This window comes from Moschus berezovskii, chromosome 16 (assembly GCF_049115385.1).
Source record: "Moschus berezovskii isolate FMDL1 chromosome 16, NW_MosBer_1.0, whole genome shotgun sequence".
NCBI lineage: Eukaryota > Metazoa > Chordata > Mammalia > Artiodactyla > Moschidae > Moschus > Moschus berezovskii.
Genome location: NC_142475.1, coordinates 8,097,740 through 8,221,247, shown reverse-complemented (window position 1 = coordinate 8,221,247; position 123,508 = coordinate 8,097,740). Strand labels below are relative to the sequence as shown.

Genomic DNA, 123,508 nt, shown 5'->3' with positions numbered 1-123,508 from the left:
TATGGGAGACCTCCTCCCATAATAAAACAGGTGTCAACAAATTTGCCTCAGGTAAGGGGGGGATGAGATTTCACAGCACATGGAACAACTGGGTAAGGTAACAAATCAGGTTTGTACAAGAAAAGGTGCAGTTCCCCCTTGGGGAACAGATTCACGAATTTGTGCCCAGAGATCAGGTGTGGGTCAAAGAATGGAAACAGGACTCCTTGGCCCCACATTGGGAGGGTCCATATACTGTTGTTCTAACCACCCCACGACAGTTGAAGTTGCAGGTGTCACTCCCTGGAACCACCACTCGAGGGTAAAGAGAGCAGACCACGCAGACCCAGAGGACACCAAGTGAGCTACACAAAGGGCCCCAACGATCCCCGTGAAACCAAGACCATCTTAAAGAAGAAAAGGAGGTGAAGCTCTACAATCCACGCAGACCCAGAGGACACCAAGTGAGCTACACAAAGGGCCCCAACGATCCCCGTGAAACCAAGACCATCTTAAAGAAGAAAAGGAGGTGAAGCTCTACAATCCACGCAGACCCAGAGGACACCAAGTGAGCTACACAAAGGGCCCCAACGATCCCCGTGAAACCAAGACCATCTTAAAGAAGAAAAGGAGGTGAAGCTCTACAATCCACGCAGACCCAGAGGACACCAAGTGAGCTACACAAAGGGCCCCAACGATCCCCGTGAAACCAAGACCATCTTAAAGAAGAAAAGGAGGTGAAGCTCTACAATCCACGCAGACCCAGAGGACACCAAGTGAGCTACACAAAGGGCCCCAACGATCCCCGTGAAACCAAGACCATCTTAAAGAAGAAAAGGAGGTGAAGCTCTACAATCCACGCAGACCCAGAGGACACCAAGTGAGCTACACAAAGGGCCCCAACGATCGCCGTGAAACCAAGACCATCTTAAAGAAGAAAAGGAGGTGAAGCTCTACAATCCACGCAGACCCAGAGGACACCAAGTGAGCTACACAAAGGGCCCCAACGATCGCCGTGAAACCAAGACCATCTTAAAGAAGAAAAGGAGGTGAAGCTCTACAATCCACGCAGACCCAGAGGACACCAAGTGAGCTACACAAAGGGCCCCAACGATCGCCGTGAAACCAAGACCATCTTAAAGAAGAAAAGGAGGTGAAGCTCTACAATCCACGCAGACCCAGAGGACACCAAGTGAGCTACACAAAGGGCCCCAACGATCGCCGTGAAACCAAGACCATCTTAAAGAAGAAAAGGAGGTGAAGCTCTACAATCCACGCAGACCCAGAGGACACCAAGTGAGCTACACAAAGGGCCCCAACGATCGCCGTGAAACCAAGACCATCTTAAAGAAGAAAAGGAGGTGAAGCTCTACAATCCACGCAGACCCAGAGGACACCAAGTGAGCTACACAAAGGGCCCCAACGATCGCCGTGAAACCAAGACCATCTTAAAGAAGAAAAGGAGGTGAAGCTCTACAATCCACGCAGACCCAGAGGACACCAAGTGAGCTACACAAAGGGCCCCAACGATCGCCGTGAAACCAAGACCATCTTAAAGAAGAAAAGGAGGTGAAGCTCTACAATCCACGCAGACCCAGAGGACACCAAGTGAGCTACACAAAGGGCCCCAACGATCCCCGTGAAACCAAGACCATCTTAAAGAAGAAAAGGAGGTGAAGCTCTACAATCCACGCAGACCCAGAGGACACCAAGTGAGCTACACAAAGGGCCCCAACGATCCCCGTGAAACCAAGACCATCTTAAAGAAGAAAAGGAGGTGAAGCTCTACAATCCACGCAGACCCAGAGGACACCAAGTGAGCTACACAAAGGGCCCCAACGATCCCTGTGAAACCAAGACCATCTTAAAGAAGAAAAGGAGGTGAAGCTCTACAATCCACGCAGACCCAGAGGACACCAAGTGAGCTACACAAAGGGCCCCAACGATCCCCGTGAAACCAAGACCATCTTAAAGAAGAAAAGGAGGTGAAGCTCTACAATCCACGCAGACCCAGAGGACACCAAGTGAGCTACACAAAGGGCCCCAACGATCCCCGTGAAACCAAGACCATCTTAAAGAAGAAAAGGAGGTGAAGCTCTACAATCCACGCAGACCCAGAGGACACCAAGTGAGCTACACAAAGGGCCCCAACGATCGCCGTGAAACCAAGACCATCTTAAAGAAGAAAAGGAGGTGAAGCTCTACAATCCACGCAGACCCAGAGGACACCAAGTGAGCTACACAAAGGGCCCCAACGATCCCCGTGAAACCAAGACCATCTTAAAGAAGAAAAGGAGGTGAAGCTCTACAATCCACGCAGACCCAGAGGACACCAAGTGAGCTACACAAAGGGCCCCAACGATCCCCATGAAACCAAGACCATCTTAAAGAAGAAAAGGAGGTGAAGCTCTACAATCCACGCAGACCCAGAGGACACCAAGTGAGCTACACAAAGGGCCCCAACGATCGCCGTGAAACCAAGACCATCTTAAAGAAGAAAAGGAGGTGAAGCTCTACAATCAACTGCTGCTACAAGGACTTGCCAATATCATCTTGGGGCTAACCACAATTTCAGCACAAAGAGGGACCTGTTCTATAATTAAAGTTGAATGTTGTGTATATATTCCTGATCTATCTGGCAATGTATCAGCTGCTTTAGATGACATGAAAAGCCAGGTAAAAGCAATGTCAAATGAAAACATTCCTTTCTAGACTTCAGTCCTATCTTGGGTGAAGGGTGATTGGTGGAAAACTATATTTACCATTGTTATAGTTGCCTTGATAATTCTGCTTTGTAGACCCTGTAGTTTACAACGTATTATGAACTTTGTAACCCAAAGGTTGGTGTCGTTCTCCCAAATTGGCAGTTGGAGAGCCAGAGTCCAATATATCCCTATGAATGATGCTCATACTATGAACCAAGAGCATCAAGGGGGGGGGGGGGGGATGAAGAAGGAAACAGAACAGGCTCCATCTTGAAAGCAGTACTCCATCTTGGGCTGGACTGTGGGCTTTTGGCTGTATGCCCAGTATCTATGGAAATGACATACGAACTGGAAAACCAGACCCTCCACCCCAGAAGGAAGAGCCTCAGAACCATACCTAGACTTTCCTAGTTGCCTAAAGGAATACCCTAATGATCTGTGTAACCGAACAGAATCATAAATTCTATTATGCTTATTGGGGTATGACCACAGGCCTCTGGATAATTGTTCACTATTAACTACCTAGGCTGAAGGCATCTGAATCACGCGTTAACTTTGATTGTCTTTCTTCTCTTTTGTGCAGACTAGTTTCAGGGAATTTGGGGAGATGGCTACAATAGCAAGAGACACTGGTTGATTCCTGGGTTGGAAAGATCCTCTGGAGTAGGAAATATCAACCCATTCCAATGTCCTTGCCTGGAAATTTGCATGGATAGAGGAACCTGTCTGGCTACATACAGTTCATGGGGTTGCAAAGAGTTGAATGGGACTGAGCATGGAGTCACTAGCATGAGTAGATGAAAGTACAACATTAAGAAGCAGACAAGTTAGGAGAAGTTGATTTGTGCTTGGAGAAGAGTAAAAAATAGTTTATTTTGGGTTAAATTCTTATATTCACTGTAATTACCATCATCATTAAGATCCATATCACGGAGTGACTGCAATTTAAGAAATTGCAAAAGCAGGGAACTCATAACTGGTCAAAAGATTAATATAATTAGAAAGTCTCTTTAGATTGCTTTTAAGTTAATTTTTAAAATAACTTACATTCACAAGCAGGGGGAAAAAATCGATAATCGTGTGGATTCCTTGAAGACCTTAAAATGGGTTCCTAGACAGCACGTTTGTATATAGAGCGGCTATTCCCTTCCTAACCACCGGGTGGCAACCAAGTGCCAATGTCACTGTCCTGTCCGCCCCTACCCTTCTTCAGGCGGGCGCGGCTTCCGGGTCCCGGGCTTCCGGGCAGCCTGAGTGCGCACGCCGCAGTCTCCGCCGCGCCCGTCCGCCAGCAGCGGTCCGGCCGGACTCCGGGGCACGCAGGCCCATGTGGAAGCTGGTCCCCGCCGCGGGCCCCGCCCGAGGTAAGGACAGCAGGGGAAGCGCGGGGCCCGATTTCCCGAGAGCCGCTGCGGCGGCGGGGGCCCTGCGCAGCCACTTCCGGCGCGTCGTCGCCCCTTCCGCCGCCGTCCCGCGCCGCCCAGGTCGCGCTGGCCGGCGCGCGGGCTGCGCGAGGCGGCCTTCCGGGCGGGGCTGCGGTGCTTGCGACCCCGGCTTCGGCCCGGCGGCTGGCGGCGCTGGGCCGCTCGGTGACCGCCGGGTCCTTTGCGTCCGCTCGGCCGCCCCGGCTTGGAGCCGGGCTTCGACGATGCGCTCCGCCGAGCCCTGGCCGGCATCCTGTCGTGACAGCTGGTGTGTTCAGGCTTTTGAGGAATCGCCCAGAAAACCTTGACAGAGGCTACAGGATCTTGACCACCCTGTTTTGATCACGTCGTTTATTTTTGTTGGGAGCCACGGAGATGATTTGTGTCAATGGCAACTACTGGAAAACAGTTTCGTTTTGTTTCCGAGTTTGTTTCTTTTTTTTACCTTTTTGTCATCAGAACAACTGAGAAAGTTTTTTGGTTTTGTTTTTTCCTCTTTTGCATTTCTAGCAATGGAAAATGGAAATTGCATGTAAATTGATTGCCTAGAAAGTGTAAGCACTAGTTCAGTTCAGTCGCTCAGTCGTGTCTGACTCTTCGCGACCCCGTGAATCACAGAACGCCAGGCCTCCCTGTCCATCACCGACTCCCAGAGTTCACTCAAACTCATGTCCATCGAGTGGGTGATGCCATCCAGCCATCTCATTCTCGGTCGTCCCCTTCTCCTCCCGCCCCCAAACTTTCCCAGCATCAGAGTCTTTTCCAGTGAGTCAACTCGTCTCATGAGGTGGCGAAAGTATTGGAGTTTCAGCTTAGCATCAGTCCTTCCAAGGAACACCCAGGATTGATCTCCTTTAGAATGGACTGGTTGGATCTCCTTGCAGTCCAAGGGACTCTCAAGAGTCTTCTCCAGCACCACAGTTCAAAAGCATCAATTCTTCGGCGCTCAGCTTTCTTCACAGTCCAACTCTCACATCCATACATGACCACGGGAAAAACCATAGCCTTGACTAGACGGACCTTGGTTGGCAAAGTAATGTCTCTGCTTTTTAATATGCTATCTAGGTTGGTCATAACTTTCCTTCCAAGGAGTAAGCGTCTTTTAATTTCCTGGCTGCAATCAGCATCTGCAGTGATTTTGGAGCCCCCAAAAATAAAGTCTGACACTGTTTCCATTGTTTCCCCACCTATTTCCCATGAAATGATGGGATCAGATGCCATGATCTTCGTTTTCTGAACGTTGAGCTTCAAGCCAACTTTTTCACTCTCCTCTTTCACTTTCATCAAGAGGCTTTTGAGTTCCTCTTCACTTTCTGCCATAAGGGTGGTGTCATCTGCATATCTGAGGTTATTGATATTTCTCCGGGAAATCTTAATTCAAGTTTGTGTTTCTTCTAGCCCAGCGTTCTCATGATGTACTCTGCATATAAGTTAAATAAGCAGGGTGACAATATACAGCCTTGACGTACTCCTTTTCCTATTTGGAACCAGTCTGTTGTTCCATGTCCAGTTCTGACTGTTGCTTCCTGACTTGCATACAGGTTTCTCAAGAGGCAGGTCAGGTGGTCTGGTATTCCCATCTCTTTCAGAATGTTCCACAGTTTATTGTGATCCACACAGTCAACGGCTTTGGCATAATCAATGAAGCAGAAATAGATGTTTTTCTGGAACTCTCTTGCTTTCTCCATGATCCAGCGGATGTTGTTAGTAGCTAAGCAGGGTAGCCTATGATTGGTCTTGCCCTCAGGAAGTTTACATTGTGATTGAAAAAAAAGTTCTATGTAGAAGCTAAAAGGATCGGCAGTGTAAGGCAGTATGGAGAGGGCCAAATGAATGGTAAGGAAAATAAATGCTGTAATAATACTGTAAGTAAAATATTATAAAGACTCAAAGGTAAGGCGCCCTGTGGATTTGGAGCATTGCAGAGATAGACCATAAACTGTGATGGACAAATTTCCAGGAACATTTGTAGCCTATGGCTGGCTTTTTGAGTTCGTGGAAGAAAAATGCCCCTAGTGCCAATGGGTAGCATTCTTAACTTTCAGAGGATCTTGAATTCTTTTCAGAATGTAATAGAAGCTATGGGGTGCCATCCTTCTAGGAAAAAGGTGACTAAACCAACCGCAAAACTTTTTTGTTGAAATACTCCACTCTAGGTTAACAATCTGTTTGGCAAAATATAATCTAAGTCTGGTCAAGGCTTACCTGGAGTCCTCTACTTGTCTAATTTGGCCACCTCATGCGACGAGTTGACTCACTGGAAAAGACTCTGATGCTAGGAAAGGTTGGGGGCGGGAGGAGAAGGGGACGACTGAGAATGAGATGGCTGGATGGCGTCACCGACTCTGTGGACATGAGTTTGAGTGAACTCCGGGAGTTGGTGATGGACAGGGAGACCTGGCGGAGAGTCAGACACGACTGAGTGACTGAACTGAACTGAACTGAACTGAATCACCCTACCACTCCAGTGGTCCCAGACTAAAGTCTACTAGTCTTCGACATACATGCCGTTCCACCAATTTGTGATTTACAAAATTTTTTAATAACTCTCTCCCATTGTTCTGAAAGTTACCTTAACATAAAAAAATTCCCCAAAGTATGCACCTGAACCTGGTTTGGAGTTTTCTTGCATTATTTACTCTTCATCCAATACCATACTTTCTAACTGCTATCACCTTGTGGGATATTTTGCCACATGGTAGAGAAAGTTCCCCTAATGTTTACATTTTTCTGGACAGTTTTTCACATTATATTTTTCTGACAGAATTTTGAATTTGTTTATCAAGCTCCAAAGAGTATTTTGATTTCATTTGGTAATGCATTAAATTTATAAGTTAATTTGGGCAAGCACTGACAATTTTCAAAATTATTTTCTCCTTAGAAAAGTGGTAGAGCATTCTGTTTAGATTTGCCTCCTTCAGTGAAGCTTTAATAGAAAACACGTTTGATTTACATTAAGTTGGTTATTAGCATTTAAATAGTGAAATAAAAATATTTAAATATTTGCCGTACCTATATCTAATTACATGTTTATGTATATGTGTATGTGTAAATTTACTTTTTAAAAAAATTGTCTTAGAACCATACAGACTTTTGACTGGTGTTGAGTACCTTGTTGGAAGAAAAAACTGTGGCATTCTAATTGAAGATGATCAATCGATCAGTCGAAATCATGCTGCATTAACCGCTAACTTTCCTGTAACCAACCTGGTAAGTCACTATTTCATTTGCTGACAGTAAGGGAATTGAAGTCACAAAATTGTGATTACCTTGGTGTATATGTAAGAGAGAGTTTTGGAGACTTTTTATCTTATAGAACTGTTTTCTTTAAATGTTAGCAAAATTAAATACGCTTTGGCAGTGGTATGGTGGTATTTGTTTATTTTGAGATTTGCAGTTTCTGTTTCAGTATTTTACTGTTTGCTCTAGTGATGTAGAAACTCAAATGAAGTAGACCATATTTATATTTACTTGAACATTTACTGAGTGATTTTTGTTGTTGTCATTGTTCAGTTGCTAACTCATGTCTGACTCTTTGCAACCGCATAGACTCAGCATGCCAACCTCCTCTGTCTTTCACTGTCTCCCAGAGTTTGCTCAAATTCATGTCCATTGACTCAGTGATGCTGTCTAACCATGTCATCTCCTATCCCCTTCTCCTTTTCCTTTCGATCTTTCCCAGCATCAGGGTCTTTTCCAGTGAGTTAGCTCTTCACGTCAGGTGGCCAAAGTATTGGAGTTTCAGCATCAGTCCTTCCAATGAATATTCAGGGTTGATTTCCTTTCTGGTTGACTGGTTTGATCTTGCAGTCCAAGGGACTCACAAGAGTCTTCTCCAGCACCATAATTTGAAAGCATCAATTCTTTGGTGCTCAGCCTTCATTAGGGTCCAGCCCTCCCATCCCTACATGACTACTAGAGAAACCATAGCTTTGACTGTGTAGACCTTTGTCGGCAAAGTGATGTCTCTGCTTTGCAGTAATACACTGCCTAGTTGTCATACCTTTCCTTCCCAGGAGCAAGCGTCTTTTAATTTCATGGCTGCAGTCAACATCCACAATGCTTTTGGAGCCTAAGAAAATAAAGCCTGTCACTGCTTCCACTTTTTCTTCATTTGCCATGAAAGGATGGGTTTGGATGCTGTGATCTTAGTTTTTTGAATGGTGAGTTCCAAGCCAGCTTTTTCATTCTCCTCTTTCACCCTCATCAAGAGGCTCTTGAGTTCCTTTTCACTTTCTGCCATTAGCGTGGTATCATCTGCATATCTGAGGTTGTTGATGTTTCTCCTGTCAATCTTGATTCCAGCTTGTGATTCATCCAGCCTGACATTTTGGATGATGTATTCTGCATAGAAGTTAAATAATCAGGGTGACAGTATACAGCCTTGTACTCCTTTCCCAGTTTTGAACCCGTCAGCTTTTCCATGTCTGGTTGTGTTTTGAAACACATACAGGTTTCTCAGGAGACAGGGAAGGTGGTCTGGTATTCCCATCTCTCTAACAGTTTCCACAGTTTGTTGCGATCCACATCGTCAAGGCTTTAACATAATCAATGAAGCAGAAGTAGATGTTTTCCTGGAATTCCCTTGCTTACTCTATGATCCAGTGAATGTTGGCAGTTTGATCTCTGGTTCCTCTGCCTTTTCTAAACCAAGCTTGTACATCTGGGAAGTTCTTGGTTCTCGTACTGCTGAAGCCTAGCTTGAAGGATTTTGACCTTAACCTTACTAGCATTTGAAACAAACACAATCGTATGTTTGAACATTCTTTGGCATTGCCCTTGTTTGGGATTGGAATGAAAATTGACCTTTTCCAGTCTGGTGGCCCCTGCTGAGTTCTGCAGATTTGCTGTCATATTGATTCAGCACTTTAAAAGCATCATCATTTAGGTTTTTAAAATAACTCAGCTGAAATTCCCTCACCTCCACTAGCTTTGTTTGTAGGAATGCTTCCTAAGGCCCCTAGACTTCACATTCCAGGATGTCTGGCTCTAGGTGAATGGTCACACCACTGTGGTTATCCAGATCATTAAAACCATTTTTTTGTATAGTTTTGTGTACTCTTGCCATCTCTTAAAATCTTCCGCTTCTGTTAGGTCCTTAGCATTTTTGCCCTTTATCGTGCTCATCTTTGCATGAAATATTACCTTGATGTCTCCAGTTTTCTTGAAGAGATCTCTGGTCTTTCGCATTATTTTGTCTTCCTCTGTTTCTTTGCATTGTTCATTGAGAAGGCCTTCTTATCTCTCCTTGCTATTTTCTAGAACTCTGCATACAGCTTGGTATATCATTCCCTTTCTCCTTTACCTTTCACTCCTCTTCCCTCAGGTATTTGTAAAGCCTCCTCAGACAGTCACTTTGCCTTCTTGCATTTCTTTTTCTTTGGGATGGTTTTGGTTGCTGTCTCCTGTACACTGTTACGAACTTCTGTCCTTAGGTCTTCAGGCACTCCATCTACCAGCTCTAATCCCTGAATCTATTCATCTCTTTCACCTTATAATCATAAGGAATTTGATTCAGGTCACACCTGAATGGCCTAGTAGTTTTCCCTACTTTCTTCAATTTAAGCCTGAATTTTGCAGTAAGGAGCTCATGATCTGAGCCACAGTAAACTCCAGGTCTTAATTTTTGCTGACTGTATAGATTTTCTCCATCTTTGGCTGCAAAGAATATAATCAGTCCATTTCGGTATTAACCATCTGGTGACGTCCTTGTGTAGAGTCATCTCTCGTGTTGGAAAAGGGTGTTTGCTATAACCAGTGTGTTCTCTTGGCAAAAGTCTGTTAGCCTTTGCCCTGCTTCATTTTGTACTCCAAGGCCAAATTTGCCTGTTGCCCCAGGCATCTCTGGACTTCCTATTTTGCATTCCATTCCCCTGTGATGGAAACGACATCTTTTTTGGGTGTTTGTCCTAGCAGGTCTTGTAGGTCTTCATAGAACCAGTCAACGTCAGCTTCTTAGGCATCAGTGGTTGGGGCATAGGCTTGTTTTACTCTGATGTTGAATGGTTTGCCTTGGAAACAAACTGAAATCATTCTTTCATTTTTAAGATTGCACCCAAGGACTGCATTTCAGACTTTTGTTGACTGTGATGGCTACTCCGTTTTTTCTAAGGGATTCTTGCCAACAGTAGTAGATGTGTTGGTCATCTGAATTAAATGTGCCCATTCCCGTCTATTTTAGTTCACTCATTCCTAAGATGTCAGCGTTCACTCTGGCCATCTCCGGCTTAACCACTTCTACTTTACCGTGATTCATGGGCCTGACATTCCAGGGTCCTGTGCAGTATTGTTCTTTACAGCATCGGATTTACTTTCTCTACCAGACACAGCCACAGCTGAGCATCGTTTCTGCTTTGACCCAGCTGCCTCATTCTTTCTGAAGCTGTTAATAATTGCCCTCCTCTCTTCCCCAGTAGCATGTCGAACACCTTCCAACTTAAGGGGCTCATCTTCTCAGTCATATCTTTTGCTTTTTTCATGCTGTCCATTGGGTTCTTGTGGCAAGAATACTGGAGCAGTTTGCCATTTCCTCCTCCCCAGTATGTAAGCACTCACATATTGAATGCTTACTGTGTGTCAGTACTGTGCCAAAGCCTGGGAGTAGAGCAGTGGATGGACTCTTGACTCCTTTAAAGAGTTATGTAGCCATATGAACACTCATATTTGCCGTATATCATAAGGTTTTCAGAGGGAGAATGATTTGCTTTACTAGGGAAAACAGCTGGTATTCCTTTGAATGAATGACTTGTTTTGGTGTGTTATATAATTAAACCAGCCAAAAAAACATGCACACACACACACACATCTATATCTATACAAGAGCTGTGCTCATGGTAATGCTGGTGGTAATGAAGAAAGAAAAACCACTATTTTGAGGTAAAACTGTGTATCACCAGCAAACACTGGATCTGTTCAGTAATGTTTAGGTTTTGTGTCTGTATTCTTTTAGATTAAAAAAAAGCATTATTGTTAAAAATTCTAAAGAAAAAATAAAATTGTTACTTCAAGTTAAACACTCTAGCCTTTTCTCATTGAATTGATTTTTTTCTATGTGATTTTGATAATACTTTAAAAAAAACAAAAAACTTAGGAATGAAACTGTCATGTTATATGTGAAACAGTCTATACAAAAGCAGATAGTCCTCAAATTGAGAGGTCAGGAAAATCTCCACTGACTTAGCAAAAATAAAGAAAATATATGTTCTAAGAGGAATTATTCTGAAATTAAGACATTTTTCTCTTAATTGCTGGTTGAGTAATCATTCTTTGCATGCAATCAAAATAATAACTGTGTTATGTACTGTGTTGGGAGGTTAGCCACCTATTGCCTATTCTAAAAGTTATCAACCTTTTCTTTTGAAACCTTTGCCCTTAGGAATAATATTTATGCAGTAGTAAGAGATTTTAAATTATTTATTGATTTTTTTTTCTTTTTAGAGTCAAACAGATGAAATTCCTGTATTGACAATAAAAGATAATTCTAAGTATGGTACCTTTGTTAATGAGGAGAAAATGCAGAATGGTCTTTCTCAAATTTTGAAGTCAGGAGACAGAGTTACATTTGGAGTGTTTGAAAGTAAATTCAGGTAAGAATTTTGAAATTGATATTAAAATGGACAACTTTATTTTAGACCAATCAAATTCTAAAAGAAAAGGATATTTATAAATAATGAACTGGAACTAGTCTATTTCGATCCTACTTAGCATAGTAGGGTAGTAGTGAACTTTGCCTAGCAGTGAACATTGCACTGTATGTGGTTAGTGCGTTTTGTTAATCACACATAACTGACAAGGAGTGAATGAGAATTTGAGTGGGCCCTGAGAATCTTGATGGAGCTACTTTTGATTGATTCTGCATAGGTCAAAGTGTAATGTTAAGCTTTTTGATCTTTAGTTTTTTTCTTAATTGCAACTTAAGGCTGATAGTTTTGTTGGAGCTAAGTTGGAACGTATAGTGATACGTAAAAATCAAAATAAGTGTGTGATGTGAGCTTGAGTTTACTATACAATAGATTTATGTAACTTATTTTTATTTACAGAGTAGAGTATGAACCTTTGGTTGCATGCTCTTCTTGTTTAGATGTCTCTGGGAAGACTGCTTTAAGTCATGCCATATTGCAACTCGGAGGACTTACTGTAAACAGTTGGACAGAGGAATGTACTCACCTTGTCATGGTATCAGTTAAAGTTACCATTAAAGTAAGTTCAGTGCATTGTTATTATGTTAAAGTAAGTTCTGTGAAGTTGTTTTTTAATTTACCCACTATACAAAAATGTCTTAAAAGTCATTTACTTTAAAACTATCCAAACTGTTGGTTGTAGATATATATATGCCAAACAACCCCATACCTACTGTATAGGCTAAGAATGGTTTTTCATAAACACTGTTTATTATCTGGAACAAGCAAAAAGCACATGAAATTATATTTCAGATTTTTATTTAGCATTTAAATGACTTACGGCCTGGCGTGCTGTGATTCATGGGGTTGCAAAGAGTCGGACATGACTGAGCGACTGAACTGAACTGAATCCTTTCACCAAAAATGTTTTCCGTCTAAAAGCAAAGCATTTAGAGATCAACTGCCCATCTTCAAAGTAGGCAGTCTGTGTCTTTTCTTCCTTTAGTCTCTGATATATCTCACTGTTTCATACTCTTTTGTTTAATTTTTATTTGGTTTTAGGCCCTAATCACAAAGACTTTTTTATAGTTTAACATTACCTTAATGTATTGTCACAGTCTAGAGATATGTAGATATAAGCCTTTAGAAGATGCTATTTGTTAAAATAGTGGTATATTTTGGTATGTTTTCAGATTTTGCATCTTCATCCGATTTGGTTAATCCAAAGCTAATTGAAGAATGACTTTGGGAGGTGATTCGTTTCCTTTTAACAGTTTGACTATAGATAATGTGAGATTGTTTTAGGCTTATATCTATGGTGAAAAGCAGCAAATATTTAGATTCCTTTATTAGATGATACAAAAATCCTTTGCTATAAAACTAATTAAATTAGAATATGTGTGTTATAGCTAAATAGGTGTCATAGAGAAAGAAAACCTTGCTGTTCAGACTGAACCTCATGTTAAACTTGTGTCTTGGCGGGGTTTTCTCTGTTCAGAGATTGTCTCATCTTTGTAAGTTTATGAAATTGATTTATAAATTCAACAGATTGATTAGCTTCTTGAGTACTAATTTATGCTAATAAACCCAGATAATAGATTCATAATTCAGAATGTTCATTTATTAATTTGCAGTAGAGATACACCTTTATAGTGACCAGAATATTTACATATGGCTCCAGCATATCCCCTTAAAGATACCAAGGCCCCTAAGAAATGAAATAGGTAATCACGCGCTTGCTTGGTGGATATAAAGTAAGAGCAAAGGCAGTTAGGTGGTCTTGAAAGATACTTTACTCAGTCTTTGACAGATTGGGAAACCAGCTTCCATATACCATAGTACATACTGTTCCAGTGATGGGGATGCTAATAACCATCAGTCCCTGGATATACGGTATATATTCCAGCAAAGGTTTGTAGAGCAATACTCCTTTTTCAATATTCTGATCAATCATGTGCCCCAAAGAAATTTGTCACTGTGTTTATTTTTTTTTTGTAAATTGTCCCTATGTTTCTAAAATCATTGAATGTTAGAACCAAAAGGGAACATAAACATTCAGTTCAGCTTTTATTTTCTAAAGAGGAAACTGAGGCTTGGAGCAACTAAATCCTTTGCCCAAGATCACATGTATTGGAGCTTACTCGGTCCAATGTTGAATTGCTCATTACTGCCTCATGCAAGAAGTCAATTATTTCATCCATATTTGAGGTTCATAGCTTTCAGATTCCATTCTTGAGAGGTACCCTAGATTGCTTGCTCCCATTTAGGTAATTCCCCATGTTTATTAGCAGCATACTTACAAGCTCTTTAGCTGGATTATTTCTTAGAATTATGGTGAATCTTCTTTATTTTCATTGCCAGTGGTGATATTTTTTAATCTTTCTCAAACTGTGGATGTAACTTATTTGAGGCTTATGGCTTAATTCACCTGCCAGGTGAAGTCTCTTCCTTTGCTTCACCTGTGTATACTTACTTTGAGCTTTTTGTTCAACACCAGTTATTCCTTTATGTACTTTCTTAAAAAGACTGCTGCTGCTGCTGCTAAGTCGCTTCAGTAGTGTCTGACTCTGTGCGACCCCATAGATGGCAGCCCAACAGGCTCCTCTGTCCCTGGGATTCTCCAGGCAAGAACACTGGAATGGGTTGCGATTTCCTTCTCCATTAAAAAGACTATTCCATAATTATTAATATAAGCAGTTTGAAAGGCAATTAGGCTGAAAGATCTATCTCATGTTTATTTCTTGATACTGTCTTCTCTAGGGCAGATGTTACATTACCTTAATTCTAAGATACACATTTTAATGTTTTTATAATTGGTATACATTTTTAAATTTACTTGTATTTTGTTATGTTGTTTGGCCCTGCCTTCAGCAGTTTTTATATCAGTACTGTCATTTGTGACTTCTTTTTTTTTCACCTTTAATAGTGATTGTTTATTGATTCTTGAATTTGCCCATATGTTACGTTTATTTGTTATTTCACCGGTCTTATTTTAGCACATAGACTTGTTTTGTAGGGGTCTTAACTTACATGAACTTCAGTTACCACAGCTTATTTTTAATTTTTGTATTTATTGGAATATAGTTGATTTTACGATGTTGTGTTAGTTTCCGTTGTACAGCAGAGTGATTCAGTTATACATACATCTGTTATCTTTCAAATTCTTTTCCCATTTAGGTTACTACAGACTATTGAGCAGAGTCCCTTGTGCTGTACAGTAGGTTATCTATTTTCAATATAGCACTGTGTTTATGTCAGCCCCAAACTCCCAGTCTTTTCCCCCCCGTGTATTGTAAATGGTAGCTTCTTATAATCAAGTGATTTTATAGGGTATTGTACACTAAAACTAAGCCATGACCCTAAACTGAATTCTGTTTTATAGATTGTGTCTCCGTTATAAATTTAAAGCAACGCAAGGAAAAATAGAACTTTAAAAAAACTAGGGTATGAGTATATGTATTCACATGTTTTCTTCTTTTTAGACAATATGTGCACTCATCTGTGGGCGTCCGATTGTAAAACCAGAATATTTTACTGAATTCCTTAAAGCAGTTCAGTCCAAGAAACAACCTCCAGAAATTGAAAGGTATATTGTGTATTTGAAATATATCAAAACATGACATACAAAATATGATTGCACTGGCTTGATTTAGGTTAATTCCCTCTTTATTGATTGTATCAGGATGTACTGTTACAGTTCAGCGTTATTCATGAAATTTTTTTGTTAGTATGTGCAGAAAGTTTCCCAAGCAATTCTTTGTTGATTGTTGGTGAAACAGATAGGACATGTGTGCCAATATTTAAAGAAAAATATTGAAGGATAGTAATGACCCTGAGGTAGGACCAGTGGGCACACATGCTGGTGCCGGGCATTGTGTGTGCAGGGCACCGGGAATTGTGAGGTACCGCAGCCCTGTTACAGAGCTGGAGTCTTGGACCAGAATATGAACAGTGCTGTGGCCTTAGAAATCGAGCTTATTACCTTTGAAAAATGAGGCTAATACCTGTCCTGCTCAATGTTTTAAGTATTTCGTATTATTAGTATTATTTAACTACTGGTATACACTAAGTTGGAGCTTACTGAATTATAATAGGTGCTTATTAAAAGAAATGTAACTAATTGTAATATCTGGAAAGATTCATAATAGCTTTCTTATTTATGTAATTTTTTGGATGCTGTGCTAAATTTGAAAACCACTGGACTAAGGATCTGTCTGCTGTATCTACTGCATTAATCACGTCTGCATAACATAAATGGTGGTTTAGGAGGAAGATACTTGTGATTTTTCTTTTCAGATTGCATGGTTAGAATACTGGTCATTATAAAATGGTGAGTGTTTTTAATCAACATAAGAACATGCTTAAAATGTATGTCAGTAGCTTATAGTCTAAATGACATAACAGATTGGAGGAAGTTAAAAAAACATCTAAAATTCTATGCAAATTAAGTATTTTACTACAAATTTAAGTATTAACTCAGTTCAGTTCAGTCGCTCAGTCACGTCTGACTCTTTGCGACCCCATGGACTGCAGCTTGCCAGTGCTCCCTGTCCACCAACTCCCAGAATTCACTCAAACTCCTGCCAATTGAGTCGGTGATACCATCCAGCCATCTCATCCTTTGTCGTCCCCTTCTCCTCCTGCCTTCAATCTTTCCCAACATCAAGATCTTTTCCAATGAGTCAGCTCTTCGCATAAGGTGGCCAAAGTATTGGAAGTTTCGGCTTCAGCATCAGTCCTTCCAATGAATATTCAGGACTGATTTCCTTTAGGATGGACTGGCTGGATCTCCTTGCAGTCCAAGGGACTCTCAAGAGTCTTCTCCAGCACCACAGTTCAAAAGCATCAATTCTTCGGCGATCAGCTTTCTTTATAGCCCAACTCTCACATCCATACATGACCACTGGAAAAACCGTAACCTTGGCTAGACGGACCTTTGTTGGCAAAGTAATGTCTCTGCTTTTTAATATGCTGTCTACGTTGGTCATAACTTTCCTTCGAAGGAATAAGCGTCTTTTAATTTCATGACTGCAGTCACCGTCTGCAATGATTTTGGAGCCCAAAAAAATAAAATCTGCCACTGTTTCCCCATCTATTTGCCATGAAGTGATGGGACTGGATGCCATGATCTTAGTTTTCTGAATGTTGAGCTTTAAGCCAACTTTTTCACTCTCCTCTTTCACTTTCATCAAGAGGCTTTTTAGTTCTTCACTTTCTGCCATAAGGGTGGTGTCATCTGCATATCTGAGGTTATTGATATTTCTCCTGGCAATCTTGATTCCAACTTGTGCTTCATACAGCCCAGCGTTCCTCATGATGTACTCTGCATATAAGTTAAATGAGCAGGGTGACAATATACAGCCTTGACGTACACCTTTTCCTATTTGGAACCAGTCTGTTGTTCCATGTCCAGTTCTAACTGTTGCTTCCTGACCTGCGTACAGATTTCTCAAGAGGCAGGTCAGGTGGTCTGGTATTCCCATCTCTTGAAGAATTTTCCACAGTTTTTTGTGATCCACACAGTCCAAAGGCTTTGGCATAGTCAATAAAGCAGAAATGTTTTTCTGGAACTCTCTTGCTTTTTTGATGATCCAGCAGGTGTTGGCAATTTGATCTCTGGTTTCTCTGCCTTTTCTAAAACCAGCTTGAACATCTAGAAGTTCACGGTTCACATACTGTTGAAGCCTGGCTTGGAGAATTTGGATCATTACTTTACTAGCGTATGAGATGAGTGCAATTGTGTGATAGTTTGAACATTGTTTGGCATTGCCTTTCTTTGGGATTGGAATGAAGACTGACCTTTTCCAGTCCTGTGGCCACTGCTGAGTTTTCCAAATTTGCTGGCATAATGAGTGCAGCACTTTCACAGCATCATCTTTTAGGATTTGAAATAGCTCAACTGGAATTCCATCACTTCCACTAGCTTTGTTCGTAGCGATGCTTCCTAAGACCCACTTGACTTCACATTCCAGGATGACTGGCTCTAGGTGAATGATCACACCATTGTGATTATCTGGGTTGTGAAGATCTTTTTTGTACAGTTCTTCTGTGTATTCTTGCCATCTCTTCTTAATATCTTCTGCTTCAGTTAGGTCCACACCATTTCTGTCCTTTATCGAGCCCATCTTTGCATGAAGTGTTCCCTTGGTATCTCTCTCATTTTCTTGAAGAGCTCTCTAGTCATTCCCACTCTGTTGTTTTCCTCTATTTCTTTGCACTGATCACTGAGGAAGGCTTTCTTATCTCTCCGTGCTAGTCTTTGGAACTCTGCATTCAAATGGGTATATTTTTCCTTTTCTCCTTTGCTTTTTGCTTCTCTTCTTTTCACAGCTATTTGTAAGGCCTCCTCAGACAGCCATTTTGCTTTTTTGCATTTCTTTTTCTTGGGGATGGTCTTGGTCCCTGTCTTGTGTACAGTGTCACGAGCCTCCATCCGTAGTTCATCTGGCACTCTGTCTATCAGATCTAGTCCCTTAAATCTATTTCTCACTTCCACTGTATAATTGTTAGGGATTTGATTTAGGTCATACCTGAATGGCCTAGTGGTTTTCCCCACTTTCTTCAATTTAAGTCTGAATTTGGCAATAGGGAGTTCATGATCTGAGCCACAGTCAGCTCCTGGTCTTGTTTTTGCTGACTGTATAGAGCTTCTCCATCGTTGGCTGCAAAGTATATAATCAGTCTGATTTTGGTGTTGACCATTTGGTGATGTCCATGTGTAGAGTCTTCCCTTGTACTGTTGGAAGAGGGTGTTTGCTATGACCAGTGCGTTGTCTTGGCAAAAGCTCTATTAGCCTTTGTCCTGCTTCATTTCGTGCTCCAAGGCCAAATTTGCCTGTTACTCCAGGTGTTTCTTCCTACTTTTGCATTCCAGTCCCCTATAATGAAAAGGACATCTTGTTTGGGTGTTAGTTCTAGAAGGTCTTGTATGTCTTCATAGAACTGTTCAACTTCGGGTTCTTCAGCATTACTGGTCAGGGCATAGACTTGGATTACCGTGATATTGAATGGTTTGACTTGGAAACAAACAGAGATCATTCTGTTGTTTTTGAGAGTGCATCCAAGTACTGCATTTCGGACTCTTGTTGACTATGATGGCTACTCCATTTCTTCTAAGGGATTCTTCCTCACAGTGGTAGATATAATGGCCATCTGAGTTAAATTCACCCATTCCAGTCCATCTTAGTTGACTGATTCCTAAAATGTTGATGTTCACTCTTGCCATCTCCTGTTTGACCACTTCCAATTTGCCTTAATTCATGAACCTAACATTCCAGGTTCCTATGCAATATTGCTCTTTACATCATCGGACCTTGCTTCTATCACCAGTCACATCCACAACTGGGTGTTGTTTTTGCTTTGGCTCCGTCTCTTCATTCTTTCTGGAGTTATTTCTCCACTGATTTCCAGGAGCATATTGGGCACCTACTAACCTGGGGAGTTCATCCTTCAGTCCTATCCTTTTGCCTTTTCATACTGTTCATGGGGTTCTCAAGGCAAGAGTATGGAAGTGGTTTGCCATTCCCTTCTTCAGTGGATCACATTTGGTCAGAACTCTCCACCATGACCCGCCCGTCTTGGGTGGCCCCACACGGCATGGCTCTTAGTTTCATTCAGTTAGACAAGGCTGTGGTCCGTGTGCTCAGATTGGTTAGTTTTCTGTGATTGTGGTTTACTCATGCTAATTATTTTATTACCAGTTTAAAAATGTTGTTTTTGTTGCTTAGTCGCTCAGTTGTGTCTGACTCTTGACGACCCTGTCGACTGCAGCACGCCAGGCTTCCTTGTCCTTCACCATCTCCCAGAGTTTCCTCAAACTCATGTGCATTGTGTTGGTGATGGCATCCACCCATCTCATCCTCTGCTGCCCCCGTCTCCTCCTGCCTCAGGCTTTCCCAGCTTCAGGGTCTTTTCCAGTGAGTCGGCTCTTCACATCTGATGGCCGAAGTATGGGAGCTTCAGCATCAGTCCTTCCAGTGAACATTCAGACTTTGATTTCCTTTAGGACTGACTGGTTTGATCTCGCTATTCACGGGAATTGGAAGAGTTTCTCTAGTACCACAATTCTGGCACTAGATATTTTCAGTTCTGCAGTTGCTGCTGCTGCTGCTAAGTCACTTCAGTCGTGTCCGACTCTGTGTGACCCCATAGACGGCAGCGCACCAGGCTCCCCCGTCCCTGGGATTCTCCAGGCAAGAACACTGGAGTGGGTTGCCATTTCCCTCTCCAATGTGTGAAAGTGAAAAGTGAAGTCGCTCAGTCGTGTCCGACCCTTAATGACCCCACGGACTGCAGCCTACCAGGCTTCTCCACCCATGGGATTTTCCAGGCAAGAGTACTGGAGTGGCTTGCCATTGTGCTCAGTCTTTTTTATGGTCCAACTCTCAAATCTGTACATGACTACTGGAAAAGTCATGGCTTTGACTATATGGACCTTTGCCAGCAAAGTGATATGTCTGCTTTTTAATATGCTGTCTAGGTTTGTCATAGCTTTTCTTTCAAGGAGTCAGCATCTTTAAATTTTATGGCTGCATTCACTGCAGTGCTTTTGGAGCCCAAGAAAATAAAATCTTTTACTGCTTCCACTTTTTTTCCATTTACCATGCAGTGTTGGGACTAGATGCCATGACCTTCATTTTTTGAATGTTGACTTTTAAGCCAGCTCTTTCACTCTCCTCTTCAGTTTCATTAAGAGGCTCTTTAGTTCCTTTTTGCTTTCTCCCATTAGGGTGGTATTATCTGCTTATCTGAGGCTGTTGATATTTCTCCCAGCGATCTTTATTCCAGCTTGTGTTTCATCCCGCCTGCCATTTCATATGATGTATTCTGTGTATAAGTTAAATAAGCAGGGTGACAGTATACAGTCTTGTCATACTCCTTTCCCAGTTTGGAACCAGTCCTTTGTTCCATGTCCAGTTCTAACTTGCTTCTTGACCTACATCCAGGTTTCTCAGGAGTCAGGTAAGGTGGTCTGGTATTCCCATCTCTTTAAGAATTTTCCACAGTTTGTTGTGATCCTCACAGTCAAAGGCTTTAGTATAGTCTCCCTTTCTCATTTAATATATATATGTGTATATGTATATAAATATATATAAAATATTACTAGCTATTTTAAACTAATTTGCCCAGTGCAGATATTTTTACAAACTATTTATACCGGATAATGTGTATCTGCTTTTAAAACTAACTGAACATCAGATTTTCTCTTTGTTTTCAGTTTTCACTTGGGAAGTTTCATGTGTTTTATAATCTGGTTAACAGATAATATGCTTTCCTCTAGAAAGGAATCATCATATTTTATTTATTTTTCGGCTATACCAAGTGGCTTGAAGGTTTGAACCCAGGCCCTTGACTGTGAAAGCATGGAGTCCTAACCACTGGGCCACCAGAGAATTCCTGAGATTTTGAAATAGATGAATATTAACCTTTTTTGAGTCCTAGATCCCTGTGAGAACTTGAAAGCACTGATCTCTCCTCTGAAACTTCACTTACCACCAACTTGAAAGTGAAAGTCGCTCAGTCCTCTCGGACTTTTTGTGACCCCATAGACATAGTCCATGGAATTTTCCAGGCCAGAATACTGGAGTGGGTAGCTTTTCCCTTCTCCAGGGGATCTTCTCAACCCAGGAATCGAACCCAGATCTCCCACATTGCCCTGGATTCTTTACCAGCTGAGCCACAATGGAAGCCCAAGAATACTGGAGTGGATAGCCTATCCCTTCTCCAGAGGATCTTCCTGACCCAGGAATTGATGTGGGGTCTTCTGCATTGCAGGCAGATTCTTTACCAGCTGAGCCATCAGGGAAGCCCAACTTGCCTAGTGCCTATTATGAGCCTCCCTAGAAAAGTCGATAAATACTGTAAATAATGACTCTTGTTACAGCTAATAAACCATTTTAATTCTAGATTACTTAGGAATGGAGGGATCTGATAAGTTTTTACTACTATTGATATGTTTTATGGTTTGCAGAGTTTTTAGAATCAGTCATTGATTCTTACTTATTTAGAATCTCAGTGTATTCAACTTGCTTTTTTGTTGTTTTTTACTTTAGGTTAAGCATGGTTTTTTTTTCCTGACTTCAGTTTGTGACTATATTAACTTTAATGGGTGTAATGAAACATCCCTACTCTAAGGTTGTTCTATAACTCCTAACTCAATGTTTACTAGGAAAGACTATTAGTTAGTTCATGTTTGATAATCAAGTTTTAATACTATTTTAAATAATGTAGTTTTCTGCCTTAATAGATTCCTATACCTGTTGGGATCCATTTTGATATGTTTATGGAAGACTGTATACTCAGTTATTAAATAGGAAAAAGATTAAATTTAAGATATGAAATAATAGTAAGATGGTTTATAAAAGGATATTAAATAAAAATAAACAAACATGCAAGCAAGCAAACTATAATATTTTCACCTGACAAACAGTGTAGTCCTTTTGTTGCAGTAATGTCTGCATCTCGGCACTGTTACCATGAAACGGAGTAAGTCAGGTAGGTAGAGAACCTCATTTGGTTTGTGATGTCTGATTTTCTTATACTGTTATAGAAGTACCAATGTAGATCATTCCATTTAAAAGGCATATTTTGATACTCTGTGCTCTAATATAGGAAGTCCATTAAAATATTGTTTATGTCTGAATATTAAAAAATGATCCCACAAGAGAAAAAGGGAGTTCCCCTTTATTTGAAAATTTGCAGTTTCTCACGTTGTAGCGTGCTTTCTCAGTCAGTTTATTTCAAACAACAAGCACTGTTTTGAGAAAACACTATTGGAAGAGAGTCCTTACATCATGCAAAACTAGCTGAGTATTCCAACAGTGTAAGGCCCTGACTGCCCTATACCTAGGCCATTTCTCAGGGTTCTGTTTACAGTGAGAAACTTGGAGGGATGAAGTAATATCTCCTTCCAAGGATAAAGAGCAGGCCTGCTGAAAGCGTCTTATAAAATGCGTGGATTCCTAAGTTCACTGTAACACTGCTCTTGGGAGGTACAGTCTGTGTCATCCCCATGGAACTTGGTGTGGAAGGGGAGCTGCTGCAAACACAGGGAGGCTTACTGCTGGCTTTTCTCTGACCCAGGAGTCTTGTGTCTTCTGCCAACATCCATGAAACGGGTACAGATTAACTTATTACCTTGTAATAAAATCGCAGACCCAAGAGATACATTAGCCTGAAACAAACATGGTAAATGAAAGTTTAGGAAATTATGAAGTTTAATTTTGTATTGGTATCTCTTTGCTTTAATTTGCATTTTCTTGATGATAGATGATGATACTAAGCATCTTTTCATATGTATATTTGCTCTCTCTATATTTCTTTGAGGAGGTATCTAATAAAGTCTTCAGCTGTTTTTAAAAATCAGGTTGTTTTCTTATTGTTGAATTTTAAGAGTTCTTTATATATTTTTGATAACAATTCTGTATAAGATATGTGTTTTGCAAATGTTTTCTCCCAGTCTGTGGTTTGTCTTCGCATTCTCCTGACATTATCTTTCACAGAGCAGAACTTTTTAACTTTAATGAAGTCTCACTTATCAATTATTTATGTCATGGATCACGCCTTTGGTGTTATATCTAAAAAGTCATCTCCATATCCAAGGCCATGTAGGTGTTCTCCTATATTATCTTCTAGGAGTTTTATACTTTTGCTTTTATATTTAGGTCTGTGATCCATTGTGAGTTATTTTTTGTGAAAAGTGTATGATCTGAGTGTTAATTCATTTTTTTTTTTTGTATGTGAATGTCCAGTTTCATCACCAGTTGTTGAAAAGACTGTGTAAGCTCCACTGTAAAAGATCAGTCGACTCTATTTACGTGAATCCATTTCTGGGCTCTCTGCTCTCTTCCACTGATCTGCTTGTCCCTTTTCTTCGTCAGCACCGCACTCTCTTGATTACTGACGCTTTATATTAAGCCTCGAACTCTGGTCGTGTCAGTGCTCCAGTCTTGTTCTTCTTCCTCAATATTGTGTTGGCTATTCTAAATTCTTTTCTTCTCTGTATAAACTTTAGAATCCGTTTGTTCATATTCACAAACTAACTTGCTGGAAGTTATTTGGATTCTGTTTATTTTTATAGATCAATTTGGGAAGAACTGACGTGTTGACAATATTAAGTCTTTAGTAATTAATGTCTTTAGAACATTAGTAATTTTTACTAGAAGGTAGAGAAACTAAAAGACTGGTCAGTTAATAGCTCTAACAAAAGAACTGACTATATAGAAAGTTGAAACTATGGACTGATGAGAAGTTTTAGTAATTATCTCTTGATTTTACTTTTCTATTTTCTTCTATTCCCTAATCTCTATGGATGACTAAGATGTGTTTATAGTATTACCTAAAGAAGAGTATTACCTTAAAGAGCTAAAAGATTGTGTTTTTAAATCTTTGAAAATTTTATTTAAACTGACAAAATATAGGTTCTAAAATTTCCTGAGCTTCTCCAAAGAGATTTATAACCAAACATGATGAGGTCTCCCAGGTGGCTCAGTGGTAAAGAATCTGCCTGCAGTGTAGGAGAAGCAGGAAACATAGGTTCAATCCTTGGGTTGGGAAGATCTGAGTAGGAAATGGCAACCTGCTGCAGTATTCTTACCTGGAAAACTCCATGGGCAGAGGAGCCTGGCAGGCTACAGTCCTTGAAGTCTCACAGAGTCAGACCCAGCAGAGAGACTGAGTCCACACTCCGCAAGCAAATCTAATATGCAAATAGAATTTGATCTCTAATGGATGATATTTCAACCATTTGTTACTGTTTTTTTTTTTTCAGTTTTGGTTTTACTTTTATTACTTTTTAAAGACTTCTTTGTATTACTTTTTCTCTCTCAGCTATTTGTAATTCACATAATTGTTTGGTTTATATATATTTAATTATCTCTTGTTATGATTGCCTACTCCTGCATTATGTAGTTTTAGAAAATAAAGAACAGTTCTGCTGTTCTGTGTTGCACCTGTCACTATAGTAAAAGTATTTTGGTACTTTTAGTCCCAGGTAAAACTCTTTAACAATACAGTTGTATTATGGAAATTAAGCCTTTCTAGTTTTCTAGTCCAGATTGCCAATTCTGTTTACAAATTTAATGTTGTACGTACAGTGTAGTATGTAATTATAATATACTTTATTCTTTATAGTTTTTACCCACCTGTTGATGAACCAGCTATTGAAAGTAAAAATATTGATCTATCAGGACGCCAGGAAAGAAAACAAATCTTCAAAGGGAAAACATTTGTCTTTCTAAATGCCAAGCAGGTAATGTTATAAGCTAAATTTTCCTGAAGAAAATGTTATAAACTAGGATAAATTGTTATCAGTTATCAGTTATTAATATATTTCCTTTTGAGATCTTGTGTCAGTGTCTGAAGGGAAATAAAAAACTGCCCAGGCACCAGAACTTTCCCAGTGTTCATGTATATGACTGTGGCATTTCTTAATATCTGTTAATTGTCTGATTAATTAAGTTTATATAAATACATTCAAGAAAGAGACAAAAAACTTTAACTTCTAATTTGTTTGGTTAGTAAGCAGCTGTAGAATGTCTTCTATGTGATGAACTGAGAGTTCCAGAAGTTTATGTTATAGGTGGAAAAATGTAAGTAAGCTCACAGTTCCAGAACTGTGTAATGAGGGACTGTAGTGGTACCTAGTGAACTAGGGATTTTCTCCTAATGGAAGCTCAGATTGTCCTGTCAAGAAGTAGAATCATTTAATTTTAAGCATGTATTCAAGAAATTAATTATGGCTGTTCATTACTTTTTTCCTTTTTTTCCCCATTTTTAGCATAAAAAATTAAGTGCAGCAGTTATATTTGGAGGAGGAGATGCTAGGTTGATAACAGAAGAAAATAAAGAAGATGATAGTTTCTTTTCAGCTCCTGGAATTTGTGTTGTTGATGCAGGACTAACAGATTCACAGGCTTTAATTCCTGACTCTCAGAAAAAATGGATTCATTCAATTATGGATATACTTCAAAGGTACAGAATTATTCTTTATTAGCTTCTTTTTTTTAAGGGAAAGTAAGTTATTCCATGTGTAAATTTTTTATACTCCACATAGTAATGTAAAGGCATACACAATCTCAAAAATGACAGAATGATCTTGGTTCGTTTCCAAGGCAAATCATTCAATATCCCAGTAATCCAAGTGTGTGCCCCAATCACTAATGATGAAGAAGCTGAAGCTGAATAGTTATACAAGACCTTCTAGGATTGACACCCCAAAAAAAGATAACCTTTTCATCATAGGGGACTGGAATGCAAAAGTAGGAAGTCAGGAGATACCTGGAGTAACAGGCAAGGTTGGCCTTGGAGCACGAAATGAAGCAGGGCAAAGACTAACAGAGTTTTTGCCGAGAGAACGCACTGGTCACAGCAAACACCCTCTTCCAACAACACAAGAGAAGACTCTACACATGGACATCACCAGATGGTCAACACCGAAGTCAGATTGATTATATTCTTTGCAGGCAAAGATGGAGAAGCTCTATACAGTCAGCAAAAACAAGACCGGGAGCTGACTGTGGCTCAGATCATGAACTCCTGATTGCCAAATTCAGACTTAAATTGAAGAAAGTAGGGAAAACCACTAGACCTTTCAGGTATGACCTAGATCAAACCCCTTATGATTATACTGTAGAAGTGAAAAATAGATTCAAGGGATTAGATCTGATGGAGGGAGTGTCTGAAGAACTCTGGACGGAGGTTCGTGGCATTGTACAGGAGGTGGTGATCAAAACCATCCCCAAGAAAAAGGAATCCAAAAGGCCGAATGATTTTCTGAGGAGACCTTACAAACAGCTGAGAGAAGAAGAGAAGTGAAAGGCAAAGGAGAAAAGGAAAGAAATAAGCATCTGAATGCAGAGTTCCAAAGAATAACAGGGAAAGATAAGAAAGCCTTCTTAGGTGAACGATGCAAAGAAATAGAGGAAAACAATAGAATGGGAAAGACTAGACATCTTTTCAGGAAAATTAGAGATACCAAGGGAAACATTTCAGGCAAAGATGGGCTCAATAAAGGAAATGATACGGACCTAATAGAAGCAGAAGATATTAAGAACAGGTGGCAAGAATACACAGAAGAACTGTACAAAAAAGATCTTCATGACCAGATAACCACGATGGTGTGATCACTCACCTAGAGCCAGATATCCTGGAGTGTGAAGTCAAGTGGGCCTTGGGAAGAATTCCTACCAACAAAGCTAATGGAGGTGACGAAATTCCAGCTGACGTATTTCGAATCCTGAAAGATGATGCTGTTAAAAATGCTGCACCCAATTTGCCAGCAGATTTGGAAAACTCAGCAGTGGCCACAGGACTGGAAAAGGTCAATTTTCATTTCAGTCCCAAAGAAAGGCAATGCCAAAGAATGTTCAGACTACCACACAGTTGCACTCATCACATGCTAACAAGGTAATGCTCAAAATTCTCCAAGCTAGGCTTCAACAGTAAATGAACAGAGAACTTCCAGATGTACAAACTGGATTTAGAAAAGGCAGAGGTAACAGATCAAATCAAGGCTGTGGTTTTTCCCGTGGTCATGTATGGCTGTGAGAGTTGGACTGTGAAGAAAGCTGATCACTGAAGAATTGATGCTTTTGAACTGTGATGCTGGAGAAGACTCTTGAGAGTCCCTTGGACTGCAAGGAGATCCAACCGGTCCATTCTAAAGGAGATCGATCCTGGGTGTTCATTGGAAGGACTGATGCTAAAGCTGAAACTCCAATACTTTGGCCACCTCATGCGAAGAATTGACTCACTGGAAAAGACTCTGATGCTGGGAAGGATTGGGGGCGGGAGGAGAAGGGGACGACAGAGAATGAGATGGCTGGATGGCATCACCGACTCGATGGACATGAGTTTGAGTGAACTCGGGGAGTTGGTGATGGACAGGGAGGCCTGGCGTGCTGTGATTCATGGGGTCGCGAAGAGTCAGTCACGACTGAGCGACTGAACTGAACAGATCAAATCGCGAACATTCGTTGGATTATAGAAAAAGCCAGGCAATTCCAGAAAGACATCTCCTTCTGCTTCTTTGACTACGCTAGAGCTTTTGACTATGTGGATCACACCAAACTGTGGGAATTCTTTAGGAAATGAGATACCAGACCACTTCATATGTCTCCTGAGAAACTTGTATGGAAGTCAAGAAGCAACAGTTAGAACCAGATATGGAACAACAAACTGACTCATAGTTGGGAAAGGAGTACGTCAAACCTGTGTATTGTCACCCTGCTTATTTAACTTCTTTGTAGAATATATCATGTGAAATGCTGGGCTATATGAAACTCAAGCTGAAATCAAGATTGCTGGGAGAAATATCAGTAATCTCAAGATATGCAGATGACACCACCCTAATGGCAGAAGGCAAAGAGGAACTAGAGAGCCTCTTGATGAGGTGAAATATAAGAGTGAGACAGTTGGCTTAAAATTCAACATTCAAAAAATGAAAATCATGGCATCTGGTCCCATCACTTCATGGCAAATAGGTGGGGGAAAAGATGGAAACCATGACAGACTTTATTTTCTTGGGCTCCAAAATCACTGTGCACAGTGACAGCAGCTATGAAATTAAAAGACTTGCTGCTTGGAAGAAAAGCTATGACCAGCCTAGACAGTGTATTTTAAAAAGCAGAGACATCACTGAGACAAATGTCCATATAGTCAAAGCTGTGGTTTTTCCACTAGTCATGTACAGATATGAGAGTTGGACCATAAAAAATGTAGAGTGCCAAAGAATTGATGCTTTCTAATTGTTGTAGTGAAAAAGATGCTTGATAGAGATCAAATCAGTCTATCCTGAAGGACATCAACCCTGAATATTCATTGGAAGAACTGATGCTGAAGCTCCAATACTTTGGCAGCCTGATGCAAAGAGCTGACTCATTGGAGAAGACCCTGATGCTGAGAAGGATTGAGGACAATATGACCCAGCAATCCCACTGCTGGGCGTACACACTGAGGAAACCAGAACCGAAAGAGACACACACACCCCAGTGTTCATTGCACCACGAATTATAATAGCCAGGACATGGAAGCAAGCTAGATGTCCATCGGCAGACGAGTGGATGAGGATGTTATGGTACATATGCACAATGGAATATTACTCAGCTATTAAAAAGAACTCATTTGAGTCAGTTCTAATGAGGTGGAAGAAACTGGAGCCCATTATACAGAGTGAAGTTAAGTCAGAAAGAGAAACACCAATATAGTATATTAATGCATATATATGGAATTTAGAAAGATGGTAACAACAATCCTGTATGCAAGGCAGCAGAAGAGACAGAGATGTAAAGAACAGACTTTTGGACTTTGTGAGAGAAGGTGGGGGTGGGATGATTTGAGAGAATAGCACTGAAATATATTACCATATGTAAAACAGATGACTAGTGCAAATTCGGTCCATGAAGCAGGGCACTCAGAGCTGGTGCACTGGGACAACCCAGAGGGATGGGGTGGGGAGGGAGTTTCATAATTGCGGGCACATGTGCACCTGTGGGTAATTCATGTCGATGTATGGCAAAAACCACCACAGTATTGGAAAGAAATTATCCTCCAATTAATTAATTAAAAAACAAAGATTGCGGACAGGTTAAGAAGGGAACGACAGAGAATGTGATGGTTGGATGGCATCACCTACTCAAGGGACATGAGTTTGACCAAACTTCGGAAGATAGTGAAGTACCTCAAAGCCTGATGTGCTGTGGTTCATGGGGTCGCAACTAGTTGCACATGACTGAGCAACTGAATAACAACATATACAAGAATTATTATAAAGATTTTATTGTATATGGTTTGAAAATGTATTGTGACTTAGTATGCTTAAAGTAGAATAGATTTATCCATGATAATTTTCTCTCAATGTATATTTTCTGCCTCTTTTTTGTTACTTTAATAGAATTTGCAGAATATACGTCTCTTTATAAAGTAGTATTTGTTTTCCTCTAGATTATGTAATTGAGAAAGTTAAAACTCAAATATAAAATGTTTTCTGAAATAGCCTAGGAATATGTTTTTCCCTGGATGATTAGTACCCATTGAAAATTTATATAAAAATTTTTATCCCTCCTGTATATATAGGCTACTATAGGAATGGGCTTCCCTGGAAGCCCCAGTTGGTAAAAAGAATCTGCCTGCAATTCAGGAGAACCTGGTCTGATTTCTGCATCAGGAAGATCTGCTGGAGAAGGAATAGGCTACCCACTCCAGAATTCTTGGGCTTCCCTGGTGGCTCAGCTGGTAAAGAATCTGCCTGCAATGTGGGAGACCTGGGTTCAATCCCTGGGTTGGGAAGATCCCCTGGAGAAGGGAAAGGCTACTCATTCCAGTATTCTGGCCTGGAGAATTCCATGGACTGTATAGTCCATGGGGTTGCAAAGAGTTGGACACGACTGAGTGACTTTCAGTTTTCATAGGAAAGCAGAAAAAAAAGTATCAAATATACTAGAATAGTGTTTGTGATGGGGGGAGGACCATTTGAAAGCACTAAAGCAAGGATTTTTTTCCTGGACTCTATTGGTATTAATAATCGTTGAAGTACAAAGTAAAAAATCAGCCTTGGCAGTCTGTTGAGTAAATTCTTATTCAGTTAGTAAAAAGTTATTTGGGCTTATGGTATTTGTATATCTAAAATGTCCATAAATAAACAAGCTATTTCCAGTATTCATTTTTCCTATCCCAGGAGTTCTTCTGACCATGAAGGACTTTTTAAAAAAATGAATTTGCTGAAGTAAAAAGTAAAACTTCAGTCTTGTGTCCCATAAATATTTTGCTTAATGGAGATGTAGTGATTGCTATGAAAAAGGAAATACCTGTGTAACAAAAGTACCATCATATTACTACAACCAAAATGTACTGTAATTATGTTTTAGGCACTGGGGATATAATGGTAAACAAGATAGGCATGGTTGTCTGGAGGAAAAGACAGAGAGAAGTAAACAGATACCTACAGATGTGCATGAGGAGGCAGAGTAACAGGGCAGGGGCAGACGTTTATTCTAAATAGAGAACGCTTCTTTCAGGCAGTGTGTTACCTGTGACCAGTTTTTAAAAGACATGCGGACAATAGCAGTAATGGCTTACTTACTGTACACTGGCCCTGTTGTAAGCGTTTGACACACACTAAAGCATAGTTCATGTATTTAAGCCACACAGAACCCTGTGTACTTACGTACTGTAAACTGGCCCTGTTGTAAGCGTTTGACACACACTAAAGCATAGTTCACGTATTTAAGCCACACAGAACCCTGTGTGTTTTTTCGTCGTGGTTCTCATTGTGCCGAAAGGACAAAAGGGGACTGAAGAGAGGAGCCAGCATCTTAACCCACGGACTCTGGTTCCAGAGCCCATCCCGTCTTGCTGCCTTTCATGTATAGGGACCCTGAGGTAAGGACGGAGCCGGGGTGCAAGGTTGCTCAGAGGCTGGTGACCAGATCACGAGGTGACATTTTGTTCTGTAGTCTTTGGCCCCTGTTTCAGTTTGGTTTTGGAGAGAGGATGATTTCACAGTTTGAGAAAGACTGTCACTCAAAATAACACCTGTCCAGTTAGTCTAAGCCATTGATTGTCATGGAAAGTGCAGTTACATCAAACCAGTAACTTCAGCTATTGACTGAATTTCATGCACTCTGCCAACATTGGGATTGGTTAGTGCCATGACTCTCTTGATTAGTTGTCAGAAGTGGGTATAGGATATCAGTTAAATATCTCTGGAAAAGGTTAGAAGTCTGGGGGAACCATGTAACCCTGATGTTTGTCCTTGCTGAGCTGTGTTCCCAGTATCTTAGCCCAAATTTAGGAACTCTTCTTGTTGCTGATTGTTTTCTCTCTATCCTCTCTTCCTCTGCCTTCTCTTCTCACCTGTTCCATGGCTTTGCATAAAATTGAGTGCATTACAATCTTTGATTATATGATACACTGTCATCATTGAACTAAAATAATATATATTCATTTTGTTCACTAATTAGTTATTTTAAATAAATTTCTATTATTGTAAACTGTTGAGACCATCTTTGTTTGTTTCCTGCTGGTACTTATGCAGGATTTTCTTTGGGATATATTGCTGCATTACTAGGGTTAGAACATTCAACAGTCTCAAACTGTTTTCCACTTTATACTTCCACCCATGGTATATAAGAGATCAAGTTAGATACCCATCATTTTCAAGACTTGGTATTTTCAGACTATCATTTTTGCCAGCTTAATGGATATTTAATCATATCTTGTGATTTTGATTTATATTTCTCTGATCATAAGTGATGGCTGACATTTCTTCAGATGTTTATTGCACATTTAGTTTTCTTTCTTTGTGAAGTACATGTCTTTCGCCCAGTTTTCTGTTGGGATAGTTGTATTAATTTTATTAAGATAGAGATTTCCATAGTTTTATATGTTCTTCTGTGTGTGTGTATATATATTAATAGTTCTCTATAATTTTATTACATGTGTAGGTTCATGTACTCGCCATAGGTAAGATACAGGACAGTTCCATCATGTTGTTCTTTTATAACCACACATCCCTCCCCACTTCCCACTCCCTGTCCCTCAACTTTGGCAACCAATAAATTTGTTCTCCATTTCTAAAATTTTATTGTTAAAAAATAATAATATATAAATGAAATCATAGCAGCATATACCCTTTTAGAATTTTTTCTTCACTCACCATGATTCCTCAGAGATTCATCTAGGTTTTGTATATCAATCCTTTTTTATTGTTGAATAGTGTTTCATGGTATCGACAACCATATATGGGTATTTTTAATTACATTTTCCAGTTTACTGTTAATGTATAGAAGTTCACCTGACACTGATAATAATATCATATCCCACCACCTTGTCAGACTACCCTTTATTTCTAATAATTTATCTGTAGTCTTTTCTTATACAACCCATATCATCTGTAAATGATATTTCTCTCCTTTTTAATCCTTATGCCTTTGGTGCTGTTCTCTTGCATTCTCTTTCTCTCTTGGTTTTGGATGAACTGGGACATCCGAAGTGGTGATAGTAGCCACATTTATCTTACTTTAAAAGGAATGCTTTTATTGACTTTAAAAGGAATGCTTCCAGTGTTTTCTCCATTTAAGATGATGTATGTCTGTATGACATTGTTATGAAGTGTGTATTTTTTATAGCCAATCTTTATAACTAATTTTCATAATATATAGTTTCAGAAGTGTTAGTAGCTTAGTAAATTTTGAATTGCCTAAAATATTAAGTAGGTATTCATATATATCATCTGATGATACTTTTTTAAATCTGTTTTCTTTTTTAGTGTTGTTATAATTGCACAGAGTTCAAGTCTAAGTTAAATTGTTGTTTAGTTGCTAAGTTGTGTCCGATTCTTTGTGACCCCATGGACTGCAGCCTCCAGGCTTCCCTGTCCTTCACTATCTCCCAGAGCTTGCTCAAACTCATGTCCATTGAGTCAGTGATGCCATTCAACCATCTCACCCTCTGTTCCTCCCTTCTCCTCCTGCCTTCAGTCTTTCCCAGCATCAGGGTCTTTTCCAATGAGTCAGCTCTTCGCGTCAGGTGGCCAAAGTATTGGAGCTTCAGCGTTAGTCCTTCCAATGAATATTCAGGGTTGCTTCCAAAACAATGAATGTTAAGCATTTGAAAATACCTTTAAACTACTTCAGCCACTTAAAATACATATGCATATGTATATATTATTTATTCTGTGGTGTGTATATACTGCGGTTTGTTGAATCACCCACCCATGAAGGATGTGTGCGTTTTTTCAGTTTTTGTTACAAATAAAGCTGCTGTGAACATTTGTGTACAAGTTTCTTTGTGAGCGTAAGTTTTCATTTCTCTGGAATAAATGCCCACAAGTGCAGTTTCTGGATTTTACGGTAATTGCATATTTGTGTGCCTTTAAAAAAAAAAAATTGTAGTTCTTTATATATTCTTGACATTAATCGTTTTGTCACTTTTATGTATTACAGAATCTGTTACCACTTTGTAAAGTATCTTTTTATTGTGTTGATGAATTTTAGTATCCTAAAAGTTAACTATCTTTCATAGTCAGTGGTTTTTTAAAATTTTACTTAAGAAATCTTTTTCTACTCATAGATCAAAAAGATATTCTCTTCAATTTTTTTACTAATATTTTGATATTTTGTTTTTGAAATTTATTTTTAATCTATCTGAGACTCATTCTGTTTTATACCAAGGGACCTTACATGCATGGGAACATTTTTGGCTTTTGTCTGTTCGATTGAGCAATATAACTGTACTTGTACCAATACCACATTTACCACATTGTCTTAATTACTAGAACAGTTTAAGCCTTCGAATCTAGTAGGACGGATCTTTTCTTTCTGCTCTTCTTCAAAAGCATCCTGGCTATTCTTGGCTTTTTATTTTTCCATATACATTTTAGTCATCTTTTTAAAAACTTTAGAAAGAACCAAAATTTTTTATTTTACAAAGAAAAGTGAAACATTTTTCAAATGTTAAACATTTGAGAAAGACCTTTTAAGCTACTACAACCGCTTAAAATATTTCTGTAATACATATTAAAAAGAGTTTTAAAGCCCTTGAAACTTGAAGTGTAGTTTCTATATAGTATTATTAAGTTAAATTGTGTTTGGTGTATGTCATTATTCACATTACAGAATAACAAAAAATGAGTTCACCATAAGATTCCTTTAATAAGATTCATTGATACATGTAAATTTGGTAAAATGATTTGATTTACTAAACTTAAAATTATAATACATACATAGATGTAATTTATATATAGTTCTTTGTACTTTTTTCCCCTCCTCTCTCCCTGCCCTTTTTCTTTCTCTAAGTCTTAGGATTCTAGTAATCATAGATTTGCTTTAAAAAATCTGTTTTATTGCTTCATCTGAATATTACTGTTCTTAGTGTGAAAATTATAGAGTTTTAGAACTGGAAGGATCTGTATCCCTTAGCTTAGATCTGTATTTTACAGGTGAAATATTGAATTACTTAAAGGTGATGAACTTGCACAGTGTAATGTTGCTCCAGTGAATAAGCTAGTACTATATGTATTTGCAGTTCTCTCTGTACCATTAAATTGTGATATCACTTGAGGGGAAAAAGGATAGATTCAGTTGATATCATCTTAATAAAAATTGTTAATTTTAATATTATGCTTAAACTATTTTATTCTAACAGGCAGGGTCTTAGACCTATTCCAGAAGCAGAAATTGGATTAGCAGTTATTTTTGTTACTACAGAGAATTACTGTGATCCACAGGGCCAGCCCGGTACAGGTAATTAAAATATTATTTTATTGATTCTTCAGCAACTTTATATGTCAATGGGTGATAAGCCGTATGTACATTATACTTGCCGGGGTGACCAGTTTCACCATCTTTTAAAGGTCATATGTTTATCCAGTCATTGTTCATTCAGTAAATATTTGTGGCTACTAACGGAGTTGTGATGGACAGGTAGGCCTGGCGTGCTGTGATTCATGGGGTCACGGAGAGTCAGACACGACTGAGCGACTGAACTGAACTGAACTGAAGTACTTGGCACTGTTGTAAGTACTGAAGGAACAGTGGTGAATAAAGGAAACGAGATACCTGTTACTGTGAGCTTTATATCCTAGAAGTCAGACAGTTAACAAGCATACACATCTGGTAAGTTCTTCAAGGCCAAGTACCAAGAGAAAGCTGAAACATGGTGACGTGATAGTGAGTGGGAGTAGGCTCTTTTAGATTGGGAGTCAAGTGTGGTCTCTTAGTATGTCATGTTTGAGCACCTCATGTCCTGAAGTGATGGGGAAGGTCAGCGATGGAAGGATCTGGGTAGCAGAATTCCAGCTAGAAGGAACAGATCACAATCACACCTGTGTGGAGAGTGGATTCCAAAGGCCCCAGATGGAAGTGGGGCTGTGGGTAGAAGCTCCTGTGGCGGTCCAGTTGAGAGGAGCCCAGTGCCTTGGACCAGGGTGGGCAGCACGTAGAGAGCAGAAAAGCAGACGGAGGCCAGGTTTTGGAGCTAGACCCAGCAGACTGCCTGTGCAGGACTCAGTCACAGCTTCTAGTCTTTCGATTGATGACGGTGCCATCTACGGAGTTGAAGAATACATATTGTTATCCTCTCCATGTTGACTATTACAAAAGCCATTTTACGCAGAGCAACTATTACCCTTTTTTAAAAAACACATTGCCCTACTTTCTTGATAAGCTGATGTTGCCATTAAGAAGGTGGTTCGTTTCTTTTTTCCTTCTCGCTTCTTTACTTTGATATTCTTACATTATTCTCCTTTCTAACTCTTCTTTGTCTAGCTATTAGTGCATCCTTTCAGTATTTCTTTATACATTTATTTGCATCCTGGATTCCTTTTAATAGTTATTTGTCAGCAGTTATTGGACTTGAACCAAAAGGCAAGTCATGACAGCACCACCTAATTATGCACGCCAGGCGGTATCACAGGAGGTATCATTTATGTTGTAGCCCCCTGAATGGCACCTATAGAATTGGACAGTGTACCTTCTGATTGATAATAATAGCTGCCGTTGCTTGAATTTGCAAAGATTGCAGTGTTTTACATATGGCATTACAATTTAATCTGCAAAAGAATCCTTTTAAGACAGATGACATTTTTGCATTTTATAGGTGAGGAAACTGATGTACAGAGAGGTTAAGAAATTATCCAGAGGTCACATAAGAAATAAGTTAATTCAGACTGACTCTTTAAGTCAAAGCTGTTATGATACTATTCTGTTGCTCTTGTGATTGATGGTGTGGGGGTTACTGGGAGCAAATGTAAAAGGACAGACAGCTAGTTCTTAGATTTTATGATCTGGTGAGCATGTTAATTCACCTGAAATCTCTACCCTTTCCCATGAGTGCACAGGATATACTTCTGTCTGTAAACAGTTAACCTTCAAATACAGTTTTAAGAGCTTGTGAAGTTTTCATTATAGTTGTGGTATGGTGACTGTTTCCTCAGAATTCATGACTGAGATTCTTAGAATTTATCCTTAGAGTCAGAAGTGAAGTATCTCTTCAACCTCTTTTAGAAAACTACTTTGATGTAGATACCAAAAGTGAGCCATGTTCTTTGAGAAGCTCTCCCACTGGAGAGCTCCCAACCCTTTAGAAATAGCATATACTGTAAATACTATTTTGTTGGCAGTGGATTTCTGTTCTATTATAGAAAAAACAAAACCCTATGTATAACTTCAGATTTTAACAGCACAACAAAAATATGTAAAAATAAACAATCATTGAGTCTACGTGAGTGGCTCCCCTTTCCCAGTACCTGTTAGGGACAACTGTCCTTTGTTTTTCTTTCAGAAAACTAGTTCTCATTTAGATAGATACTTCAGAAACATTTTTTTTTAATGCAGATTGACATTCTCTGTAATTAAGGATGTTGTGGGATGCAGCCAACTCATCAGATTTTTTTGGTTTGTTTTGCTTGATTTTAACCTCCTGTTTATTATATAAACTCCAAGAAACTAAGAAAGGACTGAGCTAGAGAGGAGGTACTCAGACCATAAACTTCAGTCATTTCTTTACTCATCCAAGACCTGAAATTCTCCCTCTGTAGCTTCTGCTCTCGAGACTTGCTACCATCCAGATACTGCCCTATTTGAACCCTCCGTATCTTTCTTTCCTGAGGGCTGTTACAGTTGCCCCCAGTGAGAGCCCTGCCTCCATATTCATCTGTACAGTTAATTTTTCACCTTGCCGCTAGAACCACCTTCCTGTTTCCTAAAAACTTTTGCTTGTTCTTATTATCTGTCAAATAAATCCTTAAGCCCTTTGTCTAGACATTTGAGCTTTCAACAGTTTAGCTGTGGCCTATCTCTTTCCATCCTCATCTCTTTTGTTTAGTAAACTTCCCTAGAGAATATATGTGACATGTTTTTTTAGAATTTCTCAATTGATTTGGGAATAATTCTAACTTATAATAAAATAGCTTATTTATAACATGCTGCGTTTGTGGATGTGCCATGCTCCGTGACCGTGCTCATCACACTGCTCTTCAAAGTCTGCCTCATTTCACAAACGCACACCTCCTTCATGAAGCTTTTCTAAGTCTTTTTCCTCTCTCACTACTCTTCTCCAGGTTAATTATTCTGTTTTATTTATCCCAGTAACTTTCCTTTTTTGCATTCCAGTTAGAGTTTCTTTCTACTTTGAAATGTCACCAGTTGTTTCCATGCCTCTTTCAGCCACTGGATTGATTGTAAGCTTTTATTAATTTCGAATTCTCTGACATCACCAAGCACAGTATTTGTTTGTAGTTGATATGAATATTGGCTTAATTGAACTAAGTTACTGGTAGGTACATAAGATTATCTTTGCTTGGATGGGCCAACAAAGTTTTATCATTTATCAAAGTTTTTATTACATTTCTGCTGTTAGAAAGGTATTTATGGCCAGAAGGTCCTTAGAGATCATCTACTCTTTCTAATATTAAAAGGTAAGAGACCTGAAGGCTAAGAAAGTTAAGGTCCTATAAATAAAATGGCCAAGAGTGTGTGTGCTCAGTTGCTAAGTCATGTCTGACTGTTTGCAGCCCCATGAACTATAGGCCGCCAGGCTCCTCTGTCCATGGATTTTCCAGGCAAGAATACTGCTGTGGGTTGCCTTTCCTCTTCCAGGGGATTTTCCCAACCCAGGGATCAAACTTGTGTTTCCTGCATTGGCAAGCAGACTCTTTATTGCTGAGCCTCCTGGGAAAAGCTCCAAAATGGCCAAGACAGTTCTAAAATTTGGGTTTTCTGACTACTAGACCAGTACCTTTTCTGTTGTGTTATTTCATATGGAAACATGGTCATAAGAAATTGGTAAAATGTGTTATAATTTCTTGCATGTATTCATAGGTAGGTCTGTGTGGGTTCCGAATCATAGCCATCTGACTCATAAACAGTTTTAGAACACAGCTAGTTTGGGGGGAGCAGAGTGAATGCATTTCCTCCTTTTTCTTCATCCTCTGTTTCCTCTTTTCCTTTCATATTCATTCCCTTATCTTTCAACAGGTATTTTTTGACCCGTTGTTATATGCCGTTAATTATTCTACAAACTTGGAACAAAGAGGTGAACAGGGTGGAGCGGACCCCTCTCATTGTGGTGTTCTAAGGAGAGCACTGTCTTTCATCTTGCTGTTGAGGGACAGTTACTCTGGTTCATTAGGTTCAATTCATGTGTTTCCTCTGGGCTTGCCTCGTAGCTCAGTTGGTAAAGAATATGCCTGCCATGCTGGAAACCCAGGTTCAATTCCTGGGTTGGTGAGATCCCCTGGAGAAGGAAATAGCAACCCACTCCAGTATTCTTTCCTGGAGAATCCCATGGACAGAGGAGCCTGGCGGGCTACAGTCCGTGGGGTCGCAAGATAGCGACGCAGTTCAGCGACTAAGCAACCACCACCATGCGTTTCTTTCAGTGATTATATGCCCATGTTTAATTACTGGTTTTCGTAAACTGTTCAAGTGAAAATGAATTTTAGGGTATGTATATAAAAGGAATGCCAGTGAGCTTTTAAGGTGCTCAAATAATGAGAGTGATAGAAGTAAGTTAAATACCTGAATTTGGAATTAGTAATAAACATTTATTAAATACATCCTATATCAGGAGGATCTAACAGTGATGATTTAGTTTTGATACTTAGTAAATGTCAACTTAAAATTTTTTTCAGTTTTTTTAATTCCATTAACTTGTTTATATCCATTATATACCAAACATTGCTCAGAGATTGGGGATATAGAAATGAGCAAGACTCGGTTCCTGTTCTCAAGGAGGTTCCAAGTCTAGTGAGAGCAAGTAACAAGCATGGTGTAACATGGAGATAATGATAACAGCTGGCACTTGCATGGAGAAGGAAGGGGCACCCACTCCAGTACTCTTGCCTGGAGAATCCTGTGGACGGAAGAGCCTGGTGGGCTGCTGTCCATAGGATCGCACAGAGTCAGACACGACTGAGGTGACTGAGTGTGCGTGCGTGCATTGGAGAAGGAAACGGCGACCCCTCCAGTGTTCTTTCCTGGAGAATCCCAGGGACAGAGGAGCCTGGTGGGCTGCCGTCTGTGGGGTCGCACAGAGTCGGACACGACTGAAGCGACTTAGCAGCAGCAGCAGCAGCACTTGCATAGTCCTTAACTATGTTCCAGGATTTTTCTAAGTGCTATCCATCTATCAATTCATTTTGCCCTTAAAACATGTGAGGAAAATATTATAGTTATCCTCATTTCATAAACGAGGAAACTAAGGCACAGACAGTTTAAGTAATACAGGTCACACAGCATTAAAAAGTTAAAAAGAGTGTGTTAACAGTTAATAGAGTGATGTAAAGGGTGGTAGGGGAGCCAAAATAAAGGGCACGTAATTCAGTGTGGGAGGTTTAAGAAAAGTATTCCAGAAGAGTGGCACTTGAGTTAAATTTCTTTCCTTGTGTATAAAATGATGAAGTGATCATTATACTTTTCTGGAGTAGCCAAAAAATATATGTCTAAAACTGTTTATCTCTTCAAATAGTATATTCCTTCTGAAAATTAAATTTTCCTTGATTTTGATTTGTGTGGATATACTAGAATACTTTTTGTGGGGGGAGAAATTTTAATTTTTTGGTCTCCTGACTAAAGCATAATTTGAATTAGAATTTAAGTTGAGTTTATTTTTATTTAAGTTGATAATTGTTTAATAGGAAACAATTGATGTAAATTTGATGTAATTTTAACATGATTTGGTTCAGATAAGTTCATCACAGATGCCAGTAGGCTGCTGCTTACAGGCTGTTGAGTATTTGGAGAAAACTGTGTGCTATAGTTAATTCCCTCAATGTGGCTCACTCCTAGCAACTTTCCATGACCAAATGTCCTTCTTGTGTCTAGCAATTGTGATTCTTTCTTTCACTTCTGTGATTTGCAGGGTTGAAGACAACAACTCCAGGTCCAAGCCTTTCCCAAGCCTTACCAGCCAATGAAAATTTAATGCCAAATGCCTCAGTGAATACTGCAAATGTAGCTGACACAGAATCAGAACAAGCAGATACATGGTAAAGCTTCATTGATAATGAACTATTGTTATTATTCTAGTAATAAATTAATAGTATATTCAAGAAATAAAGTCAATGCCTTATCAAGTGATTTATTGGGAGATAAAGTATTTGGAGTGTGGGATGCCAGGGAAAATAATATTTGGGGACAGGGTTTAGCGAACTTTTTATAAAGTACTGGAAAATAATATTTTTGACTCTATGGGTTGTTGACCTCTGTCACAGCTACTCAACTCGCTACTGTAGAATTAAAGCAGCCATAGACACATGTAAATGAATGAGTCTGGCTATACTCCAGTAAAACTTAATTTACAAAAACAAGTGGTCAGCCTTGTTTGTCCTGCAAGTTGTAGTTTGTCAACTCCTGAAGTAGATAAAGTTGTTGTTTTTTTTATCCCTTGCAAATGTACATAGAAGACTACAAAGAATTACAGTTTTATTTGTGAGTGGTGTTTTATGGTTCTCTACGTAAAGATGGTTTTTTAAAATTGATTTTTGATTTTTTTGGAAAGCAGAGATAGCTCATAAGTATCCTATGGCAGTTTTTTACTTAAGACACTATTTTAAATCCATAATGAATTATTCATATTGAAAGATACTTATGGTAGCACTGCTGCTGCTGCTAAGTCGCATCAGTTGTGTCCAACTCTGTGCAACCCCATAGATGGCAGCCCAACAGGCTCCTCTGTCCCTGGGATTCTCCAGGCAAGAATACTGAAGTGGGTTGCCATTTCCTTCTCCAATGCATGAAAGTGAAAAGTGAAAGTGAAGTTGCTCAGCTGTGTCTGACTCCTAGCGACCCCATGGACTGCAGCCCACCAGGCTCCTCTGTCCATGGGATTCTCCAGGCAAGAGTACTGGAGTGGGGTGGTAGCACTATATTATACCATAACTAAGTTTTCACTGTACCTATGTTTTGTATTGAAACTGTGTAACTTTTAAAAGAGAAACTATTAATTTTTTGAAAGTCAGTTGAGTGACAACTCTAGGTTTTTTGTGAAATAAGAATGGCAAAAAAACCCATAAGAATAGCAAAGATAATATTTATTTAACCATACATTGTAGAACTGTGTGTTTATGTGTGAGTTTAAAATATTTTTCTGTTAATCTAGAGTTCTAGTCTCCTTTTGGTTGGAATATAACCATTTCAGTTCACTGAAAGTGATTGAAATACCCCATTATATCTGCTAATGGAATTACTGCTTGTTCTTTTTCTGAATTTCTAGTTTTTATCATTGTTTTTTACATGCAAGTAATTTAAAAATTTTAAAGCAAGAAACACTTAGGAATATGATGGTTTAATTTATAATAAGATACAGGGTTATTATTTCATGTGTGTTTGGCAGTTTTTTATAGAGCATGCCTGACAGTATGTGCTGTAGGGGGTGGAGAGAAGGATATCCATTACCTTCAGGGAGCTTTGATGTCAGAGGACCTGCTTTCTTGAACGATATTTTGTACTATATATTATAAAATATATTCAATAAACTGTTATCTCAAGACAACTATATTCTAAAGCTGTATTATATTAGTACTACTTAAAGGACTTTGTTTCTGGATAAAAATTGCTGTAAATTTGATTGTTTACCATACATTCTTTTCTTTTGCTGCAGTATGGATTTGAGTGAAAGACCGAAAGAAACCAAAATATTTGGAATGGAACCAAAATGTAGAATACTTTCACAGGAAACATCCGCTGTGAAGAAACCCCACAAAATAAGCTCTAATAATAATATAGTGTCAAATACTCTGGTTAGGATGAAAGCCCCAAGCTATCAGCTTTCACCGACTAAACATAAAAGTAGAGGTTGGTCTTCTCAGCATCAGCAAACCAACTCCATCAAAGACTATTTTCAGCCACTTACCTCTCCCAAAAAAAGGTATAATTTTTAATAATAATGCTTTGTGCCTCTAAAAATATCAATACTTGTTTTATAATTGAAGAATGGTACTAAGTTCATATTCTCTGTAAGTATGCTTCTGTAGAAAGCTGTGGCCCTTTGAGCTTATTCCCTCTCAGAAATGTCCACATTGCCTTCTTACCTAAGTTCATTTCTGGTGCTGTTGTTCAGCTGCTCAGTGGTGTCCAATTCTTTGCAACTCCATGGACTGCAGCTCACCAGGCTTCCCTGTCCTTCACCGTCTCCTGGAGCTTGCTCAAACTCATGTCCATTGCATCAGTGATGCCATCCAACCATCTCGTCCTCTGTCGTCCCCTTCTCCTCCTGCTTTCAATCTTTCCCAGCATCAGGGTCTTTACTAATGAGTTGGCTCTTCACATCAGGTGGCCAGAGTATTAGAGCTTCAGCTTCAGCATCAGTCTTTCTAATGAATATTCAGGATTGATTTCCTCTAGGATTGACTGGTTGATCTCCTTGCGGTCCAAGGGACTCTCAAGAGTCACTAAGTTCATTAGACTTTCTCTCATTTTTTTCCTTCTGTTGTTTCATTTGCTGAAAAGCTTTCCCACACCTGAGTTTTTTTGACCTACATGTTTCCGTTGGTTAGGTCTCTCATTTCCTCTAGGACCATGCTTCATCATTTATTCTTAATTTCTAGCACCTTTAGTATCTTCTTCTAGGTCCTTTTCTTCTATATTCAAAGACTCTATCTCAATTTTAGTTTTCAGAACTTTCCCTTGACTTGATTTCCTCCTGAAGCTACTGCTCTTTGTCTTTTAAATTCACTGTTAAACTTATAAGAGGACATTATTATCCCCATTCCTGTGTGAAACATTTCTTAACTAACAGTATTTCATCATGACCCGACATCCTTGAAAGTGGTCACTGACACACGTCACACCTCTCGTGGCCTTTCGGTGACACTCACCTCTTCAGCCTTTGTTCTCCTTGTGATTTCTTCTTGGTTTTCTGTGGTAGTGTCCCAGTTTTTCTGTTTTATTTTTTTGCCTCTCTGACTTTGTTCCCATTGAGGACTTCTTTTCTTCCTACTATTGTTTTATTTCAGGTTATAAACGATTGGTATATTTGGTCCTGACCTGGTAGTATATCACGCCTACTTTTCCGCAGCAATCTGCTTTGTCCCTAAGCGTAGGCGTTAAGACTTTCTGCCCGTGTCATGGCACTGCATGTGTCATTGTTTGCAGTTGACTGTGCCACCTTTGACTGTTTCTCCTCTGCCTCCCAACACAGTAGCGTTGATTCTTATTTTAACTGTCTCGTAAATATCTCTTTCCATCTGTTTGTGTTGCTGTCTTTCTAATTCAAACTGTGATTATTTGAGTTATTACAGAAACCCCTTGGTTGGTTGATCAGGCCCCTGACATTGGTTTAGAGTCATTAAGGCATCACTCTTAACTGTTCCAGTTCAGCGTGCATCTGTCATCCGGAGAGCAGAGACCCAGTTTGTATGTCTCTGTTGGCCTCAGTACCGTTTCAGTGAGTTAAGTATTCAGCACTTACTGAGTGAACGATACAGCATTATGTAGAATACACTTAGTCATATATTCACATATTACTTGCAGTATATAATCTTACACTATATTCTGGATTTAGCCACTTCAACTTACTGTCTTGAATCTGCTCTCGTGAACTGAACAGGTTTTAGTCCCAGGGTAATTTTTCCTTGCCCACAAGTTCCCTACATTACAAAGTAAGCTGTTTTTTTCCTGACAAGTCTTGTATTTTATATTCTTCTACCTTTTCTTTCACACTGATTCATCAACTATTGCAACTTTTTAAAAAGAAGATAAACATCTCTCTTATTTAAACTATGGGATTGATCAGTCCTATCAAAACAGTCAAGTGTGTATGAATTATGTACTATTTTCAGATGTCTACTTTTTTTATTTCTGGTGAGATTGTTAATCAGTAAAACCAGGAATATTGTCAATTAAATGAAAAAGGGGGTAAATATTGCCAAACTAAAAACTTACTTCGCTGTGTTCATTTTCTGTTTTTGTTTTCTTCTCTCCTTTTTTGAACCCAAGGGAAAGGGATGAAGAAAATCAAGAAATGTCTTTATCCAAATCAGCAAGATTGGAAATGTCTTGTTCTCTTTTAGAACAAACACAACCAGCTACATCCTCGATAAGGAAAGATGAGGATGAGCACCTGTCTCAGAATGTGCCTGTGGAAAAAAACCCAGATAACTCATATGCGGATACTGATTTAAAACCCACTGTGAAAAATTATGCCAATAAGTCTCTTTTTACAGAAAAACTAAAATCAAAGAAAAGAAAAGAAATCGATGATTTAGCCATAGAAGATGAAGTACTTGAACAGTTATTCAAGGATACAGAACTAGAGTTAGAAAGCGAAGTGAAAGTTCAAAAACAAGAGGAAGATATCAATGTTAGAAAAAGGCCAAGATTGGATATAGAAACAAATGTCACTTTTAATGATGAAACAAAACCAGAAAGTAACAAAATAACTGTAAGTAACATTGTTTATTAAGAAGTATTGCAAATAGGAACTTAGAATGTTAAAAAGTACTTTAGATATTTGTATTGATAGTATGAGCAGTCCTCCATTCTATTTGGGGAAAAAAAATAGAATCTTCTACATCCCGTATTAAGTATGAGTTTGTTGGTTGATAAAGTAAATGTTAAAAATGCAAAGATTCCTTGACTATTTATAATAGATGACGACAACTAAAATTGTTATTCATGATTGTTTTAATAGATTTCCAGGCTGTACTATTTTATTACATCAGATATTTGGCCATGATATTAAGTATAGGAGGTGCTTTAATAGAGTAAACAGGCCCTGGGAGATTAAGAAAGTTAGCAAAACAGAGTATCTACTTAAATTTTTAAGATAGAGCAAGTGTAACATCATTAGAGATTTTTAATTTTCATTTTTATCTTTAATGTTCCATCGTCTTTTCACAAATATTGGTAATTTGTTTTACTCACTTTGTTCTAAGACAACAAAGATTATTTTTTAGATTATTTCATATTTTATGTATTATTTAGTAGCCTACTGTTTGTAGATTAGTTGCCGCATTAGGTGAGAGCACAGGTACAACGATTTGATAAGCGTTTGTTGAGAATCTGAAGATTCCCTGGTGGTGCAGTGGTAAAGAATCTACCTGCCAAATGCAGGAGGCGCAGATTCGATCCCTGGGTCGGGAACATCCTCTAGAGTGGGAAATGGCAACCTACTACAGTATTCTTGCCTGGGAAGTCCCATGGACAGAGGAGCCTGGTGGGCTACAGTCCATGGGGTCGCAGAGTCAGACTCAATTGAGTGACTGAGGATGAGAACCTAGTGTGTATCAAGCACTATATACATCTATAACTGTTATCGAAGAATCAGAATATATGTCCTGTTTAGCCGACCCCCTGGAGAAGGGAACGGCCACCTGCTCCAGTATTCTGGCCTGGAGAATCCATGGACTGTATAGTCCATGGGGTCACAAAGAGTCGGACACGACTGAGTGACTTTCACTTCACTTAGCCTATACACTGATATCTTCATATGAAGGAAAGAGTCTTCGCTGTTCATTACTTCTTATGAGTGAATACTTAATGCCTTCTTTGGATCAGTGCATCAGAATCACCTGGTGAGCTTTTAAAAATAGGGATTCCCAGACCAAAGGCCCAGAGATCCTGATTCAGCATGTCCAATTTTCTTTCCAGAAAAAATTCCTGCATTGTATTAGTTAAAAATTCCTTTGCTGTCTTTAAAAATTCTAAGATCAGTGGCTTAAATAAGATTTTTTTTTTCTTATAGAAGATGCCCAGAGGTAGGTAACCTAAGCTGCTTGGTAGTTGCTGGTATTAATTTCCTTGGTGTCTGTCTTTCTGCTCCATGAGATGGCACCTCTGGCCATCAGGTCAGCTTGCCTGGGAGGAAGAAGGTGGAAAGGAACCAGGGTAAAGGGCTTTCCGCTTGAGTCCAGTCTAAGGAGCTTTCTCAGAAACTTCACTTGACAACTTTGGTTGTTGGCCAAGATTTAGTTATGGTCTTTGCCAATCCCAGCCCTAGCCCTCAATCTCCCAAAAGGGTCTGGGAAATGCTTTTAAACTTAGTACATCACTTAGGACAACACTGTCCCTTAATTAATATAAAAGTTATATTAATAAGGGAGAAAAAGAATGGATCCTGAGATATCTGTTAGCAAGACTGAGAACTTCAGAGACAGACAAGTCCTTTATTATCAAAGTTTTAAGATTAGTTGTCACGTTACATAAAAGATTAATTGAACCAAGAGGTTTATATATCCTATAAGTCACTTCTGTAGCAATTTCCATTGTAGTGGAGAATTAGATAAGTTTGTTTAATATGGCATTTGATGAAATCCAAGGGATGATGTCCTAAGTTTAATAAATTTATATCCCTTTATAAAGATACTTATTAGATATATTTATTCTACTTTAACTCTGAGTTTTCATTGTCACTTCAGGTCCAGACTGTACAAGAATCTGTGTTCTGGCTACTACTTAATACTACAGTCTTTAGAAAGTCAGGCCCTATTTACATTACCTTGGCCATGCCTTTGGGAATGCCTTTTCCTTGTGGGACCCTATCCTCCTATATTTCTAATTTTTCCTGATTTTTTTTCTAGTCTTCTTGTCTTTTTACATAGTTTATATCTTTTTTAATAGGCTTTTTTTTCTTTTTCTTAAATTCTTTTGCAGATGGGTCCACCACTCGGCAGTACCACAGCTCTGTCTGACAGAGTTGTAGTTTTAGTCACAGGATACTTTGGTCAGTCCTGTCTGCTAATTAATTCATATGACCTGCTTTGATCACACCTTCTCCCAGGGCTCATGTCACTCAAGGAATTGGGCATTAGGGCCTATAGTGGGAGAGATAAGAAGTGAGCAGTATATACCCTCCAGTGGTATGAGAACCATTAAACAGATTTTTGTGGACCTGGAAAGACCTTTCATTTAATGCCAAGGTTTATATGCTGTACAATGATACCAGGGAATATAATTATTTTATTTTGCTCTATGATTCTGCAGCATAATTTCCTTTGTCCTCTTTTTTTCCTTTAAGAATTCATGACAATCTGAATGAAAACGTGGTACAACACAAATATGCAGCGTGCTTTTGGAGAGCGAGTAGCAACTTGATTGTGACACGCTTCTGGGGTACTAAAGCTAAAGCACTGTTTTCATGCTTTTTCAGTAAGAACCTTGTTAACGAAAGTAGTTTTGCTTTCAATGTAAGGTAATTTTTTAAAACTTTTTTTGCAAAAGGAAATCCAAGTGAGAATACTGGAATGGATTGCCATATTTTTCTCCAGGGGATCTTCCCAACCCAGGAGTTGAACCTGCAGCTCCTGCCACGTCTCCTGCATTGCAGGCAGGTTCTTCACCACCGAGCCACCAGGGAAGCTCAAGAAGGCAAAATTGTGATACTTCTGTCTGGCATTGGATTCCTTAGCAGTATATCAGAAGGATGTTTTCTCAAATACATTGATAGTAGAATGATCATTTTTCTGTTTAGGGATTAAATATGGATTCTAGCATGTCTGTAAGATTTCCTATAAGCTAAAATAGAAAGCTATTAGCTAGATACCCCTGTTAGGAGTTTATCCTTATGTGAATGACAGCTGTGCCAGAGTCTTGGCTTTGCTTTCAATTCCCCAGTCTTCATAAAATGCCGACACGACTCCACCTCCTTGTTAACATTCCTTCTGACAGCACCCACTGTCTACAGAAGTCTCTTCTTCAGCTCTTGTCCACCCTTCTACTTTGAATTAAGGTTTCCTCTCCTCTTAAACACTATGTGCTCAGTCACTCGGTTGTGTCTGACTCTGACCCCATGGACCGTAGCCCACAAGGCTCCTCTCTCCATGGGATTCTCCAGGCAAGAGTACTGGAGTGGGTTGCCATGCCCTCCTCCCCCAGGGGACCTTCCCAACCCAGGGATCAAACCTAGGTCTCCCACATTGCAGGCAGATTCTTTACTGTCTGAGTAAAGAATACAGGCTTGTCTTTACTAGGCTAGCCTGTAGCATCTTTGAAAGCCTGGCAGCTATACCTGTCATTTACTGGATACCATCATGCTGTTTACAGCAACGTACGCCGAGGTAGTACTGTGCACACTGAACAGATTTGGAAACCGGCAATAGGAGTTGTGTAACTTGCCAAGCTGACCCATGTAGGTCTTGACACTGGGACGGAAATCCTTGGTTCACCCTATTCTTTTGGCTGTTCCCTTTGTCAGCTTTCTCAGAGTGTCATTCATTCATTCTAGGCATTGGGCATGCTAACATGAAAGGCAGTCTGAGAGGATACGTTTGATAGAACTTTAGGAGGTAGAATCTCTAGGACTTGGTGATTGACTTAATAAGGGAAATGAGGAGAGAGGAAAAAGTATTGGAAAATTCCCAAGCTTACAGTCCAAACTCTGGGTATGGTTTTATAGTGTGATTCTCTGAGATAGGAAATAAAAACTTGCTCAAGGGGATGAGCAAGTTTGAAGGGAGTAAGACAGAATGGGGAAAAAAAGGTAGGGGGTTAAAAATGTGATTGTGGTAACAACTTACAGGGTGATGTATGTGAAAATACTCAATGAAAAGGCATGTGGTAGCCTTGGAATAGACATTTTTAATCTTACTACTGATAAATAACATTAATTTCTTTAGTCTAAGCAAGCTCAGAGTACATTTTGCTTTTTCTTTCCAACTTATTATTAATGTTATTCTGCATTTTTATTACTGAATCATTGAAAGTTTGATATAAAATGATATGCCCCCCTATTGTATCCAAAGGGATTGTCATTTTTATTGAAAGTATTAGAAAGTTATCTGTGTAATGTACTTTTATCTAGTACATGAGCTGGATGTATGAATATGAAGGATAGTATGATTTTATGCAAGGGAGTCTCCATTTTTTTATAGATAAATACCTTGAACAATTAAAATAACTCTTCCTGGATTAAGAATATTTAACATTCAATTCTAAATAAATTTAGATAGACTTCCTTAAAAATTTTTTAATTTTGACTATAAAAGTGATACACAATCATGTCGAAATATGAAAAATAAAAATATAACAATTTGTTGATAATCCTATCTTCTGTAGATAACCACAGTTAATATTTTGGCATTTTCTTCTTTAAATCTTACTTTTCAAATTGGACTCAAATGTTAATGCAATTTTACAGCCATTGTAATTCCTTTATATTATGATCATTTCTCATATTGTACCCTTTGTATAACTTATATGAACTTAGGTTGCTTCCAGTTGCTTACTCTTATAACTCATCCTACAGTTTTTTTCTAAATATATTTCTATTCTCATCTCATAGTTTCTCTAGGAAAGATACTCGAAAGTCATAGATCAAGAACATGAATAATCTCTAAGCTTTTCAGAAAGGTTCCATCTTGTAACTCTTATGAACCATATTTTTTATTTCTTTAGCAAGAAAATGAAATTGAGAAGAAGTGTGAGCTCAAGAAAGAATCACTCTGGTCAACTAAAGAACTTCCTGTGAGGAATTTTTAAATTTTTATAAAGATTTGACTTACGTTGACTGTCATTTCATTTATTTTTTTACGAGTCTTCATTCTTAGGATTAAAACTGATTCTGTTTCTATACTTTTGGTCTATTTCATAATTATACTTCCTCTGGAAGTGGACAGATCATATTATAAACATGGTATAGCAAAAAGAATGTGGAGAAAGCATGAGTGTGATTCTCTGCCCTCTGCTCCAAAGATGAGGCCTTTAATAGGTCGTTTTCACATTTACAAACTTCAAGTCTTTTGTTTATAAGAAGAGTTGATATTGCTACAGTAGAGTTGTTGTTTACATAAAATAGAATAATGGATCTGAAATATTTGTAAACTCTAGAACAAACTACAAAAATATTAGGCTATGTTATTTTATAAGTTCATGATTACATTCTGTCACTGTCACATGAACCTTTTCTTTTGATTTTTCTGTTTTTTCATCTCTCCCCGACAATCTTAGTCCTGTTAGCAGCTTGCAAATGGATATATAGTAAAGCAGTTTAAAAAACTAAGATGGTTAGCCGTGGGCAGCTGTTAACAACGTGCATATGTAACTACTTAGTTAATAGTAAATGACATAAAGAATCTCTTCCAGCAACAGAAAGGAATCTTCACACTGATTAAATGATTGTTAATCTGGAATTTAAAAGTGGCTTTCAGTTAATGAGGTGGTGTGCCCAGAATTAGTGGTTGAGTTTTTTGAGGTGTCCAAACTAATAAAAAACATAATTATTGAAAATCAAGAAAACTTAAGCATAGTACAGATAACTTGTAGAATCGATTATATAATAATCTCAGTGTATGGTTTTAATGAAAAGAAGCAAACTGTTTCTTGCCAAGAAAATATATACAAGAAGATAAATTGTTTATTGGGATGATTTTTATTAGAATATGCTATTAAATTTCAAATACTTTATGACTTTTTAGTCTTTTGTCATACATGAGTATGTTATAAATGTTTCTGAAGTTAGAGTCAGAAATACTACTTGAGTAATTTTCTGGTTTTGAAATAGATAAGATTTGATTTCAAGTACAAAGTTCAGATGTCAGAAATAAACTTTTTTTTTTTTACTGTTTTTTCAGATATTTGAACTTTTTTTAGAGGTTCTTTAAGTGACAAGTAATTTTCCTTTTTCTTCTTATTTCCTCCATCTTAACACTGTTTAAGAACAATGGTGAACTTCAGGATGGTGATGAGACTCTTCCGAGGAAAGTGTTACTGACTGAATTTCGATCACTGGTGGTACATAACTCCACCTCCAGAAATGCATCCAGTGTGAATAATGATTATGGTGAACTAAAGAATTTCAAGAAATTCAAAAAGGTATGTATTCCTTTACGATGCAACAAGAGTGCAGTGTTTGAAATGTTTTTAGAAATATACTAAATAGTAATAAAAGCGGTTTATATTGAAAACTGATGCTATTTCTTCTGCTTAAAATAGTTAAAAGTTACTCTAGTTAAGTATGTACCCTGACACTTAATATATAAAACTTTATTAAGGTTGGATTCTTTAAAGGGTGCTGTTTACCTGGTTTTTTCTGCCTTACACAGCAGGCTTTTGGCTAGGGTCCTCCTAGTTCTTCTTTCTTGTTTTGGTCATCTTTTGGTTGCTCAGTGCAGCTTACAGGATCTTAATATCCAACTAGGAGTCAAACCTGTGTCCTCAGCGATGAAACCGTGGAGTGCTGAAAGAATATTTCCATTCCATCTGTATTTTCTTTGTTGTCTCTTGTAGGGTGTTTGTTTCTTGCTCCATGCTACTGTTGACCTGCTAGGTTTTGCTTATGCATTTGATCAGAATATAGTAATGTTTTCAAAAGTGATTTCTATTAAAGACTGCTTTTCTCCAGAACATGATCTATATGATTTTTGCTGTGACTACAGGGTGTGGTAGCTTTTTCCTCTCAAATGTGAGCTACTATTAACATTAGTTTTCTGCCTATGACTTTAGAGCCATTTAGAGTATTATAATATTATTAAAGTGTTCTGAACGCCATTTAACAGGAAGAATCTCTTCTACTTAGAGTGGACAGTGGGAAATATCTCCCACTTATTTTCCACCCCACATGAATAGCATACGGGCATTCGCGTTCAATATCATATTACAAAATCTCATTAAATTAAAATGCAAAAGACATACTAAATTTTTTAATTAATGAAGTTAACCACATAAAAAGCAATATAATATTCACTGCTGGCACAGGAGTGGTGAAAGTATAAAGTAGTACAAACTTCTGGAAATTGGAAAAATTTAAAACCCTTAAAAATACTAATATCCTTGGCCAAGGAAATTTTTTGAGACTAAAGGAATTAAATTTTTAAGCTAAAAGAAGTTTAACAGGAGTGCCTCTAATGAAGAGATGTGTGTGAATTTTTCTGTGTATACACAAATCAGTGAAATGACTCAGCATCCTCCCTCTTACACTCATCTGCATTTAGAGGATATAAATATGTTTAGTACTTATATGCGATTTACAGTCTTTGTGTTTTTAAGGTTTTTTGTTTTTTTTAAATATGATTATCTTAATTGTTTAGTGCGTTTAACAAGGTTTTCTGTCTAACAGGTCACATTTCCTGGAGCAGGAAAACTTCCACAGATCATTGGAGGATCAGATCTCATAGCTCATCATGCTCGAAAGAATACAGAGCTAGAAGAGTGGTTGAGGCAGGAAATGGAGGTCGGTAGCAACCCAGACCCAGTAACTTGTTTGATTATTTGATCCCTTGTGATTTCCTTAGAGCAAATTCTTAAAAATCAAACGTAACTGACCTAAGGTTATTCATTCAGCAAAATTCCTGAGTTACGGAGCATTAAGATTAATTTGCATCTTTCCATGACACTTCTTTAAGGGACTTCTAAATTTACTGATCATATCTGCAACTAATTTGCTGCCTAAGCCTCAGGAACCCAAACCTCAGTTATAAAATTGCTCTTTTGGGAAAAATATGAACAGCTATACAGCTCTCCATGTTAGGATGTGGTTTACAAAAACTCACTGTTTTACAGATAATCAGCTACATGTGTTTATAAACTCTAATGAGAACTCAGAGGAGAGAATACAAAAATATGCTTCCTTTACTTTCTGGGTGTTGTGAGTCCCTAGTGTATATTCTATAACAGGACTGTCCACCTGATCCATAATTCTTTCAACCCCTTTTTCTAAACTAAAGAATTGAACAAAAATTCATTAAATTGAGGAGCCTTTTAGTACAGAAGTACTACGTGGCAGTTAAGATTTCAGAGACACATGACCACTGAATTGAGAGAGAATCGAAGTCCACATCCAGAGCTAGAAAGTTGTCTTCTTGGTTCTTTGTGTTGCCTGATTATCCACTGTTCCTGGAAACCAAAGGTGGGCTTCACTGATCGTCTCAACAGGCTGTTTGGTAATTAGGGAGTAGGGGCAATGTCACTTTCTTACACTCTGATGTGACAGAAGTCCCTGTTTCTTCTCAATGTATCTTAGCTCCTTTCTAGATATTTCACTGCTTTGTTTCTTTGCATTTTACTTTTGATAATTTCTTCAGATTGTCTTCCAGTTTAATACTTCTCTCATCAGATCTATCTGGCTGGTATTTCGTTCATCCATTGAATTTTCACTCAATATACTGTATGGTTTCATTTCAGAAAGCACATTTCATTTATTTCTAAATCTTGTTCCCTGCTGATATTTTAAAGTTTCTGTTTTATATTCAGTACCTAAAGTGTTGGTATGTTTAATCTAGTTCTCTCTCACGGTGCCTTGTTTCCAAATACATATTTTGTCATCTTTGAATGTGAACTGCTCATTTTCCTTGGGAACTTGTTCTGTTGGGAATCCTTAAGTCTAATTTCAGGTTTATTTCCTCCAGAAATATGAGACTCCTTTAATCTCTGCTTGTGATGTTTTTGGACCATTCAGCTAGTTAATACATATTTGGACCTGAAGCTTGAGTGAAGGCTAACCTGTCATTATAAGCCTAGTGAGATTTTTTAAAATTTCTTTCTTTCAGTTTGTATCAGGGTCAAGACAAGCAAGTTTATTTGCAGTGTTTTTTGTGTGTTGTAGAGTTTGTTCCCGTTTCACCCTTTAATGCTGGAGTCCTTTATTCCTTGTCGTGGGTTTTCTTTGATAATGCTCATTTCCCACACAGCTATTAGAGGAGAGCCTGGGTTTTTGTGGTTTGCATATCCCCACAGTGCAGAACAAAAGCTGGTTTTGGTACTTGGTAACATCTCAGGACTTATATTTTGCTTTATTATGGGTTAAATGTAGTATTTAGAAATTTGTCTTTTAAAATCAAAAAATTGTTAGATCACTCAAAAAATAGGGTTGTCAGGATTATTTACTGTCAGAAAACGGAAGAATGGATATACCATCCTTTAGTTCTTTCTTTTTGAAAGAATAATTTGCTTTCTCATTTTATAGATGTGCATTCCAAAGAATTACAATAGTAAACAAAAGGATGAAGAACGTAAAACCCCAGTTACCCATTTAAACGTCAGATGCATAATGTTCCAGACATCTCCTTATTGAGGAGGGGAGGGGGGAGACAGAGTGATCGAAAGAAGTAAAGTGAAAGCACTGCTGAACTTGTGTGAATGTTTCTTCTTTCTAGGTATTTCCTGAGACCTGTAGAGAAAAACACGGTCAGATTAGAGTCAGCTTTTGCTTCAAACTGCGTATTGCTTTTAGATAACTGTTTGTTGACTCCTTGCTGTGAAGAGTGTGGAAATTATTTGTACTTCTGCACCCCCACCTCGTGCCAGGGCCCTTTCCCCCCTTTTTAGGTGACTTGCATGTCACCATATTCCTTCTCAGGTTTGAAAGTCCGTAACAATCAGAATATATCTCAGTATTCATCATTCTTCCTTCTTTTTTCCTGCTATACAGTATGCGATTTTGATTTGTAGATACAGTTCTTTTTTATTTCAAGGAACTTTTCTATTAGCTCCTTAAAGACATTTTTTATATTTGCTGGGATCACTACACTTAAGACATTACTCTCCTTTATTAAACTACCTTTCTGCTTCACATCCGTTTCTTCTATATTCATCGTGGTTTTAAGCTCTTTAACTGTATCAGAAATTCAAATTTCAGTTGTATCTGTTCTATTCCTCACCAGCTATGTTATGGGATCTTGACTTCATTATACCTAATTAGAAATAATTAAAATCCTAACTACCCATTTAAACATTATTATTATTTTGTTATTCCTCTGTCTCCTCCTATGCAGAATGGGAACAATAATAGTACCTCCATTTCACAGGCTTTTTGTGAGAATTACAGAAGATACTACTTAATACAACATTTATAATAATGGAAACCGTGTTAGCTATTTCTCATTTCTTAATTCTGAAATGGTATCATTACAGTTTGTTTACTTAGCATTCATTCCCATTTCATTTCATTGTGTTTTTTCCTATCATTTAACTTTTTTGTTATTATTTTATTGCTTTCATGTTCTTGTTAATTTTATGTGTCTTTTATTCATGGGTTATTGTTTCTTGCAGACCAGGTTCTTTAACTGTCTTTGGCATATTCTGTTCTCGTCTCTCTCTTTTTTTCCCCATCTGGATGTGGAGTGGCTTAGCTGTTTTCTTTAATTTTGCCGCTATTTGCTATTTAAAGTAAAAGACCTGTCCGGATATTGTTTGCTGTGTGACACGGCGTGTAACGTCTTATGCAGGGATTACCTTCTAAAACCAGTTTGGGGCTTCCCTGGTGGCTCAGTGGTAATGAATCTACCTGCCAGTGCAGGAGACATGGGTCCGATCCCTGATGTGGGAAGATCCCACATGCTGCCAAGCAGCTAAGCCCGTGAGCCACAAGTACTGAGCCCGTGCTCTGGAGCCTCGGAGCCGCAACTCCTGAGCCCACACCCCCTAGGACCCATGCTTCTCAAAGGGGGAAGCCACCTCAGTGAGAAGCCTGGGCACGGCAAGTAGATGAGCCCCCACTTGCTGCAACTAGAGAAAAGCCTGCTTAGCAGTGAATACCCAGCACAGCCAAAAATAAATAAATAAAATTATTTAAAAAAGAAGCAGTTTGAGGCAGAAATTGAATGTAGTTAAAATCACTCCTACTCTCGTGCATCCGTACTTGTCAGTATGGCAACATATTCAGTCAAAGGCACGTAGCACGTCCCATCTACTTGCTGTTGCCTGAAAACACTGAATTGACGTGGGGGTGGTGGGGTGGTCAGGTAAAGCTATGTGCTGCTCTTTCTGGGAATGGAATTAAATATGTACCAGGGAGTGTGTCTCATCTCAGAAGAGAATAACCTGGGCTTTCAGGTTATCTGCCTGATCTGTCAGGGGTGCCTGGGACCCGTGTCTTTGGCCAGTGTCAGCCCCACTTAGGCACCTCTCCATGCCATTACTCCCTCCTGGCAGTCCACCAGGAGTTGTTTTCTCTTTCCTGCTCAGACTGCTCTTTCCCAAATTTGTAGTATTAGTAAGAATTCTCAGGTTTGCACAGTTCTATAGCACCTTTTAATGAGTTGGAGGAGTGTTAGGAATCAGTTGCATTAGTCTTTGGGGTTTTTGCACGGCCACGTTTTTGAAATCTACGTCTTGATTAGTTTATAACTGTGAGTGTTATTTGTTCTTGGATGGGGTGAAGCTGAGAGAATGATGGTGCAGCTGCTGACTTGTTTCTTTCTTTTACTTCTTTAGCATTAGTAGAGAGACTGTGTCCTAGATTTTTCCCTCCAAATCTCCTTTTTTTCCTAGAGCAATTTCAGGTACTCTAAATAGAATTTGCTCTCTAAGGTAATAGAGTTGACGTTGTTCTTCTGCATGGCTCCAGCTCCTATACAGATGTGCTGCTGTCGTGATGTCTCATTTCCCTGTGCTTGCTCTAGCTGCTCTTCTGTGTTCCCTGCCTTCTGCTTTTTCAAGTCCTTCTTTCTCTTCTTTTACTGCAGACCAGTCTGAGTTTTCACAAGCACTTAGTTCCCATACTCTCTTAGGCTATTTTCATTCTGTGCATTAAACATAACTCTTTGAATTCTACCCAACCTGATTTGGATTTTGAGACTGTGATATGTAGTTCTCCCATGCCACTGAAAAATGCCACTAGTAGGAATGCCATTTATTTCTGCTTTTTAACACTATTTTACTTAATAATTTTACTGAGATATACAAGATAAAGCTGATTTTTCTTTTTTAATTAATTTTAATTAGAGGCTAATTACTTTACAATATTGTGATGGTTTTTGCCATACATCAATATGAATCGGCCATAGGTATACATGTGTCACCCCATCCTAAACACCCCTCCCACCTCCCTTCCCACCCCCTCCCTCCAGGTTGTCCAGAGCACTGACTTTGGGTGCCCTGCTTCATGCATGGAGTTTGCACTGGTCGTCTGTTTTATGCATGGTAATGTCCATGTTTCAATGCTGTTCTTTTACCTCATCCCACTCTTGCCTTCTCCCGCTGAGTCCAAAAGTGTACTTTACATCTGTGTCTCCTTTGCTGTCCTGCATGTTCAGTTCAGTTCAGTTGCTCAGTCGTGTCCGACTCTCCGCGACCCCATGAATCACAGCACGCCAGGCCTCCCTGTCCATCACCAACTCCCGGAGTTCACTCAAACTCATGTCCATCGAGTCGGTGATGCCATCCAGCCATCTCATTCTCTGTCGTCCCCGTCTCCTCCCGCCCCCAACCTTTCCCAGCATCAGAGTCTTTTCCAGTGAGTCAACTCGTCGCATGAGGTGGCCAAAGTATTGGAGTTTCAGCTTCAGCATCAGTCCTTGCAATGAACACATGTAAGATCTTCTAAATTCCATATATAGGAGTTAATATACAGTATTTGTCTTTCTCTTTCTGACTCACTTCACTCTATAATAGGTTCCAGAGCTGTCCATCTCAAATGCATCCCTTTGTAAAGCTGAGTACTGTTCCGCTGTGTGCGTGTGCCACAACTTCCTTATCCGTTCATCTGTCAGTGGGCATCTAGGTTGCCCCCCTGTCTTATCTACTGTAAACAGCGCTGCAGTGAGCACTGGGGCGCATGTGTCGCTTTCAGTTCTGGTTTCCATCTGGTGTGTGCCCGGCAGTGGGATTGCTGGGCCACGTGGCAGTTCTGTTCAGTTTCTTAAGGGCTCTCCACACTCGTCTCCATAGTGGCTGTATCAGTTTGCGTCCCCACCGACGGTGTAAAAGGATTCCGTTTTCTCCACTTGATGATGGGCATTCTGACCAGGGTGAGATGATGCCTCATTGTGGTTTTGACTTGCTCTTCTCTAATAGTGAGTGATGTTGAGCATCGTTTCATGTCTTTATTAGCCATCTCTGTGTCTTCTTTGGAGAAGTAGCTGTTTAGGTCTTCTGCCCACTTTTTGACTGGGCTGTTTGTTTTTCTGGAATTGAGCTGCAGGAGCTGCTGGTACGTTTTGGAGATTAATTCTTTGCCAGTTGTTTCATTTGTTATTATTTTCTCCTTTTCTGAGGGCTGTCTTTTCACTTTGCTTATAGTTTTCTTCATAGTGCAGAAGCTTTTAACTGTAAGTAGGTACCATTTGCTTATTTTCGTTTTTATTTCCATTACTCTAGGAGGTAGGTCATAGAGAATGTTGCTGTGATTTATGTCGAAGAGTATTCTGCCTAGTTTCTGGTCTTACATTTAGGTCTTTAATCCATTTTGAGTTTATTTCTGTGTATGCTGTTAGAAAGTGTTCTAGTTTCATTCTTTTACACGTAGTTCACCAGTTTTCCCATCACCACTTGTTGAAGAGACTGTCTGTTCTCTATTATTTATTTTTGCCTCCTTTGTCAAAGATAAGGTGTCCATAGGTGTGTGGATTTATCTCTGGACTTTCTGTTTTGTTCCAGTGATCTATATTTCTGTCTTTGTACCAATACTATGCTGTCTTGATGACTGTAGCTTTGTAGTGTAGTCTGAAGTCAGGATGGTTGATTCCTCTAGTTCTGTTCTTCTTTCTCAAGATTGCTTTGGCTATCCGGGGTCTTTTGTGTTTCCATACAAACTGTGAAATTATTTGTTCTCGCTCTGTGAAAAATACTGTTGGTTGTTTGATAGGGATTGCATTGAATGGGTAATTGCTTTGGGTAATATTCATTTTGGTATTTGGGTATACTCAAATATTTGGTATTTGGGTATTTTCACAATATAGACTTTCACAATCCAAGAGCGTGGTATATATTTCTCCGTCTATTTGTGTCTTCCATTTGTGTTCTGCTCTACTTATTAGACAATGTAAAAAGACGTAATTTCATTTTGACATTCCATTTTGTGAATAGGAAATCATTCTGGTAAGTTTGAATCCCTGCAAGTATAAGCTGGTGCTTTTATTCAAGTAGACCTGGTCAAACCCAGTTCTTCCATATGACAGTTTTCTGATATTTTCTTAACCTAAGTCTCTGTTCCTTATTGGTTAAAATTGGGATAATAGTGTAAAATAGTAATGAAGTTATATGAAGAGTAAGTGAGTGTTTCTTAGAAACAGTTTTAAGATAGTATCTAGAAATACATAAATGTAAATTATTTATAGTAAACAAACAGTATCTGCATTCAGTGAGCTTACACTTCTTTAGTGGAGACATGATACAAATATTATAACAGAAGGTAGAAATTGATAAGAATCTAGGAGTCACACAGCTAAAGTTTCGTGGGAGTTCTTCATATCAGACTTGTTTTATGTTTGTAAATTATTTATTTTGTATTGGGGTAAAGCTGATTAACAATGTTGTGGTCGTTTCGGGTGAACTGTGAAGGGGCTCAGGCACAAGTCCCTTCACATGCATGTATCCGTCCTCTCCCATCCAGGCTGCCACAGCACATTGAGCAGAGCTCCATGTGTGGTACAGTAGGTCCCTGTTGGTTATGCATTTCAATCATGGCAGTGTCAGACTTATTTTTAAATGAAGAGACTCAGAAAGCCATTGTTAAAGAGGTGAAGAACATGTTCCCCGACACATAGGAGGCAGTAAATAATTATTGAGCAAATGCATCTTGAACGATGGTCAGCTTTGGAAAGAGGATGAAAAGGAAGTGATTTCTAGATAGACGGGAACATGAACGAAAGCAGGGAGAGGCCAGCGTGTTTGCTGGGAGGTGCTGTGGTGTTTTGTCCTTCTGTGTGACTCAGTTTACCTGGCTTTATAGGGTTCATGAAGAAGAGGGTGAGAAGTGATGGAGAAAGTAGAACGGAGCCAGGTCATGAAGACCCTTTCCCGTTTAGGGGTCATCAGACTCAAGAGTGTGTGTTTTCTTTGGTGGGTTGGGGAAGTCACTGAAGGGCTTTGAATGGCACATGACGAGATCATAGCTGGACTTGAGGAAGGATGCAGGCAGCACAGGGTATTTCCAGTCCTAAGTCTCAAAGGTGCTTTAGGAGTTTGGTGAGTTTGTGTATAAAATTATTTTGTGGATGAGGTAATTCAGTAGCAGTTTCTGAGGAAAGCCACTTTAACTGGAGAGCTGCTCTGGTTGAAGGCAGGGTAAATATTACCCTCAGGCTTCCATCAGTGGTATGATCTGAAAACATTGGCATTTCATTTAGTAAAAGGGTTCTGCTGGGAAAAAAATGTTTAAAAACTTAACAAACAAGCAGCATATATGTTGGTTGCCTTTGAGAGGAGATTGGCAGGAGAGGACTCCTGCAATAATCTTGGCACGAAGGGAAAATGGAACGGATCTGTTGAATGGGCTAGCAGTGGCGACCTCCAGGATGTGGTCGGCTGCTGCAGCCAGCACAGCAGGTAGGGGTCGAAAGTGGTCGACACACAGTTGGGGAAAGAAACTACAGACAGAATGAAAGTTTCAAAGATGGGACCGGGGGACTCAAGACCTCTTGGATCAAGAGCCCTGTCCTCAGAGCTTTCTGTTGTGTCTTGGCAACAGAAAGAATCTCTTGTGCTGCATGAAGTCAGCCTCCTGTGTCCCGGGTCATGTCTCCCATTTTATTGATTACTTTAAATTACCTTTGTTATTTTCTTGTACAAGGGCTATAACCTAACTGGAGGTCATCGACCCGCATATACCTTGGGAGAACATCTTAGTGTGTGCACAAGCAGCGTTCTGAACTTGCACTGACCCGGTGTTCCGAGGTCACTGTTTTTCTTTAGTTTAGCAGGGTATGACGACCCCAACTAAGCAACCCAATGTACTTTTATTTAGGTTATGCTGTATTGCTATATTTTGCTTTTATTCTTTTCTCATGGCTTAGCCAGAGCAACAGGCGGCTCTTAACCCCTGCAGTCAACCAGCATGGCAGTTTTATTAACTGTAATTCGTCATTGAGCAAATGTTTGAAATTATGTTAATTTTGACAGGTTCAAAATCAACATGCAAAAGAAGACTCTCTTGCTGATGATCTCTTTAGGTAAAGTTTAATTTCAGCTTTCTTGTGAATTTTTGCATATAAAACTCAGTTCTGTTGATAGAGTTTAAATGTTTTGACCCCTTTCCTTAAAATTAGACACTTGGTACCTTCAGCTAAATAATTTGTCTTGTTTTTAATTTTTTTTTAACTACTTGAGCACTTCTTTACTACTGGATATAACTTCAAGGCTTAGGCTTAATTCACTTGTACTGTATCACAAGATGTTTAAAATATATATGGGCATTTGGGCTTCCCCGGTGGCTCAGTGGTACAGAATCCACTTGCTGGTGCAGGAGATGCAGTTTGATCCCTGGGTCTAGAAGATCCCCTGGAAAAGGAAATGGCAACCCACTCCAGTGTTCTTGCCTGGGAAATCCCGTGGACGGTGGAGCCTAGTGGGCTATAGACCATGGGGTTGCAAGAGTCAGATATGACTTAGCAAATAAACCACCACCACCATGGGGTATTTAGACAAATGAAGGTTCCTGAGCTGGGTGAATTTGACTAATATATTTGTGAGATTTTCAGCCCTTAGTAGAAAGAATTATGAATGAATGGAGTTTGAAATAAGATAAGTAAAATACCAGACATGAAAATAAAAAGCTGGATTAGAGTTTCAAAGCAGGTTTTTGTGAGAGGGTTAGAGGAGTTATAATGGGTAATAATAATTTAATTCAGATTTAACATTTTCAGCATTCTTACAGGCCCAACAAGCTTCATAATAATTGGCTCTCAAATATGCATAAAATACAATATTGTAGGTAGATACTGGCTAGGATGGAATAATGTTTTCCCAAGAAATACTGTAATTTTGAGTCTGTTTTATAGCCAATTTGATTTTTAATTTCATTATTGAAAGTATGAATCATTGGTGAAAATGTTGACAAATAGTGCTGATTTTTCGTAAGTATAGTCAGAGGCCCAACTACATTTGTTCAGTTGCTGTAGGAGAAGACTTTTATGACATAATTATATTTTAGGTTCATTATGCTCTTTTGGGCAAATGGTAGAATTTAATGTGGGAGTGGAGAGATCTGCAGCTAGTCTGGAGGAAGTATAAAAACATGTGTTAATTTTTAAACTGTTGTTTTCATTGATTACTTTAAGGCTTTTACAGGATTTTTGATGATGTTTTACTTTTACCAAATAGTTATCAAAGCAACATCAAAAGGATAAACAACAGTGAAAAATGCCTTTGCTTAATATTTGATCCTAGGGATAAAACTGGCTTTCTCATTCTGTTTGCCAAGTGTGTCTGTATTTTGAAAGCCCTTTAACTTGTGAGAGGAACACTGTCATTTATCTAGATATCATTTGACTCAGTTTCTTTCTTTACAGATACAATCCTAATGTTAAAAGGAGAAGATAACAAGGTTTAATGAAGAAGCCACAGAAAAACATTTCCTGTTTAGTGTTTACTTCAGGTTTCTTCTGCAGCACCTTCATATCGTGTATAGATTTAAGTTTATGGCCTAAATTTGGTAAATAAAACACACAAAACTCAGTTTCTTCTGTTTGTGGCAGTTAGTATTGTGTGTTCTGTTTTAGTTTGTCATCTCATCTTTTGTAATTTTGTTTTCATTTTTAAATGTGATTTTAACTTATTGAATAGTTAATATAGTCTTAGTTCAAAAATCTAAAAGTATAAAAAGACAAAAGCTTAAAAAGCCTCCCGTCTGCCACTGGCCTGGCAGTCTGTTTCCTCGCCTCTGAAAAAAATCCATGATACTCCTTTCTTTACAGAGATCTTTAGTGCCTATTCCGATTTCTATGCATATCATTTTTTGGTAATTTCCTATAGAAATGATACAGTGTTATATACCTTACTCTTTTTTATTGACTGGATTGGAAGGTTATAGTAACATCAAAGCTTAATATTTTTCCTTTTTATCATATTTTCTTTTCCATTATGCTGTGGTCTTTCCTGAACTGAAGTAACCCAAGTGAAATGGATTCTAGTATTGAAGATGCCACCCACATATTATTCTAATATTGGAAATGACAGTGGACGATGTCATCAAGCTTGGGAATATATCTCCCTAAAATGAGATAAGACCTGTTTGGTGGTCTTACTAAACTGGGTGTTGAGTAACACTCTAAAAAGTTGAACTGTTTAGAATCCTAGTTTTTTTAATCTAAAAAATAGAAAATGGTAAGATGGTCTTCTTTCTACTTGAAAGAGAGATGGCAAGGAAAAACTTTGTTTTTCCAAATTTTGTCATATAGACAACTTTCACTGTACATTTTAATTAGGGTAAAATCTTTTTGTCTAAAGACTGATACATTTTGTCTTAAGAGATAGAGCATGCTTTTTATACTGACTGAAAACTTCCTAGCTTCACATAGATTCTGCCACCCCAACAAACTTAGGCTATGAGAGATAGCCTAGCATGAAAAGTTATATCATAAATTAGTTTGTATTGTTGTTAAGTCTGCATGGAAGATCTAGTGTTCCACTATATTCAGGCAAGGGAAGTCACCATATTTAAATACTTGACTAGGGCCCTTTGCACTCTTGACCAGCCTTCAGAACATTTCCTTTCAGGAGATAGTTTGTAAATGTCCTAGATTTTTCTTATTTATTTTTGTTTCATTATCCCTTCAAATTCTTTGTTAAGGAAACATTATTAAATGTGTATTCATAATGCTCTCCACAGCACTGAAAGAATTCAAAGATAAATGAATAATGGGCTCTCTACTCTCCTAACAGTCTGTTCTCTCTAGGAGTAGTCTAAAAGCCCAAACACTCCAGAACTGGTGGTCCGAGTGTTTTAAATTTCCTTAAAGTTCTATTTGGCATAGAAATTATTGTTATGAATAGATGGAAGATGTTTACCATTGCTTTGCATAGATCCTTCTGTGCTGCATAGTTTTTATAAAACTGTTAGCTCTGCCCTGAACAACTTTAGTCACAGCCATGCTTGGATAGCATGGCTATCTTTTTCCCTTGGATTTTTGGGGGACTCTTTTTTCCTAAGCCTTTACGTGTTTTAGGAGAAAGCAGGGGTGAAACTGGCCTCCTCCCTTTCTTTAGTGAATGAGAACTCGGCCCCCAGTTTGACCTGGAGCTTTAGGTGGTGGCAAGGAAGAAGTAGCCTAACCTTTGGTCTCACAGTTGTCCATTGCCCAGCAGCACTTTTGAAGTGGCATCCTCCCTTTCCTTTCTTTAGCTGTAAAGTCTTTCTACCCAGAATATCCTCCTTTCTTCCTAAGTGGACAACTGAAACCTTGCGGTGGTCACCCTAGTGGGAGTCTACCTTTGCTTCTTTGAGTGATCATGATCCAGATGCCTTAAGAGATCAAAGCACATTGTGATGTAGGTAAAATGTTCTCCTCCCAAGTTTAACAAGCATGATTGTATAACTTGCTTTAGAACATTTTTGCTTTTTTGTCAGGCTGTTACCAATTGTGAATTCACAAACATGATGCTGTGCAGTCACTTTGCTTACCTTTATAAGAGATTGATGTGGAGTAAGCAGACTTATTGGAAGTTATTTTATTGCTCTAAACCATGGAATTCAGTTCAGTTCAGTTCAGTCACTCAGTCGTGTCCGACTCTCCGCGACGCCATGAATTACAGCACGCCAGGCCTCCCTGTCCATCACCAACTCCTGGAGTTCACTCAAACTCATGTCCACAGAGTCGGTGATGCCATCCAGCCATCTCATTCTCCAATTACTTCATTGCAAATAGATGGGGAAACAGTGGAAACAGACTTTATTTTTCGGGGCTCCAAAATCACTGCAGATGGTGATTGCAGCCATGAAATTAAAAGACACTCCTTGGAAGAAAAGTTACAAACAACCTAGACAGCATATTAAAAAGCAGAGACATTACTTTGCCAACAAAGGTTCGTCTAGTCAAGGTAATGGTTTTCCAGTGGTCATGTATGGATATGAGAGTTGGACTATAAAGAAAGCTGATTGCCGAAGAATTAATGAATGCTTTTGAACTGTGCTGTTGGAGAAGACTCTTGAGAGTCCCTTGGACTGCAAGGAGATCAAGCCAGTGAATCCTAAAGGAAATCAGTCCTGAATATTCATTGGAAGGGCTGATACTGAAGCTGAAACTCCAATACTTTAGCTACCTCATGCAAATAGCTGACTCACTGGAAAAGACCCTGATGCTGGGAAAGACTGAAGGCGGGAGAAGAAGGGGACGACAGACGATGAGATGGCTGGATGGCATCACCGACTCAATGGACATGAGTTTGAGTGAACTCCGGGAGCTGGTGATGGACAGGGAGGCCTGGCGTGCTGTGATTCATGGGGTCGCGGAGAGTCGGACACAACAGCAACTGAACTGAAACCTTGGGATTGAGTGCCACTCTGATTTGTCTATTACTGTATAAACTTGCCTCCCAACTAGTGTGATCACTTCTTTAAAATGGAGTCTTGGTTTTATTAATAAACTGCAAGGTCCAACCAGTCCATTCTAAAGGAGATCAGTCCTGCGTGTTCATTGGAAGGACTGATGTTGAAGTTGAAACTCCAATCCTTTGGCCACCTGATGCGAAGAGCTGACTCATTCAAAAAGACCCTGATGCTGGGAAAGATTGAGGGCAGGAGGAGAAGGGGACGACAGAGGATGAGATGACTGGATGGTATCACTGACTCAATGGGCATGGGTTTGGGTAGACTCTGAGAGTTGGTGATGGACAGGGAGGCCTAGCATGCTGCAGTTCATGGAGTCGCAAAGAGTCGGACACAACTGAGCGACTGAACTGAACTGAACTGAAAGATGCCATCAAAATACCACAAACTATTAGAACTACTAAATGAATTCAGTAACACTGCAGCATACAAAGTTAATATATAGGAATCTGCTGCACAGATTTCTACATCTGATAAACTCTTAAGAAAGATTTTTTAAAAAATTCCATTTACTCTTGTATCAAAAAGAATAAAATACCTAGGAATGAATCTAACCAAGGATATAAAAGATCTGTACTTAGAAAACTTACAAGATAATGATGAAAGAAACTGAAGATGAAACAAGCAAATGGAATGGTACACTGTGCTCATGGATTGGAAGAGTTGATGTCAAAATAAGCATACCACCCACAGCAATCTACAAATTCAGTGCAATCCCCATCAGGTACCAGTGGCATTTTTGTCTAATTGGCAAGCCACTCCAGTACTCTTGCCTAGAAAATCCCATGGATGGAGGAGCCTGGTAGGCTGCAGTCCGTGGGGTCGCTAAGGGTCAGACACGACTGAGCGACTTCAGTTTCACACATTGGAGGAGGAAATGACAACCCACTCCAGTGTTCTTGCCTGGAGAATCCCAGGGACGGGGGAGCCTGGCGGGCTGCCGTCAGTGGGGTCACACAGAGTCGGACACGACTGAAGTGACTTAGCAGCAGCAGCAGACAATTTTAAAATCTGTATGGTAACACAAAAGACCTCAAATAGCCAAAATAATTTTGGAAAGAACAAGGCTGGAGAAGGCATTATGCTCTCTGATTTCAAACCATACTACAAAGCTACAGTGATAAAAAGTTTTATGGTACTGGAACAAAATAAGGGAGCCCAGCAATGACCTCATATTTCTATGGTCAATTAGTCTATAACAAAGGAAGCAAGAATATACAATGGAAAAAAGACAGGCTCTTCAAAAAATGGTGTTGGGAAAAACTGGACACCTACATGCAAAAGAATTAAATTGCACTACCTTCTCATACATATATCAACATCTACTCAAAATGGACTCAAAATTTAATAACACCTGAAACCATAAAACCCCTAGAAGAAAACATAGATAGTGTATTAACATTAGTCTTTCAAATATCTTTTGGTGGGGATAATATGTCCTCAGACAAGAGAAACGAAAGTAAACACATAAGTGCAACTACACCAAACTAAAAAGCTTTGGCAGGGCAAAACTATTAACTAAATGAAAAGTTCTACTGAATTGCGAGAAACCGTGTGCTAACTGTAGAGAAAGATGGCGGAGTAGGAGGATGTGCACCCATCTTCTGTGAAAACACCAAATCACAACTAGCCGCTGAAGAACCATCGAAAGGAGGATCTTGGAACCCACCAGAAACAGACGCCCCACGTCCAAGAACAAACGGCAGGAGGGGTGCAATCACATTTAAAACCAGCCTCCTGTTTGGCAGACTCTTGGAGGGCACAAAGAAAGCCTCGTGTGCGCCAGGACCCAGGGAGAGGAGCGGTGACCGCCACAGGAGACGGTCAGACCTGCGAGAGTCTGAGGGTCTCCTGTGGAGGCCGGGTCAGCGGTGGCCTGCCCCGGGGACAGGGCACTGACGGCAGCAGTCCCGGGCGGCATGGTGCGGGGCAGACGTCCTCTTGGAGGAAGGCACTGTTAGCCCTACCACAGAGCCACCAGGTGGACGATCCGCAAACTGGAGATCAGTTATACCAGAAAAGCCCTCGCACTTCTGTGCAAGTCCTAGGCCCCGCAGCAGACTTCCCAAGCTGGGGGTCTGGCAGAGGGAATGGGAATCCCCCGGGAATTTGACTTCGCAGTTCAGCCGGATTTGATCGCAGAACTTCCGTAGGCATGGGGAACAGACTGTTGGAGGGCACGGACAGAACCACGTGCGCACGGGAGTCCGGGAGCCAGGAACCGTGACGCCGCAAGACTGAGGCGGACTTGCCTGTGAGTGAGTGAGAGGCTCTGCAGCAGGCGTGGGTCCGCAACGGGCTGCCGCGGGGTCGGGGCACTGGCAGCCGCGGTCCTGGAGGCGGGGAGTGCTGCCCCGAGTCCTCCTGGAGGAGGCCACCATCACCCCTGGGCGGAGCCCATAGCCTGCCACAGAGACTGCAAGCTCCAGGACTGTGCCACCCCAGGCCAAACTACAGGGAGGAGCTCGGCCCCACCCATCACAGAAAGCTGGATTAGACTGACTGAGCAAGACCCCGATTTCCGGATTGCTCGGATGTGCAGGGCCAGGCTCAGGAAATGTGCGTTTACATTCATCCCATTATATCTTACTTCCACATGTCCTAAGTCTTCCTTTTCAGTTTCTGAATTGTTTATTTATTTTCGTTAAGTGCTGTCATTTTCCTCAAAATACTCAATTGGATTTTAAATAATTTAAGGAATTAGAAAAATAAATTTTTCATCTCTGAAATCTTTCCTTCATGTAGGTGTTTCACAGATATCATTACATGCCTTCAGTCTGAAGAACTTCCTTTAACATTTATTTTTGTGCATATTTCCTAGTGTCAACTTTTTGTCTTCATCATAGAATTTTAGCTTGACACGTATGTTTTACTTCGGCATTTTAAAGACATCGTTCTACTGTATTCCTGATTATGTTGTCCTGGTTAAGTTGTTCCTTCTTTCCATTGTTCAGTTATGTGTCAAACTCGGACTGCTTTTAAAATTTTTTCATCTTTTTTAGCAATTGATTGTTGTCTTAATATGTATTGTTTGCAGTTCGAGTTTCTTGGATGCGTGGGTTGCTTTTTACTTTTTAAATCAAGTTTGTAAAATTTTTAACCTTTATTTCCCCACATATATGTTCCTGTTCAGTCACTCTTGCTTTCCTCTGGATCCAACTATACATGTTAGACCACTTGTTATTTATCTCATATGTCAGTTTTTTTAACCTTTTATCTATTCTTCAGTTTGAACAGTTCCAATTAAACTGTCAAGTTCACTGACCTCTACTCCTATAGTGATTTGTATATTTTTATGCCCATGTAGTAAATCTTTCATTTCAGAATGTATTTTTAAGCTGTAGAATATATGGGGTTTTTATGTTATTCTCTTCACTTTCTGCCATAAGGGTAGTGTCATCTGCATATCTGAGGTTATTGATATTTCTCCCAGCAATCTTGATTCCGGCTTGTGCTTCTTCCAGCCCAGCGTTCCTCATGATGTATTCTGCATATAAGTTAAATAAGCAGGGTGACAATATACAACCTTGACGTACACCTTTTCCTATTTGGAACCAGTCTGTTGTTCCATGTCCAGTTCTAACTGTTGCTTCCTGACCTGCATACAGGTTTCTCAAGAGGCAGGTCAGGTGGTCTGGGATTCCCATCTCTTTCAGAATGTTCCACAGTTTATTGTGATCGACACCTTTGCCAACCAAGGTCCGTCTAGTCAAGGCTATGGTTTTTCCCGTGGTCATGTATGGATGTGAGAGTTGGACCGTGAAGAAAGCTGATCGCCGAAGAATCGATGCTTTTGAACTGTGGTGCTGGAGAAGACTCTTGAGAGTCCCTTATACTGCAAGGAGGTCCAACCAGTCCATTCTAAAGGAGATCAGTCCTGGGTATTCATTGGAAGGACTGATGCTGAAGCTGAAACTGCAATACTTTGGCCACCTCATGCGACGAGTTGACTCACTGGAAAAGACTCTGATGCTGGGAAAGGTTGGGGGTGGGAGGAGAAGGGGACGACAGAGAATGAGATGGCTGGATGGCATCACCGACTCTGTGGACATGAGTTTGAGTGTACTCCGGGAGTTGGTGATAGACAGGGAGGCCTGGCGTGCTGTGATTCATGGGGTCACGGAGAGTCGGACACGACTGAGTGACTGAACTGAACTGATGTTATTCTCAGACTCACTCACTCAGTAATTAAATATTCTCTAATATTTTGAACATTTATGTAGTTAGCTCTTGAAGTGTTCCTGCTATTTGTAATATCTGTGTCAACTCTGGAACTATTTTGATGACTTGTTTTCTCCCTCTGCTTATGGTCACATCTTCTTGTCTTCACACCTAATTTTTTATTGCATGTTATACACTGTGGATACTGTAATGCCGCTGAGGACCTGGGTTTTGTTGTCTTCAGAAAGCGTCAGGTTCTGTGGCAGCAGTTAATTAACTTACCGGCACATTTAGTGTGATCTTCTTGGGGACTGGTTTTAGGGTAATGGGGATTTATAGTAACTGTATTTCCAAGGCTTGGCCAGTTTGGGGTCTCAATTGAATGGCCTTTATTTAACTTTTACAAAAGTAAAGTTGTCTAAAGTTCACATACTCAAGACTGCTTAAAACAGAGAGCTGCGACTAAATCTTATTTTTATTGTATTATTTCCAAAACCCCAAAGAGATTCTGCTTTTTAATCATTCAAGAACTAGACTTTTGAGGGATGAAGGAGATGCCCTTATCACAGTATGACTAGTCAAAATATTTAATGCTTTCCTCCCTCCCTGAATAAGTAGTTGATACTGATGGATAATGAGAGATTTAAAATAATGGGACAGAAATTGACCAAGAGTTTATTACAACAGAGAAAACACTTTGATGTTACGCAACACAGGGCAGCTAGGTCTGAGGGAGAATTGAGAAATGGGAGGTTACTAAAAACGAAATTATTAACCAGGTTTATTAAGGCCCTGTTGAAGTTTTATTTTCCCTGAAGTCTTTCTTTTTTTGGTGAATATTCTCATTGTAAAAATGCTACTGAATGGGTAAAAGGGACTCCTCCTGCCAGAGGAGTCTGGCAGGCTACATTCCATGTGGTCGCAAAAGAGCTGGACACAACTTGGCAATTCAGCAACAAGAAACCATCTTCATAACAACATCATTTTTAGTTTAGAAGCAACATCAAGAAAAGCATCCCATCAACTCATCCAGAGCTCAAAAACACAAACAAGAAAGTGCTCAATCAAGTGCACCAAAGGATGCCATACCGTATCAATAGGTGTGAAATTAATTTGAAAAAGTTATGATGATAAAAATATCATTTCCAAAACCAAGCTAATCAGACATGACACTATCAAGAAAATAAGAATTCATCCAAAACAACTAGTTGTAGATGTCTATTCCAAACAATATTTTAAGGTGAATTAATAATTTCTAATAAATTCTTAATAAATCTATAAGCACATGGGCAGATAAATACTGACTTCTAGTCCATTATACCAAAAAAACAGAAACAGACTTTCAGTAAACACATTCCAGGTGAAATAAATTTAACCAAAAAGAAAAGAAAGAGATAGACTGGGAAATTCAATTTGCCACCGAGAACTTTGTAACACTTCTTCGTCTAACACAAAATGTCTGGAGATTTGTGTGAAAATACAGACATTAAGCACACCTAGGTATAAACCAAGACAGAACACACACTTCAATAAATAACCATAGGATTAAATGCTATGTCATCTCCAATGAAGAATTTCAAAGTAACCATCTTGAGAATAGGAAAGGCAGGTTTTAACCTTCTATATTTTAACCTTTAATAATTCTGATAAAAATAATTCTGGTAACACTCAAAAAGTGCTGCAATATTAAAAGTTCAGTTCAGTTCAGTTCAGTTCAGTCGCTCAGTCGTGTCCGACTCTCCGCGACCCCATGAATCACAGCACGCCAGGCCTCCCTGTCCATCACCAACTCCCGGAGTACACTCAAACTCATGTCCACAGAGTCGGTGATGCCATCCAGCCATCTCATTCTCCGTCGTCCCCTTCTCCTCCCGCCCCCAACCTTTCCCAGCATCAGAGTCTTTTCCAGTGAGTCAACTCGTCTCATGAGGTGGCCAAAGTATTGGAGTTTCAGCTTTAGCATCAGTCCCTCCAATGAACATCCAGGATTGATCTCCTTTAGAATGGACTGGTTGGATCTCCTTGCAGTATAAGGGACTCTCAAGAGTCTTCTCCAACACCACAGTTCAAAAGCATCGATTCTTCGGCGATCAGCTTTCTTCACAGTCCAACTCTCACATCCATACATGACCACGGGAAAAACCATTGCCTTGACTAGACGGACCTTGGTCGGCAAAGTAATGTCTCTGCTTTTTAATATACTATCAAGGTTGGTCATAACTTTCCTGCCAAGGAGCAAGCGTCTTTTAATTTCATGGCTGCAATCAGCATCTGCAGTGATTTTGGAGCCCAAAAAAACAAAGTCTGACACTGTTTCCACTGTTTTTCCATCTATTTCCCATGAAGTGATGGGACCAGATGCCATGATCTTTGTTTTCTGAATGTTGAGCTTCAAGCCAACCTTTTCACTCTCCTCTTTCACTTTCATCAAGAGGCTTTTGAGTTCCTCTTCACTTTCTGCCATAAGGGTAGTGTCATCTGCATATCTGAGGTTATTGATATTTCTCCCAGCAATCTTGATTCCAGCTTGTGCTTCTTCCAGCCCAGCGTTCCTCATGATGTACTCTGCATATAAGTTAAATAAGCAAGGTGACAATATACAACCTTGACGTACACCTTTTCCTATTTGGAACCAGTCTGTTGTTCCATGACCGGTTCTAACTGTTGCTTCCTGACCTGCATACAGGTTTCTCAAGAGGCAGGTCAGGTGGTCTGGGATTCCCATCTCTTTCAGAATGTTCCACAGTTTATTGTGATCCACACAGTCAAAGGCTTTGGCATAGTCAATGAAGCAGAAATAGATGTTTTTCTGGAACTCTCTTGCTTTCTCCATGATCCAGCGGATGTTGGCAATTTGACCATCTACAAGACCTTTTAGAACTAACACCCAAAAAAGATGTCCTTTTCATTCTAGGGGACTGGAATGCAAAAGTAGGAAGTCAAGAAACACCTGGAGTAACTGGCAAATTTGGCCTTGGAGCACGGAATGAAGCAGGGCAAAGGCTAATAGAGTTTTGTCAAGAGAATGCACTGGTCATAGCAAACACCCTCTTCCAACAACACAAGAGAAGACTCTACACATGGACATCACCAGATGGTCAACACCGAAATCAGATTGATTATATTCTTTGCAACCAAAGATGGAGAAGCTGTATACAGTTAGCGAAAACAAGACCAGGAGCTGACTGTGGCTCAGATCATGAACTCCTTATTGCGAAGTTCAGACTTAAATTGAAGAAAGTAGGGAAAACCACTAGACCATTCAGATATGACCTCAATCAAATCCCTTATGATTATGCAGTGGAAGTGAGAAATAGATTTAAGGGACTAGATCTGATTGATAGAGTGCCTGATGAACTCTGGACGGAGGTTCGTGACATTGTACAGGAGACAGGGACCAAGACCATCCCCATGGAAAAGAAATGCAAAAGAGCGAAATGGCTGTCTGAGGAGGCCTTACAAATAGCTGTAAAAAGAAGAGAGGCGAAAAGCAAAGGAGAAAAGGAAAGATATAAATATTAAAAGTACTTACACCCAAACATCTTTAAGTGACAGAAATTAACTCAGTGTTCACACAGGAATAAGTAGTTCCATTCAAAATTTATTGAACTGCAAATTTGTTTAAGGGTTATGCTAATTAACTAGAGAATATAGCTCCAGAAACTACCTTGGCAGTTTCCTGAATATATGCCAACATTATTAGATGGTTTATTAGAAGCTGAGAATGTGAATTGCCTGTCAAGACTTCAACAATAAAAAAATTTAAATCCCATCATATCTGTCAATAAATTAGACGTATACAATTGATAATTTCAAAATAAATAAAACCTGAGTTGATTATGCCCTCTATTTCCACCCACCCTAAGCAAATATACATTTATATCCCATTTTCTGTTAGACCAGTGTGTATCAAACTTTAATAAGCATACATATTTGAGGATCTCATTAAGATGTAATTTCTGATTCAGTAAGTCTGCTATGCGGCCTGAGAGGCTACCTTTCTAACAAGCCACAGATGGAGCTGATGCTGTCTCTGAACCAGCACGGTAACTTAGTATATAAAGTGAGGGAAAGCTCTGGCCTAATGACTGCGGTTTCATAGATTCAATGTTGTTACATTTTGGAATCAAACATAAATAATGAACAGTGATCACAAAAAAGTAAGACTTAGAAGAAAAGAATGTTTCAGTTAAGTGAGAATTTAAAGTATATCAGATTGGCAGTGTTTCTATTTGTCTGACAATTGACACCTTTGATACATTACAATGTAATCAGGACAAAAAATTCTAGTTAACTTTAAAAAATAGTTACTATCGCTTGAGGCTCTCCTAGTTAATTCAAGTCCAGAAAATTCAAGCCAGTACACTGTAAAACCTCTATTAAAAATCTTTAATGGTAAAGTGTCCATATAAATTACTTGTAAACCTGCTCTACGCTATGCCATCTCCTCCTCTTTCAACGAATAAATGCTTTTTTTCCTTCTGTCTTATAGCTAAACAGCGTGTAACACCCAGTGCCCCTCCTTTTAAAAATCGAACAAAATTGTCTCCAACCAACGGACCCAATGCAAAAAGGTTGGCTTCTTTAACACACTCATAGGTATACGCGTCTATTTCCACAGGATTACCCTTACATGTGATTGGCAGGCTTGAGTTATGGCCCAGGTAACAGCCTTGCTCCTTCAGAAAAGACAGATTTGGATGAGAGCCTATCAACACTACCGCTGCAGATAGCTTAAATATTTTCTTCAGTCCAGAGACATTCTGAAGAATGCATTTCATGTCCGACTTAAAGGCAAGCACGTGGTGCTCAGGAAAACTAGTATAATCAGATAAAAGGTTTGAGTCTAAAGAATATGACTGAGTACACATCATATGATAGACTTTATGGTATTCTGGGTAAAGCTTTTTGGGAAGCTGCTTGAAAATTAAGTCTGGATCAGTTACTCGTCTGCGAAAGACATGAATCACAGGGACATTATTGCTGTAAGCACACAGTACTGCGTCAGCTGCGGTGAGCCCAGAACCTACAATTAACACTGGATCCGCTTTGCCACGCAGCCTTCCTCTGCTTACGGCAGCTCCAAATTCAGGCGCTGAATGAAACACAAAAGGAAAATCTTCCCCTTCGACTTCCAGACGGCCAGGAGAGTCTAATGTTCCAGTTGCCAGAGCTACATTTTCAGCGAAGAGACAGAAGGGAACATGAGAACCGTCTCCTACTCGCTGATAACCCCTGATTTCCCAGTTTCTCTTGGCAAATTTTGACTTCTCTATTTGTAAATGCTGTGTTGAGATATTTCTGCCTTGACCATCATTATCCACTTGATCTCTGTAGAGTCTTGATACAGAGGTAATATAAGTATTGTCTCTGAAATTCTTCTGAAGACCCATGACTTTGACATAGTGCTTATAGTAGCGAGCTATTTCCTCTGGCATAACTCGATCCCCTTTTAGGTTCCTATGAAAAGAAAAGGAAAAACATTCTATGAGGATAATACTTTTAGTTTCCATGATTACTACTGCTCCATCTAGTCAACTATTCTATCTTTTTATTCCTCTGGATTGTCTAAGCTGAAACTCTTACCCTAACACTTCACAAGGAAAGAAAGCCTTTCCTTTTCTTTAAAAACGTTAATAAATCAGGGGCTGTCCCTGGTGGTCCAGTGGACAGGAATCTGCCTGCTGATGCCGGGGACGCGGGTTTGATCCCTGGGCCAGGAGGACTCCACATGCCACAGAGCAACTGAGACCATGTGCCACCACTGCCGAGTCCACGCTCGAGCCCACGAGCACAGCACTGAGCCCGCGTGTTACGACTGCCGAAGCCTGTGCTCGGCAGCAAGAGAAGCCACACAGGGAGGGGCTGACGCACTGCAGCTCAGGGCAGCCCCCTTGCTCACGGCACTAGAGAAAGCCTGTGTGCAGCAAAGACAACCCAGTGCCACCAAAAATAAATTTTTAAAATGCTAATAAATTATTTTTGTCAATGGAGTAAGTCCCATGAGGGTAGAAACTTTTAAAGCATCTTTGTTTCCCCGATGTCTTGTCTAAGTATCTGTTTAGATTAGCTGTCTTTGTCAATAAACTTCTACTAAATAAATTGATTAAAATGTGGTTATGTGAGAATTAGACTGTTTTACTCTATCTCACAATTGTAATCTAAATAATTCAGCCTGCAGCTATACTATCAGTCTGTATTCTATACAACTGTAGACTGAATTAGATTATAACCATCGAGATATTATAGATCTGACTATAATATATATACTTCCTAAAGATAATATCTAGACACAATTTTTAATAAGTTGCTTTTCATTTTCATAATGACCAAAAATAATTCAGATCTGTCTTTGGCTGAACAAAATCATCCTACATTTAAGCAGATAACATCTCTCTCTGTATTTTCCTACTCACTTATTATTCATTCACCCAGCTGTGTCCAATTCTTTGCGACACCATGGACTGTGGCACGCCAGGCCTCCCTGTCCCTCACCATCTCCCGGAGTTTGCCCAAGTTCATGTCCATTGCATTAGTGATGCCATCAAGCCATCTCATCCTCTGACACCTTCTTCTCCTTCTGCCCTCAATCTTTCCCAGCATCAGGGACTTTTCCAAAGATCTGGCTGTTTGCATCAGATGACCAAAATACTGGAGCTTCAGCTTCAGCATCAGTCCTTCCAATGAGTATTCAGGGTTGATTTCCCTTAAGACTGACTGGTTTGATCTCCAAGATCAAACACTCAGGAGTCTTCTCCAGCACCACAGTTTGAAAGCATCAATTCTTTGGCACTCTACCTTTCTTTATGGTCCAGCTCTCACAACCACACGTGACCACTGGGAAGACCATAGCCTTGACTATACGGACCTTTGCAGACTAATGTCTCTGGTTTTCAACACATCACCTAGGTTTGTCACAGTTTTCCTGCCAAGAAGCAATCTTCTTCTGATTTCATGGCTGCAGTCACCATCCGCAGTGATTTTAGAGCCCAAGAAGAGGAAATCTGTCACTGCTTCCACCTTTTCCCCTTCTGAAGTGATGGGGCCAGATGCCATGATCTTAGTTTTCATAATATTTAGTCTTAAGCCGGCTTTTTCACTCTCCTCCCTCACCCTCATCAAGAGCCTCTTTAGACCCTCTTCACTTTCTGCCATTAGAGTGGGATCACCTGCATATCCAAGGTTGTTGATGTTTCTCCTGCCTATCTTGATTCCAGCTTGGAGCTCACCCTGTCCAGCATCTGTCATGATGTGCTCAGTGCTCAGTCTTGAACCAATCAGTTGTTTGATGCAGGGTTCTAACTGTTGCTTCTTGACCGCATACAGGTTTCTCTGGAGACAGGTAGGATGGTCAGGTGTCCCCGTCTCTTTGAGGGCTCTCCACAGCGTGTTACGACCCCCACAGTCAAAGGCTTTAGTGCAGTGGACGAAACAGAGGTAGATGTTCTTCCGCAATCTCCTTGCTTTTTTATGATCAGTGAGTGTTGGCAGTTCGATCTCTGGTTCTTCTTTTCCTAAACCCAGCTTGGACATCTGGATGTTCTTGGTTCACATAATGGTGAAGCCCAGCATGCAAGATTTTAAGTGTGACCTTACTAGCAAATAAGTCAAGTCAAGGTTTTTCCAGTGGTCACGTATGGATGTGAGAGTTGGACTGTGAAGAAAGCTGAGCGCCAAAGAACTGATGCTTTTGAACTGTGGTGCTGGAGAAGACTCTTGAGAGTCCCTTGGACTGCAAGGAGATCCAACCAGTCCATTCTGGAGGTGATCAATCCTGGGTGTTCATTGAAGGACTGATGCTAAAGCTGAAACTCCAATACTTTGGCCACTTGATGCAAAGAGCTGACTCATTTGAAAAGACCCTGATGCTGGGAAAGATTGAGGGCAGGGGAAGACGGGGATGACAGAGGATGAGATGGTTGGATGACATCACCAACTCGATGGACATGAGTTTGAGGAAACTCTGGGAGTTGGTGATGGACAGGGAGGCCTGGCGTGCTGTGATCCATGGGGTCACAAAGAGTCGGACATGACTGAGTGACTGAACTGAACTTACTAGCATGAGAGATGAGTGCAACTGTCCAATGGGTGGCACATTCTTTAGTGCTATCCTTCTTGGGAATTGCAATGAGGATTGACCTTTTCCAGCCTGTGGTCACTGTTGGGTCTTTGAGATTTGCTGACATATTGAATGCTACATCTTGATGGCATCATCCTTTAGGGTTTTGAATAGCTCTACTGAAGGAGATCCAACCAGTCCATTCTAAAGGAGATCGATCCTGGATGTTCATTGGAGGGACTGATGCTAAAGCTGAAACTGCAATACTTTGGCCACCTCATGCGACGAGTTGACTCACTGGAAAAGACTCTGATGCTGGGAAAGGTTGGGGGCGGGAGGAGAAGGGGACGACGGAGAATGAGATGGCTGGATGGCATCACCGACTCTGTGGACATGAGTTTGAGTGAGCTCCGGGTGTTGGTGATGGACAGGGAGGCCTGGCGTGCTGTGATTCATGGGGTCATGGAGAGTCGGACACGACTGAGCGACTGAACTGAACTGAACTGAACTGAAATTCTGGGTCTACAGTTCAATCCTGGGTGTTTATTGGAAGGACTGATGCTAAAACTGAAACTCCAATACTTTGGCCACCTCATGTGACGAGTTGACTCTCTGGAAAAGACTCTGATGCTGGGAGGGATTGGGGGCGGGAGGAGACGGGGACGACAGAGAATGAGATGGCTGGATGGCATCACCGACTCTGTGGACATGAGTTTGAGTGAACTCCCGGAGTTGGTGATGGACAGGGAGGCCTGGCGTGCTGTGATTCATGGGGTCGCAAAGAGTCGGACACGACTGAGCGACTGAACTGAACTGAACTGAAATTCTGGGATTCCGTGCTGTCTCAGACGGTAAAGCGTCTGCCCACAATGTGGGAGACCCAGTTTGATCCCTGGGTCGGGAAGATCCCCTGGAGAAGGAAATGGCAACCCATTCCAGTACTCTTGCCTAGAAAATTCCATGGATGGAGGAGCCTGGTGGGCTACAGTCCATGGGGTCACAAAGAGTTGGATACAACTGAGTGACTCCACTTTCACTGAAATTCTATGACATTCTTCCTACTCATAAGGATATCTATAAATATAATCTGCTTTTTATGAAAAAAAGAACATTAATACATCTTTTATTTTCCACTTGAACTGTAAAGCAATGGGCATTAGTATCCTTAAACAGTGCCCCAATTAGAGGCAAGTAGCAGAAAAAACACCAAATTAGGTAATTCCCTGGTAGTCCAGTGGTTAGGATTCTGCATTTCCACTGCCAAGACCTTGGGTTCAATCCCTGGTTGGAAAACTAAGATCCCACAAGCTATGTGGTGGGGCCAAAAATCAAAACAAAAACCACCAATTCATTTCACACAATTCAGTGTAACTTGTAGCTGGAATAAGTAAAAAGTTTAATAACTATAGTAATTAAGATTTAGAATGTATTAACTCTCAATTTTTATAGAAATCCTATGTGATAATTATTATTACCTCAATTTTGCAAAATAGGAAATTGATAGCTAATGAAATGATAGCTGTTTCAAGTTATCTGACCCGGGCCACAACATTAGAAGTTACAGAATCAGAATTCAAACTGCAATCAATCTCGAGAGGTCTAAGACTCTTCTCAACACTATGTAAGAGCAGGAACCAAAGCTAATATTTATCACAAAAGTCATTTTCATATGTTACTTAAACACAACATGCTCAACTTAGAAGGACGAACACTCTGGTACATAAATCATAAAGCTTTTCCTTGTCTACCTGCATCATAAAAGGGAAAATATGTTGAGCAATTTCACTTTTTATGAAAATTAAGAATTTATACAATTTGCCTGATTTTGCAATTTTACATTTCAAACTTATACAATAAAACTTCTGCTAAAAAAAATCCCAAAGTAATATCTGAAAGGTTTAATTTCAATTACCCATGCTGGTCTAAATTTACTCTCCTTAAATCTTCTCAAATTAAGGAAAACTACCGTAGATTAACATGATTTTTATCTAGCAGGAAGTCAAGTATTTGAACATTATAGCCCTGTTTCAAAGGTTTTGTGTAACTTCCTGTTTTAATTTATTGTTTCTCTGAGCGGTCAGAGTAGATTCTCTGTATTGGTAATTCCTATCTGTAGGAATGAAAATGGCTTGAAAATGATAAAGCTTTTCATAATTTCTTTCTTTCAACTTTGAATTCTTTCTCCCAAATAAATACAAAATAAACTTGTATTCTTTCAAGTTGAGATTTTCATATTTTCTATTCTCATACTTTACTATTATTAAATATTTACCTCTAAAGCCAAGTAGATGATCACATCATAGAATCTATTTTATTCCATCATTCTAAATTATTCATTATGTATACTCTGGTTTTCCTTCAGATTGTATAAGTCTTTTGCCTTTTTAAATTATTCATTATATATATACTCTTCTACTCTGAAAAGTCAAATACTTTTGGTATCTGAGATATGCATTAGATGAAGTGATCCATTTATAAAAATAAGTAAATGCATACTTTAGGAATGTATACATGAGATATGTATACATGAAGATATACATATTCACTTCCAAAAATAAGTTATACAAATCCATTCTTAAAAACAAGTAAACAAGTAAAGGATATGTAGGTGGAAAGAAAATGACGAAACAGAGCGGTTTAACAGTACGGTGGGATCAACTTGTGGTAACAATCTGCAGACAAGCCCATACCTCTGTGTGCTCAGTGTTATAAAACCTCTAAATAGAACTAGCTCATAACCACTACTAAAGATACAAACATCAATATTATTCATCTAAGACAGGGTCACAACTATTTTGGAATTTGCTGACAGACTCTTTCCCACTGTCTATCAAAACTTTAATAGTTTGATCTTTACCTTCGTTTGCTAGATACCCAGTCTTTAAATTTAAGTCCAGGTAGCTCCATCCAATTTCCAAAGCTGATTGTCAACATTGAGCCTTCCATATTCTATTTGAATAAAAAATGTATAAGCAAAAAACACATTTTATCAGTAACATGGTCTTTTTTTTTTAAACCAAACCCATCTCATTTACTCTAAGTCTGGACAAGGAGAGCTCAAAGAAGTCCTAAATGGTGTGTAAATTACCTCTTGAAATTTATTCCAATTAACTTTCAAATACTTTCACCATCTGGCAGTGTCTGTACTCCTTTCATACAGCTACACACTTATCAGATTCACACCATCGCCTGAAGCCTACACAATGGGGACAGCGTTGGCCTATAAAACATAACTAGATGCAGCATACAGTGTCAGAGGAGCAAATCAGTTATTATAAAAGGGGAAAAGTTCATTCCTAACACTTTAAGAAACCAGGGAAATAAGCAAGTGGTTCTGTCTGATTAAGAACAGACTCATTGCTGAAGCTAAGCTGCCTTTAAGGAAGTGAGCCCCTTCGCGCTTGTCCTACTTATCTCTAGTTTGCTCAGCACAAACCAAGAAAAGCCCAAGGGCCAAAAGCACCTTTCCCAATGACCTCAATGATCTCTTTCAACCAACTCTTTTAAGTTGTGTGCTTTTTTTTTTCTGAGTCCTTCTTTCGCTGTTTCTATGCAGCCCAGTACTGGGACTGGGAGTCATTACTACTACTATTCGCTAACATGTACAGAGCACTTACCATGTACCATGGCTTATACAGTCTTACTACCTGTGATAGTACAGAATCACCACAGAGAGACAACGCATGAGGCTGCCCCTGCTTTGAAGCAGGCTGGGCCTGATACTAAGATCAGAACTGAGTTTCAGGTATATTTCACGTTACCACTGATTCAAATACGTTTCTAGTAATCAAGGCTTATCCGTACTTTAACTTTCTGATATGTAAGTGGGAGAAAAGAAAAGATGAATTATTGCCTGCAGCACATTTTTCTAAGGAGAAAACTACAAGTACAATAAAAACTTAGGAATTTATAGAAGGTAGCCTCAAACTCAAAAAATGTATAATGGCTGTTTCAATAAATGCAGTTTTATTAAGAATGCTGCTTATTAACAAAGCAAACATAAACATGTAAGCTAAAAGGCATAGATATTTTGATAGTTGCGATCCATTACCATAAAGGTAATTAAGATTTTAAAAAGATAGTGATATATTTCATCTACAAATATTCCACAACAGTTGTTTGATAAATGTAAACCTTCAGTCATACAACACTGCACTAACACAGGAACATCCAACTGAAATTTATACTCAAGATTTCACATTAAATGTTAAAATTCCCATGAAGTCTGTATTTCATAACATAGCAAACATTATGTAACATTTATTTGTACAACAAATGAGTCCTTACCATGTGCTAGACGCTATAATAACTTCTGCGAACACAGGAGTAAACAATAACAATAACAATAGCTGCCGCCTGCTGATGAAACAGGCTGGCTCTCTCCGTGTTGGTCAGTTTTGCGGTTCGCCTTCTGCTGTGCACTGAACTGTATCATCCCCCCAAATCCACGTGCTGAAACCCTAACCCCACATGTGGCGGTACCTGGAGATGGGGCTTTGGGAAGGTAATTAGGGCTGGATGAGGTCAAGGAGCTGATGCCCTCAGAGCAGGATCAGTGACTTTACAAGAAGAGTTTACCCTCCCTTTGCCGCATGAGGACATGCAAGGAAGCAGCTTTCTGCAAGCAGGAAGAGGAGCCCTCACCACAGACTGAGTCATCCGGCACCACGGTCCCGGATTTTCCAACCTTCAGAATGTGAGTGTGTTTTTAAGCCTCTCACTCTATGGAATTTTTGTTTTAGCAGCCCAAGCAGACAAATACAAGTTTTTTCTTTTACATTTTTTCATGTAAGCTCTTGAAAATGTAGGGAAATAATAGGTAGTAGTATGAAATACTGTGTGAGATTTTGTAAACTCTACAAGTAAACAAACATTTTTTTACTATGCAAAACATTCTTGAAATATTCTCTAATTCTTAGAGAAACATTTATTCTAAGACACTATCAGTAATCAAATTTGGCTTAATTTCTACTAGCAATTAACTTGGGTTTAACTGAACACATTAAAATTCTCAGATAAAGATGTGGTAATCATCATATACAACATTATATCATAATGTTTAAGAATCAAAACGGTCTTATCAAGACGTCATACAAAATAACTCACACTCACTAAAATGCTAAGAAAGATATACTCACGTGCCAAGCTCCACCAGGTGGACCTTTACCAAGAACTAAGTGAGGGATATAATGATGCTGTTCTAATTTCCAGTGCAAAACAGATGGATAATCATACCCAAAGTCGGCATCTGGATGAAGAAGTGTGTCGAAAAGTACTGCAACTGGATTGGATGATCGGCCCTCGAGACCCTCAGACAAATATTCTAAGTCCTAAATAAGTTAAAAAAAAAAAAACAAAGACATAAAGAAAAAAGGCAGGTAGAGTTTGGAAAAAACAAACAAACTCTAGCTAACATAATAGTGAAAACCATTACTCTAATCCAGCGTTTTACGGACAGCGTGCAACAAAAGACTAATGTTCCTTAGAGATCTTAATAGAGTCTCAGGTTAAATAAACATGGGAAATGGTAGGTTTCAAAAACCTAACCAGATCGTTTTACTACAAAATTTGAAGATGGCTTTAAAATGGCAGTATGCCTTAATACATATACCCTGACACTTTAATAATAAAAAGCAGCATTTCCAAAACTTATCTGAGCACCTATTAAAGTACCTATAAAATTCCATCAGGGTGTAATTTGGGAAATTCTCCTCTATTTAATTCAGGAAAATAAATGGAAGTTAACTCAGCAAAATATATTTACAAATCTAAAATTAAAATGTTAGAAAGTGTTATTTAAAAGGATAGGTTTTCAGCTAAGAAATACAATGCTCATGTAGCAGAAAATTAACCTTGTCTCAGTATAAAAAACTGAAAAGGACTGACAAGTAAAAAATAGTACCTGATCAACAATGGAAAGATGTCTTGCTTCCTCTAATTTACTATGTAAGATTGTATTTGGATGGATTGCTTCTGATGATAAATACGGTCTGTAGCCTGACAGCATGTAAGAAAGGCAGATTCCTGAGGGTCCATTTCCTATTTTTAAAAAAGTGGAGAAGGGAGTATCATTAATCTTAACACTCACTTTCTTTGGCTTTTCCATTTCACAGATGGCTTTTCTCCTCCATCATTTCTTCCTTCCCTAAATTCTTAAAACCAGGTATTCGCAAGAGAAGACTTTTACTTTCTCTCCAGTTTTCTTCAGGGAATCTCACCTACTCAAAACTTCAACTCTCTATGCTGCTAACCTCAAAATCAGACTTCTAAGCTGAGCTCTTACTGTCAAAAGATATGCCATATTCCCACACGCCACTTCTTCACTCTACCTGACTGAACGACTGATAACTACCCAAAAGCAGATTCCTGCCATCCTCCATTTTTGGTGCTGCCTCCTTGAAACCTCATTCCTCCTAATATACTTACTAGCAAACTCCTAAGGTACTTAGATTATAGCTCTTAAACCTCTTTCGTCACCTATATCCATTCAGCTGTTGTAGCCATTATCATTCATATACTCTCACTCAGAAGACAAAAATCTCTTGTTCCTCTTCAAGATTCACCTACTCCGAATCATTTCACATTTTACATTCAAATGACTTTTTGTAACACAGTCTTCATTGCATTAACCAATCTGTTCTAAAGCCCATCACTGTCTGTTTCTGACTATCAAGAGCTCTCCACATTCTGCTCTCAACCATCTTCTAAGCCCCACCTCCTTACAACTTCCCTCCTGTATTTGTATCTCCTTTACCGAAAACAAAACTGGAAACTGCTTTTTTTGTGGAACCCTGTTAAACTACTTTGATTTCCATAGTTCCTTTAGTCTGGATTGCCACTTCTCTATTATCTCCATCTACCAAAAATTTAATCCACCTGGGACAACTTTTAGCCATCAGAGAAAATTCTGATCCTTGCCTAATATTGTGCCCCAAATTAAAAAAAAAATCAAAGATGTAAATATGAAAAGTAAAGTCATGATATCAGAAAAGAGAGCAATATTTCTACATATGATGCTCCAGTGGGAAGCCTTTACATATGACACAAAACTCAAAAGAAAGGAAAATATAAATAATTTTACTTCACAAAAAATTTTAAATGACAAATACTGAGGAAAAAAGCTAATTTCCTTGAATGAAATGAAAGACAAAACTAAAAAAGTAAAATCATGATAATACCAACAGAACAGAAGAAGCATTTGACAAAATCCAACACCTATTCACGTAAAACCTTTCAATGAGCAACAAACAAACGGGACCTTAACTTGGCAAAGAGGATCAACAAAACCCAACCACTAACATTACAATGAATGGTGAGGATTCAGGGGTTTGTTTTTCCCTAAAAGATCATGGCAAGCATGTCCTTTCTTATCATTCCTACCCAACACATACCATAAAGGAAATCCTGGCTAATACATTAAACAGATTGGGAAGGAAGAAACAAAACTGCCTTTGTTTGTAAATGCTGTAATAATGCAGAAAGTCCAAAAGAATTCACAAAAAAACTCCTGGAAGGAACCAGCTTCCATTAAGGTTGAATGATAGTCACATCAGTTGCTCAGTCGTGTCCAACTTTGTGACCCCCTGAACCGCAGCACACCATGCCTCCCTGTCCATCACCAACTCCCAGAGCTTGCCCAAACTCATGTCCATCGAGTGGGTAATGCCATCCAACCATCGCATTCTCTGTCATCCCCTTCTCCTCTTGCCGTCAATCTTTCCAGCATCAAAGTCTTTTCTAATGAGTCAGCTCTTCGCATCAGGTGGCCGAAGTATTAAAGCTTTAGCTTCAGCATCAGTCCTTCCAATGAATATTCAGCATTGATTTCCTTTAGGATTGACTGATTTGATTTAGGTTATACCTGAATGGCCTAGTGGTTTTCCCTACGTTCTTCAAATTAAGTCTGAATTTTGCAATAAGGAATATATGATCTGAACCACTTCATGGGAAATAGATGGAAAAACAGTGGAAATAGTCAGACTTTATTTTTTTGGGCTCCAAAATCACTGCAGATGCTGATTGCAGCCATGAAATTAAAAGACGCTTACTCCTTGGAAGGAAAGTGATAACCAACCTTGATCGTATATTAAAAAGCAGAGACATTACTTTGCCAACAAAGGTCCATCTAGTCAAGGCTATGGTTTTTCCCGTGGTCATGTATGGATGTGAGAGTTGGACTCTGAAGAAAGCTGATCGCCAAAGAACTGATGCTTTTGAACTGTGGTGTTGGAGAAGACTCTTGAGAGTCCCTTGGACTGCAAGGAGATCCAACCAGTCCACTCTAAAGGAGCTCAATCCTGGGTGTTCATTGGAAGGACTGATGCTAAAGCTGAAACTGCAATACTTTGGCCACCTCATGCGATGAGTTGACTCACTGGAAAAGCCTCTGATGCTGGGAAAGGTTGGGGGCGGGAGGAGAAGAGGACGACAGAGAATGAGATGGCTGGATGGCATCACCGACTCTGTGGACATGAGTTTGAGTGAACTCTGGGAGTTGGTGATGGACAGGGAGGCCTGGCGTGCTGTGATTCATGGGGTCACGGAGAGTCGGACACAACTGAGCGACTGAACTGAACTGAACTGATCTGAACCACAGTCAACTCCCAGTCTTGTTTTTGCTGACGGTATAGAGCTTCTCCATCCTCAGCAACAAACAAGATAATCGATCTGAGGTTGGTACTGACCCTCTGGTGATATAGTCATCTCCTGTGTTGTTGGAAGAGAATGTTTGCTATGACCACCACGTTAGACCTAATATAAAACACTAAATTGTAAAACTTTTGGAAGATAACAAAGGAGAAAATTTAGGTGACTTTGGGTTTGGTAATGAGTTTTTAGATCTTTAACACCAAAAGCAAGATCTATGAAACAAAAAACTGATATGCAGTACCTCATTAAAGTTTAAAATTTCTGCTCTGTCAAGTCACTGAGACAATGAAAAAGACAAGCCACAGACAGGGAGAAAATACTTACAAAGCACACATATGATAAAGCGCTTGTCTTCCAACAACATAAGAGACAACTATACACGTGGACATCACCAGAGTCAATATCGAAATCAGATCGGTTATATTCTTTGCAGCCAAAGATGGAGAAGCTCTACACAGTCAGCAAAAACTGTGCAGCTGACTGTGGCTCACATCATGAACTCCTTATTGCCAAATTCAAATTAAATTGAAGAAAGTAGGGAAAACCACTAGGCCATTCAGGTATGACCAAAATCAAATCCCTTATGATTATACAGTGGAAGTGACAAATAGATTTAAGGGATTAGATTTGATAGACAGAGTGCCTGAAGAACTGTGGGTGGAGGTTTGTAATGTTGTACAGAGGGTGGTGATCAAACCATCCCCAAGAAAAAGAGATGCAAAAAGGCAAAATGGTTGTCTAGGAGGCCTCACACACAGCTGAGAAACAGAGAACCGAAAGGCAAGGAAGAAAAGGGAAGATATACCATCTGAAAGCAGAGCTCCAAAGAACAGCAAGGAGAGATAAGAAAGCCTTCCTCAGTGATCAGTGCCAAGAACTAGAGGAAAACAATGGAATGTGAAAGACTAGAGATCTCTTCAAGAAAATCAGAGATACCAAGGGAACATTTCATGCAAGGATGGGCACAATAAAGGACAGAAATGGTATGGACCTAGCAGAAGCAGAAGAGATTAAGAAGTGGCAAGAATACACAGAAGAACTGTACAAAGAAGATCTTCACGACCCAGATAACCACGAAGGTGTGATCACTCACCTAGAGCCAGACATCCTGGAATGGGAAGACAAGTGGGCTTTAGGAAGCATTACTACAAACAAAGCTAGTGGAGGTGATGGAATTCCAGCTGAGCTATCTCAAATCCTAAAAGATGATGCTGTTGAAGTGCTGCACTCAATATGCCAGCAAATCTGGAAAACTCAGCAGTGGCCACAGAACTGGCGAAGGTCAGTTTTCACTCCAATTCCAAAGAAGAGGAATACCAGATAATGTTCAAATCACCACAAAACTGTACTCATTTCACATGCTAGCAAGGTAATGCTCAAAATTCTTTAAGCTAGGCCTCAATAGTACGTGAACTGAGAACTTCTGATATACAAGCTGGATTTAGAAAAGGCAGAGAAGAGATCAAACTGCCAACATCTGTTGGATCAAAAAAAAGCAAGGGAATTCCAGAAAAAAACACTTACTTCTTTTCTTGATTATACTAAAGCCTCTGACTGTGTGGCATATTTAGTATATTTTCCACAACGAACTGTGGAAAATTCTTAAAGAAATGGGAATACCAGACCACCTAACCTGCCTCCTGTGAAACCTGTATGCAGGTCAAGAAGCAGCAGTCAGAACCAGACATGGAACAAAGGACTGCTTCCAAATTGGGAAAGGAGTACATCAAGGCTGTCTATTGTCATGCTGCTTATTTAACTTATATAGAGAGTACATCATGTGAAAACACCAGGCAGGATGAAGCTCAAGTGGCAGTCGATACTGCCGGGAGAAATTATTAATAACCTCAGATATGCAGATGACACCACTAATGGCAGAAAATGAAGAGGAACTAAAGAGCCTCCTGATGAAGGTGAGAGAGGACAGTGAAAACCTGGCTTAAAACTCAACATTCAAAAACCTAAGATCATGGCATCTGGTCCCATCACTTCATGGCAAAGAGACTGAGGGAAAAAATGGAAACAGGTATGGACTTATTTTCTTGGGTTCCAAAATCCCTGTGGCAGTTGATTGCAGCCATGAAATGAAAAGATGGTTGCTCCTTGAAAGAAAAGCTATGACCAACATAGACAGCGTATTAAACAGCAGAGACATCACTTTGCCAACAAAGGTCCATGCAGTCATAGTGATTGTTGTTCCAGCAGTCCTGTATGGATGTGAGGGTTGGACCACACAGAAGCTGAGCGCCAAGGAGCTGATGCTTTCAAACCGTGGTGCTGGAGAAGACTCTAGAGAGTCCCTTGGACTGCAAGGAGAACAAACCAGTCAATCCTAAAGGAAATCAACCCTGAATATTCATTGAAAGGACTGATCCTGAAGCTGAAGCTCAAATAAATTTGGCCCCTAGAGAAGGAAATGGCAACCCACTCCAGTCTTCTTGCCTGGAGAATCCCATGGACAGAGAGGAGCCTCATAGGCTATAGACCACGGGCTTGCAAAGAGCTGCAGATGACTGAGTGACTAAGCATACAACATACATGCTGGGTTTGCCAAAAATTTTGTTCAGGTTTTTTTGCATCATCTTCTGGAAAAATCTGATTGAACTTCTTTGCGAACCTAATACATAACGGGTAATTAAATACAGGCAATACTTTGCCAACAAAGGTCCGTCTAGTCAAGGCTATGGTTTTTCCAGTGGTCATGTATGGATGTGAGAGTTGGACCGTGAAGAAAGCTGATCGCCGAAGAATTGATGCTTTTGAACTGTGGCGCTGGAGAAGACTCTTCAGAGTCCCTTGGACTGCAAGGAGATCCAACCAGTCCATTCTAAAGGAGATCAGTTCTGGGTGTTCATTGGAAGGACTGATGCTGAAGCTGAAACTGCAATACTTTGGCCACATCATGCGAAGAGTTGACTCACTGGAAAAGAGTCTGATGCTGGGAGGGATTGGGGGCGGGAGGAGAAGGGGATGACAGACAATAAGATGGCTGGATGGCATCACCGACTCAATGGACATGAGTTTGAGTGAACTCCGGGAGTTGGTGATGGACAGGGAGGCCTGGCGTGCTGTGATTCATGGGGTCGCAAAGAGTCGGTCACGACTGAGTGACTGAACTAATAAAACAAAATCACAAAATTATATAATTCTGAAGTAATTGTGTTTTATTAGTAGCTTAATTTTTACTATCTTATATACCTATCTATTGATGTGGATGGATATGTAATAGGAACAGGTGGTTAAAATATTATAAACATAGCTGTAGAGTACCATAGTTTTCCTTACTGAGTACTGACCAATAACTTGCACAAGTTACTCAACCACTGAATTTCCCTGTCTCTCCATATTTTACAAGATCAGTGTGTTGTAGGACTGTAAGGTACAATTCAATAATGTACACAGGAATCCTCTGTACAGGGTTCTAATAACACTGATTATCATCACGACATATCAGTAACATAACTGATAGACTACTGATACTTTAAAATGATAGAGCAATCTCAGCCCTTCAGTGAAAAATGTTTCCCACTAATACAGAATCTAATGTAGATAAACCAATTCCTCTCTCCAAAGACTTGGTTATCGGTTATCAGGCAACCTAAGAATACTTTTCAATACAATCCTAAGGATTTGTGCTATATATAACCATACATTTATAGAAGTAGTAAGGATCATAACTGTAATTTTAAGAGATAAAAGGCAATAAAACTTACCTATTACTACCACAGGCAAAGTCACTGATGAATCTTCAAGTAAAGAAGTTTCTTCAACTAATGGCATAGCTTTTACTTTTTGCCCCAAATTATCACCAAAATACTGCACTAATGAATTAAAAATCTCTCCTTCAGTTTCAGTGTCACTGTAGTTTCTTTTAAAAGAAAAACATGGAACAAAAAACAATAGATATATAGTCAATATAGCCTTTACAAAAATCTTTCTCTATTCACTTCTTATTTAGGCCACAAAACAGTCAATAGTTCCATAAAAGGAGAAAAGGAAATCCTTCTGATTAATGCTTTCAAATTAGCTTAGCTACATGTCAACGCACACCACTTTGTCAGAAATCCTAAATACAGTGGCCCCTTGCTATCCAACGGAGGTTGGTTCTAGAACCCCGCCCCCAACCCCCCAAAATCCATGGATCCTTAAGTCCCTTTTATAAAATGGCATATTATTTGCATATAATCTACCTACACCCACCCACAGAACCTAAATTGTCTCTAGATTAATTGTATCACCTAATCAATCATTGGAGGGACTGATGCTCAAGCTGAAACTGCAGTACTTTGGCCACCTCATGCGACAAGTTGACTCACTGGAAAAGACTCTGATGCTGGGAAAGGTTGGGGGCGGGAGGAGAAGGGGACGACCGACAATGAGATGGCTGGATGGCATCACCGACTCTGTGGACATGAGTTTGAGTGTACTCCGGGAGTTGGTGATGGACAGGGAGGCCTGGCGTGCTGTGATTCATGGGGTCGCGGAGAGTCGGACACGACTGAGCGACTGAACTGAACTGAACTGAATCAACATAAATGCTACGGATGCAGTTGTCTTCATGCAGCAAATTCAAATTTTGCTTTTTGAACTTTTTCTTTCTCAAATATTTCCCATCTGCAGTTGGTTGAACCCATGGTTGTAGAACCTGTGGATATGGAGGGCTGACTTCAGCTGCTGTCTCTTTAATGACTTGAAGGCAAGTTTTAAATAAGAAGCTATTTTTAATGACCAAAGACACAGGGCTGTATTAGGCATTTTTACAATTCTCTGAGATCTCCTAGGACTAGAAAGTGTCTCCTTCACTTTTTTCTTTTTCCTCATTAATAAAAAGGTGTGTGCATTAGAGGCAGTGTGTGTATATATATATATGTGGGGGGGGGGGGCTTTCCTGGTAGCTCAGACAGTAAAGAATCTACCTTCAATGCGGGAGACCCAGGTTTGATCCCTGGGTTGGGAAGATACCCTGGAAAATGGAACGGCAATCCACTCTAGTATTCTTGTCTGGATAATTCCATGGACAGAGGAGCGTGGCGGGCTATAATCCAAGGGGTCACAAAGAGCTGGACATGACTGAACAACTAACACTCCCACTTTTCATGTGGAACAAGACAGCTACATACAGTATCATAAGGAAAAGTTACTGAACTTATATATTACAAATTGTGCATTTGGGCTAAACAATAAGGTTTATACATCTTATTCTCAGAGATATTGAAAAGTGAAGTGAAGTGAAGTCGCTCAGTCGTGTCCAACTCGTAGCGACCCCATGGACTGCAGCCCACCAGGCTCCTCCGTCCATGGGATTTTCCAGGCAAGAGTACTGGAGTAGGGTGCCATTGCCTTCTCCAGGGGATCTTCCCGACCCAGGGATCAAACCCGGGTCTCCCGCATTGCAGACAGACGCTTTACTGTCTGAGCCACCAGGGAAATCCAAAGTGAAGTACAAAGATCTTAATGTTGATTTCCAATCTACCTTCTTTCCCAGCTGCCTCCTAAGAAACTAGTTTTGGCATTCTGACATGCTCAAGGAACAAACGGAGTATCCTCTGAGCACAGGTACTGTTCTGCATTATACGAGAGGTTACTTCAAAATAGAATTCCTGAGTTATTCTTCATTTTTATATTGTCAGAAACAGGCCAATTATCTGAAAATATTAACGTGAGTACTGACTAGTGGGTGAGTGTGGTTACTACTATTCCCCAAATGACAAACATGGTAATCAATCAGTTACTTCACAAGACTCACTGATCCAAGGGGAGGAAGACAAATGGAAAGAATTAGGCAGAGAGCAATAATTTCTCCTTCCTATAACCCTCCAATTTTCCAAACTACCCTCGGAAAGGGCAGAGTTCCCCAGGATACACTGACAGCTTTCCTTCCCTCAATAATTGGACTTCCCCATCAATACATTGGCCATTTTGGCCAGAACAGATTTCATTTAATATGGCTACTCCTCACACTGCAAGGCTGCCCCTGGAAGAAACAACTTAAGATCAACCATCCCTTTCAGATCATTTCATCTCCTACCATTGATCAGATCCAGATGTACTAGCTGTCTTGCCTTCACTTGACAACTTCTTGCCTGACGACTGAACTCAACATGAGTGAATCCTATACTTGGGCTTGTCCCTCACTTCTCCTAATGTATGTCAAGGACAGGTTCCTCAGCTTCCTTTGATTGCCTCTTTTTTCATAATATATATACTTTATTGAAGTATTCTTGACTTACAATGTTTCTGGTGCAGAGTCATTCAGTTTACATATACACATAAATTATTTTTGAGATTATCTTCCATTATAGGTTACTACAAGATACCCACTATAGTTCCCTGTGCTATACAGTTAACCTTTGGGGCTTTTTGCATGTCTATTTTTTTAAATTAGAACTCTAGCATTCTATTCACACTAAGTCAAACAAGTAGAATCAAAGTGTCATAAATTTTTCAGTCAGGCAAAAATTCATGTTTTTTTAAAATATTCAGTTCACTCGCTCAGTCGTATCTGACTCTTTGTGACCCCATGAACCGCAGCATGCCAGGCCTCCCTGTCCATCACCAGCTCCTGGAGTTCACCCAAATCCATGTCTATCCAGCCGGTGATGCCATCCAACCATCTGACCCTCTGTCGTCCCCTTCTCCTCCTGCCCTCAATCTCTCCCAGCATCACGGTCTTTTCAAATGAGTCAGCTCTTCGCATCAGGTGGCCAAAGTTTACTGGAGTTTCAGCTTCAACATCATTCCTTCCAATGAATACTCAGGACTGATCTCCTTTAGAATGGACTGGTTGGATCTCCTTGCAGTCCAAGGGACTCTCAAGAGTCTTCTCCAACACCACAGTTCAAAAGCATCAATTCTTCGGCACTCAGCTTTCTTTATAGTCTGACTCTCACATTCATACATGACCACGGGAAAAACCATAGCCTTGACTAGACGGACTTTTGTTGGCAAAGTAATGTCTCTGCTTTTTAATATGCTATCTAGGTTGGTCATAACTTTCCTTCCATGGAGTAAGCGTCTTTTAATTTCATGGCTGCAATCAGCATCTGCAGTGATTTTGGAGCCCAAAAAAACAAAGTCTGACACTGTTTCCACTGTTTCCCCATCTATTTCCCATGAAGTGATGGGACCAGATGCCATGATCTTCGTTTTCTGAATGTTGAGCTTCAAGCCAACCTTTTCACTCTCCTCTTTCACTTTCATCAAGAGGCTCTTTAGTTCTTCTTCACTTTCTGCCATAAGGGTGGTGTCATCTGCATATCTGAGGTTATTGATATTTCTCCAGGCAATCTTGATTCCAGCTTGTGCTTCTTCCAGCCCAGCGTTCCTCATGATGTACTCTGCATATAAGTTAAATAAGCAGGGTGACAATATACAGCCTTGACGCACTCCTTTTCCTATTTGGAACCAGTCTGTTGTTCCATGTCCAGTTCTAACTGTTGCTTCCTGACCTGCATACAGGTTTCTCAAGAGGCAGGTCAGGTGGTCTGGGATTCCCATCTCTTTCAGAATGTTCCACAGTTTATTGTGACCCACACAGTCAAAGGCTTTGGCATAGTCAATGAAGCAGAAATAGATGGTCTTCTCAAACATTACATACTATTTAAAAGATTTTCTTCTATGCTTGATAAAGGTTTGAGGAAGAACATTAAAAAGAGAGATGGAATGGCGAAAGTGGAAACAAACTAAATGAGATCGTGGGAGAACTGAATGAAATACAAGTGAAGCAAACTGCATAAAAGTGAAAGACCACCCCCCAGGCCAGGGATGTTACACGAAGCTACGCACCAGACGCATCTGGGGCTTTGCAGGAAAAAAGCAGTAATTCTGATATGCATTCAGATTTTAAAAAGTGATTACAGGTTTTTCCATTAAATGGTAGGTCTGATGATACAGAATTCTATCAATTTTCTGTTGACGGATCATGATACAATGTTATTAAGTCAGCAACAGTTACATAATCACAATAGTAAAAGATACTAATCAGTTTTCACAATCAATAGCAAGATAAAAAATAAAAGAGTTGCAAGACAAAATGGGAACATGATTAACAATATAAAATAATTACATACAATTTGGGGGATCAAAGAAAACGTATACCAATCTGAGTGCAGAGTTTCAAAGAATAACAAGGAGAGATAAGAAAGCCTTCTTAAGGGAACAATGCAGAGAAATAGAGGAAAACAATAGAATGGGAAAGACTAGAGATCTCATCAAGAAAATTAGGGATAACAAGGCAACATTTGATGCAAGGATGGGCACAATAAAGGACAGAAATGGTATGGACCTGACAGAAGCAGAAGATATAAAGCAGAGGTGGCAGGAATACACAGAAGAACTAAACAAAAAAGGTCTTGGTGACTACGACAAGCACAATAGTGTGGTCACTCACCCAGAGCCAGACATCCTGGAGTGGGCAGTCAAGTGGGCTTTAGGAAGCATTACTGCAAACAAAGCTAGTGGAGCTGATGGAATTCCCGCTGAGCTATTTAAAATCCTAAAAGATGATGTTGTTAAAGTACTGCACTCAAAATGTCAGCAAACTTGGAAATTCAGCAGGATTGGAAAAGGTCAGTTTTCATTCCAATCCCAAAGAAGGGCAATGCCAAAGAATGTTCAAACTATTGCACAACTGCACTCATTTAACAGTAGAAAGGTAATGCTCAAAATCCTTCAAGTTAGGCTTCAAAAGTATGTGAACTGAGAACTTTCAGATGTACAAGCTGGATTTAGAAAAGGCAGAGGAACCAGACCTCAAATTGCCAGCAACCAATGGACCATAGAAAAAGCAAGTGAATTTCAGAACATTTACTTCTGTTTCATTGTGCTAAAACCTTTTGACTGTGGATCACAACAAACTGTGGAAAATTTTTAAAGAAATGGGAATACCAAACCACCTTACCTGCCTCCTGAGAAATCTGTATGCAGGTCAAGAAGCAACAGTTAGAACTGGACATGGAACAACAAACTAGTTCAAAATAGGGAAAGGAGTACGTCAAGGCTGTCTATTGTCATCCTGCTTATTTAACTTACATGCAGAGTACATCTTGTGAAATGCTGGCCTGGATGAATCACAAGCTGGAATGAGGAGTGCCGGAAGAAATATCAATAACTTCAAATATGCAGATGATATCACCACAATGGCAGAATTGAAGAGGAACTTAAGAGCATCTTGATGAAGGTGAAAGAGGAGAGTGAAAAAGCTGGCTTAAAACTCAACATTCAAAAAATGAATATCAGGGCACCTGGTCTCCCCATTTCATGGCAAACAGATGAGGAAAAAATGGAAACACTGACAGAATTCATTTTCCTGGGCTCCAAAATCACTGCGGATGGTGACCGCAGCCGTCAAATTCAAAGATGCTTGCTGCTTGGAAGGAAAGCTGTAACAAACCTAGACAGCATGTTAAAAAAGCAGAAGCATCATTTTGCCCACAAAGGTCTGTATAATCACAGCTGTGGTTTTTCCAGTAGTCATGTACAGATGTAAAAGTTGGACCATAAAGAAGCTGAGCACCAAAGAACTGATGCTTTTGAATTGCAGTGCTGGAGAAGACTTTTGAGAGTCCCCTGATCAAGGGGATCAAGCAGGAAGATCAAACCAATCAATCTAAAGGAAATGAACCCCAAATATTCATTGGATGGACTGATGCTAAAGCTGAAACTCCAATACTTTGGCCACCTGATGCCAAGAGTTGACTCACTGGAAGACCCTGATGCTGGGCAAGATTGAGGGCAGGGGGAAAAGGAGGTGAAAAAGGATGAGATGATTGGATGACATCATCAACTCAATGGACCTGAATCTGAACAAACTCCAGGAGATAGTGAAGGACAGGTTAGTTTGGTTTGCTGCAGTCCATGGGGTTGCAAAGAGTCAGACACAACTGAGCGACTGAACTGAACTGAAATAGAGGGAACTTGGAAATACTTTTTAAGACCTTTAATGAGATATAATTCACAAATATCCCAAATTTCACCCTTTTATTTATTTTTTGCCAAGTCATACAGCATGTGGATCGTAGTTCCCTAACAGGGATCGAACGTGTGCCCTCTGTAGGAAAGGCACATTCTTAACCAACGGACCACCAGGAAAGTCCAAAATTCACTCTTTTAAAGTGTACAATTCAGGGTTCTAAATATACTCACAGGGTTTTACAATCATTACCAAAACTCCAGGGAAATGTAACCATCCCAGAAGTAGACACTGCACTCATTAGCACCCAGTCCTCCCTCTTCCCTCCCCCAGCCACTGACAGCCACTAATCTCTTACTGCACATGGAAATTTCAAATAAATGGAACCCCTCATCCCTTATGTGGCCTTTTATATCTGGCTTCTTCCACTGAGCATGACTGCAAGGTTCACCCATGTTGTAGGATGTATTGGCACTTCATTCTTTTCTAGGCCTCAATAATATTCCACTGTTCAGACACAACACATTTTGTTTATTCATTCATGAGCTGACGAGTACCTGGATGATTTCCACTTTTTAGCTATTACAAATATGCTATGAACATTTGTGTATAAATCTTTATATGAACATATGTTATTTCTCTCAGGTATGTTCTTGGAAGCGCATGCAATGGCTGGCCCCTATGTTTAACATCTTGAAGAACTGGCCAAGTGTTTCCCAACTGCGTACCATCTTATACTCCCACCAGTGATATGCAGGTTCCAACGTCTCCACATCCTCACCAGCATGTGATTTTTTTGTGTTTTTTTATTTTAGCTACCTTAGTAGCCATAAAGTAGCATCTCACTGCAGTTTTGATTAGCATTTCTCAACGACTACTAATATTAAGCATCTTTTCATGTGCATATTGGCCATTCGTATTTCTTCTTCAGAGAGTAATTCAAATTAGTTGCCCACTGTCCAATTAGGCTGTTATTTTTATTGTTGAGTTTTCAATACTGTTTATATATCCTGGACATATGATTTGTAAATATTTTCTCCCATTTCGTGGGTTGTCTTTTCACTTTCTTTATATTGTCTTTTGAATCACAAGTTTTAATTTTTGATCAAGTCTATTTGTTGTTGTTGCTGTACTTCTGGTGTCATATCTAAGAAAGCTCTGCCTAATCTAAGATCACAAACCTGTTCTCTTCTATGAGTTTTATAGTTTTGGTTTTAAAATTTATGTCTTTCATCTATTTTAAGTTAATTTTTTACATGGTATGAGGCAGCAGTCCATTTCATTCTTCCGTTTGTGGATATTCACTTGTCCTGGCACTATTTGTTGAAAACACTGCTTTTTCCATTTGTCTTGGGATCCCACAGAAGTCAATTTAACACAAATGAAGGGAGTTATTTCTGGACTCTCAGTTCTAATCTACTGATCTATGTTTACCTTTATGCCTGCATCGTGCTATCTTGACTATTGTTTCTCTGCCGCAACTTGTGAAACTAGGAAGTGTGAATCCTCCAACTTTGTTCTTTTCTCAAGAATGTCTTGGCTATTCTTGGTTAAGTTCAGTTCAGTCGCTCAGTCGTGTCTGACTCTTTGCGACCCCATGAATCACAGCACGCCAGGCCTCCCTGTCCATCACCAACTCCCGGAGTTCACTCAAACTCATGTCCACAGAGTCTGGGTTCCCTGAAATTCCATGTGAGCTTTAGAGTCTTTCGATCAATTTCCAGGAAGAAAAAAAAAAAAGGTAGCTAGGATTTTGATAGGATTTCATTGAATTTGTCTCGAAATTCAAGGAATATTGCCATCAAGAAAACTAAGCTTTTCAACCCATGAACATGGGATTTCTTATCATTTATTTAAGCCTTTCATTCTTCTCAGGGATGTTTTCTAACTTTCAGTGTACAAGTTCCACATTTCTTCCGCTGATTTCTAAATATTTCAGTCTCTTTGATGCTGGTATAAACTGGACTGTTTTGTCAATTGCATTGTCAGATTGTTCGCTGTTGGCATATAGAAAGATAACTGATTATTGTATGTTGATCTTGGATTCTGTAATACCACTGAATTCACTTATTAGGTCTAGTAGGTTTTATGTGTGTGTCTGTGTGTGGGCCTCAAGCAATTTGACACTAGCCTCTCCCAAGACTCAAGTAGAGTATGTGGAGCCAAAGTTTTAACTTCTCTTAATTCTCCACTGAGTACAGGTGATTTGTTCTGATTTTCTACCATTGGTCGTAAGTTTAACCTTTTGTGTACATAATCCACAATACTGGTATAAGCTATTTGTAATGAACTTTAAGGTGCTTGATAAATACTGGTCTAACACAGGCACGAAAAACTGATTCAAGAAATGAAATGACAATAGGGTTCACTGAATTTACATAAAGCAACAGTGAAACCAAGGTCTACCAGTAAGCATTCCTTGCAAAAAATTCAGAATCTAAACTATTAACCTAGTATTTCTGACCATATTTTACAGTATATGCATACCATACCACAGTCTAAGAACAATGGAAATTTCCACTTTAGGTATCCAATTTGCTGAATGTTTGTTCTGTTTAAAACAAATACTTACTTTGAGTAATAAAAATACCTACTTTTCCTTTATTTGGGGCAATAAACTAGAAAATATAATTAAATTTTAGGAAACAGTAAAAAAACAGCACTTTATCCATATGCAAAAATAGTTACCCTATTGTTAGGCATCAAGTTAGATGACTATTTAAGATGGTTTTACATGCCTCCCATGTTTTGTTTTTGAAACATTATGATCCAAAGTCTCAAAACAAAAGGATGGCACAGGTATAATGTTTGAATAACAAAAGACTTTTCTCACATCTAGCAATACTTTTCTAAATGATCATTCAAACTAAAATGAAATGCTTTACTACCCGAGTTTAATCTTTGGAAGCATAAGCTTAGATGTTACCAAACTGACACTACCACAAGAAAAACTGCCAAGTGTTAGTCCCTCAGTTGTGTCCAACTCTTTGCAGCCCCACAGACTATAGCTAACCAAGCTCCTCTGTTCAGGAAATTCTCCAGGCAAAAATACTAGAGTGGGTAGCCATTCCTTTTTTGAGGGGCTCTTTCCCAACCAGGGATCAAACCCAGGGTCTCCTGCAATGCAGGCAGAATCTTTACCATCTGAGCCACTAGGGAAGCCCAAAAGAAGGTTCCAAAGTCACAAACGAAGCTACTCTTTATCTTCTAGAACAGTAAGTATGGAAGTTTTCTTCCTCAGAAAGTTAGGAGACAGCTTTCTCACAGTCCTTATCCTTTCAGATAAAAGACAAGATCCAAAATGTAGACGTTATCACAACTGGTTTTAAATGCACACCTAATGAAATTGCTCCCCGCAAAAAAAAAAAAAAAAAATAGTATTAGCAAATTATAAACCTTTTCCTAAGGAAACGTTTTAAATATTAAATATTTTCTTTTCAAAATTTTATATAAGAGAGCTGTTTACGCAATGAAAATATGGTCTATCAACCACAATTTTTATCCTTTGGCTAGCAGGCTTATCTCTCAAGATGAACCTACAGCAAATATCTTGTTTTCATCTCCTCCAAATTTCTGTACAGAGGTAAGCATATGATATCCACTACCGAGGGTTAGTTGAATGGCTAGGAATCCCATGCCATGTCCTTAGAATTCAACTGTATTAAAAGGTGTCAAAAGGTTTTTGGACAGTACCTTCTAAAGGGCATATTATTTTCTCAGGCGCTTCAGTCTAAGTTTTCACTAGGAGAACTTGTTTTCTAGAGTTTTCCAGGAGGTATCTGATTCTCTCAAATCACTGTCAGGTGGGTAATAAATCTGCCTAGCATTTAAAATTCAGCAGTTTATTACATAAAATAATTTGTAATATCCAGAATTTAGAGACTCCTACAAAACTCACTGAGAAGGTGGGCAAACGTGGATTAGTGAGCTATTACAACAGGAATTCTGAGTTTTCTCTGTGCCTAACACCCAACTTTTGCAATATGGTGAAGCCTCTGGACCTCTTCTTTGAATATTATTATTAAACACGTAATAGGATTTACAAGGAAACTAAAAAGTAAACTTGGAATATGTCTTTATGTACTCCCCCGCTATATTAAATAACCAGTACAGTGATGCAAAATAACTACTGATCTTGAAGAAATAAACAGTATGTCTAGGTATCTGCAACAACCAGCGTGGCATGAAAACATCTGTGATTTCTACTGATGACCAAGTCACAAATACTACTGTGACTTACTGCTTATGGTCACAATTTTCGAAGAACATAGATTCTGGTTAAAGCTGAGTGAAAATGCCTGGTTCCATTCTCTACATCCAAGTTCATGACCCATTTAAAGTCTATGCACGGCAATTAACTCGATTAGAATGTCACATTTTAACAAAGAAGTTTTGCTTATCATCATCCTAGAACATTTGCGTATATATAAAGCAAAGCATTTTATTAAAGCCTTCGTTAAGGTTAACTTGTGTTCAGGACATGGTTTAAACTAGTTTCCAGTTGCTTTTGGTCTTTCTATAATTGAATGAGACGTTGGTCAACTGGGCTAGGCCTAGTCCATTCAGTTTCATTTTAAAACGTATCATCTGTATGAACCCTAAAAACGGTCCCCATAATGTAGGTCAAGACTCGTTTCACATGTTTCCAATTTCTATGACATGCCAGACTTACAAGGACTAACATCTTAAAAGTCAGAAACCTATTCGTGCCTAGAGCATGACGTTTTAAACATTAACTCCCTGCCTCCCGTCAACCCAGTAACTTATCAGAGGTTTTTTTTTTACAGAAAAAAAAAGAAAAAGTTCAAGCTGTGGGTGTTACATTTCTATGATATACGTGCCTTACAAGGACTGACATCTTAAAAGTCAGACCCATTTGTACACCTAGAGCATCACATTCTGAACCTAAGTCCCTGCCTCGCCTCAACCCAGAAACTTCGGTTACGAGCACGTTTGCACAGGGGATGGACATCTGTGCTCAGCTGTCGGGCGGGTACCTCAGACGCCTTCGCTGAGCTGCGCTCTCCCGGAGTCTCGGTTCCCGCGCCCCGCTCGGCCCAGCGCGGGGAGAGCGGCCCGCGGAGCCGAGGTGGCGGCCGCGCGGGAGGCGGCCCCGGCGCGCCCTGAGTCGGCCCCGCGCGCGCCGCCCGAGGAGTCACCTGAAATGCGCGGCCAGCGAGCAGCGGCAGCACCACACGGGCATGGGCGGCGGCCGCCTCCCGCGGCGGGGGCGCCGGGCGGGCCGCGGGGGTCCTCGGGGCGGCGCGGCCGGGCGGCGGGGCGGTGGGCCCGCCTCCGGGCAGCCGCTTCCGCTGCGGGCCCGCTGGCGGCCGGGGTCTCGCGCGCCGCTTGGGGGCGGGCCGCGCGGCGGCGGCGGCGGCGGGCGCCCCTCGCAGGTGCGGCGGCGGCCGAGGCCCGCGATTGGCGCGGCCGCGCCGGGGGCCGGGCCTGGCGCCGCGCTGGGGCGGCTGGGGCTGCGCCGCCCGGCTCCGCGGCCGCCCCGCTGGCGCCCGGCCGGCTGCGCGCGCGGCTGCGAGGAGGGCCGGGGCCGGCCACCGGGGAGGGGCGGGCGCCGCTGGCCCCGGCGCCTGCGGCAGGCCGCGCGTCCTCTCGCCGAGGGCGCCCGGGGCACCGCGACTCCCGCTCCCCGAAAGCCGCTTGTTAGCTTATTTTTTAAGCGCTTCTCCTCGCGCCGGGCCCGGGCCCAGCCGCCCGCACTGCCGCGCGCGCTTTCCGCTCGGGCCCCGGCCTCACGGGCGCCTGGGAGAGCCCAGCCCCGGGCTCTGCTGGGGGCGCCGGGCGTCCGCGCCGAGCTCCCCCTCCCTTAAGTAAGTGGGGATGCTGCTGAAAAACCCGGGTGCCCTGCCCCAGATGCAGGGACTCGCTGTGTTTTGTTTCCGTCCCTCCGAGTGATTATAATGCAGGAAATGGTTGAGAGGTACCGAGTAATGAGTGTCCCGTCTCCGGTATCTTCAGGAAATGAAGGGAGGAGGAAACCTGGGCAAAGCGCTTGACTGCGTATACTGTTTGTTACACGGACATGTCTTTCGATCCCTCCTTCCAAAAAGTGCTGAATATTTTTCCAGTTAAAGTCTTGGATGCAGAATTTTCTGTTTTTAAATACTTTAAGTTCTCAATTTTTGCTGCATGTCGTCATGAACAATACCTGGACTTAGCAGGTATTTTAGAGTCTGTGGCGCTTAAAAGGAAATTTTAGCACTCAGCCTCCCTCCAGGATTATATAATCTAAGATAATATTCATATATATATATATATATTCATTTTACTGTTTATTTTTACTTTAGTGTTTCAGAAAGTGAAGGATAACTTTTCTGTTGACAGTCACATTACCCTTTTAAAGAACTAAATTTGTAAAAGCTATGCCAATCCTGAGAGTTGAAATATGAAGGTTTATGACTACTTTTGTATAATTTATCTTTTCCTTATGCCTTTTTCACTTTGACTTTTCTTGCAGTATCTTCAGGTGAAATAATAAAGTGGGCATATCAAATTTTAGCCTTCATCAGGCTTGTATTTAGACCCTGGTAACTTGTTATCACGGCTTACACTTGATAAGGGCTAATGATTAAACCAGGTCACAATAATTACATAGAGGACTTTTCTTATAGCAAATAGGGCACATCAGAGTTTTTGTTTTTTGAAAATTGTCGGTGAGGTACTATTTAAAATTCTGGTTTGATGAGGTTGTGGGGCATCAGACTCAGATACTGCTTGTGAGAGTATAAATGAGTATGTGATCCAAAACTCCCGTGTCTGCGTGGTAGTCTCCCATTCTCCTTCAGCAGGTGTAGTCACACACTTAGGGTGGGACTCATCTCACACCAGCATCCATTCCAGTCAGTGGTACCTTCTGGGCTTGCTGCTGCTGCTGCTGCTCAGTCGCTTCAGTCGTGTCCGACTCTGTGCGACCCCATAGACCGCAGCCCACCAGGCTCCCCCGTCCCTGGGATTCTCCAGGCAAGAACACTGGATTGGGTTTCCATTTCCTTCTCCAATGCATAAAAGTGAAAGTGAAGTCGCTCATTCGTGTCCGATTCGCGACCCCATGGACTGCAGCCCACCAGGCTCCTCCGTCCATGGGATTTTCCAGGCAAGAGTACTGGAGTGGGATGCCGTCGCCTTCTCCAAATGGGCTTGCTAAACCCTCCTTATTGGTATATAATATACCAGTATTTTATACATTAAATTATGGAATCTGTCTGCCAAGGAGGAGATGCATGTTTGATCCCTGGGTCAGGAAGAGCCCCTGGAGAACAAAATGGCAACCCACTTCAGTATTCTTGCCTGGAAAAATCCCAAGGACAGAGGAGCCTAGCAAGCTATTGTCCCTGGGTTTGCAAAGAGTTGGATACAAGTTAGTCACTAAACAGCAACGTGGATTAGATTACAGTATAATAGTTAAAAGGACTGTGTGTATTGGAATCTTCACTGTGCTGGCAGTGAGATCTTGGGCAAGCTCCTTAGCATCTCTGAACTTTGGTTCCGCATCTGTAAAATGAGATAATACTTAGTTCGTTGGTTGTAAGAATTAAATTCACAAATACTTATAAGGCACTTCCCACAGGGCCTGGCTTATATTAATCACTGAGGAAATGTGCTTTTTCATTATTATAAAAAATACTTTCACATTTTCTAAAATCAAAATTCCAGGACGTATTTGCCCTAATCTGACTGTATCTGGAAATAGGGCCTGTAAAGAGGTAATTGAAGTTAAATGAGGTCATGAGCGTGGAACCCTAATCCGGATGGGTTTGTACCTTAGAAGAAGAGGAGCTCTTGTTCTGCCAGAGGAGGACACAGGAGATGGGGGCAAGCCAGCAAGAGAGCTCTCAGCAGGAACTGAATCAGTAGGCTTCTTGATCTCAGACCTTTCAGCCTCCAGAGCTGCAAGAAAATAAATGTCTGCTGTTTCAGCCACCCACAGTATGGCATTTTGTTACAGAGACAGTATGTTTGACATGTTTGTTTTGACTGACAAAAGATAGTATGTTTTTACATTTTCTGGAAGCAAACAAAAAAATTGAATAGAAATTATTCAAAACAAACTGTTGCATTTCATATACTAGGTAGACCTGCTGGTGGTTGCTGTTCAGTCCCTAAGTCGTGTCCGACTCTTTGCAACCCTGGGGACTGCAGCACACCAATCTTCCCTGTCCTTCACTATCTCTCAGAGTTTGCTAAGACTCATGTCCACTGAGTCAGTGATGCCATCCAACCATCTCATCCTGTCGCCCTCTCCTCATCCTGCCCTCAATGTGCCCGAGCAACAGGGTCTTTTCCAGTGAGTCACTTCTTCGCATCAGGTGGCCAGAATATTGGAGCTTCAGCTTCAGCATCAGTCCTTCCAATGAATATTCAGGCTGTACTTCCTTTAGGATTGAGTGGTTTGAGCTCCCTGCAATTCAGGGGACTCTCAAGAGTCTTCTCCAGCAACACAATTAAAAGTATCAATTCCTTCTCACGTAGCCTTCCTTATGGTCCAGCTTTCACATCCATACACGACTAGTAGAAAAACCATAACTTTGACTATACAGTCCTTTGTTGTCACAGTGATGTCTCTGCTTTTTAATATGCTGTCTAGGCTTGTCATAGCTTTCCTGTCAATGGACCGTATCATATGCTTGGTAGTGTAACACTCAGAGGGGTCTAGAAAATATTCTAGATAAACAGTTCCCTCCTTTATAGAAACTCTGGGAAGTTCAGATGCCTTTCAGATTTCTTTATCCTCAAGCCCAGTGATACTTTTTAGTACAGAGAATATCTCTGTTTATCTGCCAGTTTGGAATTCTCATCAACTCCATTCTTTACCTGGGCTTCCCTTGTGGCTCAGCTGGTAAAAAATCTGCCTGCAATGTGGGAGACCTGGCTTTAACCCCTGGGTTGGGAAGATCCCCTGTAGAAGGGAAAAGCTACCCGCTCCAGTATTCTGGCCCAGAGAATTCCATGAACTATACAGTCCATGGAGTCGCAAAGAGTCAGACACAACTGATCGACTTTCACCATTCTCTATCTAGATGACAGTTTAAAAAAAAAAAAATTCTGAATATACAGAAAATTGGGGACTTACTGAGGACTTAAGATGATGTTTGTTCCTGCAATTTGAACTCAGGGGATTAGAAAATTCTGTACCAAGAAGGCTGCTTGCTAAAAATACAATTTATTTTTGAGATTATTATAGCAGTCACATTCAGTTATAGAGAACAGAACTCAAGAAATTCATTCTAGCTCTTAAGACTCACTCTTAAGAATGAGAAGAGTTTTTACAGGATATTGCAGAATCATAGGAGAGCTGAACACACATAGGTAGAATTATGAGAAAAGTACCCAAAATCACATTGTAAGAGAAGTTCACTGTTGGGGAGACAGGATTTCCCCCCTCTACCACTCTTGCATCCTTGGGGCTGTTGTTATTGATAAGTTGTGTCTGACTCTTTAACAACCCCATAGGGTAACCCGCCAGGCTGCTTTGTCCATAGGATTTCCCAGGCAAAAATACTGGAGCGGGTTGCCATTTCCTTCTCCAGAGGATCTTCCTGACACAAGAATGGAACCTGCACTGGTAGGCAGGTTCTTTACCACGGCGCCACCTGGGAAGCCCTCCTTCCACTTAGTTAAAGGCTTATCCAACAGTTCAGTTCAGTTCAGTCGCTCAGTCGTGTCCGAGCACGCCAGGCCTCCCTGTCCATCACCAACTCCCGGAGTTCACTCAAACTCATGTCCACAGAGTCGGTGATGCCATCCAGCCATCTCATCCTCCTGCCCCCAATCCTTCCCAGCATCAGGGTCTTTTCCAGTGAGTCAACTCTTCACATGAGGTGACCAAAGTATTGGAATTTCAGCTTCAGCATCAATCCTTCCAATGAACAGCCAGGATTGATCTCCTTTAGAATGGACTGGTTGGATCTCCTTGCAGTACAAGGGACTCTCAAGAGTCTTCTCCAACACCACAGTTCAAAAGCATCAATTCTTCGGCACTCAGCTTTCTTCACAGTCCAACTCTCACATCCATACATGACCCCTGGAAAAACCATAGCCTTGACTAGACGGACCTTGGTTGGCAAAGTAATGTCTCTGCTTTTTAACATGCTATCTAGGTTGGTCATAACTTTCCTTCCAAGGAGTAAATGTCTTTTAATTTCATGGCTGCAGTCACCATCTGCAGTTATTTGGGAGCCCCAAAAAATAAAGTCTGACACTTTCCACTGCTTCCCCATCTATTTTCCATGAAGTGATACCGAGGTTTACTAGATGTCAAATAAGGTTGTCAATCACAAATTGGGAACCACAAATTGACATTTACCATGGGTATTTGCCAACTACCTCTATAAGAATTAAATTATGTACCACTGAAGCTGCTGACCTCCAACACCCTCTGAAGGAATTCAGGGTGGAGAGTAGAAATGAGGCAATCTGTACTTCTGGAAACTTGCAAGACAGGTCTTCAGATAGTTAGGTTTTCTCAAGAACTGTTTTTATGAGCCCAGTTCTTGTATTTCTTCATATCTAGCAAAGCACTAAAATACCTCATGGTGAAATTGTTTCTTGTAACCAACAAAAGCATCACAAAACCAGCAGAAACATTTAACAAAAAAATGTGTGCTTGTTTGCATGTACCCCTCTTTATCCTATATCCTATGTCCTAAAGATATACTATCTTTCCTCCCTCCCTCTTTGGAGAAGTTTCTCAGAGCTATCTGTGGTGCTGTTTCCTGGGCTACCGTCCTAATTTACCCCAAATAAAACTTAACTCACAACTCTGCTGCTGCTGCTAAGTCGCTTCAGTCATGTCCGACTCTGTGCAACCCCATAGACAGCAGCCCACCAGGCTCCCCCGTCCCTGGGATTCTCCAGGCAAGAACACTGGAGTGGGTTGCTGTTTCCTTCTCCAATGCGTGAAAGTGAAGTCACTCAGTCGTGTCTGACTGTTAGTGACCCCATGGACTGCAGCCTACCAGGCTCCTCTATCCATGGGATTTTCCAGGCAAGAGTACTGGAGTGGGGTGCCATTGCCTTCTCCGAACTCACAACTCTTACACTGTGCAATTTTTTAAGTCGAGTTACGGCGACCATGAAGGGACCCAGAGCGGGCTTCCCTCCTTCCTTTGCCTGAACTCCATGAGGAACCAGAGACTCAGTACCAGCAGTTGCCCCTTGAGCCCATCCACCTCCTCAGGGAGTCCAGGTGAATTTGGGTAAGTCTCCTAGTTCTCGGATCTCCTCTTCTGGTTAAAGATCCTGAGTTTTATTTGGTGGTAGAGCAGGTTATCTGCCCCCTCCCAGTTGGAAGATACTGAGGGGGGCAGTTGAAGTGTACTGGGGCATACCTACCCAGGGTCTGGATACTGGGTGGAGCTTGGTTGAAAGATACTGAGAAATACCCAACCAGTTGAAAGCTTGGCCAAGGAATATTCGCCCAGTTGGAAGATACCATGGGGTGGGGCTGGTTGAAAAATATCAGAGTTTTCTCAGTTATAGGATACTGAGTAGTCTTGCCTGAAGTGCTTAGGTAAGAGGCAGATCTCACACTTTTCCACAGTTTGGCTGCCTTAATAGAATTTGTTGGGATAAAAGTGAAGATATTATATGAGAGCTTTGCTCCCAGCTGGTTAAGGCTTTCTCTGGTGACTGAGAAATTTATAGGAGTGGTGGAGGCCAAGACCTCATACCATGCAGTGGTCCCACAGGGAAACCCACTCATTAATTAAACCACTTGCTCTTCTGAGAGCTGCAGATAAGAACTGGCCACTCAGCAACTTGAGTACCTGTGGTGGTCTTAGACGGCCAGAGGGAGAATCCATGATGTGTAAGACAAACTGAAATGTCTCTGGGGTGACACCTAGAGAAGTTAAACTCACCAGCAGTACACAGGCCGACCACACAATTTCACTAGTGAATTATATCCCTGACAAATTCAACTTAAAATGGGAAATAAAATCTCTCAAAGCATCTGGTCCCATCACTTCATGGGAAATAGATGGGGAAACAGTGGAAACAGTGTCAGACTTTATTTTTTGGGGCTCCAAAATCACTGCGGATGCTGATTGCAGCCATGAAATTAAAAGACGCTTACTCCTTGGAAGGAAAGTTATGACCAACCTTGATAGTATATTAAAAAGCAGAGACATTACTTTGCCAACAAAGGTCCGTCTAGTCAAGGCTATGGTTTTTCCAGTGATCATGTATGGATATGAGAGTTGGACTGTGAAGAAGGCTGATCGCCGAAGAATTGATGCTTTTGAACTGTGGTGTTGGAGAAGACTCTTGAGAGTCCCTTGGACTGCAAGGAGATCCAACCAGTCCATTCTAAAGGAGATCAATCCTGGTGTTCATTGGAAGGACTGATGCTAAAGCTGAAACTCCAATACTTTGGCCACCTCATGCGATGAGTTGACTCACTGGAAAAGACTCTGATGCTGGGAAGGATTGGGGTCAGGAGGAGAAGGAGACGACAGAGAATGAGATGGCTGGATGGCATCACTGCCTCGATGGACATGAGTTTGAGTGAACTCCGGGAGTTGGTGATGGACAGGAAGGCCTGGCGTGCTGTGATTCATGGGGTCGCAAAGAGTCGGACACGACTGAGCGACTGAACTGAACTGAACTGAAAGACAGGAATGAAGGGTGTCAGAAAGTCAACTTTCGACTGACACCCCAGCCAGACTCATGTGCAATACGTAGGGAGTTCATCCTTACAAGTACCAAGTTCATTGGGAAAATTATGCTAAAGGAAATCTCAATCTAAAATGAGCCAAATTGGGGTTCTTTGATATTCTACAATTGATATTTTTGCATAGAAAAGGCCAGCCATAAGATCAAACAGAGTGAATGGAATGCTTACTTTGATTGGTATCTAGACTCTTCTAAAAGAGGAAACAATAGAGTAATTTCTCTGCAGGAAACCAACAAGAAATTGCTTGAAACTATATCAGAGCTAAAAAGGCTGCAAACCTGACCCCGTCTCCCACTCGCTCCTCCTACACCCTCATCTATCTGAGCTCCCTGGTCCAGCTGCTTCCTCCTCTCAGCCTCCTGCTGCTCCCTTTCCCCCAGAAGAGGAGAGTAAAAAATCAGGAGTGATTATAGCTCCCTTTAAGGAGACACCTGTTACAGGGAGAGGTAAGCCATCCTTGGGGATCACCTATACACCCTGGACCAGAAGAGAACATAGAGCCTTGGCTAAAGAATTTCCTGATCTAGTCAAGATCCACTGGGATAAGAAATTTGAATTAACCATCTGGACCTATAAGCCCAGGTTTTCAGATCTATATCAACTAATATAGCTGTTAGTTTTGAAAGCCAAGCAAGGAAACGGGTGGAGAAAGCAGGTTGGAAACACCCCTTAATAGACTTTGAATCGCATAATCCAGAGACTTGCAATGAATGTAAGGAATTAGCTCAGAAATTACTTGATCTTATCGCAGAAAATTTCCCTGAACCTGTAGACTGGACAAAGAGTCACCAATGTAAGCAAAGGCCAGCTGAATCAATTCAAGACTGTTAGGAGAGATTTGGGAAAAAACTGTCAAGCAATGTTCTGGCTTGACACCTGAGTCATTTTCTAACCATAAATTGATCTTCTGCTCAGCCCCACCTTTTTAGATGGTTTGCATAAGAATTTGGCCACTCTGATCAAAAGACACAATCTAGGTTGGTCTGCATTACATACCAATACCCTTGTAACACTGGCTGACCAGCTTTCCAAAACCATTAAAAAGAAAGAAAAGAGGTTATTTGCAAAATCATGAACCTTCAGCTGCACCAGTTAAGTACCTAAGATCAATTGAAGGTCTACCAACCCCCATTTATTTCTCAACTGAGAGCAAAACAAAAAGTTTGTTTTTACTGCAAAAACCCAGCATATCAGAAAATGAACTGTGAGTTAAGAAGAAGCCTAGAAACAAACTGGATTTCAGATTGGAGTTTCGAGTTAAACAAGAATAGGGCTACTCCCAGGGAATCTGGAGAGTCTTTCCCCTTCTCTCTTAACACCTTGGGAGAAGTAGAAATGATTATACAAGGAGAAGCAATGAACGCCCTAATATACTGGGGCCACCTCTTCAGTTTTGAACACTACCAAAATTAAAGGCTCTCTTCCTCAGAGGAATACCTTGGTACAGATGGTAGGGGTTTCTATTGTTCCTCTTAAGGTTATTTAATCATTACCTTTAGAATTGTACTTAGGTGAACTTAAAAGAAGATACTCCTTTCTCCCAGTAGAAAATGCTCCTGTTTACCCAATAGGTAAAGACCTATTGGAAGCTTATGACGCCCATACTTCTTTCATTCCTTGGGGAGAAATGTTTCTAGATCCAAAGGATGAAGCAGACTTCCTTCATCATATGATGTTTGTGACTCATGATGAGGCTGACACTGAACAAGACAACTTGCTAGGCTTAGTACCTAAAGAATTATGGGCACTTGATTCTACTGACATTGGATGAATACATTCCACATCCCCTATTCAAATCACTATAAGCCCATGCCCAGTATTTGTCAGTGTCCATTAGGGCAGGAGGCCGTAGAAGGAATAAAACCTTTAATGTCAGCTTACACTGAGAAGGGGCTTCTGTGCTTTGCACCAGCCTTTGTAACACTTCCATTTCACCAGTTAAAACACCAAATGGCAAGTGTTGAAGATTTGTACAAGACTTGAGATCCAGCTCAGTTGGTAAAGAATCGCCTGCAATGCAGGAGACCCTAGTTCAATTCTTAGGTTGGGAATATCCCTTGGAGAAGGGATAGGCTACCCACTCCAATAGTTTTGGGCTTCCCTGGTGGCTCAGCTGGTAAAGAATCCACCTGCAGTGCAGGAGACCTGGGTTCAATCCCTGGATTGGGAAGATCTCCTGGAGAAGGGAATGGCTACCCACTCCAGCATTCTAGCCTGGAGAATCCCATTGACTGTATAGTCCATGGGGTCACAAAGAGTCGGCTTGACTAAGCAACTTCACTTCACTGAGATCTATCAATGCTATTATTATCCCTCAGCATTCTGTAGTGCCAAGCCCTCACACCTTACTGTCCTATATTCCAAAAAAGAGTGACTTCTTTTCAGATGGATCTCTGCAGTGCATTTGTTAGTATTCCTGTACATCCTGACGACCCCTGTCTTTTTTACTTCGCTTGGAAGGAATAGTGATATACATGGACTGCAATGCCACAGGGCTATACTGAGAACCCCACTTACTTCTCTCAGATATTAAAAGCTGATCTAGATGGCTGGACTTTCCTCATAAGTCAGTGTTGATACAATATGTAGATAATTTACCTCTGTGTTCAAACTCTTTGTTAAACAGCCATCAAGATATCCTGTATTTACTCCAAAAGCAAGCGTTAAAGCAACCATAAAGTGTTCAAAGAAAACGTGCAATACTGTTGCAGGAAAGGGGACCCCTTTAAGGGCCCGAAACTGGGCTCTTGTCTAACACTTGGAAATGAATTGTCCGAGGAGACTTATCTACTGACAAAGCAAGAGATTTTATTGGGAAAGGGCACCCGGGTGGAGAGCAGCTGGGTAAGAGAACCCAGGAGAACAGCTCTGTCTCATGGCTTGCAGTCTCGGGTTTTATGGTGATGGGGTTAGTTTCCGAGTTGTCCTTAGTCAATCATTCTGACTCAGAGTCCTCCCTGGTGGTGCATGCCTTGTTCAGCCATGATGGATGCCAGAGAGAAGGATTCTGGGAGGTGGTCAGACAGGTGGTGTCTCCTTTTGACCTTTCCCGAACTCTTCTGGTTGGTGGTGGCTTATTAGTTCCCTGTTCCTTACCAGGACCTCCTGTCGTAAAACAACTCATGCAAGTGGTTACTATGGTGCCTGGCCAGGGTGGGTGGTTTCAATCTGTGTGCTTCCCCTAACAATACCAGAAGACTAGTGTAAAATATTTAGGACGTAGGATCTCTAAAAAAGAACTGTTAATTGATGTGGATAGACTTGAAAGTCCTTCTAGTCTTCCCTGCCCTGAAGATAAAAAGACAATTAAGGGTATTTTTAGGACTTGCAGGTTAGTGCAGGAAATGGATCCCCAATTTTTTTTTTAATTGCTCAGCCACTGTATAATCTACTTGAATAAGACCAACCTGAACCTCTTTGCTGGAAACTAGAGCATTCTGAAGGCAAGGAGACTTTAAAAGAATTTCTGACCAAGGCCCCAGCCCGGGGGCATCCAAATTATGATCGACCCTTTTCCCTCTCTGTTCTTGAGAAAAAAGGAACTGCATTAGGAGCACTTACCCAGCAATATGGTGGTTACTGCTGACCAGTAGAATATTAGAACCAATAGCTAGATTTGGTCGCAAGCACCACCCCCTTGCCTCCAAGCTGTCACAGCAACAGCTGTGCTATGTTAAACCAGAGAAGAAATACTCATGAGTCACCGTCTTACTGTCTTTGCTCCTCAAATTACTAAACTCTCATCACACACAACATTATTCAGCAAGTTGATTAACTTCCCATGAGATTGTCTTGCTCTTGCCAAATGCAAGATCAGTTCAGTTCAGTTCAGTTCAGTCGCTCAGTCATGTCCGACTCTTTGCAACCCCATGAATCACAGCACACCAGGCCTCCCTGTCCATCACCAACTCCCGGAGTTCACTCAAACTCATGGCCATCGAGTCGGTGATGCCATCCAGCCATCTCATTCTGTCGTCCCCTTCTCCTCCCGTCCCTAATCCTTCCCAGCATCAGAGTCTTTTCCAGTGAGTCAACTCGTCGCATGAGGTGGCCAAAGTATTGGAGTTTCAGCTTTAGTATCAGTCCTTCCAATGAACACCCAGGACCGATCTCCTCTAGAATGGACTGGTTGGATCTCCTTGCAGTCCAAGGGACTCTCAAGAGTCTTCTCCAACACCACAGTTCAAAAGCATCAATGCAGCAAGCTTAATCCAGCTACCTTGCTACCGGAGGAATCAGATGTCAATGATGAAAAAATATATATGATTATGTTGTTTTAACTGACAATTTTTTATCTCCCAGGATTGATCTCTGAGAAAGCCTTATTGATATTCCTGATTTTATATTATTCACTTATGGTTCATATTTTCAAGGACTTCATGGAAAGAACCAGGCTGGTTATGCTGTTGTTTTTCCAGTACAAATCCTGGGGAGTAATCCCTTACCTAACATCTCTTTTGCCCAACAGACCAAATTAATAGCATTAACAAGAGCCTGCCAGTTGGCAAAGGGAAATCTGCTAACACTTACATTGACAGCCACTGCGGTTTTGGGATAGCACGTGATTTTCTTTTGGAAACAAAGAGGATTTCTAACATCCTCGTTGTTATTCAGTCACTCAGTCCTGTCTGACTCTCCACGACCCCACGGACTGCAGCACGCCAGGCCTCCCTGTCCTTCACCAACTCCCGGAGTTCACTCAAACTCATGTCCACAGAGTCGGTGATGCCATCCAGCCATCTCATCCTCTGTCGTCCCCTTCTCCTCCCACCTTCAGTCTTTCCCAGCATCAGAGTCTTTTCCAGTGAGTCAGTTCTTCGCATCAGGTGGTCAAACTATTGGAGCTTCAGCTTCAACATCAGTCCTTTCAATAAATATTCAGGGTTGATTTCCTTTATGATTGACTGGTTGGATCCTCTTACTGTCCAAAGGACTCTCAAGAGTCTTCTCCAACACCACAGCTCAGAAGCATCAATTCTTCGGGGCTCAGCTTTCTTCATGGTCCAATCTCACATCCATACATGACCACTGGAAACACCATAGTTGTGACTAGATGGACTTTCGTTGGTAAAGTGATGTCTCTGCTTTTTAATAAGCTGCCTAGGTTGGTATAGCTTTTCTTCCAAGGAGCAAGCGTTTTTCATTTCATAGCCACAGTCCCCATCTGCAGTGATTTTGAAGCCCAAGCAAATAAAGTCTGTCACTGTTTCTATTGTTTCCCCATCTATTTGCCATGCTCCTGGCATGCTGTGATTCATGGAGTCGCGGAGAGTCGGACACGACTGAGCGACTGAACTGAACTGAACTGAACTTTGTGCATAAAAATTAAAAGTCATCTTGGTAAAACCTTAAACAAGGACTTCTAGGGGGAAGCTCAGATTTCTCTGTGTCTTTCAGACGTAAATCTTCCTAAGTTGTTCTATTTTGTGTTTGTTCCTGTTAGGCCTATAAGAGGTCTTTTTTTTTTTTTTTTTGCATTCTTAATGGATTGCATCTCTGTTGAGATATAATTTGTTAGCCAAATGATGGATCCTTTTTAAATTAGAGGAACTAACAAAGTATTAAGCCTAGAGTGCTCTTGTTGCAAACAATTGTATTGTTGGTACTTACAAAACAAAAGTCAAATTACCCTAAGAACTTATTTTTAGAAGGAAAAAAACTGATTTAGGAACCTTTATTGTGGCCTTCCCCTGAGGGGACCTTACAGATGCTAATAAGAATAAATTAAGGATATCAACCAAAAAACCTTTAGAGAAAGAGAGTCTAGCTATAATTTCAATGAGGTTAAAAAAAAAAATTAAGGAGTTACCTCAAATGAATAAAAATCTTTGGATGGTACTTAAAATGGCATAAATAAAGTAGACATTTGTGTGATTAAAACAAGACTTGGTTTTAATCAAGACAGTGACTTTTGGAGCCCCCAAAAATAAAGTCTATCACTGTTTCCATTGTTTTTCCACCTATTTGCCATGAAGTGATGGGACAGGATGCCATGATCTTCATTTTTTGACTGTTGAGTTTTAAGCCAGCTTTTTCACTCTCCTCTTTTAGCTTCATGAAGAGGGTCTTTAGTTTCTCTTTGCGTTCTGCCATTAGGGTGGTATCATACCTGAGATTATTGATATTTCTCCTGGCAATCTTGATTCCAGTTTGTGCTTCATCCAACCCAACATTCTGCATGATGTGCTCTGCATGTAAGTTAAATAGTCAGGGTGACAATGTACAGCCTCGACAGATTCCTTTCCCCATTTGGAACCACTCACTGTTCCATATCCGGTTCTAACTGTTGTTTCTTGACCTGCATACAGGTTTCGCAGGAGTCAGGTAAGGTGGTCTGGTATTCCTGTCTCTCAAAGAATTTTCCACAGTTTGTTGTGATCCACACAGTCAATGAAACAGGAGTAGATGTCTCTCTGGAACTCTCTTGCTTTTTCCATGATCCAGTGGATGTTGGCAATTTGATCTCTGGTTCCTCTGCCTTTTCTAAATCCAACTTGAGCATCTGGGAGTTCTTGGTTCATGTACTGCTGAAGCCTAGCTTGGAGAATTTTGAGCATTACTTTGCTAGTGTGTAAAATGAGTGTAATTGTGCAGTAGTTTGGACATTCTTTGGCATTCCCTGCTTTGAGACTGGAATGAAAACTGACCTTTTTCAGTCCTGTAGCCACTGCTGAGTTTTCCAAATTTGCTGGCATATTGAGTGCAGCATTTCCACAGCATTATCTTTTAGGATTTGAAATAGCTCAACTGGAATTCCATCACTTTCACTCACTTTGTTTGCTGTGATGCTTCCTAAGGCCCCCCTGACTTCACATTCCAGGATGTCTGGCTCTAGGTCAGTGATCACACCATTGTGGTTATCTGGGTCATTCTTTTTTGTACAGTTCTTCTGTGTATTCTTGCCACCTCTTCTTGATATCTTCTGCTTCTGATAGGTCCATACCATTTCTGTCCTTTATTGAGCCCATCTTTGCATGAAATATTCCCTTGGTATCTAATTTTCTTGAAGAGGTCTCTAGTCTTTCCCATTCTGTTGTTTTCCTCTATTTGTGTTGTTCACTTAGGAAGGGTTTGTTATCTCTCCTTGCTTTTCTTTGGAACTCTGCATTCAGATGGGTATGTCTTTCCTTTTCTCCTTTGCCTTTTGCTTCTCTTTTCTCAGTTATTTGTAAGGCTTCCTCAGACAACCATTTTGCCTTTTTGCATTTCTTTTTCTTTGGGGTGGTTTTGATCGCTGCCTTCTGTACAGTGTTACAAATCTGCATCCACAGTTTTTCAGGCAGTCTGTCTATCAGATCTAACTCCTTGAATCTATTTGTCACTTCCACTGTATAATCATAAGGGATTACGAATCGTAATATTTACAATAAGTTGATATTCCTTTGTTAGTTCACCTCTGTTCCAGAAGGACCACCCAAAGTATCGTCCTTCCTGGTCTTTGAATGTTCACAGGGTGCTGTATTACAAAAGAGAAACATGCCTTATGTGTAAAATAAGTTTCCAAAGTGCTTTTGACAAGAAAGTGCCTCAGGACACTGTGTGTGCTACTGCAGTTGCAGATATTGTGAAGTCAAAGACACTTGTAAATATGGTGGTCAGGACATTGCCTTGACTCTAGAATCAGGTGAACAGAGGCCTGGCTTATTCTATGATTTAATATGTAGTGCTCCCTTAAACATATGAAGGTATAACCCTTGATAACTAACATTTTATATTGAGTCTCAGGTGGGAGATTTGTGATAGCTTGTATCATGGAAATAAAATCACATTATGCAGTTTTCTTCGTAATTAATACTGTCATCATACAAACTTCCACACTAAATTTCTTTCCACTTTAACTCATGTTTAGCTTTGATGGGAATACAAGATTTTCCTAAATGTTCCACGGCTAACAGTAGAATGAAAAGAACAGCCATGGAGAATCTGCTGCTGAATAATCTATGTTTTGAGTCATAAGGATTGTCAACAATCACTCTGTTGTCTGTCAGTTTATAAAATAAAGCACTTAAAGCTATACCTTACCCAAGTCAAATCATTCTCAGTAGACAATATTTTATAAGAGGGAACATAAAATAGCTTGGTTTCGCAAAATGGTTTTAAAATCTTATTTTAGGTGCCCACTGACATCGGCTTCAGGGTTCACATTAATCCCCTTCTTTTTCAAAGGGTAACATGACTACCACTCAACCACTTCAAAAAAAAAAAAAAGGTTGAGAAACTGATCCCATCTGAATAGGGGCCTGTCTGCCGCTGGGAGCTGACTTTCTGAGTCAGCAGAACCGAGGTCCGTTTCTGGGAGCGATGCTGCCACTTTTGGCAGCCTGAACCGAGAGGCCTGAACGCGCTTCAGAGTCTGATTATACCGAAGACAAAGGATTGTTGGCATCATCAATTCCCTGAACAAGCAGTAAGTGGGCATTCCACTGCAGGGTGGAACTGGCTGATCCTTCCCCAACTGTGAGAAAGTTACTTTTAGCTCAGTCATTAGGAAACAAAGAAAGATTTATATTCTGTGAAAACTGTCGCTTGAAGTTTTTTTTTTCCCCCAGGACTTTTGATTTGAGAAAAACTAAACGTTTCAAAGTATACCTTGTTTGAAATATTAGATATTTCTATATATTCAACAAATTCAGAAATTAGTTTTTTTTAATTAAACATTTATTGAGCTGCTTTGTCAAGTACCAGAGATGTAAAAATGGTTAAGACATACTGTGCTCAAGGAATAATATACAGTTTAGTGAGCTACATGAACATACACATATTTTATGTGTAAGATAAATTCAACCCCTCTGACCATCACATATTTACCTGTAGAGAAGACCTGGGTAGGGTGCCACTCTTGGCTTTTTAAAGTCTCAGATTCCTCATCTATAAAATGAAAGCAATACTACCTGGATGAAATCATTATATTATCTCAAGTGTTTAAAGAAATATCTTTTACTACTTGTGGGGAGACAGAAAATTAGCCAAGATGGCTTGTCCAGGCTCTCTCGTCCCACGTTTTGTAAATCATGACTGTGTCACAGCTGAGATCACTTATAGCACTGCGCATGTACCTCATGACGTACTTGCTTGGTCACAGACTACTTTATGCTGTGCTGACATGAAAGTGAAAGGTCTCAGTTGTGTCTGACTCTTTGCAACCCCATGGACTATACAGTCCATGCAATTCACCAAGCCAGAACACTGGAGTGGGTAGCCTATCCCTTCTCCAGGGGATCTTCCTGACCCAGGAATTGAACGGGGTCTCCTGCATTGCAGGCGGACTCTTTACCAACTGGGCTATCAGGGAAGCCCTGCTAATTGTATGAGCTCCACCTGCAAAGTGGCGGCATTACTGCTGCCTCATGGCTGTGTTGGTTGGGTCAGCCAGGAGAGCGAACACAGCGTGTCTACGGCTATGGCTGCTGCATCAGCCAAGAGAAAGGTTATGCTGTGGTAGGTTTTGCAATCTGCTGCTACAACTGCGGCGCCAGACAGGAGAGAATACGTGCATCTGCAGTTCCTATGGCCCCTTCAGTTTTCTTCCAGCTTCGCTGCTTGCACCTTGTCTACCCTGGGTTCAGTGAACAGCGTGCAGAGAGACACAGCAAGACGATTGATGCTGTGAACAGGATCAGTTCAGTTCAGTTCAGTCACTCAGTCGTGTCCGACTCTCTGCGACCCCATGAGTCACAGCACGCCAGGCCTCCCTGTTCATCACCAACTCCCGGAATTCATTCAAACTCATGTCCATCGAGTCAGTGATGCCATCCACCCATCTCATTCTCTGTTGTCCCTTTCTCCTCCTGCCCTCAATCTTTCCCAGCATCAGGGTCTTTTCCAATGAGTCAGCTCTTTGAATCAGGTGGCCAAAGTATTGGAGTTTCAGCTTCAACATCAGTCCCTCCAATGAATACCCAGGACTGATCTCTTTTAGAATGGACTGGTTGGATCTCCTTGCAGTCCAAGGGACTCTAAAGAGTCTTCTCCAGCACCACAGTTCTAAAGCATCAATTCTTCGGCGCTCAGCTTTCTTTATAGTCCAACTCTCACACCCATACATGACCACTGGGAAAATCATAGCCTTGACAGGATCAGCAATACACTAATATTTCTCAAGTTGTCATCTACCTGAATTTATATCACATTGGGCTCCATGCTTGTTAAAAAGGACAGCTTCTTGGGCTCCCTCCCAGACTGGTTTTATTAGAACCTGAGGGTGGAGCCCAGAGATCTGTATCTTAATGATGTCCCTCAGGGGATTCCTACGCCCATTGAGTTTGAGAAACATTGCTTTATTCAAATGTGTTATACAGTTATTATTAAGTTATTGCATTCAGAATTAAAATTTGAAAACCTGCACAAGATTACTTAGTATGTGGTGAAAACAGGGCCCCAATTCAATTATCTGTAAATCTAGTTCTCTTTCCGTAACATCAAGTTGTGTCTTATACAAAAGAGGCTACCTGAATGAAAATTTTCATTACTTTTCCTAATGGGAGCTACAAACCACATTTCAAAGCTAGTCATGTTAAGGATAGACAGTGGTAAGGGCTGGTGGTTCTCTTCTGAGAGGGTGGCAGAGATGATTCTGGGAAACAGTGAATTAGCAGGCCCAGAGACTAGCACAGGTGGATCTTAGCACTTGGATCCGACTTCCTTTTCCAGTCTCGCTCCAGAGCAGGTCTCTCCAGAGTAAATACTTAGAAAATGGAGGCATTCCACCTGACTTCCTTTTCTGAGAGTACAATTGCCAAAGCTTAGTTTCCAAACTGTTCTTCAGTGCTCTCAAACTCACAAGAGTTCAGTGGAATACTTTAATTTTTCAAGGGGATCACAGTGACACCTTTGCAAATTTCTAGCTTGAGATGGTTCACAATTTCAGCATTAGAACATGCTACCTTTCTTTCTGTTACATAATAACAAGGGAAGTGAAAGTGAAGTCACTCAGTGGTGTCCGACTCTGCTACCCCATGGACTATGGACTACCAGGCTCCTCTGTCCATGGGATTTTCCAGGCAATAGTACTGGAGTGGATTGCCATTTCCTTCTCCAGGGGATCTTCCAAACCCAGGGATCGAACCCGGGTCTCCTGCATTGTGGACAGACGCTTTACCGTATGAGCCACCAGGGAAGTCCAATAACAAGGGAGGTGGTATAAAATCTGGTTCCAACGTTTGAGGAGTCATGTGGTGCCCATCCCACACATTTGTACCATTAAGAAGTAGTTGGGGAACTTTTCAGAGCAAAGTGATATTTTTTCTATTTATGTGTATCTTTTTTTTTTTTTTCAAATGGCTCTACATTGATAAAACATAAATATTATCAAATTGTTTGGCCCTAACTGCTTAACTAACCTGGAGAAGGAAGTGACAACCCACTCCAGTATCCTTGCCTGGGAAATCCCATGGACAGAGGAGCCTGGTGGGCTACATACAGTCCCTGGGGTCGCAGAGTTGAACACGACTGAGGGACGGAGCACAGGCATACGTGTAACTAACCCTTAAGGTCTAGGACCTTGTGAGAAAGTACTGAGACAGCAAGGATGCCGTGAAGCTATAAAGTTGGGGAATTTCTGCTTTGGGTGCAGAGAGAAAAGAATTCGACTGAAGCTTCCAACTCAGTTAAATACATTTATTCATAGAGAAAGCATTCGTTTCTTTAAGTATCAGAAGGCAGTGGTCAATAAGCTGATGGCCTAGATAGTCCAGGCCCTCTTAGGTGTGACAGAACTCACGAGGACGCTGACGCACAGCTGTTTCTTCCTGAAAATAAGACAGTCTTTTCTGATATTTCCTCTGCAGTCTACCCAAATCCTTATCTGACTTACTGGGCCTTACCACTTCCTGTGACTTTGTGTCTCGGAGCACTGACTGCTTTGAGCCTTCTCTAAATGAAAGATGGAGATGGAAAAGAAAACGCTGTCCCCTATCTCCTGGCTCTGCTAACTGCTCAAAAATAGGTGTAAAAGAGTTCAGTTTTATGATTTTGAGAGCACTCAGCATAGAGATGACTTAGCAAATTATCATCATTACATTTCTGCTTTTTCTGGGACTTCTGGTCAGTTTACAGAAATACCTTACAGTATTTTTCAAGAAGAACAACCAGAAACTGGAAAAGAAATTGATTCATTTTGCTGGTGAAGTGAAAGTTACTCAGTCATGTCCGACCCTTTGCAACCCCCATGGACTGTACAGGAATTAGGCCAGAATACTGGAGTGGGTAGCCTTTTCCTTCTCCAGGGATCGAACCCAGGTCTCCCGCATTGCAGGCAGATTCTTTACCAGTTGAGCCACCACGGAAGCCCAGGAATATTGGAGTGGGTAGCCTGTCCCTTCTCCAGCAGATCTTCCTGACCCAGGAATCAAACCGGGGTCTCCTGCATTGCAGGCGGATTCTTTACCAGCTGAGCTCTCAGGGGTCATTTTGCTGGGATGTAGCATTAAGCAGTGAGAGGCTGTTCTAGGTAAAAGGTGTTCAGGGAGCTATGGAGACGCAGCTAGGGAGCAGCTAGGGAGAAGACTAGCACTAAGTTCTTGGCTTTTTTTCCTGGCTCCTCGTTTTGTAAAATGGGCATAATAATGTCTATCTCAGAGGGTTATTAAAAGGATGTGAAGTTATTAAAAGGTTATTAAAAGGATGTAAAATGAGTGACAGCATGGGCTTGGAACATTTGAAATGTCCAGTAATTGTAGTGTTTTCCACAGATATCTCCCAAACACTACTTTCATTAAACTTCCAGGACTCGCTTCCGTGCTGACCTCAGTGTTGCAGATATCTACATTTGTAGTATCAGGAAGCAGACTCACATGTTGCCTCAGGCTTCCTGGGAAAGAGAGCTCTGTCTCTATCTTCTTCTCAAATGGTCTGTTTTAACCACAGCTGCTTGGCTCCTTCCTCCTCTGTCGGGAGTGGCTCGGCTAACGGAGCATCATCGTGCCCTTGACGCTGCTCTGTGGAGGGGGAAGCAAAGGCCTGCCTGCCCCCTAGAGTGGCCCCCCACAACACCCGTCCTGCTATTCAGGCTTACTTACCTGAGGAGCCGCTTGCTCTGCAGTACAAATAAATGCTCATTGCAAACTTGCTGCAGAATGGCTCTGTGTCTTTGCTTATGTTCAAAATTACCTGTTCCCTCTCCAGTTCCTCTCTCTTTCTATCCAAAATTTACACATTCCTTGAATTATACCTTTTCTGGTTAACCCGTTTTACAAGAGTTCTCCCCAGTTCAAAATCCCTGAGCACTTAGAGTCCTAACTATTCATTTAGCACATTTAATATCCTATAGCACAGTGTATTACTACCCCCCCCTACCCCGCTCGGTTTGCAGTTCATCTCTGGAGCCATATTCTCAGCTCCGGTTCTGGCTGTGTGGCGCTTTGTAAGTTGGGCTCCTTAAGGCTCACTTATCTCCGGTAAAAACCCAGGACCAGCTTCTATCGCCACCCTTTGTAGCCTCGTTGCGCCGGGCCTTGTATGCTGCAAACTTCCTCAGATTCTCAGCAAATACTCTGGAGGTTATGGACTTGCAGGGGCACAAGTGAAGAAGACTGCATAAAATGTCAACTCATGTCCTAAATTAATTTCATTCATCTGCTGAATGTGGTGGGTTTTTTCCCCCGAAACTGAGTATGTTAGAGTTTGCTAAAATAAAGGCCTCTCTTCTGTATCTTCAGCAGAGATCTAAAGGAAGAGATTAGAGATCATTATTCTCTTGATGAAAAGCGCCAACATTACCAGACAACTAGAGTTCACTGACTCAACAGTACCAGCTGCAAGTCATACCTAAAAGATGTTAGTGGAAGTCACTCAGCTGTGTCTGACTCTATGCGACCCCATGGACTGCAGCTCACCAGTTAGAACACGATGAACTGAATGGTGCCACCGCATTCATGGTCCCCGAAGGAGAAGATTTAACTCTGGGACCAAAGACAGTCTCCAACACTCAGAGCTTTGTGTATATTTTATTTACAGTGAAAGTGACAGAAAAAGCTTCTGACACAGACATCAGAAGTGGGCAGGAGAGTACCCGCCTCACTAGTTTAAGCGGGGCCTTCCGTACTTCTCAACTAGCTGCTGACAATAGATGAAAACAATTACCTCAAGGCTGTGAGAATTCCACCCAGATCCTTTCATGTAACATACATCCTGTGATGACATTAGCATGAGATTATCTAAAAGGAACAGGTTAACCCAGAGTTTA

General features: G+C 40.4%; 2 protein-coding genes across 6 annotated transcripts; one reads left to right on the top strand and one right to left on the bottom strand.

Moving 5' to 3' along the window:
- The first annotated feature begins 3,576 nt into the window (after positions 1–3,576).
- On the top strand, positions 3,577–62,987 carry NBN (nibrin). Of its 3 annotated transcripts, XM_055432586.2 has the most exons (16): positions 3,757–4,048; positions 7,188–7,318; positions 11,546–11,694; positions 12,148–12,307; positions 15,210–15,313; positions 24,859–24,976; positions 25,505–25,698; positions 34,870–34,967; positions 40,585–40,711; positions 42,325–42,591; positions 44,661–45,105; positions 50,055–50,123; positions 51,315–51,470; positions 52,714–52,827; positions 61,434–61,483; positions 62,822–62,987. In XM_055432586.2, the coding sequence occupies exons 1-16, from the start codon at positions 4,012–4,014 to the stop codon at positions 62,850–62,852; spliced, it is 2,250 nt and encodes a 749-aa protein (XP_055288561.2). In that variant the 5' UTR covers positions 3,757–4,011; the 3' UTR covers positions 62,853–62,987. The 3 variants fall into 3 exon arrangements, with proteins under 3 accessions (XP_055288564.1, XP_055288562.2, XP_055288561.2); XM_055432587.2 differs by lacking the exon at positions 50,055–50,123 and having other exon boundaries at positions 3,755–4,048; XM_055432589.2 differs by lacking the exons at positions 50,055–50,123; positions 51,315–51,470; positions 52,714–52,827; positions 61,434–61,483; positions 62,822–62,987 and adding an exon at positions 47,680–50,029 and having other exon boundaries at positions 3,577–4,048.
- A 10,611-nt stretch (positions 62,988–73,598) lies between these two features.
- On the bottom strand, positions 73,599–102,022 carry OSGIN2 (oxidative stress induced growth inhibitor family member 2). Of its 3 annotated transcripts, none has more exons than XM_055432590.2 (6): positions 101,795–102,022; positions 90,439–90,593; positions 83,979–84,115; positions 83,215–83,406; positions 80,934–81,025; positions 73,599–75,477 (listed from the first exon to the last, which is right to left on the bottom strand). In XM_055432590.2, exons 1-6 carry the CDS (start codon positions 101,836–101,838, stop codon positions 74,448–74,450), a joined length of 1,650 nt encoding a protein of 549 aa, XP_055288565.1. In that variant the 5' UTR covers positions 101,839–102,022; the 3' UTR covers positions 73,599–74,447. The 3 variants fall into 3 exon arrangements, with proteins under 3 accessions (XP_055288565.1, XP_055288567.1, XP_055288566.1); XM_055432592.2 differs by lacking the exon at positions 101,795–102,022 and adding an exon at positions 101,633–101,786; XM_055432591.2 differs by lacking the exons at positions 90,439–90,593; positions 101,795–102,022 and adding an exon at positions 101,633–101,759.
- Between the last annotated feature and the right edge of the window lie 21,486 nt (positions 102,023–123,508).

Coding starts and splice junctions, on each gene's coding strand:
- NBN (XM_055432586.2), top strand. CDS start 4,012: ATGTGGAAGCTGGTCCCCGCCGCGGGCCCCGCCCGAG. Junction 24,977..25,504: donor TCTTTCTAAATGCCAAGCAG/GTAATGTTATAA, acceptor CCCCATTTTTAG/CATAAAAAATTAAGTGCAGC. Junction 34,968..40,584: donor ACAGGGCCAGCCCGGTACAG/GTAATTAAAATA, acceptor TGTGATTTGCAG/GGTTGAAGACAACAACTCCA.
- OSGIN2 (XM_055432590.2), bottom strand. CDS start 101,838: ATGCCCGTGTGGTGCTGCCGCTGCTCGCTGGCCGCGCATTTCAG. Junction 81,026..83,214: donor CACCTGGTGGAGCTTGGCAC/GTGAGTATATCT, acceptor TTATTCAAATAG/AATATGGAAGGCTCAATGTT. Junction 75,478..80,933: donor TGGGTATCTAGCAAACGAAG/GTAAAGATCAAA, acceptor TTCTTTTCATAG/GAACCTAAAAGGGGATCGAG.